Source organism: Malaclemys terrapin, chromosome 10 (assembly GCF_027887155.1).
Source record: "Malaclemys terrapin pileata isolate rMalTer1 chromosome 10, rMalTer1.hap1, whole genome shotgun sequence".
Taxonomy (NCBI): domain Eukaryota; kingdom Metazoa; phylum Chordata; order Testudines; family Emydidae; genus Malaclemys; species Malaclemys terrapin.
Genome location: NC_071514.1, coordinates 51,013,581 through 51,135,476, shown reverse-complemented (window position 1 = coordinate 51,135,476; position 121,896 = coordinate 51,013,581). Strand labels below are relative to the sequence as shown.

General features: G+C 50.0%; 3 protein-coding genes and 1 long non-coding RNA gene across 13 annotated transcripts; 2 read left to right on the top strand and 2 right to left on the bottom strand.

Moving 5' to 3' along the window:
* Nucleotides 1-1,909: 1,909 nt before the first annotated feature.
* LOC128843885 (uncharacterized) lies at nucleotides 1,910-39,866 on the bottom strand. 6 transcript variants are annotated; one of them, XR_008446382.1, is made up of 5 exons: nucleotides 18,148-20,043; nucleotides 16,558-16,642; nucleotides 16,223-16,270; nucleotides 12,789-12,843; nucleotides 1,910-2,477 (listed from the first exon to the last, which is right to left on the bottom strand). XR_008446382.1 is itself a non-coding variant. In XM_054041005.1 (5 exons), exons 3-5 carry the CDS (start codon nucleotides 16,268-16,270, stop codon nucleotides 2,062-2,064), a joined length of 519 nt encoding a protein of 172 aa, XP_053896980.1. In that variant the 5' UTR covers nucleotides 16,558-16,642; nucleotides 39,603-39,866; the 3' UTR covers nucleotides 1,910-2,061. The 6 variants fall into 6 exon arrangements, 3 of the variants coding, with proteins under 3 accessions (XP_053896980.1, XP_053896979.1, XP_053896981.1); XM_054041005.1 differs by lacking the exon at nucleotides 18,148-20,043 and adding an exon at nucleotides 39,603-39,866; XR_008446383.1 differs by lacking the exon at nucleotides 12,789-12,843 and having other exon boundaries at nucleotides 1,910-3,305.
* A 99-nt stretch (nucleotides 39,867-39,965) lies between these two features.
* Nucleotides 39,966-54,535, top strand: VRK3 (VRK serine/threonine kinase 3). Its single transcript, XM_054041398.1, has 14 exons — nucleotides 39,966-40,130; nucleotides 42,464-42,609; nucleotides 43,081-43,224; nucleotides 43,646-43,792; nucleotides 44,873-44,925; nucleotides 47,321-47,387; nucleotides 48,259-48,343; nucleotides 49,098-49,200; nucleotides 49,837-49,929; nucleotides 50,332-50,464; nucleotides 51,420-51,540; nucleotides 51,897-51,955; nucleotides 52,629-52,777; nucleotides 54,146-54,535. The coding sequence occupies exons 2-13, from the start codon at nucleotides 42,465-42,467 to the stop codon at nucleotides 52,775-52,777; spliced, it is 1,299 nt and encodes a 432-aa protein (XP_053897373.1). The 5' UTR covers nucleotides 39,966-40,130; nucleotide 42,464; the 3' UTR covers nucleotides 54,146-54,535.
* A 2,550-nt stretch (nucleotides 54,536-57,085) lies between these two features.
* Nucleotides 57,086-73,805, bottom strand: CCNF (cyclin F). 5 transcript variants are annotated; one of them, XM_054041392.1, is made up of 17 exons: nucleotides 73,587-73,805; nucleotides 69,587-69,741; nucleotides 68,984-69,090; nucleotides 68,052-68,119; nucleotides 67,315-67,508; nucleotides 66,746-66,799; nucleotides 65,933-66,037; nucleotides 65,361-65,438; nucleotides 64,735-64,886; nucleotides 63,998-64,162; nucleotides 63,027-63,150; nucleotides 62,362-62,542; nucleotides 61,826-61,913; nucleotides 61,064-61,163; nucleotides 60,613-60,743; nucleotides 60,006-60,175; nucleotides 57,086-59,011 (listed from the first exon to the last, which is right to left on the bottom strand). In XM_054041392.1, exons 1-17 carry the CDS (start codon nucleotides 73,597-73,599, stop codon nucleotides 58,545-58,547), a joined length of 2,352 nt encoding a protein of 783 aa, XP_053897367.1. In that variant the 5' UTR covers nucleotides 73,600-73,805; the 3' UTR covers nucleotides 57,086-58,544. The 5 variants fall into 5 exon arrangements, with proteins under 5 accessions (XP_053897367.1, XP_053897369.1, XP_053897372.1 ...); XM_054041394.1 differs by having other exon boundaries at nucleotides 67,315-67,418; XM_054041397.1 differs by having other exon boundaries at nucleotides 69,455-69,621.
* A 209-nt stretch (nucleotides 73,806-74,014) lies between these two features.
* Nucleotides 74,015-82,189, top strand: LOC128843964 (uncharacterized). Its single transcript, XR_008446401.1, has 2 exons — nucleotides 74,015-74,200; nucleotides 76,077-82,189. It is a non-coding gene; the product is annotated as an uncharacterized LOC128843964 (long non-coding RNA).
* Nucleotides 82,190-121,896: the final 39,707 nt, after the last annotated feature.

Sequence of the window (121,896 nt, the reverse complement as noted above, 5' to 3'; positions counted from 1 at the left end):
TTTCCAGAGGCAGATGCTGAGAAATCAGGCGAGGAGGCTACGGCAGCGTGGTGAGGACATGAAGTCTGAGAGTGGCACAGACCTCTCACAAAGCACGGGACCCCACGCCGTGGACATCATGGTGGCAATGGGTCATGTTGATGCCGTGGAACGGCGATTCTGGGCAGGGGGAAACAAGCACGGACTGGTGGGACCGCATAGTGCTGCAGGTCTGGGATGAATCACAGTGGCTGCAAAACTTTCGCATGCGGAAGGGAACTTTCATGGAACTTTGTGAGTTGCTGTCCCCTGCCCTGAAGCGCAAGGACACCCGGATGCGAGCAGCCCTGACTGTCCAGAAGCGAGTGGCCATAGCCCTCTGGAAGCTTGCAACGCCAGACAGCTACCGGTCAGTCGCGAACCACTTTGGCGTCGGCAAATCTACCGTGGGGGTTGTTGTGATGCAAGTAGCCAACGCAATCGTTGAGGTACTGCTGTCAAAGGTAGTGACCCTGGGAAACGTGGAGGTCATCACAGATGGCTTCGCCGTGATGGGATTCCCAAACTGCGGTGGGGCTATAGATGGAACTCACATCCCTATCCTGGGACCGGACCACCAGGCCAACCAGTACATTAACCGAAAGGGCTACTTTTCAATGGCGCTGCAAGCACTGGTGGACCATAGGGGACGTTTTACAAACATCAACGTCGGATGGCCGGGCAAGGTTCATGACGCTTGTGTTTTCAGGAACTCTGGTCTGTTTAAACGGCTGCAGGAAGGTATTTACTTCCTGGACCACAAAATAACTGTTGGGGATGTGGAGATGCCTACAGTGATCCTCGGGGAACCAGCCTACCCACTAATGCCCTGGCTCATGAAGCCCTATACAGGCGCCCTGGACAGTGAAAAAGAACTCTTCAACTACAGACTGAGCAAGTGCAGAATGGTGGTGGAGTGTGCTTTTGGACATCTCAAGGGGAGATGGAGAAGCTTACTGACTCGCTCTTATCTCAGCGAAACCAATATCCCCATTGTTATTGCAGCTTGCTGTGTGCTCCACAATCTCTGTGAGAGCAAGGGGGAGACCTTTATGGTGGGGTGGGAGGTTGAGGTGAATAGCCTGGCTGCTGATTACGCCCAGCCAGACAGCCGTGCGATTAGAAGAGCCCAGCGGGACGCGCTGTGCATCCGGGAGGCTTTGAAAGCTAGGTTCCTGAGTGAGCAGGGTAACCTGTGACTATTACATTTGTTTACAGAGTAGCTGAACCTGCCCCCGTTTTTTTACCCAGTGAATGTTCACTATTCTCTCCAGTTTCATACTCCGTTCACCCCCTTCCAACAACACGTTTAAAAATAAAATCACTGGAAATTTGTTAATGAACACCGTTTTCTTTATTACTGTTTTCACGGTAAAGTGTTGAAACTGGGACACAGACTGTGGTGGGGAGCGGGTGTAGTGTAGTTATGCAAAGGACGCTTCTAAACTCGAGGAATGACAGGCTCCTGCTTCTAGAGTGGTCCGCACTGGTGGACTGGTTGTTTCAATGGAGCCTGCCACCCCTCCTGTTCGGGACTCTGTGTGTGGGGGCTATGTGACTTTCTGGCAGGGGGAGGATGGTTACACATCCCCTGCTGCGTGGCTCTGTGATCCAGGATAAGGACCGCTGCATAAGATCTCTAACCGCCCTCCCCCGCCACAAAGTCACATAGCCCACTCCTCCCTCCCCCCCCCCCCTACAAAAAATGAAAACCAGCTCCCAGACTGACCAGGGTGCCTAGTGACTGCAATGTGTGTGTGACCTGCTGCTGAACCTGCCCCCATGTCTGTACCCTGGTAAAGGTGACTGTCCTGTCCAATTACCAACTCCCTTCCCCTCCCCCCCCCCTTCAAACAGACTGTCCTCTAAAAAAACATGATGGAAACAATAATTAACAAACGTATTTTTTATTAGCAACTACACAGTTAGGGGATGAAACTGGGATGGGGGCTTGGGTGAGGCGGGAAGGAAAGGACTTATCAAATTTTGGGGAATGACAGCCTTCTGGTACTTGAGCAATCTGCAGGGGTGGAGTGACAGTTTTCACAGACTCTGCCGCCCCTCCTTCTTGGTACTTTGGGTGAGGGGGGGTATGGGACTTTGTGGCGGGGGAGGGTGGTTACAGATAGACTGCAGCAGGGCTCTGGGGGCTCTGTCCTCCTGCCTCCGGTCCTGCAGAACATCCACAAGGCGCTGGAGCGTGTCTGTTTGCTCCCTCATTAGTCCAAGCAGCTTTTGAGTCGCCTGCTGGTCTTCCTGCCGCCACCTCTCCTCCCGTTCGCTGTGTGCTCGCTGGTATTGCAACATGTTCTCCCTCCACTGGGTCTGCTGGGTTGCCTCGGCTCGGGACCAGCCCATAAGTTCTGAGAACATGTCATACCATGTCCTTTTCTTTCTACGCCTAATCTGCGCCAGCCTCTGGGAGTGTGATGCCAGGGTAGGTCGGGAGACAGTCACAGCTGTGGGATGGGAAAAAGGGAGTGAATTCCTCAGAAAGATAATTTTTTTTTTGGTGAACAAAGAACATAGTCTTTCTCTGTGAACAAGACCATGCACAGCACCTATCACATGAGCACTCAGGACAAGGTCTAATTTTCGGCCTTCGCATTCAGTGCCTGGGGTCTTGCAGTGCAGATCAGACAAGCGCGGCTGGACAGCAGAATTTGGGTAGCAGGCTGACATGGTAAGCCGTAGACTTGTGGCAGCTTAAAACTGTAATAATAGCACTGCCCTACTTTCACGTTCAAAGCAATGCTCCTAGCGTTGGCCAGTTCCTGCTGCCAGCAATCCAACAAGTATGAACTCTGCCCCTGTCCCACCCCCTCGTGGCTGTCCCCAGGAAAGATCCCTGTATACTGCCCCTCTCCCGCCTCCACCACATGGCTGTAAACCGCCGGTTACAGTTCTGTAAAGGAACAGGCAAGCAGTCCCAATACTAACATTCCCCTAATTCAAAGCAGGTCACCATGAGCGACATCACTCTGATGCGGATTTCAGAGAGCGACAGAGAACGCATGCTTCGTGAAAGCCTGCAAAGACCAGGGCCGTATGCCGCCATGCTCTGCAAGGCAATGATCCCGGAGTACTTGCTGCTAGCCTGGCGCGGGAACGTTTCCTACTACGGAGGACACAACAAGGCCGCTCTCCCAAGGACCTCATGCAAAGGCTTTCCAATTACCTCCAGGAGAGCTTCATGGAGATGTCCCATGAGGATTTCAGCTCTATCCCCGGACATATAGACCGAATTTTACTGTAGCTGCACTGGCAAGGACTAAACAGTAGAGCGCCTAGGGCAAACCAATCATGATAAACCGGACATTGTTAGATTTTTTTTGGCAGTAGTTGCACTGCCACAGACTAAAACTTTAAGCGCCTAGGGCAAAGTAATCATGAAAAACCCACTGTTAATATTAATGTTCTGTTCAAAATAAATCTTTACATGTTTATAACACTTACTGACTGATCCTTCCCCTGATTCTGGGTCTGGGTTAACAGTTGGGAGGGGATCTCGGTGAGGGTGACGAAGAGATTCTGGCTGTCTGGGAAATCAGCGTTGTAAGCGCTGTCGACTGCCTCGTCCTCCTCATCTCCTTCCTCATCTTCCCCGTCCACTAACATCGCCGAGGAAGTGGGCGTCGACAATATCCCATCCTCTGAGTCCACGGTCAATGGTGGGGTAGTGGTGGTGGCCGCACCTAGGATGGAATGCAGTGCCTTGTAGAAACGGCATGTCTGGGGCTGGGATCCGGAGTGTCCGTTTGCCTCTTTGGTCTTCTGGTACCCTTGTCTCAGCTCCTTGATTTTCACGCGGCACTGTATTGCATCCCGGCTGTATCCTCTCTCTGTCATGGCTTTTGAGATCTTTCTTTGCATTCCGTCTTTTCGATCGCAGCTCCGAAAGCACGGACTCATCGCCCCACACAGCGATCAGATCCAAGACTTCCCGATCAGTCCATGCTGGGGCCCTCTTTCTATTCTGAGATTGCATGGCCATCTCTGCTGGAGAGCTCTGCATCATTGCCAGTGCTGCTGAGCTCGCCACGATGTCCAAACAGGAAATGAGATTCAAACTGCCCAGACAGGAAAAGGAATTCAAATTTTCCCGGGGCTTTTCCTGTGTGGCTGGTCAGAGCATCCGAGCTCAGACTGCTGTCCAGAGCGTCAACAGAGTGTTGCACTGTGGGATAGCTCCCGGAGCTATTAGCGTCGATTTCCATCCACACCTACCCTAATTCGACATGGCCATGTCGAATTTGGCGCTACTCCCCTCGTTGGGGAGGAGTACAGAAGTCGAATTTAAGAGACCTCTATGTCGAACTAAATAGCTTTGTTGTGTGGACGGGTGCAGAGTTAATTCGATTTAACGCTGCTAAATTCGACATAACCTCCTAGTGTAGACCAGGCCTAAGGTGCCACAAGTACTCCTGTTCTTTTTGAAGATATTACTCTGTTATTCTGGACTGCACACCTGACGTCAGCCATACGGAACAAATGACTTTAATGGTGCATTTTGTAACAACAATAGAACCTAGTGAAAATGTCCCTACAATGGTGACTGTCAGAGCATTTTCTAGAATTTATTGACATTGATGATACTACAGGAGCTGGTATGACAAATGTGCTTCTTAAAAAGCTGGAAGATACAGGAATTGTGATAGCTGACAGGGCTACGATAATGGTGCCAACATGAAAGGAAAGAACAGAGGAGTGCAGACACAGATCCAAGAGTTAAACCCTGGAGCTTTTTTTGTTCCAGGCAGTTCTCATTCATTGAACTTGGTGGTCAGTGATGCAGCATCAGCTACTAGTGAGGCTGCTGAATTTTTTAATGTAATTCAAAGCATCTATGTATTTTTCTCCACATCAACTCATCGATGGCAAATTTTGAAGCAACATCTGGGAACATCCTCTCTGACACTGAAACCACTGAGTATCACACGATGGGAAAGTTGAGTGGAGGTGATAAAGCCTATCAAACACCAAATTGGGAAGATAGATGATGCCATAGTTGCCATTATGGAGGATAATGCTATGACAGCAACTGTTCGTGGGAGAACAGTGGCAGAGGGAAATGGAATCACCAGAAACACACACAACTTCAAATTTCTGTGTGGCTTAGTGTTGTGGCATGATATACTGTTTGAAATAAATGTTGTAAGCAAGAGACTCCAAGGGGTTGACCTTGATATATCTGTAGCAATGGAACAACTGGACAAAGCAAAGTTATATCTGCAGTCTTACCGGTCAGATGAAGGATTTCAAAAGGTTCTGAAGAGTGCACAGAAGTTGGTAGAGGAACTTCACACTGAAGCTATTTTCCCACACTGAAGCTATTTTCCCACCCATTCAAGAATACAAGAGTCACCGAAGAAGACGACATTTTGATTACAAGGCACAGGATAATTGCATAAGAGACCTCAAATAACATTTCAGAGTTGAATTCTTTAACAAGGTGCTAGATTGTGCAATACAGTCAGTTGAAAGTTTCATGCAGCTCAAGGAACACAGCAGTATATTGGGCTGTTGTATGATATTCCAAAACTCCTCAGAGTAACAGCCGTGTTAGTCTGTATCCGCAAAAAGAAGAACAGGAGTACTTGTGGCACCTTAGAGACTAACAAATTTATTAGAGCATAAGCTTTCGTGGACTACAGCCCACTTCTTCGGATGCATATAGTGCATCCGAAGAAGTGGGCTGTAGTCCACGAAAGCTTATGCTCTAATAAATTTGTTAGTCTCTAAGGTGCCACAAGTACTCCTGTTCTTCTTTTTGCAAAACTCCTCACTATACCCGAAGAAGACCTACACCAGCCATGCAGGGCGCTAGAGACAGTGTTGAAACATGATGACATGCGTGATATTGATGTGAGTGATTTAGGTGATGAACTGAAAGCCCTTTCAAGATACATTTCAGCAGGATCAACTCCAAAGGGTGTTCTGGAATATATGTGCACAAATAAGATGACCACACTCTTTCCAAATGCTTTTGTTGCTCTGCACATATTTCTAACACTTCCTGTAACAGTTGCCAGTGGAGAACGCAGTTTCTCCAAGCTGAAGTTAATAAAAACACATCCACGCTCCACACGGACACAGGAGAGGCTGGTCGGCCTTGCAACCATCTTAATAGAGCATGAGCTGGCCCAGACTGTGGACCTTCAGGAAACAGTTCAAATCTTTGCAACCAAGAAGGCACGGAAAGTACCACGATGATTCAAACTGATAAAAATGCCAGTGTTTACTATGCAGACAAGAAAAGTTACATTTGCTGTTCAGGCATTTGAAAGTTGTGTTACTTAAAATTTTTGAACAAGGCATTTAAAGTTGTTTGTTTTCCTTTATTGGAGTAGGTAGCAGAGCAGTACCATGAGAGGAGTAGAACAGGAAGAAGACAGAATTAAGACCTTTCAAGGTTTTGGCCCAAGTGAGGAGGCATGGGGGTGTCATTTGAGCTCCTCACCTCAGGTGCCAAAATGTTGTGGACCGGCCCTGAGAAAGAGATGGAACCCAAGTCTGCTCTGGGGCCAACTGGTGAATGCATTTGAAAGACCGACATTCAATCTTGCTAGGAAATTGTGCCACAGCTCAGCAGGAAATTGCTGGTGCCCCTCGTTCCCAGTTAAAAGCGGGGAATAGCTTCTGAGCACTGTGCTGTTTAATGGACAAGAAGCTCATGGAGACACATGTTATACTCACAAACCACTCTGAGCTGCATGGAGGACACCTAGGAGAGAGCAGCACACATCAAAATATGCCAGGCATGCTAGGAATTTCATAGGCTTCAAAGCCCAGGTGCTGAGGATCAAGTGAAGGGAATATTATTTATGCAGCCTTTGGCCTGTCGATGGAAGAATAACATTTTCTGGGGAATGGTGAAAGGGTGAATATAGAAAGCTCCTTTAAAGGCCTAACCCTGAGTGGTGCTGAGCACCTTCAGCTCCCATTAATATCAACAGGACCTGAAGATACTTCGGCTCAGATCCTCAAAGTATTTAAGCACATAACTCCTATTAGTTTCAATGGGAGTAAGGTACCTAAATGCCTTGGAGGATCTAGGCCTCAGTACCTTGCAGAATCAGACAGACCTGCAGGCTGTGTGCTCATTACACAAACGCAAGAAGCCTGGGAAACGAGCAGGGAGAACTGGAAGTCCTGGCACAGTCAGGGAACTATGATGTGATTGGAATAACAGAGACTTGGTGGGATAACTCACATGACTGGAGTACTGTCATGGATGGATATAAACTGTTCAGGAAGGACAGGCAGGGCAGAAAAGGTGGGGGAATTGCGTTGTATGTAAGAGAGGAGTATGACTACTCAGAGCTCCGGTATGAAACTGCAGAAAAACCTGAGAGTCTCTGGATAAAGTTGAGAAGTGTGAGCAACAAGGGTGATGTCGTGGTTGGAGTCTGCTATAGACCACCAGACCAGGGGGATGAGGTGGACGAGGCTTTCTTCTGGCAACTAGCAGAAGTTGCTAGATTGCAGGCCCTAGTTCTCATGGGAGACTTTAATCACCCTGATATCTGCTGGGAGAGCAATACAGCGGTGCACAGAAAATCCAGGAAGTTTTTGGAAAGTGTAGGGGACAATTTCCTGGTGCAAGTGCTGGAGGAACCAACTAGGGGCAGAGCTTTTCTTGACCTGCTGCTCACAAACAGTCGGGGAAGCAAAAGTGGATGGGAACCTGGGAGGCAGTGACCACGAGATGGTCGCGTTCAGGATCCTGCCACAAGGAAGAAAGGAGAGCAGCAGAATACGGACCCTGGACTTCAGAAAAGCAGACTTTGACTCCCTCAGGGAACAGATGGGCAGGATCCCCTGGGAGAATAACATGAAGGGCAAAGGGGTCCAAGAGAGCTGGCTGTATTTTAAAGAATCCTTATTGCGGTTGCAGGAACAAACCATCCCGATGTGTAGAAAGAATAGTAAATATGGCAGGCGACCAGCTTGGCTAAACAGTGAAATCCTTGCTGACCTTAAACGCAAAAAAGAAGCTTACAAGAAGTGGAAGATTGGACAAATGACCAGGGAGGAGTATAAAAATATTGCTCAGGCATGCAGGAGTGAGATCAGGAAGGCCAAATCACACTTGGAGTTGCAGTTAGCAAGAGATGTTAAGAGTAACAAGAAGGGTTTCTTCAGGTATGTTAGCAACAAGAAGAAAATCAAGGAAAGTGTGGGCCCCTTACTGAATGAGGGAGGCAACCTAGTGACCGAGGATGTGGAAAAAGCTAATGTAATCAATGATTTTTTTGCCTCTGTCTTCACGAACAAGGTCAGCTCCCAGATTACTGCACTGGGCAGTACAGTATGGGGAGAAGGCGACCAGCCCTCTGTGGAGAAAGAAGTGGTTCGGGACTATTTAGAAAAACTGGATGTGCACAAGTCCATGGGGCCGGATGCGCTGCATCCGAGGGTGCTAAAGGAGTTGGCGGGTGAGACTGCAGAGCCATTAGCCATTATTTTTGAAAACTCATGGCGATCGGGGGAGGTCCCAGATGACTGGAAAAAGGCTAATGTAGTGCCCATCTTTAAAAAAGGGAAGGAGGAGGATCCGGGAAACTACAGGCCAGTCAGCCTCACCTCAGTCCCTGGAAAAATCATGGAGCAGGTCCTCAAGGAATCAATTATGAAACATTTAGAGGAGAGGAAAGTGATCAGGAACAGTCAGCATGGATTCACGAAGGGGAAGTCGTGCCTGACTAACCTAATTGCCTTCTATGATGAGATAACTGGCTCTGTGGATGAGGGGAAAACAGTGGATGTGTTATTCCTTGACTTTAGCAAAGCTTTTGATACGGTCTCCCACAGTATTCTTGCCGCCAAGTTAAAGAAGTATGGGCTGGATGAATGGACTGTAAGGTGGATAGAAAGCTGGCTAGATCGTCGGGCTCAACGGGTAGTGATCAATGGCTCCATGTCTAGTTGGCAGCCGGTTTCAAGCAGAGTGCCCCAAGGGTCGGTCCTGGGGCCGGTTTTGTTTAATATCTTTATTAATGATCTGGAGGATGGTGTGGACTGCACTCTCAGCAAGTTTGCAGATGACACTAAACTAGGAGGCGTGGTAGATACACTAGAGGGTAGGGATCGGATACAGAGGGACCTAGACAAATTGGAGGATTGGGCCAAAAAAAACCTGATGAGGTTCAACAAGGACAAGTGCAGAGTCCTGCACTTAGGACGGAAGAATCCCATGCACTGCTACAGACTAGGGACCGAATGGCTAGGTAGCAGTTCTGCAGAAAAGGACCTAGGGGTCACAGCGGACGAGAAGCTGGATATGAGTCAACATGTGCTCTTGTTGCCAAGAAGGCTAACGGCATTTTGGGCTGTATAAGTAGGGGCATTGCCAGCAGATCGAGGAACATGATCGTTCCCCTTTATTCAACATTGGTGAGGCCTCATCTGGAATACTGTGTCTAGTTTTGGGCTCCACGCTACAGGAAGGATGTGGAAAAATTGGAAAGAGTCCCATGGAGGGCAACAAAAATGATTAGGGGTCTGGAGCACATGACTTCTGAGGAGAGGCTGAGGGAACAGGGATTGTTTAGTCTCCAGAAGAGAAGAATGAGGGGGGATTTGATAGCAGCCTTCAACTACCTGAAGGGGGGTTCCAAAGAGGATGGAGCTCGGCTGTTCTCAGTGGTGGCAGATGACAGAACAAGGAGCAATGGTCTCAAGTTGCAGTGGGGGAGGTCCAGGTTGGATATTAGGAAAAACTATTTCACTAGGAGGGTGGTGAAACACTGGAATGCGTTACCTAGGGAGGTGGTGGAGTCTCCTTCCTTGGAGGTTTTTAAGGCCCGGCTTGACAAAGCCCTGGCTGGGATGATTTAGTTAGGAATTGGTCCTGCTTTGAGCAGGGGGTTGGACTAGATGATCTCCTGAGGTCCCTTCCAACCCTGATATTCTATGATTAACATCAATAGAGCAAGTATTCTTCCATCTACAGTCCATAGGATTTAAAGTATTGACTAAGCTATAAAAGGTTTGCTTTTCTTACACTACGGATGTATTTTTACGCTGAAAGGTCCTAATAATTGCCACCTTTTGGCCTTCACAACAGTGACAGAGTGGGAATTATTCATAATATTTTGTGGGAATAGTGTGTGTGCCTCAGTTTCCCTTATGTGGTTTATGGTTAATGAGGTAGGGGAAAGGTTGTTTCCTCTTTGCAGAGATCAAGGTGTGACTGACTCCTGGCTGTCTGGGGCTGGCCCCAGGCCACAAAGAGTCCCAGAAGACAATAGCCTGGACATTGGGTACCTAGCAACTAACAACCTGGATGACTTACCCCTCCTTAGCAAACCAGCCAGGTTTGACCAGCTGGAGAACTAATGGCTAAGGAGGGGCCTTGGAGTGGTTACCAGAGGGCTGCCAGAAGCTCTCTACTTCTGGACTGGGACTCAAGGGGGGGGTCAGAGGGAGCTCTGGGCTCTGAACTGACCCAGATGGACTTTGCTGTAACTTTTTCTGTTCTTTGTGCTAACTTAAGGATTTCTATAGTGTGTTCCAGATATCTAATAAATCCTTCAGTTTTTATAATGCTGACTGAGAGTTTGGATTAAGGGTGGAGGTGCATTGCTCCCTTTGGGGGTTTAAGACGTCCCCCAGTGTCCAACCCAAGTGGACTCGCCGAGGAGAGTTCACAGTGTGAAGCAGGGGTGCTGAAGGCTCCGAGGGTCGGTGCCAGGAAACAGTGAAGCCAAGGGGCTTATCCAGTGTGAGAGTGTGACCCTCCGGGGGCTGACACACTGAAGAAGTCCTCCCAGGGACTGTTCCAGAACTGTTCGAGAGCACTGGCGTGGTGGAGCCATGACAACAACATCCTGTGACAAGGAGTTCCATAAGGTGACTGTGCATTGTGTGAAGAAATACTTCCTGTTTGTTTCTAAACCTGCTGCCTTTTAATTTCATTGGATGACCCCTAGTTCTTGTGTTACATGAAGGAGTAAATAACACTTCCTTATACACTTTCTCCACATCAGTCATGATTTTATAGACCTCTATCATATCCCCCCCTTAGTCATCTCTTTTCCAAGCTGAAAAGTTCGTCTTTTTAATCTCTCCTCACATAGAAGCTGTTTCATACCCTTAACCGTTTTGTTGCTCTTCTCTGTACCTTTTCCAATTAATGTATTTTTGAGATGGGATGACTAGAACTGCACATAGTATTCAAGGTGTGGGAGTACTATGGGTTTATATAGTGGCACTATGATATTTTCTGTCTCATTATCTATCCCTTTCCTAATTGTTCCTAACATTCTGGTCCCTTTTTTGACTGCCACTGCATATTGAGTGGATGTTTTCAGAAAACTATCCACAGTGACTCCAAGATCTTTCTTGAGTGGTAATAGCTAATTTAAACCCCATCATTTTGTATGTTGAGTTGGGATTATGTTTTCCAATGTACATTACTTTGCATTTATCAACACTGAATTTCATCTGGCATTTTGTTGCCCAGTCACCCACTTTTGAGATTCCCTTTGTAACTCTTCACAGTCTGCTTTGGACTTAACTACCTTGAGTCATTTTATACCATCTGCAAATTTTTTGCCACCTCACTGTTTAACCCTTTTTCAAGACATCATGAATATGTTGAACATATTGACATAGGGCATACCACTATTTACCTCTCTCCAGTCTGAAAACTGGCCATTTATTCCTACCCTTTTGTCTTTTAACCGGCTACTGATCTGTGAGAGGACCTTCCCTCTTATCCCATGACAGCTTACTTTGCTTAAGAGCCCTTGGTGAGGGGTCTTGTCAAAGGCTGTCTGAATGTCCAAGTACACTATATCCACTGGATCACCCTGGTCCACATGCTTGTTGACCCCCTCAAAGAATTCTAGTAAATTGGTGAGGCATGATTTCTCTTTACAAAAGCCATGTTGACTCTTCCCCCAACAAATTGTGTTCATCTCTGTCTGACAATTCTGTCCTTTACTAAGGAGGAGGAGTGGGGAAGATGATCCTTATAGGAAGCTGCGTGAGCAGAGAGCTTATTAGAGCCGCAGACTTGGGGATCAGAGCAAAGAAACAGCGTGCTGTTGTCTGTTCCTACTGTGTTCAGGGAAACAGGACTTTGGGGACAGTTCTTATAAACAGGATTACACCAAAGAATAGACCTGACTTATATCATCCATTTCTCCTCCTAATGGGAACAGCCCTGCAAGGCCTCAAACATTGGCTAACTAAAGGGGCAACAATATTAACTAACTTAACATGATCTGAAGTTTTCCCTTCGGAACTACAATGACCAGATTCTGCTCAGTTATATATTGATGTAAATCAGAGTAACTCCATTGCTTTAGATTTACACTAGTGAAAATGAAAGCGGAGTCAGGCACCTCCCAAAGAATGACATTGAAGTCAATGGAGAGACTCCCACTGACTTCAGTGGAGTTTGGATCATTTACTGTGGGGCAGGGAAAGGGATTGGGTATGACGGAGTCCCCTCTTATTGGGATCTCCTTACACTGAGATTTCATATTAAGGTACATAACTAGGAGCTTCACTGATATAGCTATCCAATGTGGAGATCCACCCATCAAACTCCTAAAGTCCAGTCCCTGACACCTAGCATGCACCAAGCTCCACGTAAAACCTAGGAAGGCTTAGAAGGGTCAGAGAGGGAACTTTTCTTTGGTCGTTCCAGAGTCCTGGTCAGGAGGAGGAATCTGACATTACAAGTATAACACCTGATTTCATAAGCAAAGATACTTTAAAGAGGCTAGAGCATGTCAGTTAATAGGAAATAACCTTACTCATCAAAGTCAGGTAGCTCCTCCCCTCTGACCCATTTCCCTTCCTGATTAGCATCTGAAATGGAGAGAAGATCAAATGGAGGAGTTAGGTTATACTCTCATCACAGGAGATTGGGGTAGTGGGATGGGAGTATTTCTAAGTAGGTTTTACATCCGGGCTCCTCGTACCGATTTCCCTGCTTTCATACTAACACGCCCCCTCTCTCCCCCCAATGCTGCAGTGCATCACTGGGAGTTGCTTTGTTAGGAGAGGATGGTACTGCGAGGTCAGGCAGACCCCTTTCATTATGACAATCATTTTAATAAGCTTCCATCCACTTTTTTCTTAAGAACACACATGTGAACACACACACACATCATACCAGCTATTCTACACTGCTCTTCCCTCCTCCTACTAACCTCCTGCAACACCCACTGCTGCCTCTCCTTCTGAAAGAGGAATAGAGGAAACAAGAACTGTGACATTACTTGGGATTGAGGGATTAGCACAAAGCCATTTAGCTGTGTCACTTTCCAGGGAACAAGGGATTCAGAGATACACAAACTCAGTGAGGATCAGCACAGGGCATTGCTCTTTGAGTGTCACCACCCAGGAACTAGGTGATCAGAGATATACAGACCCAGCTGGGGATTTGCAAGGGACAGCCCCATTCCCCTTGGAGTGTCATCACCCAAGATCAGATTGAACAAAGCCAGCTGGGAATCTGCAAGGCACATTCTAAGGGCAAGTCTTCACTACCCACTGGATCGGCGGGTAGAGATTGATCTATTGGGGATCGATTTATCGCGTCTCATCTAGACGCAGATAAATTGATCCCTGAATGCACGCTCCATCGACTCCGGAACTCCAGCTCACAAGAGGCGGAAGCGGAGTTGACAGGGAAGCAGCAGCGGTCAACTTGCCGTCGTCCTCACGGCCAGGTAAGTCGACCTAAGATATGCCAACTTCAGCTACGCTATTCGCGTAGTTGAAGTTGCGTATCTTAGGTCAACCCCCACCTCCCAGTGTAGACCAGGGCTAAGTTTTGTACTATCTTCTATCAACTAATGCAGGTGCACCGCTGTAGCACTTAGTGAAGATGCTCCTGTCGCCATAGGTACTCCAGTTCCCCGAGAGGCAGTAGCTATGTCAATGGGAGAAGCCCCAGGGGTTAAGTCAGTATAACTACATTGCACAGAGGTGTGGATTTATGTAGTTAGACCGACATAAGTTGGTAGTGCCACCCAAGCCTTGGGCCTGGTCTATACTACAGAGTTAGGTCAATGCAAGGCAGCGCACATCAGCCTTTGTAAGTGTCTACACAAAAATTTCACTCCCGCTGCTGTAACTGCCTTGCTACACTGACTTAATAACTCCACCTCCACGAGAGTCAACGTTGCTGTAGTTAGGCTGATGCAGTGTCAGTGTAGACACTGCGTTGCTTACATCGAGGCTGTTACTGGCTTTCAGAAGATGTACCACACACTGACAGTACAATCTGTACAAGTGTTCCTGGTGAGGATGTGCACTGCTGACACAAGGAGCAAAGTGTAGACACACACAAGCTATGTAATTACTGCAGCGGCTGTATGCTAACATAAGTTAGGTCGACTTAATTTTGTAGTATAGATGTGCCCTTAGTTAGATAGGAGCATTATCTCCCAGGACACAAGATACAGAGTCAGCAGAGATCTGCAAAGGACATTTCTGTTTCCTTAGAACATGGGCGCAAGCAAAAAGCGGTAAGGAGTAACTATCTCTTTGGATTCACCTTAAGGAGGATGGGTCTCCAACTTCCATCTCTGCTCTGGAACCACTTCTGGAAACTATTTTAAAGACAGGGCTTCTATCTCACAACAACTTCTCTACTAATTACTAGACAAATGCTGGTATTACTTGCTTCTAGTTTAAAAGAGGGAAAATGGCATTTGTGTGTGCCTTAAAATGGGAAAGAAGTTCTCCTGTGGGAGATGTGTGATTGCAAGAGTGTCATACTCACAAGTGACTGCCAGCTGAATTGCTGAGTCCTAGGAGAAAGCAGCACACATGAGAATATGCCACCTGTGCTTTAAGTATCACAGACATGACTTCTGGCTCTGAGGTGCAAGTGAAGGAGGGAATATTTGTCATGCAGCTTTTGGCTTGTGGATGGAGGAATTAGGTTTTTTTAAGGTAGGGATGCAGGAGAGACTCTAGATTACTCATATCTCTGTATAGTCTGCTCTCACATGCACTGTCTCCTGCAAGGACATAAGGACTGGGAATGGCTGAGCCATTACAAACATTGAATCTATCTCCCCTTGTAAGTATTCTCACACTTCTTAACTGTCTGTACTGGGCTAGCTTGATTATCACTTCAAAAGTTTTTTTTCTCTTAATTAATTGGCCTCTCAGAGTTGGTAAGACAACTCCCACCTGTTTATGCTCTCTGTATGTGTGTGTATATATATCTCCTCAATATATGTTCCATTCTATATGCATCCGAAGAAGTGGGCTGTAGTCCACGAAAGCTTATGCTCTAACAAATTTGTTAGTCTCTAAGGTGCCACAAGTACTCCTGTTCTTCTTTTTGTCTCCTGCAAGGCTGCATATCTTCCGACATTCCTGCTCTCAGCAGGATTGTCCTGCATGAGGAAACCTCTCGCCTACTCTTTTTATTTCCCATATGGCCGGTCCTTCAGCACCTGTCCCCATGCACTTGCTGTTCTCTCCCCCTCAGTCTATAGCAGAGCACTAACCACGGGGATGGGATAGGTAATGTGACAGATCAGTTCCACTTTCAGCTTCTATGATTCCATGACTACAGAATGAAATTTATTTGACTTTTGTAAGTTTCACTCTGCAGCTGTGTGCGGCATAGCCCGCAGCCCTTGACAAGAGGCAAAGGATGCGGACCCCAGAGGAGGGGCACCCATTATGAACCTGCTCCAGGAGCAGATGATGGTTAGCAGAGCACTCGCTATGTGTGTGAAAGTGATACTATCTCTGACCACTATGAGGGCAGTGAACAGGGTAAGCAGCTTCTCTCCTTAGTGGGAGGGGGTGAGGTCTGCTCCTCTCTCATATTGGGAAGCTTCTGGGGCTGGGGCACTCCAAGGACCTGGGAAACCCCTAATACTGCCCTGCAGTGCCCACACTGCATGTGAGCCCAGCTACTGGGGTGGACGTTTCCAGCCCAGAATTAAACATGCTAACAAGTCAGCTACACAACAGTGCAACATTTAAAGGAATCACGAATATAAGGGGTGAACTAATATAGTTCAGTCACCCCTGGCTGCAGGCAAAGGGGCTTGCTTTGCACAGCTCTGAACTCTGACCTCCGCCTTAGTGGAGTGGAGCCTGCTGTCCAGTGAATGCTTGCTGCGAGTGTGGAAAAGGGATTGGGTGATCCCATTTGAGTTCATCCTAAGGAGAGAAGCGCCTTGCTGAGCAAGAAATTTACATTATTTATTACCTCCTGGATGAAGGGGGCAGTTTCTCCAACTTCTCTTCTCCGTAGCATCTGAAATGGAGAGCAGATACAATGGTTAAGAGCAGGCATTACTATGCAGTGTCATCACAAGAGACAATTGCACTGGGGTTGGGAGGCGTTTTTGGAAGTGCTCCATTCCTCATTTCTTTTCAGCATTCCCTACTTACATCCTAGTTCTCTACTCTTCTGAGCTTGTGGGGACAGCCTGGATTTTGCATCTCCAGTGACTGGGTGGGATTGAGCACTGAGCACTGATTTTAAATGCCTTTAACTATAATGATCATTGCAGTAAATATTAATTTGCTTTATTTGTATACCAGCTATTCTGCGCAGGTTCTCTCTCCTCCTGCTCTCCTCTTGAAGTTCCCATTGCAGCTTGTCAGCCTCACGCTGCCTCGGTGTCTAAGAAACAAACACAAATTCATCCAAATATAAGAAAATATAACTGTGAAATCAGCCATGATCACATAGATCATCTTGCTTCCCCCAGGTGATCGGAGAGGTACAGTCCCAGCAGAACTTCCATAAGAACTCCCACTTGATCCCAGAGCAGCAGCGGTTAACATCTCTCTGGTGACTCTAATCCTGTTTCACTAGGGAATCTCACCTTGCATCAGGGGATCTCCTGGAAAATTTACTGAAAGTATTTGTGGGAAGGGACTAAAGGGGCCTGACCTGTGACTTCCAGATCCACTACCATTTCTAGAAGCTGGCACTTCTTATAACAAAGACCTGGGGAAATACCAGGAGGTGAGGGGCAGAAATCCCTGCAATTGCACTGCAATGGCCCCCCCTTGTGGAGAATCATCCCATCGGGGTGGAGAAGCAGGGTTTCCAGCAGTTCAGCCTCCAAAGCCCAGGGTCCCTTAAGATCTCAGCAGTTCCTGGAGCATCTGCAGAATGCCAGGGTCCCCAGCAGCTCTCCCTGACCAGCCACCAGGGCTTCCCCATATGTGGTTCCCCCTGAGAGCCTCTTTAAAGCAGGATTTCCCCAGCATTGGGCTATATAAGAAGTCATGGAGCCTCAGGTCATATTAACCTTCTGCTAGGTTTTCCATGAGGCTTGGGGGTGGGGAGGGTGTGATGTTACACCCCATATTCTTCATAGAAATGTTATGATATGAATATGGCATAACTAATATGTGTTTTATGCAAGATGGGTCTTGTGAGATATCATTGCAAAGGTTATGATTTGCTGAATATGAATATCCTATTTGTAGGCATGTATCATTTCTGTATCTGAAGTTAGGAATATTGAGAATGTATCAATTACAAAAGCATTTGCACCTGGGAAATGCCCACCAGACAGAATGCAATCAGTTTGGATGGGCCATTAGGGAGAACAATAGGACTTTGAAGATGCTAATCTCGCACCTTCCTGAGAAGCTTCCTGGGATGCTATAAAAACCTTTGACTCATGGCTGCTTTGACACTGCAGGGTCATGTGATTAAGTCACCTGGTACTGGATTCCATGATAGAATACCAGTATTTTTCCATGGGGGGTGGGTGGGGGAGGGAACCACACTGGGAAACAAAGGGCTGGAAAAGATGTCTGGCCTGTGAAAAAAATGCCTAAAACAACATTTAGGGTGAGAAATTACTACTTGTAACCACAGGTTTCAGAGTAGCAGCCATGTTAGTCTGTATCCGCAAAAAGAACAGGGGTACTTGTGGCACCTTAGAGACTAACAAATTTATTAGAGCATAAGCTTTCGTGGGCTACAGCCCACTTCTTCGGATGCATATAGAATGGAAGAGATATATATACACACATACAGAGAGCATGAACAGGTGGGAGTTGTCTTACAACTCTGAGAGGCCAATTAAGTAAGAGAAAAAAACTTTTGAAGTGATAACCAAGATAGCCCAGTACAGACAGTTTGATAAGAAGTGTGAGAATACTTACAAGGGGAGATTCAATGTTTGTAATGGCTCAGCCATTCCCAGTCCTTATTCAAGCCTAAGTTGATTGTATCTAGTTTGCATATCAATTCCAGCTCAGCAGTCTCTCGTTGGAGTCTGTTTTTGAAGCTTTTCTGTTGTAAACTAGCCACCCGCAGGTCTGTCATTGAATGACTAGACAGGTTAAAGTGTTCTCTCATTGGTTTTTGAGTATTATGATTCCTGATGTCAGATTTGTGTCCATTAATTCTTTTGCATAGAGACTGTCCGGTTTGGCCAATGTACATGGCAGAGGGGCATTGCTGGCACATGATGGCATATATCACATTGGTAGATGTGCAGGTGAATGAGCCCCTGATGGTATGGCTGATGTGATTAGGTCCTATGATAATGTCACTTGAATAGATATGTGGACAGAGTTGGCATCGGGCTTTGTTGCAAGGATAGGTTCCTGGGTCAGTGTTTTTGTTCAGTGATGTGTGGTTGCTGGTGAGTATGTGTTTCAGGTTGGGGGGTTGTCTGTAAGCGAGGACAGGTCTGTCTCCCAAGATCTGTGAGAGTGAGGGATCATCTTTCAGGATAGGTTGTAGATCTTTGATGATGCGCTGGAGAGGTTTTAGTTGGGGGCTGAAGGTGACAGCTAGTGGTGTTCTGTTATTTTCTTTGTTGGGCCTGTCTTGTAGGAGGTGACTTCTGGGTACTCGTCTGGCTCTGTCAATCTGTTTTTTCACTTCAGCAGGTGGGTATTGTAGTTTTAAGAATGCTTGATAGAGAACTTGTAGGTGCTTGTCTCTGTCTGAGGGATTGGAGCAAATGAGGTTGTATCTTAGAGCTTGGCTGTAGACAATGGATTGTGTGGTGTGTTCTGGGTGGAAGCTGGAGGCATGTAGGTAAGTATAGCGGTCAGAAGGTTTCCAGTATAGGGTGGTATTTATGTGACCATCGCTTATTAGCACAGTAGTGTCCAGGAAATGGACCGCTTGTGTGGATTGATCTAGGCTGAGGTTGATGGTGGGATGGAAATTATTGAAATCATGGTGGAATTCCTCAAAGGCTTCTTTTCCATGGGTCCAGATGATGAAGATGTCATCAATGTAGTGCAAGTAGAGTAGGACTGTTAGGGGACGAGAGCTAAGGAAGCGTTGTTCTAAGTCAGCCATAAAAATGTTGGCATACTGTGGGGCCATGCGGGTACCCATAGCAGTGCCGCTGACTTGAAGGTATTTATTGTCCCCAAAAGTGAAATAGTTGTGGGTGAGGACAAAGTCACAAAGTTCAGCCACCAGGTTAGCTGTGACATTATTGGGGATATTGTTCCTGATAGCTTGTAGTCAATCTTTGTGTGGAATATTGGTGTAGGGGGCTTCTACATCCATAGTGGCTAGGATGGTGTTTTCTGGAAGATCACCGATGGATTGTAGTTTCCTCAGGAAGTCAGTGGTGTCTCAAAGATAGCTGGGAGTGCTGGTAGCGTGGGGCCTGAGGAGAGAGTCCACATAACCAGACAATCCTGAAGTTAGGGTGCCAGTGCCTGAGATGATGGGGTGTCCAGGATTTCCAGGTTTATGGATCTTGGTTGGCAAACAGAATACCCCTGGTTGGGATTCTAGGCATGTGTCTGTACAGATTTGTTCCTGTGCTTTGTCAGGGAGTTTTTTTAGCAGATGCTGTAGTTTCTTTAGGTAATCCTCAGTGGGATCAGAGGATAATGGCCTGTAGAATGTGGTGTTAGAGAGCTGTCTAGCAGCCTCTTGGTCATATTCCAATTTATTCATGATGACGACAGCACCTCCTTTGTCAGCCTTTTTTATTATGATCTCAGAGTTGTTCCTGAGGCTGTAGATGGAGTTGTGTTCAGCATGGCTGAGGTTACGGGGTAAGTGATGCTGCTTTTCCACAATTTCAGCCTTTGCACGTTGACGGAAGCAGTAACCAGTTTCTTTAGTGCATTAAGCTTAGTTTGTGTGTTTGTTTTATTTGTTCAGTAATCTGCTTTGATCTGTTTGCTAGCCCTTATAATCACTTAAAATCTATCTTTTGTAGTTAATGAACTTGTTTTTGTGTTCTCTAAAACCAGTTGGTGGAATTCATAACTGGGGGGCAAAAAGCTGTGCAGATCTTCCTCCACATTGAGGAAGGAGGCAAATTTCAATGAGCTTACATTGTACAGTTCTCTGTGCAGTGCAAGATGATACAATTTTGGGTTTACTCTCCAGAGGGGGTATGCACTTGAGTGCTGGGCAATTCCCTAGCTGAGTCTTCCCAGGCAGAGCTGATCTCAGTGTCTGTGTCTCTCTGCAGCTGGGTGTGGCCCTACCTGGGTGTGTGCTGGAGGAGGCTTGAGGGCCTGGCTCAGCAGGGCAGTATAAGGGAGCCCGGACTGGTGGAACAGGTGGGCTCAGTGGTACCCCACTACATCAGGTGGCATCCCAGAGTGGGGGGCAACCCATCACAGAAGAAAATTATGGGCAGCCCCACAATGCAGCCCCGAACCTGTCCTCCATAACTGCATAGCCCCAGCCTCCCAGAGGGGCTGTATGAAGCCTGGGGCAGGGAGAGTGGTGCTGATCACACGGGTAATAGTCCAGTATCAGACAGTCTGTTCGAGACTGTGGTGCAGATAAAGGCAAGATAAAATCTTGCTTATATTGGGTTACAGAGCTCTGCACCCACAGTAATTCCGATCATCTTACTCTGAGACCCCACACAACTCATTTCACACAGGCCACCAAAGCAGCTATGAGATGGTAACGACGTCCAGTCACTACCAGCCTGGGCTGGATTTGAATTGGCAACCCAGTGATAAAAGGCTCCCGAGCCCATTGCTAGTTCCATGATGCTTCCAACCGCTGCACCAGTTAGTACCTTAAAAGGAAAGAAATACTCTTCAAGACCAAAGAGTTGTGTAAGGGCACAAATTCATTTATTGTAGTTAACATTCTAGCAGCATTAGGAGTTCTTTGGAGACCTGCACTTTCAGATCTTAGCCAACATCTGAAACTGACAAGTGAGTGTTCGTACACTCGGAGGATTGCTGCCATTCTGCAAGGGCAGATGAGACTGAGGGAGTCGTAACTGTTTGCCAGAAGCTGGGAAAGGGCCACAGGGAATGGATCACTTGATGATTACCTGCTCTGTTCATTACCTCTGGGGCATCTGGCATTGGCCACTGTCAAAACAGAAGACAGGATACTGGGCTAGATGGATCTTTGGTCTGACCCCGTATGGCCGTTCTTATGTTCTCTTATGACACTGAAGAGATCCCTGGAGGGCACAGATGAGTCCAATATAACTGATCTTTCCATCTGCACTGCCTCTGATTGTGTCTAACGGGCTGGGCCCCAAAACATGATCCCTTCTAAATGACTAAGGCCCAGTGCTGCACCCATTGAGGTCAGTGACAAATTCCCCTTTATTTCAATGGGAGCTGGCCCCGGGCCTAAACAAATACTCAGCCAAGTAAGTTCCCCAAGACTTGTTCTGAGATGGTAAAGCACACCACCTCTTAAAGAGGTCTCTCCCCAGAAAACGCCCATCACAGGCACACTCACTTGGCTAACCTCAGCAGCAGAGAGACAACCTCCCTCAGTTTTCACTTTACCTGCCCGTGCAAAGGAATATTCTCTCTCAGCGGCAAATTGAAACTTTTTAAATCATATACAGTGCCACAGTCCTCAGATCCCTCAGGATGAAACAGTTCCTCCCCAAAGTGAAACAAGGTTACAACACATCAGCTTGTCAATCCCATTCCAAGGTCGCGATTCCCAAGTCACCCACCCAAGAGTCATGCACCCCTCAGTCATCATTTCTTTAGCCCCTGTTCCAGGGCCCCCCTCTCCAGGCCCATCCACCTGAGAGATCCTGAGTCTTCTCCTGCTGCCCTAAGTTAGGGTTACCATATTTCAGCAAGCAAAAAAGAGGACGGGAGGAGCCCCGCCCCTGCCCCTCCCACTTCCCGCCCCCCCAGAACCCCCAACCCTCCCCCCGTTCCTTGTCCCCTGACTGCCCCCTCCTGGGACCCCTGCCCCTAACTGCCCCCCAGGACTTCACCCCCTATCTAAGCCTCCCTGCCTCTTGTCCCCTGACTGCCCCAACCCTTATCCACACCCCCACCCCCAGACAGACCCCTGGGACTCCCACGCCCCATCCAACCACTCCCCACCCCCTGACAGCCCCCGCCCGAACTCCCAACCCATCTAAACCCCTCTGCTCCCTGTCCCCTGACTGCTCCGATCCCTCTCCCCACTCCTGCCCCCTGACAGCTCCCCCCCAGAACTCCCAACCCCCCCCCCCCCGCTCCTTGTCCCCTGACTGCCCCCTCCTGGGACCCCTGCTCCTAACTGCCCTCCAGAACCCCACCCCCTACCTAAGACTCCCTGTGCATTGTCCCCTAACCCCTCCTAAGACCCCCCCCAACTGCCCCCCAGGACCCTACCCGTACCCTGACTGCCCAAAACTTTCTCCACTCCCCCCAAAAAGCCCCCCCATGAACTCCCGACCCACCCCCGTTTCTTGACTGCCCCCTCCAGAACCTCCCTGCCCCTTCTCTTGCCCCCTGGCCCCCTTACCCTGCTGCTCAGAACAGGGTGTTGGGCTCTGTGCGAGCCGGACACGTGGCTGCGCTCCCCAGCGCAGCGCAACACAAAACCCGGTCCCTGGCCCTGCACAGTGCTGCCGGAGCCGGGCTGCAGGGGAGAGCTGCCGGCTCAGAATGCAGGGCGGAGCTCCTCTACAGCTGCTCCGGAGTCCAGCCCGTGACTTTCCTGCAGCCCTCCCAGCCGCTCGCTCTGCTCTGCCGGGGGAGGGGGGAAATCCCGGACATTTTGAGTGCTTTACAAATTCCCCCCGGACGCTATTTTTAGCACAAAAAGGAGGACATGTCCGGGTAAATCCGGACGAATGGTAACCCTACCTAAGTCAACTCTCTCCACACCTTCTCACCCTACCTCTGCTCAGGGGAACCTCCCTCCAGAAACAACCCCTGGCTTCTGGGCCGAGCTTACACTGATCAGGAAGAACCAGCAGTTCTTCCCCTCATTCCCCAGGGACCACTGCACAAACCTATCTGCAATTCAGCAGGGTTCCCCAGCTCTAGCCAGTCCTCCCTGCAGCCTTCCTCAGCACACAGCAACGACAGCTCACAGTCACTACCTCCTTCAGCTCTTTCCCTCAGGCAACTCTCTGCTGCTCCCTCTGCCTCTCCCGTTCTCAGGGAGCTCTCCTCTGCCCCATTCTGCCTCTCACACCTTTAGGTCTCCCTCTTTATACAGCCCAACAGCCTTCTCTTAAGCGCTAGTGGGTGGAAAGATGACCAGTCACATGTGCACTGGACCCCACTCCCTCTTAAAGGGGCCAGTCACCCTGCGACAGAGCTGTAATAGGAAAGATTAGAAGGGAAAATGGTTTTACTCACCTGCCACACCTGTCTCCTGTGCATCCTGAACAAACACAGGGCCCTGATAAGCACCACAGGAAGAATTCACAAAAAATAGCCTCTTAGTTTTATTTTATCAATTTGAAAAATGTGATGTAAGCTGACAGTTGCTGGGTTGACACCCTGCAGAGGAAACCCTCTGTTTAGCCACAGAACAAGGACAGCTGCACTGTGCAAGTTTCCTCAATGCTGCCCCACCAACGGGCTTCAATCCTGACTGGAAAGATCCCCTCCAAGAGGGGAGGGGTCACTTCAGAGTCCTGCACTTAGGATGGAAGAATCCCATGCACTGCTACAAGCTGGGGACCGACTGGCTAAGCGGCAGTTCTGCAGAAAAGGACCTGGGGATTACAGTGGCCGAGAAGCTGGATATGAGTCAACAGTGTGCCCTTGTTGCTAAGAAGGCTAACGGCATATTGGGCTGCATTAGTAGGAGCACTGCCAGCAGATCGAGGGAAGTGATTATTCCCCTCTATTCAGCACTTGTGAGGTCACATCTGGAGTATTGCGTCCAGTTTTGGGCCCCCCACTACAGAAAGGATATGGACAAATTGGAGACAATCCAGCGGAGAGCAACGAAAATGATCAGGGGGCTGGGGCACATGACTTACGAGGAAAGGCTGAGAGAACTGGGCTTGTTTAGTCTGCAGAAGAGAAGAATGAGGGGGGATTTGATAGCAGCCTTCAACTACCTGAAGGGGGGTTCCAAAGAGGATGGAGCTGGGCTGTTCTCAGTGGTGGCAGATGACAGAACAAGGAGCAATGGTCTCAAGTTGCAGTGGGGGAGGTCTAGGTTGGATATTAGGAAACACTATTTCACTAGGAGGGTGGTGAAGCACTGGAATGGGTTACCTAGGGAGGCGGTGGAATCTCCATCCTTAAAGGTTTTTAAGGCCCGGCTTGACAAAGCCCTGGCTGGGATGATTTAGTTGGGGTTGGTCCTGCTTTGAGCAGGGGGGTGGACTAGATGACCTCCTGAGGTTTCTTCCAACCCTAATCTTCTATGATTCTATGATTCGGTCTCCATGGCCCAGTCAGGCCTTGGCCTCACTGTTTAGCTGGCCAACAAGGGGGCTGTTTATTGCTCACCATGACAATGGGAAGAGCTATGCAGAGAGGGACATTTTTGAGTCTCAGGGTTGTGGCAGGCAGGTTGAGGACTTTACCTGGGGGGGTTGAACACTCTCGCAACGATCTCCTTTGCTTTTTTCCCTGTTAAAAGAGGAGACGTGAAACTTGTGTAATAGTAGTAATATGCATGGTTAGTTTTTGGCACCAGTGTCCGAAGGGCAAAAAAAGAGAAATTGCTATGAAACAGGGCAAGTCATCCTGGTTAGTCCAATAGCAGGCACCTCACAGAAACCAAGCATCACCCTTCAACACACTGCAGGCAATTGGTGGCAAAATGGGATGCTATGGTTGATACTATGCTGCAGTCACGGACACCAAGAACTTCACGGTGACAGCTGGGAGAGAATCCAGGTTTTCCTGCTCTGAAAGCACTGGCCTCTCCCACATGGGCTAAAGCAGTCTGGGGTTAGCAATGGGTGCCGCTGGCTTTGCTGCAAGTGAGACAAGGCCAAACCAGGATCAGGACCAGGTCAGCTGCACTTTTTGTAGTGCAGACAAGCTTTGTGATGCAGTCAGTATCTGGTGGACCTGGTTACAGGTGATGCATCCCATTGATCAATGTGTTTCCATCTCCTGTAAACACCTGAGAGTCTGGATTTCTGTCCAGGAGCTGGGGTGGGCTGAGGCTCTGACAGATACCGTTCTGTTTCACTGAGGGTCATGTCTGTGGTGCATTTCCTTCCTTTATACAGCTGTCTCAGCTCCTTTGCAAAGTGAGAAGCAGCACACATAGACCCTGTGGGCAGGAGCCCAGGACCAACAGCATCCAATGAAGGGCAGCAGGGCCTAGATGTCCCATCCACCCTTGTGACATAGCCAAGAGAAATAGAGGTGTTTCCCAAAGCCAAAATCAGGTCCGAATCCTAGGCCTGGCAAACCCAAAGTTGGATAGCAATGAAGATGATGGCCCTGATCTAGCAAGGTTCTTAAGCACATGACTATTGCTGTCAATGTTCAAGTTAGGCACATGCTTAACACACACATATTCTGGAGTGAGGAAATGCCTCTATTTCTGGTGGACATGTCCCAGGAAGGGGGGGCGGGCACCAGGACCCTGCTTCTCTTCATTTGGGGATTGTTGATCCTGGGCTCCTACCCACAGAATTCTTGGGTTTGACTTTCAAGGGGTAAATGATTTTCCATCTGGGTTTTCAAATAGCCCTCTGGGATCAGTGCCACATTTTTCTCCTTCCAGCTACCACTGCGGATGAGGCTTGTGCTTCTCTTCCCAGCATGTACACCTGACAGCTGTTCCTGCTGGTCCCCCTCACTTACCCACTTGTAATGGAGCTAGTAGTGAAAGTTCGGACAATAAGTTGAAGGTTAAAATCTCGCTCAGGTACCACAATCATGAATGCAGTATATGTGCTTAGGTAAACAGATGTTCATTATTATTTAGTCAGGACCTTCTGCACGTGTCCCCTTCAATGCCACATCCAACAGCTTCATTAACCTGAAACCTGGTGCTCATTTGACCTTGTCCTTGAATCTCTGGCTGAATGTTCTTTAGTCTTCTTACCCTTTGTGACCCCATTCCCTCTGTCACACATGCTGGGAACCCCACACCCTGGTGACTCCTCCCCTTCTTATGGTATTGTGTAAAGACCAAGTGATGCTTTGGCCAACAGCGACTGTGATCGTCCCCTGAATAGGTCCATGACCTTGCTGATTCCCCCCTCTCCAGCCCACATGAGTCACCTGTGGTGGTTTTGCTGCACAGGCTCATGGTGCATGGAGTGCTCTGGCTAGGATCAGGTCATTCCAGGAATCACTTCTGGGGTCTGAGTGTGTGATACCCACAGAAGGGTTACTTTGGAAAAGCCAGTTCTGAGACGTTGCTAGGCAACCATTTCCTGCCCTGATCAGTGACAGTTTTTATCAACTGGCATGGATGAAAGCTGAGATCTGATTGGCAGAGACTGAGCTACCGTGCGATTATTTTACAAGGAAAGCACATGGGCATTATAAAGCCGCTTCACCCACTAGATCCTTACGCCGCAGCCCAACTGGCTGCTAGTGTGTGGTTTTAAATATTCATGTTAAGAACATCCCATCACCAAGCAGAGCAAAGCGTCTGTTTCCGGTAATGGAGGGAGGGGTATTACCGATCACAGAAACAAGCCCAGATCCCAGGCTGTGTTGCGGACCCTTTACATTGCCAGAAACCAGCCAGATTTTCTCCCAGGGAAATAGCCCTGGTGTAAGAGCCTTTGGGACTAAAAGGTGGGCCAATGCTACCTGCCAACATGCCACCTCTCTGAGCACATCCCGGCACTGGAGGTCATGTGGCAAGGAAGGAGTGAAATGTGGCCAGTTTGCTCTGCAGGCTGCTGTTTAAGGCTGTTGGATGGTCCCAAAAGGCCTATTGTAGCCGGAGAGTGAGTGATGAGAATCTAGCTGTGGTAGTGCTGAACGGCATGTGGGTAAAGATCAGGCAGGAAAGAGCCACTCCGCAGCGGTGTCTGTTATTGCACAAAACTCATCCAAGAGTCATTTTAGAAAACTGATGCAGCCCAGCCATGTGGTTCTGAAAAGAGACCCCCAGCTCCTGGAGAAAATACCAGTCAAAGCCAGGACCAGGTAGGAAATCTAACACTGTTGATATCAAGAGGCAAAGAGGACAAATTGAGAAGCTCAGTTTAGGCTCATCAAGGATTAACTGGGCCACTGACTCAGTAGAGCAGGAGTAGTCAATTATTTTTTGTCAAGGTCCAAATTTCTTGTTCAAGGTATAGTCAAGATCCAGAGATGGTAAGTAAATAAAAAGATTTCAGGGTCCATTCAAAAGCATCTGGTAGTCCAGATTTGGCCAGCAGTCCACCTATTAACTACCCCTGCATGTTGAGGAACTCAAATATGCCACTGTTCAAATCAGGGTGGAGTTTGGTTAAAGGGATTGATTAAAACCATGTGGCCAATTCTTCACTGCCCTGCATCTTGTGGACTCATTTCTACCTGTCAAATTATTAATTGTAATTAATTAATGTTAATATATTTATTTGTATTATCATAGCACCTCCGAGTCCTAATCATGGACCAGGACCCCATTATGCTAAGGGCTGTACAAACACAAAACAAAAAGCTGGTCCCTGCTCCAATGAGCTTACAATCTAAGGCATAAGACAAGAGACAACAGCTGGATACAGACTGGCCCATTGTTCCTTGTGACTTGGGTCGGTCTATCTTAGTCACTATGATCAGATGTGAATAGCAACAGAGAGTCCTGTGGCACCTTTAAGACTAACAGATGTGTTGGAGCATAAGCTTTCATCGGTGGGTGAATACCCACTTCGTCAGATGCATGTCAGACACATGATCAGATGTGGTCTCTGCACAACAGCAGCCTGTTGTCAAGTTTTGTGCAGGTGTCAGGGTAAAGGAGAGTTCTAAGGAGGGTTTTGATGGAGGATAATGAGTTAGTTTTGCAGACGTTTAGGGAAGCTTTTCCCAAGTGTGAGGCGCAGTCTGGGAAAAAGTACAAAGGTGTTTGTCTGCAAATTTAACAAGTAGCAGATGAGATTAACCAGAGATAAGATGCAGAGGGAGAAGAAAAAGGGACCAACTGAGCCCTGTGGAACCCACATAGAAAGCTGGAGAGGGGATGAGACAGAGCCTCCAAAGGACATGCTGAAGGAACAAGGAGAGGACAAAGCCATGGAAGACACAGGAGGACAAAATTTCAAGAAGGAAAGCATGGACATCTGTGTTGAAGGCAGCTGGCATATCAAGGAGGATGAGGATGGAGTGCTGGTTCTGAGCTTCCACTAGGAAGAGGTGTCAGTGGAGCACTGGGGGCAGAGCCAGATTGGAGAGGACCTAGAACAGAACTGGAGGAAAAGGACTCCAGACAGTGGTTATAAACAGTGCATTCAATGAGCTTAGAGATGAAAGGGAGAACGGGCAGTAGTTAGAGAGGCAAGTGGAGTTAGGGTTGCCAATCAAGGTTGACTGTATTCCTGGAGGTTTCATCACATGACATAATCTTTCATTAAAGATTAATCTTTAATTCCTGGAGACTCCAGGACAGTCCTGGAAGGTTGGCAACCCTAAGTGGAGTCGAGGATTTTGTTTGGTTATTTTTAAGATGGGCATGACTTAAGTAAGCATGCTTGTATTGTGAGAAGAGAGAGCCAGAAGAGAGTGAGAGGTTACGGAGAAAAGTAGAAGGGATGAGAGTGGGTATGGGAGATCAGGAGATGAGATGGGATGAAGTCATTGAGACAAGAGGAGGGTCTAGTGCAGGAAAGCAGATGAGAAACTTCTGTCTATGACAAGGGAGGAGGAGGAGAGAGTTGAAGGAGGGGAAAGGGAAGGCAAGCTGATGAGTGGTAGGGGAAGGTCACGTAAATGTATCAAGTGTTCTGGGAAGAAATTAATGAGCTCCTGTGTAGAGAGCAGTGTAGGCAGGAGGAGAGGAGGGGAGGGGAGGGGAGGGATTGTGTGAGCCAAAGTGGAAGTAAGATGGTCCCACTGATGTAAGTGGAGACTTCTGATTTGGTAGCACTTTACACAGGTGTAAGTGACAACACAAGATGCATGACAGTGGAGAGTCAGGGTGAAGCAAGCCAGTAACTTATGCAGAGAGAGATTGTCTGAATAAGCAACTCAAAGAACCATTACATGAACAGGTGTCTTCCCTTAGTTCACAATGAGTGACCCTCACCTACTGTGCATATACCTAAAATGGAGAATGGAGCATGAATTTGTGTATAAGGTGGCAATTAATCTTTGCTTAGACATAGATCAATGCTCCAAGTCTAAAACACAGGATTTATTTTCAATAAACAGGCAGGAGAAAAGAAGGTCACCAAATTAGCACTGAGACAAAGTTAACCAGCAGGCAGTACTAGAGAGTAAATCTTTGTCACTAACAGATTATCCTATGGTGTTGCTTGTTCACCTGCAATTTTTCTATGTACCATGGATTAGATATTTTATGGATTCAAATGGGTTCTAAGTTATATGGAGGCCAGTGCTTCCATGAAGACAGTGAGCATGAATCTGCTCTCAGTTTCAGAGGAGTTACACTGATGTAAATCAGAGAAGAATAAGGCCCCGTGTATTTGCAGAATACCAGTACTGACGAATAGCCTAGTTGTCTTAAACAGCACTTATCTCTTGATCTATTGTCTCTTGTTATATGCTAAGGCCTTGTCTACACTACGAGAGTAGTTCGATTTTACTTAAATCGAATTTTTGGAATCGATATTGCAAAGTCGAACGTGTGTGTCCACACTAAGGACAGTAATTCGACTTTGTGAGTCCACACTAACGGGGAAAGCGTCGACATTGGAAGTGGTGCACTGTGGTCAGCTATCCCACAGTTCCCGGAGTCCCCGCTGCCCATTGGAATTCTGGGTGGAGCCGCAAATGCCTTCTGGGTAAAAAAAAGGTGTCCAGGGTGCTTTTGGGTAACTGTCGTCATCCGTCCATCACTCCCGCCCTCCCTCCCTGAAAGCGCCGGCGGGAAATCAGTTCGCGCACTTTTCTAGTCAGTGACAGCGTGGACGCCACAGCACTGCGAGCATGGAGCCTGCTGCAACCATCACTGCAGTTGTGGCCGCTCTCAACGCCTCGCAACTTATCATACACCTTTCCCTGAGGCAGATGCAGAAAAGTCAGGCGAGGAGGCTACGTCAACGCGGTGATGGCCTGAAGTCTGAGAGTAGCACAGACCTCTCAGAAAGCAGGGGACCCAGCGCCGAGAACATCACGGTGGCAATGGGTCATGTTGATGCCGTGGAAAGGAGATTCTGGGCACGGGAAACAAGCACTGAGTGGTGGGACCGCATAGTGCTGCAGGTCTGGGATGAATCCCAGTGGCTGCGAAACTTTCGCATGCGGAAGGGAACTTTCCTGGAACTTTGTGAGTTGCTGTCCCCTGCCCTGAAGCGCAATGACACCCGGATGCGAGCAGCCCTGACTGTCCAGAAGCGAGTGGCCATAGCCCTGTGGAAGCTTGCAACGCCAGACAGCTACCGGTCAGTCGCGAACCAGTTTGGGGTGGGCAAATCTACCGTGGGGGTTGTTGTGATGCAAGTAGCCAAGGCAATCGTTGATGTACTGCTGCCAAAGGTAGTGACCCTGGGAAACGTGGAGGCGATCATAGATGGCTTCGCAGCGATGGGATTCCCAAACTGCGGTGGGGCCATAGATGGAACTCACATCCCTATCCTGGCACCGGAACACCAGGCCAGCCAGTACATTAACAGAAAGGGCTACTTTTCCATGGTGCTGCAAGCACTGGTGGACCACAGGGGATGTTTTACCAACATCTACGTGGGATGGCCGGGCAAGGTTCATGACGCTCGTGTTTTCAGGAACTCTGGTCTGTTTAGACGGCTGCAGCAAGGTATTTACTTCCCGGACCACAAAATAACTCTTGGGGATGTGGAGATGCCTATAGTCATCCTCGGGGACCCAGCCTACCCGCTAATGCCCTGGCTCATGAAGCCCTATACTGGCGCCCTGGACACTGAAAAAGAACTCTTCAACTACCGGCTGAGCAAGTGCAGAATGGTGGTGGAGTGTGCTTTTGGCCGTCTCAAGGGGAGATGGAGAAGCTTACTGACTCGCTGTGATCTCAGCGAAACCAATATCCCCATTGTTATTGCAGCTTGCTGTGTGCTCCACAATCTCTGTGAGAGCAAGGGGGAGACCTTTATGGCGGGGTGGGAGGTTGAGGAAAATAGCCTGGCTGCTGATTACTCACAGCCAGACAGCCGGGCGATTAGAAGAGACCAGCGGGAAGCGCTGTGCATCCGGGAGGCTTTGAAAGCAAAGTTCCTGAGTGAGCAGGGTAACCTGTGACTTTAAAGTTTGTGTATTGAGAAGCTAAACCTGCCCCCATTTCTTTGCCCAGTTAATGTTGACTATCCTATCCAGTTACATACCCCCTTCACCCCACTTCCAACACACATTTCAAAATAAAAATAGTTCTACTTTGTTAAAGCACACCGTTTTCTTTAATACTGTATTCGCGGGAATTTTTTAAAACTGGGACGCAGACTGTGGTGCGGAGCGGGTGTACTGTAGTGGCGCGAATGCAGCTTCTAAACTCAAGGATTGACAGGCTCCGCTGCGGTGGGATGGTTGTTTCAACGGAGCCTGTCACCCCTCCTGATAGGGACTGTGTGTATGGGGGGGTCTATGTGACTTTGTGGCAGGGGGAGGACGGTTACAGATCCCCTGCTGTGTGGCTCTGTGATCCTGCCTAAGGACCGCCGCTTAAGATCTGTAACTGCCCTCCCCTGCCACAAAGTCACAGAGCAACCCACCCCCCACCACATAACATGAAAACAACCTCCCAGACTAACCAGGGTAACTAGTCACTGCATCACTGCACTATGTATGTGCCCTGCTGCTGTGCCTGCCCCCGACTATATACCCTGCCAAAGGTGACTGTCCTGTCGAATTACCAACCCCCTATCCCCCCCTCCTGCAAAAGAACATGATGGAAACAGTAGTTAACAGAAACGTATTTTTTATTATCAACCAAACATGGAACTGGGAAAGTGAAACTTGGACGGGGGCTTGTGTCAGGCGGGAAGGAAAGAACTTGTCAAATTTTGGGGAATGAGAGCCTTCTGCTGCTCGAGCTCTCTGCAGGGGTGGAGTGAGAGTTAGCAGGGACTCTGCCGCCTCTCCTTCTGTGCACTTTGGGTGAGGGGAGTATGGGACTTGGTGGCGGGGGAGGGCGGTTAGAGATGGACTGCAGCGGGGCTCTGTCCTCCTGCCTCCGTTCCTGCAGAACATCCACAAGGCGCCGGAGCGTGTCCGTTTGCTCCCTCATTAGTCCAAGCAGGGTTTGAGTCGCCTGCTGGTCTTCCTGACGCCACCTCTCCTCCCGATCCATGTTGGCTTGGTGCATTCGGGTCAAGTTCTCCCGCCACTGGGTCTGCTGTGCTGCCTGGGCTCTGGAGCAGGCTATAAGCTCCGAGAACATGTCCTCCCGTGTCCTCTTCTTCTTATGCCTAATCCGCGCTAGCCTCTGGGAGTGTGATGACAGGCTAGGTTGTGAGACAGTCGCAGATGGGGCTGTGGGAATGGGAAAAAGGGAGTGAATTCCTCAGAAAGATAAATGTAGTTGTGAACAAAGAACATAGTCTTTCTCTGTTAACAAGACCATGCACAGCACCTCTCACATGCGCACTCAGCACAAGGTCGAATTCTCGGCCTTCGCATTCAGTGCCTGGGGTCTTGCACAGCACATTTGAGAACCGTGTCAGGACAACGGAATTTCTGTTGCAGGCAGACATGGTAAGCCGTAGACTTGTGGCAGCTTAAAACTTTAATATTAGCAATGGCCTCATTTCACATTGAAATCAATGTCAGTCCCTGCTGCCAGCAATTCGGCAAGCAGGAAGTCTGCTCCTGTCCCACACCCTCGCGGCTGTCCCCGGGAACGATCCCTTTCGGCTGCCCCTCTCCCGCCTCCACCGCGTGGCTGCAAACCAGCGGTTACAGTTCTGTAAAGGAACGGCAAAGCAGTCCCAACACTAACATTCCCCTACCTCATTCAAAGCAGGTCATCATGAGCGACATCACCCTCATGAGGATCTCTGACAGCGAGAAAGAGAGAATGCTCCGGGAAAGCCTGCAAAGACCAGGGCCGTATGCCGCCATGCTGTGCAGAGCAATGATTCCAGAGTACTTGATAGTCTCGTGGCGTGGCAACGTGTCCTACTACGGAGGACCCAATAAGGCCGCTCTCCCCAAGAACCTAATGCAGCGGATTTCCAATTACCTCCAGGAGAGCTTCCTCGAGATGTCACAGGAGGATTTCTGCTCCATCCCCGGACATATAGACCGCATTTTACTGTAGCTGCTGTAGCAGTGACTAACCAGTAGAGCGGCTTGGGCAGGACAATCATGCAAAACCGGACATTGCTAGATTTTTTTTCAATAGTTGCACTGCCCATGACTGAACCGTTAAGCTAATCAAACTAATCATGAGAAACCCATTTTTTAAATTGTTAATATTCCTGTTCTGTTACAAATAAATGTTTAGATTTTTACAACACTTACTGGCTGATCCTTCCCCAGATTCTGTGTCCGGGGTAACGGCTGGGGAGGGTTGGTAGGGGATCTCTGTAAGGGTGATGAAGAGATCCTGGCTGTCGGGGAAATCAGCGTTGTGAGCGCTGTCGACTGCCTCGTCCTCCTCATCTCCTTCCTCATCTTCCCCGTCCGCTAACATGTCCGAGGATCCAGCCGTGGACACTATCCCATCCTCAGAGTCCACGGTCACTGGTGGGGTAGTGGTGGCGGCCGCACCGAGGATGGAATGCAGTGCCTCGTAGAAACGGGATGTCTGGGGATGGGATCCGGAGCGTCCGTTTGCCTCTTTGGTCTTCTGGTAGCCTTGTCTCAGCTCCTTGATTTTCACGCGGCACTGCGTTACATCCCGGCTGTATCCTCTCTCTGCCATGTCTTTAGAGATCTTCTCGTAGATCTTTGCATTCCGTCTTTTGGATCGCAGCTCGGAAAGCACGGACTCATCGCCCCACACAGCGATGAGATCCAAGACTTCCCGATCAGTCCATGCTGGGGCCCTCTTTCTATTCTGAGATTGCACGGCCATCACTGCTGGAGAGCTCTGCATCGTTGCCAGTGCTGCTGAGCTCGCCACGATGTCCAGACAGGAAATGAGATTCAAACTGGCCAGACAGGAAAAGGAATTCAAATTCAAATTTTCCCGGGGCTTTTCCTGTGTGGCAGTTCAGAGCATCCGAGCTCGTACTGCTGTCCAGAGCGTCAACAGAGTGGTGCACTGTGGGATAGCTCCCGGAGCTATTAGCGTCGATTTCCATCCACACCTAGCGTAATTCGACATGGCCATGTCGAATTTAGCGCTACTCCCCTCGTCGGGGAGGAGTACAGAAGTCGAATTAAAGAGACCTCTATGTCGAACTAAATACCTTTGCGGTGTGGACGGGTGCAGGGTTAATTCGATGTAACGGCGCTAACTTCGACATAAACGCCTAGTGTAGACCAGGCCTAAGATTGTAAGATACCTGGGGCAGAGCTTGTCTTCATTACATATGCACCCACCACCCTGAATAATGGTGGCCTGTCTCTTACTGGGGTCTCTAGACATTACTACAACACAAGCTATTATTATTTCTTGGAGTCTAAAAGGACACAAAAAGAAATTGAACAACGTGCAATGTAAGACCTGGACAATAATAAAACTCTTGGCTCAATGAGTTCCTAAAGGACTTTTACAAGCCAAACTAAGAGGACCCAGCATCAAAATTACTGAATGTATAAATAAAGCAAATGACTCTAAAATGCTCCCAGACAGCATGTATAATGCTATAATACTAACATTAAACCTTGCAGAGACAAACTGAACTGTGGTAATTCATAGATTAATAGAGTGTAAGGCCAGATGGGACCATTAGATCACTAAATCTGCATATCATAGTCCGTTAAATACCAGGCAGTTACCCCTGTATGGAACCCAATAACTTGTGTTTCACTACAGTAGAACTTCCAGGAAGACAGCCAGGCTTGATTTGAGGACATCAAAGGATAGACAATCCACCACTTCTCTGGTAGTTTGTTCCAATGGTTAATCCCCTCACTGCTAAACACAAGTGCCATATATCTAATTTTTAATTGGTCTGGCTTTGGCTTCTAACCACTGGATCTTGCTGTGTCTTTCTACCCACTATTTCCTTGCTATGGAGATATTTACACGCCACAATCAAGTCACCTCTCACCTCATCTTCTTTTTGATAAACTAAACAGATTAGGCTCTTTAAGAATCTCACTGCAGGGCAATTTCTCCAGCCCTCTAATAATTTTTGCATCTTCTTTCTGCACTCTCTCAACATACTTTTTAAAATGTGCACCCCAGAACTGTGGACTCCAGTATTTCAGCACCGGTCTCACTAATGCTGTATGCAGAGGTAAAATCATTTCCTTATTCCTACTCACTACATCCCTGTTTATACATTCCTGGATCACATTAGCCTTTTTTATTCTCATCATGTTTTTTTTGTGCTTTTTTCTTGGCTTTTGCTATGACTTGATTCTGCTCTACTTCAGACAACAGGGTTCTTATAAGTATATTACAATTATTCCAGTCAGGCTTATGGCTAGCTAGACATTTTTCAAAGATAGAAATGAACTTGCTTGGATTTGTTGAGAATTCTCCTGCCTCTGCCTTAAAAGCAGCTAGATGTACAGGGTTAGAAGGTACATGCGAGTAGACAGATACTATCTGAGCTGGCCGTTCCTGTGTTCCTGGACGGGCTACCACACTCTCAGTAATCAACGGATACAATCCCACGGGGGGGGGGGGTACTCTCTGAAGCCTGTGGGGGTGGAGGAGCCGAAGGGGACACCGATTCTGGCATTACAACAGTGGGAGGGTTCTGGGGTTTAGCTGCCGTCACTACTGAGCCTGTCGGAGTCAAATGGCACTTGAGCAAAATATCAGTCCTATTTCTTAACACCATAAACGTATACGCATAGAGATGTTCATTCCATTTACCTGTTTTCTGACAGAAGAAGAGCAATTGAAGGATGGTGTTGTAATTAAGTGATCCTTCCGGTGGCCACTTTTCTTGGCACTCTAGCTGGTACTGAGGCCAATCAACTGTACAGAACCTTTTCAATTTACTTCTAATCAACTGATCAGATCCAAACACTTTCCAGTTCACCAGAATGCATTCTAAAGGTGTACACTGTACCCTGCCGGCTGTACTCTGTCCCTGCCCCATACCAAGGGAGACTCTGGGCGTCCCCAGGTCACAACAGGTAGACTCTGGGCGTCCCCAGGTCACAACAGATAAGTCCCCACTGGACTGTTCCTACCTTATCCAAGGGTCCGGTTCCTCACCGTCGCCCGCAGCTGCTTCTCCACTGTCTGTGTGCGTTGCACCGTTGTGCCCTCCGGGGTCGAGCAAACCACGTCTCTGCCGAGGCCCCCGATGAAGTCACCGGTGAGCTCTGGGCGTCGGTCGTCGTAATCCGTCGGCCACCAGGAGGGATCCGGGCAAGGCTAAATTTCAGCCTCGAGCCCACCCAGGGACGCCAAAACTGTTGCCCGCCCTAAAGGGCTCGAGGGGACAACAATGGTCCGTCGCCCGGTGTGCTTGGCACCAATAAAGACACCGAGGGGAGAAAGCAAGCCAAGTTTATTTCAGAGCTCTGAAATGGCACTAGGAGACCAGCATGTCTCAAATCCAGTGCAACAAATACAAACAACTTTTACTTTTTATACTTTAAACTGTTTGCATACATTTCTTTGTCTGGCTGTTTCCCCTTACCCCTCCCTTCCAGACAACTGTTACAATAAGCTCTACATAAGCTTGTGAGAAAACTTTTTTAATTTTTACGACTTTGAGTTAGACGCCTGCAAACTAACTACTCCTCCTTTCTCTCGCTCCTTATCTCTATTATTTCTGCTAGTGTGAGTGAAACTGCAGCCATCTGCTAAAAAGCTGACCAATACATTTCTGCTTCAGCCTACTTCAGAGCATGTAAGCAGTTAGCATAGAAGTAGGTGAGAGTTCTCAAGATGGAGTCACTGTGGTTCACAGACCCAGAGCAAAAGAGCTTCATCGGCACTTGTGGCCTTCCACTTTCCCGAGTTACCTGGTAGCTATGCCTAGTGGACCCCAACAACATGATGAAAAGCTGCCAGTTGGGACCTTTTCCCTTATTCAAAATGGCCACCATCTCCCAGGTCTGTCAATGCAGCTGAACTAGTGAGATGGCTGCCATTTCCCTACAGTCTATCTGCCCTCAGTAAAGTTGTCGGCCACCTCCCGCTGTTTTTTCAGTAAGGTTGAAGCCACGCTTACCAGCAAAACAGCTGCCATTTTATTGCTCAGGAGCGAGGGCAGGACACAGGGACTGCGAGGCGGAGCAGCAGAGATGCTGCGAAAGGAATGGGGAGAGTGAGGGGGAGCAGGGCACCAGGCAGAGAAGGAGGCAGACTTAGGGGCTGAAGGAGAGATGGGGCAGAAGGAAGGTTGAGGGGGATGCAGAGGATGGCGATGGGTGAGAGATGGAGGGCATTGAATGGCAGCTCCGCCAGCCTGAGGGCAGGGAAGGGGAGTCCCCTCTGAGCAGCCAGGGCAAAGCAGTAGGTGCTGCCAGGTCGCAAGTTGGTTATGAGTCAAGGGATTTTGGCGCCTGCAGGAGAAGCTGTTGTGCTGACATGAGAAGCTCTGTGATTCCTGGGATTTTTAGGGCCGGGCATCTGGGCTAAAGTGACCAGATGTACCGATTTTATAGGGACAGTCCCAATATTCAGGGCTTTGTCTTATATAGGAATCTATTACCCCCCACCCCACCTTGATTTTTCACACTTGCTATCTAGTCACCCTAACCCGGGCAGAGCTGTGTGTGAGAGCCTTGGCGCTAGGGACGCAGACCTGCTATGCTCCTGGACCATGTCTTCGTACATGGCCCTACAGCACAGAGAGGGGGTATTGGGGAAGGGCTGCCACTGAGACCCAGGCAGAGAAGAAGCCCTGGGGCAGAGGAGGTGGGACCATTGTGTTCCAGGCAGAGAAGTCCCTGGGCAATGGGAAGTAGAGAATGTTGTGGCTAGGCAGGGGCAGCTTTAGTATGGGTTCAGCTACACCCACAGAAGTTACCCCACAGCAGTGGCTCCTGTCCTGCAGGGCCCAGCCTGGCTCCCTGCTCCAGGCATCATGACCTGGCGCATTGGGTCACAGTGCCACTCAGGTTTGGTCCGGCCAGCCCTTCATTGTGACGGGTGGCTGGCTGAGATTAGAGTGGCATGGTAATCCCATGCACCAGGTCATGATGTCCAGAGTAGGGAGCTGGGCCCGGCCCTGCAGGACAGGAGCCATTGCTGTGGGACAAGAATATTGATGATCAGTGTGTTATTAGTTATTAAATGATACCTCACAAGGCATGTTCTTCACAAACACTATCACACTAATGTGTAAGGTGTGAATACAGGGGTGCTTTCGGTCACACAAACACTCATTACTGCTGGTCTAGCTTTACTTGGTCCTGCCTTAGCACAGGGGCCTGGACTAGATAACCTCTCAAGGTCCATCCCAGCCCTGCTTGTCTATGAATCTATGACCCTGCAATGACTCCTGCATAGACTAAACCACACTGACTTCAGTGGAGCTCCATGCAGATGCATTGGGTCTCCCATCTAGCGATCACAACAGAAACTGACCCCTAGTGACTTACTTCACCAGTGTATCTGCTTTACCTGTGCATTTTAATCTACATGAAGAAATCTATTATTTTTTCTACAGGTGTGAGATCTGCAAGTACCTGCACATATTGATTTTTTTTCTGATAGCTACCCAATGCATCACATTTGGAAAAAATCTTGGATAAATCTAGCAATTAAGAGCTTAAACCAAAGGTCAAATCAATGAGGTGCCAGTGTTAAACAGAAACTGGCCCAAACTACTTAATGTGATTATTTCCAAACAGAATATTCCTACCTGCCAAACATCTACCTGGAATCTAACTTTGAAGTAGTGTAGATATTTCTAGTTTTTGTCAGTAATTATTTACTCAACGTAGTGGGGAGGGATAGCTCAGTAGTTTGAGCATTGGCCTGCTAAACCCTGGGTTGTGAGTTTAATCCTTGAGGGGACCACTTAAGGATCTGGGGCAAAAATCGGTACTTGGTCCTACTAGTAAAGGCAGGGGGCTGGACTTGATGACCTTTCAGGGTCCGTTCCAGCTCTATGAGATATATCTCTCTTCCAACAATTCTGCAAACAGAACACCAGAGCTAGGTAAAGACACTGCCTGAACTGACGTAGGAGAGGAAGAATAGAGAAGTGACACTCCCTCCCTCCCCTCCTTGGGTTTCCTAAGCTGCAGTACTGCCAGCTCCAAGCACTACAAACAGTGGGTCAAGTCTCCAAACTCACCAGACTTGCTTACAAATCAGGGCAGTTGGGATCTTGTGACTTGCCCTCGGTATCTGACCTTGGGGTACACGCGGGTCACGTCCCCCCTTCCCCACGAACAGGAGGGCCAGCACCTTGCCATTAGCTTTGCAAGTCACTGCTGAGAGCCTCGCCTACTCCCGGACCCAGGCGCAGAGCTTCAGCTTGCAGGGCCAAAGGCGTGAGACCCCCACAGCCAGGCTGCCCGTGCAGGCCCCGCCCGCTTTGGAGCTGAGCCCGGGACTCTGCTGGGGTCAGAGGTGGCGGCAGAGGGAGCGGGCGCTCCCCGGGGAGGGGAGGGGAGGGGCGGGGCGGTGCAGCGGCGGCCATGGGAAGACGCGGCCGAGGCGGCAGGAGGTTGCCGCGGCTAGCGGGGCGGGCGGGCGCCGGGCGCCGAGCGATCCCCGCGGCCCACCCCAGCGCGGCTGCAGCGGCCCCGCGCGGTGTGTCCAGGCCGGGGCGGCCCAGGCGAGAAGCGAGTTGCCGGGCCCGGAAGCGGGCAGCGCACGGGTAGGGCCCCAGACCGGCTCCTAGGCCGCGGGGCCGGGCAGGACGGGGGGAACCCTGGGGAATGGGGGGCCAGGCAGGTGCTTGGGGCTGGGGTGGGATGGGTAGGTGTCTGATGGTGATGTGGGACAAGGGGCACCCCAGGGTGATGGGAGCTATCCAGGGTTCTGGTCGGTCAGGGTGCTGGGGCTACAGAGCTAGGTAGGAGCCCAGGGTGGTGGGAGTGCTGGGCAGGGGCACCAGAGAGCAGTTCAGTGATAGGGACTGGGCAGCAGGTGGCTCTGGGTGACAGGAGATGCAGAGCTAGACAGATGTCGGGTGGCGGCTATAGGGTAATCTGGTGTTGGACAGGGTCTCCAGGGCAGGAGTGCCTAGGGTTACCATATTTTGTGCCTCCAAATGGAGGACACTCCACAGCCCCCGGCCCCGCCCCCAACCCCGCCCCAACCCCGGCCCCTCCCCAAAGTCTCCGCCCCCTCCCCTGCTTCCCGCGAATATTTGATTCGTGGGAAGCCTGTAGCGGGTAAGGGGCGGAGGCGCGGCCCAGGCTGGCCCCCCGGCGTTTCCAGCCTGGGTCGGCTCGGGCCCTGGGGTGCCGGCCCCGGCCCGCCCAGCACTGCCGGCCCCCTGCGGCCCGGCGCACCCCCCCGGCTCCCGGCTCCCCGCCCCGCGGGCTCGGCTCCCCGGCTCCCGGCTCCCCGCCCCGCGGGCTCGGCTCCCCGGTTCCCCGCCCGGCTCCCCGGCTCCCCGCCCCGCGGGCTCGGCTCCCCGGCGCCCCGCTCCCGGCTCACCGCCCCGCGGGCTCGGCTCCCCGGCTTCCCGCCCGGCTCCCGGCTCCCCGCCCCGCGGGCTCGGCTCCCCGGCTCCCCGCCCCGCGGGCTCGGCTCCCCGGCTCCCCGCCCGGCTCCCCGGCTCCCCGCCACGCGGGCTCGGCTCCCCGGCTCCCCGCCCTGCGGGCTCGGCTCCCCAGCTGACCGGCTCCCCGGACCCCGGCCCCGCGCCCGGCCGGGCACTGTGACCCTGGCCCGGCACTGCCCCACTGGTTCCCGGCCCGGCACCATGCCCCCCCCCCGCACCGGCGCCGGCACCGGCCGAGCACCACCGGAGCCCTCCTGATTTTCCCGGACATGCCCGGCTTTTGGGGATTTCCCCCCGGACGGGGATTTGAGCCCCCAAAAGCCGGACATGTCCGGGAAAATCCAGACGTATGGTAACCCTAGGAGTGCCTCCAGGTGATGGGGGCTTTGGGGCTGGGCAGGAACCAAGGGGGGCTGCCTAGGTAATGGGACTGCAGTGTTTATGACACTGCTTTGGGTTTATCTATAGGCCCAGCCCTGGCAGATGAAAGGCCCAGTGTAAGACTTGGTTTTGCAGCCCTATTGTCACTTGAGGGTGTTGGCATGGACCTAACCTCTTCCCCATCCTCTGGTGCTACTCCCTGCTCTGCAACGGTGCTGCTGTAATCCTGGCAATTCATCATGGGACCCAGGGTCTCGCTGTGACTTCTCCACAAATACCATACTGGGAGCCCTGCCCGTTCCCAGTGCCCTCCTATTCCCCAGTGTTCACACACACTAAAGGATTTCCCTGCAGTAGGAAAAGAAAGATTCAGTTAGCAAATGAGCTGCTACCTTTGGGAGCTTTAGTGACCATTTATGCATTGTCCAGATGGATAGGAGAGGGGCAGAGTGCATGCTGAGTCCTAGCAAACTCAGCTGTATTGGGACTCCTGCCCCAGATGGTGCAGAAACTGTTTCACTTTCTGTTGAGGTTGATAATAGTGATGTTGATAAAGGCAGATGCTTTCCCAGTGCTAGTTTGGAGACTCCACTTGTAGCATTATCTAGTGGCTGGAATGAGGACTCCTGGGTTCATAGAATATCAGGGTTGGAAGGGACCTCAGGAGATCATCTAGTCCAACCCCCTGCTCAAAACAGGGCCAATCCCCAGACAGATTTTTGCCCCAGATCCCTAAATGGCCCCCTCAAGGATTGAGCTTACAACTCTAGGTTTAGGAGGCCAATGCTCAAACCACTGAGCTATCCCTCTCTATCAGCTCTCTGCCACCGATGCACTGTGTGGTCTTTAAATAATTTCTTCTCTGTGTGCCTCATTTTCCTGATCTTTGCAGCTTAGTTCATTACACGTTTGCTCTTACAATAATATGCATGCTGAGAGCCTCCGATGGTGGCTGAATGGACGTCTCCTCTTAGTAAACCCCTTTCTCCAGAGACGCAGTCACCGAAACACCAGAAAAACCTTTGAAAAGTTGACTTCTCACTTCAGCTCTGACACCTTTCCCTCTCTACCCTGCTTTGCCTGGGTTTGTTTTTCAGAATGATCAACTTTTGCCCACAATGTGGCCAGAAGGTAGAGACGGCATTTCATTTCTGCCCTGTCTGTGGGAATAAGCTGCCTAAAGAAGAAGATGATGAGGAGCCAATGCAACTCACTCCAGATGCCTCTTTGTCCTCACTGAAAGGTAGGTAAGATTGGGTTAAACAGCAGCCTCATTGTATAGAGATTCCAGATTAGCCAAAGCCCCCTGATTACAAGCAGTTGTGAAGCATTGGCATACCAAGTACACATCTGTCTGAATAGATCCTCTTATTGCCTGCTTTAGGGTGTGCAAAATTGTTGCCTTTGATGGCAGTGCAGTAGAGGGGAGTGAATGCAATCTGACCTGAGGAGCAGAGTCCCAGGACTCCTGGGTTCTGAACCAGCTCTGCCACAGGCTCACTATGTGACTTCCTCTGTGCCTCAGTTCCTCCATCTGTAAAATGGGGCTAACAGCACTGACCTGTTCTGTGGTGCAGGGTGGGTGTGAGGCATTTCACCGTAAAGGGCTTTGAGCCCCGTGAATGGAAGGTGCTGTAAGTGCGGAGTGTTATGATTGACAATCATTGGAATAATGTGGACGGCATTGTGCGGGTTTGTTTCTTTAATCGTTCAGCCCTGAGGCAGAATGAGCCGCTTCCGGCAGAAAGAAAGACAGTGGAGTGGATATCTTCTGAGAAAATACCAGCTTCCACTTCGACTGAAGAGGAGGCTTGGAGCCCACAGGCTGCTTCCCCAAGTACCAAGGTGGCATCCAAGGGTGAGAGCTGGGGTGTTCCTCAGCACTGCTGTGCTCATGTAGGTGTGGGGCAGATAGGCACTCATGGCACTTAGGGTAGCGCTGGAGCACTACAGAGATGGCTTGTTCAGCCCTTGTGTCATTCTGCCATCCTGTTCCTTCCCTACCTCCTGGCTGAGGTACAGGGTGGTATGGATGGGTTACAAGAGATGTTTGATTGTCCACTGCTGGAAGGAGAATACGTGAAACCCAGGGCCTCACTGAGGGAGCAGGGTGAAGTGTCTGGGAGTGAGAGATGGGGAGCTGTATCAGGCTGGGTTGGTATTATCACAGTGTCTCTGGTTGGAATCTGAACTGTGGTGTGCTGGAGAGCAGCCGGACTCACTCTGTCTGTAGTGCCCTGTTATCTGATCAGAACCCTGCTTTTGTCTCTTCTCCAAAGCAAAATTCAGTCCCCGATCTCCCCGGCGGCCCAAGTCCACCTCCGTGGCACCTCTCCCAGAGGGCAAGATCCTGACCGACCAGAACAGCAAGCAGTGGAAACTGGGGAGGCTTCTGAACCAGAGCGAGTATGGGCTGATGTATGAAGGTGCTGTGCAATCTCATGCTGGGATGCTATTTGAGGGAGGAGGAGGATGATGGGGGTGGGGAGTAGAGGAAGAGTATCCCTCCCTTCCTCTCTTCTTGTGGTATGCTGAAAGCTCAGCCTTCTGGGGAGGTTCCCTCGGGGGATGTGGAGAGAGGGGGAACTGCTTTTTGAAAGAGATCATGATTGAAGCCTCTTGCTGACACTTCCCAGTTTGCAGACAGAGCCAATCACAGGTGAATTTGCATCTTAGGTAAATAAGGGATTTAGCTGCCCTTCTCCATCCTGATTCTGCCTCCTCTGACTCTTTCTGCTCAGCAGACTCCCTGATTGCCATGTACAGTGCAGCAAGAATCCTTTGCTCTGTCTGCAGCAGGTCTTCCAAAGAGATGCCCTCTGCAAAGGATGCTGGAAATGCATCCAAAGTTCTACCCAGCATATGTCTGGGTAGTGGTAGTATTTAAAATCTGAGGGTTAGACTATTAATTCTTCTCTCCATTTTAAAGTATCCCTCTTCCACCACATGTCACACACAAGTGGAAACAACAGGTTCTGAGCCTTGGAGGAGGCCATAGCTGTTCCATACTCTGCTTATATGGAAAGGGACACCATTGAAGGGTTGAAAGCCATTGATCCATCTCCTGTCCATAGGAGAGGATAACATGCACCCTTGGCAGCTCTTTCATTGGCTTGGGATCTTACACGGTTTTCTATATTTGTGTTTTGTCAGAGGCCCGTGGCGCATCTCTCTCCTGGTACTGATGAATCATTTTATTTACATACCACGTTTAAAGAGCAGAGTCCCTTGATACTACCCCCATGCCTAGGTGCTCCAGTGCTTGTTGCTTTAGCAGTGTCTGGAGAGAGTTGAGACAAAGGTCCTGTAACTCTGAAGCAAGATGGGAATTGTCATGCAGCCACTTGCAAAGAGGCCTCCACAGATGGTATTTTCACAGTTCCAAGGTGAGGGAGGCAGAGGATAACTGAGAATCAAGCCACTCTTGCACCAGTTTCTGAGCAGCTAGCATTGCAACTACTTCTGTCCCATGCACCTGTAACCTCATTTGTTCCATCCTTCCACAGCACAATCAGCATCTGGAGCCTGCCCTCAAAAGCAAAGATACTTTCTCAAACTTGTGAGTTCTAGTCTGTTCCGTGTATGGGGCCCTTTGGTCTGACCTATCAGCACTGCTGGTATCATGGCGAAAGGAGTGGTAGAATGCAGAAGCTCAGATGACTGTAATGGTTCCCTCTAGTCTTATGCTCCATAAGATTTCACAGTGTTAGCTAGCATCATCGTCTTTGTTGTTGCAGGTGAAGTTAGTCAGAGAAATAAGGAAATAAACCGCATAGGTTAAAGACCCAGTACAACTCCCCTAGGTGTCTTGCTTAGACTTCAATGGAAGCTGGATCAGGAGGCCCTTAATACATAGTAGTGAACAAAGCTGTAAGGAAAACAGATCTAAGGATTTAAAAAAGCCACCCCAAAGGGGCTGCCCTTTAGATTACAAAGCTAAATTCTACCCTCCATTACACCTCTGCAGTCCTGTTGATTTCCTGGTTGTAAATGAGGGTAGACTTTGTCCCCTTTGTTTATAAATTTAATATGTCATAGGATCTTCTTTAAGTCTGTTTTGTAAAGGTTAACAACAACAAAACTCTAGAAAGTGTTATTTAAAACCCTGGCGTGTGTGTGTTTTGTGTTGTTTTTTGTCCCCAGAACTACTGAACACTCTGTAGTCTGGAAAGTGACTGTAGATCTAACATTGAGCTCTTCTGTAGCTGTCACCTCTCTTTGATGCCAGAATGAGTTTATAAAGTCAAATGCTGATTGATCTAAATTTGTTACCCTGTGTCAGGTCCCCTGGCATCTGCCAGTCCAGCCAGGCTCTCCAGAACTGGCATCATTCCCAATCATAAATAGTCTGCAATTGGAATTTCGTTGACTGTTCTTGACAATGCACGAGCCAGAGTGGTATCCAGGTCACTGTCCTGTGTCTGCCTTGGCTCTTCTGGTTAATGGGATTTAGAAATTGTCATTGGCAAAACCCAGGGATGATTTTAGGAAGAATGTGTCCACTTTTATAGTCAGTGGAATAGTGTCACTGGAACTGTGCCAGGGAAGAACCAGTTAAAAGGTGCAGAGGAAAACATTACTGGGGAGCCTTCTCCAACAAAGGGTTAACAGAAATGTTTAACGCCACATAGAACTAACAGATTGCCAGGAAACCTTCATCTCTGTGTGTTGACAGTACTGTAGAGCAGTACCAACTCTCCCATTCAGCAGTCCCCTCCCACGCGAGCACCACCCATCCCATCTGCCCCGACACTGCATTGTTTCTATGGCCCAAATCCCTCCCTTGGCAGTGGCAAAGGATTATGGGATATGGAAGGACACTGTTTTTGTTCATGGACACCAGGTCTCAGCGGTGGGTGTTGAGGGTTTAGAAAGCAGGACAGGTTCTGTGCACGTTCTACCAGCCAAAATACTCTTGGTTGGGAGGTACTGAAAGAATTCTGCATTTTGTTAATCTGCACCACCTGCCAGCTGCCGATTTACAGCACTACTGGCCACATTGGGCGGGGCTAATGATATAAAACTGGGCCAGTGGATCTGAAATTGTCATCTCTCCCACTCTGTGATGTCTCTCCTAAGCTAGCATGTGGCATCCTGCAGCTTCTGGATAATACATTCAGGCCATTAGGGAACTGCAGTGACAAAAGAGCAATACCGAATGTATGTGGACAGACACATGCTGGTATGTAAGAAGGCGTTCTGGAAACCCCAGAGGGTTTGGGGCTCAGTACAGCACCCAGACATTTGGCTGCAGCTTCTCAGGGGCAGGAAGTGGCTTGAGAACAACCTTCGTTGCCAGATTTCTGGTACTTCTTGGCAGGCTGAACTACAGGGGGAGTGGCCTTTAGGGGTTCAGTGCAGCCCCTGTTGTTAGAATTCCCATGTTATCTGATATGGCCATGCCCCTACTGTGGACAAATAATTTCACCTTCAAGGCTGTCACCTGGCTCCTTCCACCAGCCCTGAATGGCCTGAGGAAATTCATAGAACCAAACTTCAGTAAGCTCCTCCATTGGAAGGCTCCTACCCCAGAAAGAGCTGCAGGATCACACAGTTCTGACCAGTTTAGAGGGCTGTCTTCATTCTCTGGGGCACTTAGGTACCTGCAGAGAGCACTGAGCAGTAGCACTTGAACTGTCTGTCTTGAGGCCTTCTCATGCTTGGGTTAGCTGTGCTGTATTGATAGTGGGAGTTGGTGTGGTTCAGTAGATGAGGCACTGGACTGAGAGGCAGGAGACCATGTTCTGTTCTTAGCTCTGCCACTGACCTGCTGGGTGACTCCCCCTCTCCTTAGACCCCTCAGTGCAGCACTGAGATCCATAGATGAGAAGGGTTAGGGCAGGATTCTTACGCTCGCATGCTCCCTAGTAAATGGACGTGGTGGTGATACTGACGCAGCACGTCGCTGAATGTAAAACAGTGCAGCTTCATCTTTCTCTCCTCCCAACCCTCAGGACGCCAAAGATGGCAGGATCTACAATGAGCAGATCTTCCTGCAGCGAGCAGCAAAGAAAATCACAGGTAAGTGCCATTCCTGGATGGTTGGGTTCCCAACCTGCAGGTCCTCCCTGTGCATCTGCTAGGGGACACTCCAAAGTCTAGACTCAGGTGACTCAAATCATTGGCTGACCTGTGCCTCAAAGAGTGTTGAGTGCTAACCAGTGTGTTTAGAAATGACTCTCCCAGGAGCAGGAAACCTCAGGGTATCTGTTGGGCAGCACCTTCCCATTCCCAGCTCGGTGTTTTTCCCTGCTGCACTCAGAGGAGTTCCCCTGCTGAAGAGTTGTCTCTGTCTCACTGACAGCTGTTTAACTCTGCACCCTGACCCCTCTGGGATTGACAAGAGCCCATCCCATGGCTGTTCCATCAACCCTGGCTGTGCAGAGCTGCTCTCTGTCCAGCTAGCTAAGCTTGGGCACTCCAGTCAGTGCATGAAGTCTGGGCCTGGGCAGCAGCAGGAGTAGGGATCCAGGTCAAACCTGCCCCTTTGTGATTACCACCACCCTTATATGTGGGACATAGGTCTCCATGCCATTCCCCTTCTCAGAGTACCTAGGGCTGTAGCATCCCACACTCTCCCCTTTACCTGGCCTGGATCTGGCATCCCCACACCCCTCTCCCCCTTCCCTCATCCTACCCTTCCTGTAACTCTTGCTGCCTGCCACTAATTCCCACAGAGCTTTTAGTATCACGTCTGGTTGCCTGCTACGCTGGCTTTTATGAGGCCGGCTCAGGTGACAGGATGAGCCTTGAACTCTCGATTGCCCAGTGCAGAGGGTCTGTATCTGCGGGGGAAGGAAAGGCACTGGGTGGGTGTCCTCACTGTTTGCAGAGTTCCTTAGCCAGCAGCATGGCAAAGCTGTGCCCATCTGTCCTGTTGTCTCCCTCCTAGTGGATAAGTGGAAGAGGATGCACTCGGTGCCGTTGCTGGGGATCCCAAATTGCATTGGCTTTGGACTCCATGAGAGTAACTACAGGTAAGGCAGGATTGTGAGCTGCCAGATAGAGACAGCTGGGGAGTTCCCTCCTGCCCAGGAATCCACTATTCTCTTTATCTCCTTGCTCTCCACTGCCAGGCTCTTGCTGCAGCCTCTCGCTTCTCCCTCACAATACCACTCTTTTCTGTCTCCCCCCAGCTACTGACCCATTGTCTATGCATTGGCCCTCTCTCATCTGATTACTGTAACCCCGACTTCCTGGGCCTCCTTGTCTCTCCTCCCAGTTAATCTCTCCAAACTGTATCAGGTAAAGTCCTCTTCCCCTCCCGCTGCGCTGACCTGCATCAAGTGCTACCCTCCTGCTGTCTGCTTCCTGCCATTCTCTCTCCCAGCCTCTTCCTTCATCCCCTTCTTCTGCTCTTGCTTTTGCATCTTCTTTCATGCTGCTGCTAACCCTCTCCCGCTCCCTGTGCACATAGTGACTTCTCTCTCTTCCACCTCCTCTTCCCAGGAATTCTCCTTCCTTCTGTCCCTTCTCCCTCGCCTGGCATCTTGACTGTGGGCTCTGTGTGGAGAGGAACGTGGTAGTCTGTCAACAGTACTTCAGAGGGAATGCTGACCTGCCAGCGTCTCTCCCTTTCCCCTCCACAAACAGTTTCTGTTGTCAAATACAAGAGAGAAAGGGAAACCAATTCAGGTCAAGATTGGTAGCTGAGCTACCCAAATAAGCTTTGAGACCCTCCCATGACAGCTGCTGACCAAATGCAATGTGCTCTTCTCTCCTCTCTCACAGGTTTCTGGTGTTCCCTGAGTTAGGGCGAACTGTTCAGTCAATCCTGGACAATGCCACAAACCTACTGACGGAGAAACCGGTTTTCCAGATCGCCATCAGGGTGGTATGTGGCAGGCCAATGCTTTTGGGGGTTGTTCAGAGCTGGATTCTCTCTGGCCTTTGCAAGGATGCTAGTTCCAGTGCAGGTCAGGGTTGGGACCAATGCATCATGGGTGAGTCATGTGCAGCGGCTGCTTAGTGCATGGCCTCCAGGGGAATGTTAGGGAAACATCATCACTTTCTAAACACACGCACAAAATTGCTAAGTGAAATTGGTCAAACTTACTAGAGTAACTTCCCGAGGGCCAGACTTTCTGAAGCACTGAGCACCCACAAATCCCACTGAAGTCAATGGGAAAGAGCAACTTTTGCTAAGCACTTTTGAAGATCAGGTACAGCAGACTGAGCAGGGATCCAGTCTCTGATCTCTGAATAGTGTAACATGGTACTAGGGCATGGGGCTGGCTGGAGCTGTTGGTGATGAACTTGTGGGTCTGTTCATGTTCTACCCCAAGGAAATTAGGAGACAGAGTGAATGGGGCCCCCCTGAATTTCTCAAGTGCCTCCCAACATGGAAAAGCAGAGTGGAAGAGGCTGTGCAGTTAGCCTGCTCCTTAGTCTCCCAGCTGCCAAGAGCCTGGGGAAGATGCTGTAGCTGAAGGGCTGTGCGTGGGTCTGATGTCTCTTGTTCTGCCCCTAGCTAGACTCCCTGGAATACATCCATGGAAACGAGTATGTGCATGGGGATGTCACAGCAGAGAACATCTATGTGAACCCAAACGACCTCGCTGAGGTAGGAAATGAGAACAGCAGGAGCAGAGAGAGGTAGCAGGAGAAGTGGGGCTATGCCCTAGCCAGAGCATTCTCTTATGAAGGGGAGGGTTGATTCCTGGTTGCACCCTGTGTCAGTGCTGCCCCATAGCAGGTGCTGTGTGTGGGATTGCAAGGATCACTGTACCCCACGTGTTCACCCGCCAGAGAAAGGATTTTGGGCTCCCTTCAGTCTCTGCATCTTAAGAGGTGGTGTAGTGATAATGGTTGGAATCTCTTGGAGGAGAGAGGATCACGTAAACTGGAGAGGGGACGTTGGGAGGTGAGGGGCTCCCTGGTTCTCCCAGAGCAGCAGCGCTCTCCTTCTTCCCCTTGCGCGGTCGCCCAGGAAGACATTCACAGTCTCTCTCTCTCTCTCCCCTAGGTCACCCTGGCGGGTTACTGCTTTGCATTCCGATACTGCCCGGGAGGAAAGCATGTGGCTCAGCGTGAAGGCAGCAGGACTCCTCACGAGGGCACCATTGAGTTCATCAGCCTGGATGGGCACAGGGGAGCTGGTGAGACCACAGTCCCTGATGGGTTGGCAAGGCTGTGACAGCTGTCCTCCTTGGACATCCCTGCTTGTCCGGGGCTCCCTCTGCCTGTCGCCTTCCCCCTCGCTATTCTTCCATTAGTTGTTGGTAACACCTTCCTCTCTGGTCAACCTGCTGCTCCCTCCTCCCATGCAGCTGCTCTGCTACTCCCACAGTCGCCGCATGACTCAGGCAGGAGCGTGACATGGTAGAAGAATGTTTCCATCCCATGAAAGGTCGTGGTAACCCAGCCATGTAGGGGAGTAGAAATCCAGGACAATGGGTGCTGGTTTAATGGGTATCTGTAAAGCTCAGCAGAGTGCATTCCTTGTTGATTCAGGCTGATGTACAGGGCAGAGGGGGTTCCCCAACCTGGGTCCAATTGTGGTCTCATGGCCATCTCCATGAGATGCTTGTGGAGATGAAGTGCTCAACCTGCTCAGAGAGGAGGACATTGGAGGTTCCTTCTCACGCACAGTGGTGAGAAGGAACTGGAGACAGGGTTGGCCGATTCGCCCCACCCTTTGTCACCTCGGACAGAAGCATAAGCGAGTCAGGGCGCATGTGTGGACCAACAGACACTACTTCAGATTCTGCGACTCCAGGCGCATGCTGTGCATGCGTAACCTTCAGTGGAATACAATAGGGACCATCACTCAAAGAAGAGCTGAGGCACAAATTGGTGAAGAGGTGCTCCCAAAGTTGCAGTGAATTGGTGGCTGAGCTGGAAAGAGAACCCAGGAATCCTGACTCAAACTACTAGGCCACTCTACTAGGAAATGTTTCCTGCTGTTCAGCCTTATGCTTTCCAGAGCTCAGTTCTATACTGTCCCCTTGGGGGGAGGGACCCCCTTGAACCAGGCCTTTTTGGGTATTACTCCCAAACTCTGCTTTTCTCACTGTTTCTTGAGCTGCTGGGTTTCTCTCTCTCTCCCATCAGGACCATCTCGCCGGAGTGACCTGCAGTCTCTGGGCTACTGCATGGTGAAGTGGCTGTGTGGCTTCCTGCCCTGGACTGACGAGCTGGCTGATGTGCACAAGGTCATGGAGCAGAAAGAGAGGTGAGCCCTGGGGTTGGGGACCCTGCCTTCTGGGGGGCCCTGGGAGGAAAGCAGTGAGGGAAGGGAGTTCAGAACTAATGGGGGACTCAATAGCCCTGGTGCAGATCTTGGGGTGTCTGAAATGTGTGACTATAAGTGCTGCCTCCCATGGAAGTAGCTGGCCAAACTCCTCTTGACCGCAGTGGAAGCAGGACCCACCCTAAAATCACTGTGTGGGCAAAATGGGCTGGAGAGTGAGAGCTGAGCTGGTCATCTTGCACCGCTTTCACCTGTCCCCATCGCCGGGGGAAGTTTGTTCAGGCACTCAGTCCCTTCTTTCTTGTTTAATGGCATTGTGTGTGTGCTAAACGCTGTAGGTACAAAACAGACGTGGTCGGGCTTCTGCGACTGTGCTTCGGCCGAAAACCAACTCCAGGTATGGACTTGTACTGAGAGTGGCTGCGGGACCTAGTGGTCGCTGTGTGTAAGGGCTGATTGTTCACTGAAGCTAGAAACTGTCCTGTGTCCCCCATGCAGTCTCAGCTGATGGGCTGTGTCTGACCATAGTCATTCTAAACCCTTTGCTGCAGTGCCAGTCTGCTCATGAACTAGTAGCCTTGACCGCGAGAGCTGCCCTTGTAGGTCCTGTCCAGGGAGGCCATGGGACCTCCAGAAAGATCCCGGATATCTGTGTGGGGTGACATAGCCAGCTCTCAGGCTCCCCCATGGATCCAGTTTTTCTCCTTGCTCTGCATCGTGCTGGAATGAGGGTGACCTGTATTTCCCTGCGTCAGCGTCCATGCAGCATGAGGTGGTGATTCTGAGCCTTGCTACAGTGGGATGCTGGCCAGGGGTTAAAGCAAGTGAGCGGGAACAGGGAGACCTTGGTTCTAGTCCCGGTTCTGCTGCTGACTCATTGGGTGACCTTGGGCAAGGTGCTTCCCTCTCTGGGCCTGAGTTCCCCCATCAGTGCAGAGGAGGGGTCTGGTGGGAAAAGCCCCTGCGGAAGTGTTGTTTAGCATCTGGCTTAGCAACGCAGGGAGTGAGTGCTGGGGCTGCTGCTCTGGAGAACCACAGCCATTCCTGTGAGTGTCTGTACCACTTTGCAGATGCCCTGCACAACTACCTGCAGCAAGCAATGGCCTTGGCCTTTGAAGAGGAGCCAGACTACGAGGCACTGCGAAAGCTCTTGGGGAAGCCACTGGAGATGAGGAAAGCTTCGGCTTATGACTCAGTGGACCTCAAGGTGGTGCCTTAGGTAAGGCGTTTCCTACGGGGATAGCAGGTTGGGGGAAGCACAGTCACCCCTGTGCCCCAGGAATAGTGGAATATGGTACTTCAGCGGGCAGTGGTGACCATGGCCTTGTTATCTGATCTCCCCTCCGCACGTGAGTCTAACATGGTAAGCAAGGGAGGAGGCTTCTCTCTGCACTGGGTGTGAAGATCTAGAAGGAGGGCTAAAGGGACTCTGACTGCTCCAGTGGGGCTTGTGTTAACCCTTAGAGCACTGAGGGTGCTCATTTTCCATTCCTCAGCCCTCCTTCCCCACTTGAGCACCCTGCCCCTCCCTCCCCCTCTTTGTGATCAGTTTCCTCCCCATCTCTAGTTGTGTTGAGAATGGGTGCTGGGTCTTGTGGAGAACATGTATGTGGGTTCAAGGAAAGTTTTTGGCAGCAGGGAATAGGACTTCCTGTCAGGAAGTGTGATGTCCCACTCTGCTTCCTCACAGCTAGGGAGCCTCACATGCTGGCCTTGGGTCTCTCTCCCTAATACTGTTCCCATTTATCATCACCAGGGAACTCAGCAGTTCTGAAAGGGTTAAGATGTCCTGAGGGTCACTGCTCAGTACAAGGAGAGCTGGTTGGCTGGCTGTTCCCAAAGGCTGGAGCAAGATCAGAATTTGTGGCACTGTTCTTTGATGCCAAATGTGCCTAACCTGGCCAGATTGGCTTTGCCTCTCTCTGTGTCCCTGCGGCTCGCAGACTGTTGAGTCAGAACCCTTTTTGGGTAGGAGGCAGGAGGAATGAAGATGTGCACATCTTCTCTTTAGGTAGAGAGCTGCCCAGCCTCACGCCATGCTCGTCCATTGAAGCAGGCGTCTAGAGCTCCACTTTCTCAGGGACACTGACTGAGCAGTGAACACTCACTCCGTCCCCTCCTTGGAGGCATAGGTGTAGCTCTAGTTTTGCTGAGTTCTGACAATTTGCCACCTTCAGAGGCTCCCATGGCTAGTCTAAGCCCATATCAGTAGGACCAGCCCTGCTTCTGCTCTTAGGTCTCTCTGTGGTGTCTATCACCTTGGGATCAAAGGTGGGTAGAGGATGTGGTCTTGCTAGATCAGGCAGCACACGGATGGTCAAGTCCACCTAAATCTGTGCTGGCTAAAATGTCTCTCCCAGCTTGGAGGCTGTAAAATTTGTTGGTAGCCACCAAGGTATCAAACCAAATTCAGCCCTAGCACAATCTAACCAATTCACATAGAGACTTGGCCCTTGTCTCAGCTTAGAGTCAGACCCAAGTAAATTGGCTCCAGGTGGCACTGCCAACAGCACTAGTACTGAGTAACAGAGCAGAAGGGGCTGGTCATGCTCCATCCCAATTTATGTTCTTCTTTGTGGCTTTTCAGATCTCAAGAAACTGACTAAAACTGTGAGAAGTTTAACCTATTGGAAGGGCCCTGCTCTGGGGCAGGCAGCTCGTGCAGTCCTTCATTACACACCTGTTCTAGATTTCCCTGAGGGTTTGATAGGGATTGTTTTTAGGGCTTTTTCAGTGATTTTTAGAAAGCTGACTTTTGAGCCAGTGCTGTAGCGTAATGAGCTCCAGCTAATGTGAAGACTAAACCCCTGCTTGGCAGATGGCTGCCCCAACCACCATTTGGAACTACCTAGCAACTGGGAGCATTGCCATAGGGACACAGACTGAGCCCAGTGAAGGGAAAAGAAATCAGGGGGTTTAAATGTTTGTATCCTGCCTAATAAACATTTTGTTTTGTAATAAATGCTTTGTGGATGGATCCTAAGGCTCTGTTTTCTATGTTGATCCAGGGCGTGTAGGCTCTTTATTTAAATAATCCTACTTGGCATCTACAATACCTTTTCATCAGACCTCAAAGCACTTTACCCATGAGGGCATGCTTCCAGATGAGGAAGTGGAGGCACGCAGGTGAAGTAACTTGGCTAAGCTCACAGGCAGTGACTCAGCGGCAGAGCTGGAAAGAGAACTCCTGTCTCCTCATGCTCAAACTACCAGACTAGGTTGTCTTCTCTGAAAACTAACTGGAAGGAAATTGTAGTAGCCGGTTATGCTACAAAGCACCAAGTATGTGAGTCATGAAATTTCCCCCATTCAATAAACTGAGTAAAGATTCCTGCAGCAATGGCCTGGGAACCTGCAGCAGAGGGGCCCTGTTAATAAAACCCTCCTCATTCTTCAACCTTTGCTCAAGCCAACATTCCTCCAAGGCTGGATTGACACTGCCTTGTGGAAGATGGAGCTGTGACCCAGTAGGGAAACTCGCTAGGACTGGCCTTTGCTACCTTATTTTTTTATAAGAGATTTAATTTGTTACGTTGTTACAGGGGAGCAAGTGATCAGGAGCCATACAAGAGGAAACATGGGCAAGTAAGAGCAGTGGCCTGAAAAGTTTCTGGATTTGCCTGACTAGCTGTGTGACCTTGAACAAGTCAGTTAGCCTTGCTGGGGTTTGTCTACACCCCTTCAAGATGATAAGGAAGCTAGGTTTTTCATGTGGTTTGAGGTTTATCTTTAAGCTGTTACCCTTGCTCGGAAACAATGCAGGCTGGCTCCCCGTGAGGTCAGCTACATGCCATTTTCATGTGAGAGTCATTGACATAATGTTCCTTTGAGCCATAAGCTGCACAATTATTTTGTATAGTTCTAGTCTGCATTTTCCCTGCTAGGAATTCCTTATGTGAACTCACTACCAACTGATGCAGCTATAAGCCCTACATGCATGGGCCAGAGTAATTGTCTCCAGTGAACACTACTTTCAAAAGCAGTCCCCTGCCCTGAAGACTTAAGTAGAACTAATACATATAGCGTAGTGCTACTGCCTACATGAGATCTGCGGTCAAAAGCTTTTCCTCACTCCCTAGAGAGGAAGGAGCCAAAGGTATTTAACAGGGCCACAAGAAATCCACCTCTGTAGAAGTGTGTGCAGGTCACATCTCCCACCATCCCTTAAGCTGTCAGTAAAAAAACAAAGTTGTGGCCCTTCTGCTTGCAAGTGTAACTCAGGGGTTCTCAGACTGGGGGTTCCTGACCTCACAAGGTTATTACATGGGGGGGTCATGAGCTATCAGCCTCTACCCCAAACCACACTTTGCCTCTAGCATTTATAATGGTGTTAAAAAGTGTTTTTAATTTAGAAGGAGGGTTGCACTCAGAGACTTGCTACGTGAAAGGGGTCATTAGTACAAAAGTTTGAGAACCACTGGTGTAACTGCTGCAAGGCTAGGTGCAGCTAGACACAACAAATGCCCCTAAAAGGCCATCTCAGTACCTGTCAGAGTCCCCACTTCTGGCTTCAGAATTGATTCACTACTACCCGTTGTGATCAGAATTGCTAACACAATGTGCATAGGCTTTGATGTTCTGCAGGGATAGAGCTGCATGCTAAAATCTACTGGTTTCCCCATTTGTCTAGGTGGTTGGAAGAGCCTTAATAGAATGCCTGGCTACTGACTTTTGGCCCAGATCCACAAAAGTATTTAAGCACTTAACTGCTATGGAGGAGGTGGGCTCCTGGGGGCGTGGGTGGGGGGTGTAAAGCTAGGTTTTTACATCCTAAGTCAGTGTAATCACCTGCTTTGTCAACCTGTTCCAGATCATAATTTCCAACTCTTTGTAGCATTTTTTTTCTTTAGTAGGTTACTATGGAGGGAATGAGGAAGTATAAGAGTCAGGAATTGTAGATGTTCATGGGGCTTATAGATGACAAGCTGTTACACAAGGAGGGTGAGATTTACAGTTGCAGACTAGAAATTGAACCAGTTCCACTGCACCTTGACAGATGAGGGAAAGTACCTTAGGAACCCTGCTTCTCTACATTCCAGCTTTATGATCCACCTGCTAAACAATCAGGATAGTTGTAAGAGAGCAGCTCAAGATCTGGAAGAAGCCAGGCTTTGTAAATTATGTGCCTCCTGGAGATGCAGTCTTCTCAAATCCAGCTTGTGAAAGTGACAATAGCATCTTGCTTGATAAGCTGCTGCTTTTCAATTTGTAAATGCTCAAGCTGATAGCTGTAGAAAATAAGCCACTGTTTACAGCTGCTAATATCTGTTCTGTAACAGTATTAGTTGTAGAGACCATGGATCAGCTATAACCAAAAGCCTTATCTAGTAACTTGGAACAGGTGACAGACTTGAGGCTCCTGCCAGTGACATTTGTAACACTCTGAGTAAGTCACTTCACCTTTCTATGCCTTAAGGCATGTCACTGTTGGGAGAAAGTTGTCTATCACAACCCCTTTACAATCAGCTCTTTTATCAGACACAAGTACTACACCTCTGGTTTTTTTAAAAAATAACAGAGACAAGCATAAAAAAAGATTGTTTTATACAAAAGTCACTACACTGTATGTGAACAGTCATTGTCTCTGCCCCAATAATTTCTAAACAAAGGAAAGTAAACAGGGAGCACAGTTCCAGTGTTATCAGATTCCGAGCATGACAAACAGCTGCCAGAAATCTTGTACCGGGGTATGTTCTCACCATCTGTTCTAGAGGGTCAGCCCCTCTTGTAACAACTAAGTCAATGGGTAAAGTAACCTCTAGTCCCTCAGCTTCTTAGGGCTTTTGCTCTTCTTGTACAGCTTCCACCCACTACATAAAGCATAGAATCCTTTATCCAGTACTGTGGGAAAGACACCAGCTCTTCCTTGCTGACTGGGATGCCATGGAGAGGTGTCTAAGATAATAGCAAACAGGGCTTCATGGAGAAGGGTTGTTACACTGCTGCCTCTGTTCTAGTGTTCAAAGTAAATTCAAACATGAAAGTAGACTTAGCGTCTATTGGAGGCTATTTTGGAAGAATAGCAAGGAAGACAAACTGCAATACGGCCAGAACACAACAATGACACTGGTACTGAGTTCTTGCAGACTGCACCAGTGGTGCTGTAACTAAAGGCACAAGGCAGTGAAGGCACAGGTAGGATGTTCTTCACTTGAGCAAACACATGGAGCTAGAGGGAGGGCCTGACTGACAGCTGTGTAAGTGAGTGAGCTGACTGGAGCTACAGCAGAGTAGGACTAATGGAAGGAAAATAAGGCCCAGAGCCTACCCCAGAGAAGGGATGTTTAAAAGCTCCAGTCTGTTAAAGTAAGTATCCCCATTTACCACTACCACCCTTTGCTTGGCTCCAGGATATACCCTAGGGCAGTGTAGTTAATGTCCAGAGAGTAAGTGGGGGTACTAACTGGGAGTGAGCTAACACCTGGCCTTAGCTTCAGGCACAAATAATCTGATAAGGGAGTCGTCAGACAGCACTAAAAAACAAAACAGAAGAGGCTGCAGTGTTGACAGTGCTCCACCTCATGGCTGGCTACAGGCAGGTTCCTTCGAGAGCATTTCCTGGATTATGACAGTGTATGGGGAAGAACAGACCATAGCACCAGAGTTTTATTTTCCCCCTTTCTTCCTCTGCAGAGGAATCAGCTACCCCTTGGGCAATGCATTGCAGGGAAAAATCAAGATGGCTTTGAGTAGCACACAGGGGTCTAGGTTTTCTTTACATGTGCTCGAGACCGGAGGGGGTTCTTAATTTGCATAGGATCAGACTATGGGGAACATTTTAAAAAGCAGCTACCAAGAAACAAGGTGGCTCAGCACTAAGCCATAGAAGCATGAAATGGAGCTTGCAGAGCATGATTGGCAGGGGCCGTCTTGGGGGACAGGGGGTGGCACCTGCTACTGACAATTACTTGTTACCGTCCCTGCAAGGACTACACCAAAATACTGTTTCCAGGAGCCCTCTGAAATGAAAGTAAACAGCACTGAAATCAGAGGCTCAAGAAGTCCAAGTTCATCCTCTCTTCTTCACTATGCTCAGCCACATTTTTCCGTTTGACTTGCCTTCTCTCACACTTGCCCACAGTGGACTTGGGGCGGACAGATTGTAAATGTGATTTCAAGTAGTGAGGCAGGTATGGCCCTTTGTTCACGGCACTGCCCAGAGACAGTGCTGAGGTAGTTTTGATCGGTGCTCCAAAGCTGCCATCTACAGAGGAAGTAGGACTGGCACTGTGGACAGAGGAATAGCCTGAGGTGGCTTCTAGTATGGGTTCTTTTTGACAGTGACCAGCAAGCCACTGTTTTTCAGCATCTGGCTGCTCCGCCTTCCTCACTGGTACATCCTGTCCAGGCCATTCTGCAGCTAGGTTATCTTCATCACTGGAATCCTGACAGCAATGCTCTGCTGGATCCATATAGACTACAGTTACATCCAAGACTCCACTGGGAGCTGTCACTAGAGGAAGATATAGAAGAGTGATTTGGATCTACCTGAGCAGCAATGTAGTCAGAGTACAGAAGTCAGAGCCAGGAACTCAAGATCTCTAATCCTGAGCGATTAAACTTCCTCTGTGGCTTTAGAGAAAGTCAACACACAAGCTCTGATTTCTCCCTTGTGTAAAGTGGGGACGCCTCCTCATTCCACAGGTATGTTCTAATAGTTGTTTGTACAGGGGACATGGTATAAAAAGCTTTAAGTCACAGCACTAATAAAACAAACAGGAGAAGCTGCAGTGTTGGCAGGGCTCCATCCACCACATGTCTGGCTACAGCCAGATTCCTTCAATAGCTTTTCCTGGATTATGACAGCAGCAAAACCCCTTAATATGCAGCCAGGAGGACTCTCCTTCACCCATCAAGTGATTCAAAGTGCACAGTGCTATCTGGTAGCAGTACTACCTCACAGCAGCACAGACAATACTCAGTAATGCTATCTACCATTTTCTGCATTCCAGAGTCTGCAGCCATTGAGCAAGAGCTCTACAAGTCTTGTAGCCAAACATTTTGCAGCATTGCAAATGGATTTTTTTTTTTTTTTTAATCTCAGAGCTGGAAGGGACCCTGAAAGGTCATTGAGTCCAGCCCCCTGCCTTCACTAGCAGGACCAAATACTGATTTTGCCCCAGATCCCTAAGTGGCCCCCTCAAGGATTGAACTCACAACCCTGGGTTTAGCAGGCCAATGCTCAAGCCACTGAGTTATCCCTTCCCCCTCCCCGCTGGACAAGAAGATTTTGGCATCTATCATCAGGAAACATTTTGCTGTTACAAGCTGTGGTGTAAAGATAATTTCCATGGTACAAGAGAAAAAAAGGACCTTCCTTCAGTGACTGCTGTCCCTCTAAAAAAGTTTGCACTTTTCTGGCAAGAGTAACCTGATTTTGTTAAGCTGCAGATGGGAAAATTTGGTTTCTCCCTATTTTAACCAAAGAAGAAAAATACACTACTTACCATCTCCCTCTCTCTCCCCTTCACTTTCCTGATCTCCTTCGTAACCCGAGCAGGAGTCCAAGCTCCAGTCCAGGAAGTTGTCCAGAAGGCTCTCCTCCTGCGTGGATAGTTCAGCTGTGGGTGTAGTCACAAAGCTGCCCCTGTCTTCTTGAATGCTGTCTTCCCTTCTCCTGTTGCAGGGAAACTCAGAGGTTACTCACTCAGCATATACATGGAGGAAATCATCCTGAATCAGAAAACAGGCTAGTCTCTGCCCATTTGCCTCACTCAACTCTTCCAGCGAATGCTAAAGATACAACTGGTCATTTGGTTTGGTCAACGAGTCCCATCATGGCAGGAAACCCAAACTTTCCCTTCCAGCCATCCAGAGGAAGAGGCTAAGCAAAGTTAAGGTGACTAGGGCAAGGACTGATTGAATCCATAGAGAATTGCAGCTCAGAGCAGGGAAGTTGGTTAAAATCCCACTCAGTGATTTGCACACAAATGATGTTTTGGGGAGGCAAAAGACCCCGTCAGATGCCCATGAGTGAACTCCATACTGAATTATCAGGTCCAGTGGCTGCAAACACAGGAGAGAGTACACAGAACAGAGCTTAGTTTTACTTGCCTTTTAGTTCTCTTTCCAGAGGGAGAGCTAAGGAACGTCTGAATTTCCTCAGCACTTGTGTGTAAGGGACTGGGCTCTGGGTCCTCCTGTTTCACTCCTAACAGCGAACAGATCTGGCTGTAACTCATCACCTAAACAACAAGACGATCTAGTCAGACAACTACAGTAGTGCCCTCGCAACAACCAAATTCCCGATACTTTCTCTAGGATCAATATGTCTTGAATTGCTCCTTGGCATTTACAGCCCAACTGTGCAACTTCTATCCCCACAAGGTGAGTGATGCTAACACCACTGCATTTCTTGCACTCTCTTCACCTTCCCCCCTTTGGGAATTTTAATTTGAACTTCTTGTTACTTTTCAGAATACTGGATAGCCTACTACACTGGTCGCTCTGCTTAAGGTGCTTGCCACCAAAGAATGGAGAGCAGAACAGTAAGGCTACTCCCCACCTTTTCCTTGCCAATTTCTTCATAACGCTCATCTTCAAATCGTTGTTTCACAGCAGTCAACACCACCTGCCTATAATCCTTTGGGACATCATCATGGAAACTAGGAAGAAAGAAAATCACAGCACAGGTCTTACAAGAGCACATTGGAAAGGACAAAGTTCATAGAACTTGCTGACCTAAAAACATTCCTCCCTTCTTTTATGGCTTTGGAGGATGTTTCCCCTCAGTTCTGGTGTGACAAACCAACTGCGCTTCATCAGCAGGGAAGCTGACTAGCAGGACTGGTAGCTGGGCTTCTGAGACAGCTTAAAGGACCATTCCCCTTCCTCTCCTTGCTACTTGGTCAGGTTTGCAGCAGGGAGTTGGATCTGGGTCTTGAGACACCTTCAGAGATGAGCTTCCAGCCCTGCTGGGGATCTTCCTGAATTTGCTGACAAGCAAGTCCCAGCCTTGTGAATCAGGGGAGACTTGGCAAGCTGAGCCTGCTGGTAATGAGACGCATATCCCCTAGAGCCAAGAGGCACTATTCAGAGAACATTGGGGCTGGTACTGAATTGGAGCAACAGCAATAGTTCTCTCAACCTCTCCCGTGTTGTGGGGAGTGAGGCATATTCTCTCTAATGTCACCTCCTTAGTTCTGAGACAGGAACTAATTAGCAAAACTTCATTATTAAGATTTATGTTGTGGGTCTGTAACAGCTGGATGCCAAACGGTCCCCACCAACCTCTTAGAGCTACTCAGAAAGGTTCTAAAGGTTATACCATTTTTGGTGTAGGCTCAGCACACAGGGTATCAGGTCTTCAAGAGAGAATCCAGTGCATTCAGACAGCTGGCTGTTCCAAGGATGTGCTGGAGAAGGGAATAAATACATTAGCACCCAAAATTCTGTACTGCAGAAATAAAGCAGATCCTACATAAGATCATGCCAGCAGATAATCCATCCTAAATTCAGAATCAATTTTCAGGCTCCAACAACAGCTGCAGGTGCCAGAACTAGAGATTCCTAGCTATGTAATCCAGTCCGTAGTATTACTAGTAAAAATTCCTTGGGCATTTCTTAAACCCAAGTCTCCTGCTAATGCTTGAGCTTGACACAGCAGTTACTGGGGAAAAGCGCCAAACCCACCCCATCCTTCTTTGAAGTGTCTTATCTTTAACATGACTGAGGCAAGTTGGCACAAGTAGATACCTTGGTGCTAAAGCAGAAAGATTGCTATCCAGAGGGACAGCATGGATGAACGTGCTACATTGCAGAACCTGCAGGTCCAGTTATGATTAGCAGCAGCCTGTTCCTTACCTTGCCTGTGCAGTATCTTAGCCAGTAGTAGTGCTGCAGCAGCCAGATTGGCAGGAGAATGTACACAGAGACCTGTGTTCAATAGTGATAGTTCACAGATAAAGCTGTACAGGTGAAGTGTTCTTCTCTCCAGGGGGATTATAGTCAGTAGCACTTCTTTGTAATCCACAATAGTAGGAATCTAATGTATAAGGGAGAACACAGAGTTTGGTGCTTCATTGTCAGAGTTTTGCCAAACACAGAATGGAATTGTTCCCAAGTGACCATCCCTTTTCATGGAGGCTCACTACAAAAGATGGTTTCTTATTACCCCGGTGGTATCAAGATGTTTCCCAGACAATAAGGAGGGAATTCATGAGATCTCTGGACTTGGTCTCAAGGGGGTTAAATTTAACTTCCTACAGTGCAATCGTATCAAGTACTTGCAGGTACAGAATTACATAAAATAATCCTCAAACATCTCACTCAAATTAAGAACCCAATCACCTGTCACAGCAGCAAAGGATGCTGGATCAGAGGAAACCAGAAACACCTAAAGCAACATGCCTAGTCTACAAAGAAGCAGAAGGATCCGCATCTCACCACTGAGTATGGCAACTCTCCATGACTTAGCAAAGGACAGCCCAAGAAGGTAAGCATCCCACCCCCTGGTTTTACAAACTTACCCTTATCTTGCCTTCCAGGGCAGAGATGATCTCCCCCATCATCCGGACTAGATCTTCATATTTGTATGTGTTGTCTGTTAGCCACACAGCTTCCCGTATTGTCAAGATCTCTTTGCTGATGAAGCTGCAATATTAATAATGGTTAGCACTCAGGCCCATGGCAGAGCCACATGCACTGAGTTTTGGTTGCATGCAGATATCCATGGATATCCTATGCTATGGAGACACCTGCACAGGCGAGAAGGGGAAGTTAGTACAGCTTAGGAAGATACCAGGTAGAGTCATGTTGAGTGTCAGGTGTTCCACAAGACAATGCCCTGTCCATGCCACCTTTAACCTGGGCCTGCATCTTTATCATATCACTGACTCGAAGGCCTAGATCCTGCAGCAGTTTTCACAGGTGTAATTCCCACAGAAAGGCTGCAGAATCAGTAACCAGACCTTGTGCCTGGAATTCAGTCTCCTGTTTGGCAGCATCTCCGTTTAAACCCTGGAGCCTTTGAAATAGCAGAGGTAGTGGAATTAGTCCCACATAACACACTAGGCCATGAACACAATACTTCTGTGCCACAAAGACTTGTTATTAAAACTGCATGACCACAAATAGAGGTACAAATCTGCTTTTCTGAGTCGGTTATGGCAGATGGGCTGATCAGAATGATAGTGCTGACCTGCTTCCTAGTATGATTTCTGATGCTAGTCATCTACTCTACAAAAAAGACAGCAATTCATGTATGGAGAGCTCCAGCCCCTCCAGCACATTTAAATAAGTGTTCAGGTGGCAGCAGCTCCACTTTGTACCTCATTTGGAAATATTAAGAGCAAAATTCAAAGGGCAGTCACTGTGTAAAGGGACAAGGAAGGCCAGTTCTAGCTCTGTTACTAGTGCAGCTGAGAAAGCAGAACATAATAGCTAAATGCTGAGTTTGTATAACCACTGCCACTGATGCACGTCAGTCATCAAAACTCACCGTGTACAAATGACCATGCACGCGATTCCCAAAAGCTGGAGCCGGGCCCGGGATACAGGTCTCAGCTTCAAGTACCGATCCACGCACCCCACTGTCATATGAAGACAAAGGCTGGAGAAATCTTTCATGGTGGCCACTTCTACCAGCCAGTCAATCAGGATGTACCTAGATAGGAGATAAAAATCAAATGATCCCCTAAGTAAGAAGTCATCCACACCTGTGCTAAGTGACAGCTATAACACCAGAGATTCTCCACACATATCAAGACTTTTATCCTTTCAAAAGTTACTAGCCAACAAAATATTGAACATCAAAACAAGACTTCAGTGAAATGTCTTGTTGCATCTAGGTAATAGGGCAGATACTGGAGTCAAACTGTGGGCTGATGGACCATGCTTGGTGTTTTTTAGGCAGACTGGCAAATTAATGTAGATTGCAAGTAAGACAGACATCTTAAAATATGAACTTATCAAAATAAGTATCACTTTCATTCTGGATCTATCCAGGGACACTGTGCAATTAGGGACATTCACAAAGTACAAACTTTTTTGCATTGCACTTCACTGCTTGTGTCCCAGAACTAACTATGATAACTCTGTAAAGAGATTAATGATCTAATAGGTTGCATCTCACCCCAGACAGAACTATAACAAGCACAAGGAAACAGTAGCAGCCTTTCCTGCCATGTCATAGACACACTTCTTTGTCAAAGACCTGGCTGCTGAGCTTGTCTTTACCTCATTGTTTCGTTCATTCCCTTCTGCACAGTGAAGATGCTTTGCTTTCTGACAGAAAGGGAAGCCTGGAAGAGCTGAGACACCATCTCATTGGAGGCTTTTGCTTCTAATCCTAGCTGGTTTCCATTCCCACAAGCTTTGGCTAAAGATATCTACAGCAGGCAGACAAGAGGGGAAATGTAAATATTAAGTGAGCTATTTTCCATTTGGACAGAGAAACAAAATTTGAACTGAAATCCTGGGAGAACTCATGTAATTTTCACATTCAAAATACAGTGAAACCTAGCTTATGGGACTCACTCCAGAGAAATTAAGAACAGTTATTTTTCAAAGCTGGCAGAACTGTAGTACACAATACATGTGCAGGATTTTGGGACAGGCTCTTCAGGCTAAAGATTTATTACTAAAGATGAGCCCTTGCTCAGGTTTCTTTGTGCAAGTGCAGTATTTTCAGAAGAGGTTACTTTGCAGAGTACATTTAAGTGTTTTCTGAGAAGAGTTTTAGCCGCTGTTCCTAATGGCCAGCCACTGGATCCACGTTTAAGCACACTCCCATGTCTTTCTATGCCAGTGTAGACAAGGGCATGCAAAAAACAATGTATTGGTGTCACTAGTGGAAGTCTTACCTGGGCTTCCCAGCAACCCTTTGCTGCATAGTCCCTTAGTTTCCTGAAGCTCTGAAGGTATCTGCCGGGATCTGACATCTAGAGAAAAGGAATATGAACAGCATTAAGAAGGCATTGCCCCTTTTGTCCAGGGGAGATAACCATTTGGTTCAATGTTTGTGAAGGTTGGAGTACTCCTACTATCCAAAAGGCATCACTTCTCCTATCTTTTCTGCCGTTTGTGGGAAAATCTTCACACAACAGTCAGTCTCTTTCTCTTAAGGATGATCCTGGATTGAAGGAATTGGACGGGGACTAAAGAGATCAGAGTTCAATTCTCAGCTGGGCCACAGACTTCCAGTGCGACTTCGGACAAGTCACTTAGCCTCTCTGTGTTTATCTTTCCAATCTGTAAAATGGGGATATTACTTCCTCTGTCACCATTTATCCATCTTGTCTATTTAGACTGTAAGCTGTCTTTTGCTGGATGTATATACAGCCCTCAACACAACAGAACTATATTCTTGGTTGGGGACTCTTGGTGCCACTGTAATAGAGGTGAAAAGATCATTTTAAGAGCCAAATGTACTCACAGCAGCTCTTCTGTTACTTTCCCAGAGGAGGTAGGAGCTGTTTAGGCAACCCTGCTTCGAAGACTCTTGAAACATTTCAAGGGCTTCTTTCCTTTTTTCTTCATCCTAAAAATAAAAGGTCAAATGTTATATATGGTGCATACCCAGTCAGATGGGCACATAAGCCCCAGAGACGCTGAGTAGTACAGAACATCCTCAGATTGAAAGCTACAGTACAGAATCAATCCATTACCATCGGGAGCATCCTTCAAATGTTCAAGATGGTTTCCTAGACCTCTGGCACTCTCTTTTGGAGACCCTGGCTTAAGAGTTACTTTGCAGCTTTCTTCAGGTAGTCAAAAGCAATTTAGGCTTCCTGGTGGCCAGCCTGCCCTTTCCTTTGGTACCCAGTGTGACACGTTTCAAAAGGATGTTACCTGGCTTCCCTTACTGCAAGCACAACAAGCAGGCCTGGTAGCTAAAACTACTTTCAACTCATTTTTAAAAAAACATGGGGGCAGATTCTTAGCTGATGCAAACTGGCACAGTTCCACTGAAGTCAACAGAGCTGCACAAGTTTACTCCAGCAGAAAATGTGGCCCAGGATTTGATCCACATTGAAGCTTAATTTGATTTCAAATTGACACTTTCCCTTTAAATAGAAAAGGCCTTCACAGACTATTTTCACACTGGGGGAAACCAAGAACAATTGGTTTGATCTCACATGAAGATAATAACTCATCTAGCATTTGAAAAGTCACAGGGGAAATTTGCATTGTAAAATTGTACCTTCAGAATTCCCAAAGCCATCAGTGGGAAATGAACACTACTCACCTCAAAGAGACTTAAAACCTTAGCTAAGCAGTGGAGAATAGAGCCTTTCTGGGCCTAAAAAATAAGGAGTTTTAAAACTGCACATTATTAAAGAGAACCAAAAAATGAGAGATTTTTTCAAAATAGTCCAAGGCTAGAGCTTTGTTTGCCCTTGGCCTTTCATGGACTGACCATCCCCCCTTCCCCCCAATATTTCACTTTTGAGATAGAAATTAACCTGGCAGAACAAACACAGTACAATCCTTTGACAGCTACCAAGTAGTGCCTCTCCTACATATAGTTTTGCTCTGTATCAACTTTAATTTTTAAACAATGGTTAAACAACTAAATCAATGGCATGAGAACAAGATACTCCTTGGAGAAACTGAAATGTAATTGTGCAAATTGCTGGGTGGATCATAGAATATCAGGGTTAGAAGGGACCTCAGGAGGTCATCTAGTCCAACCCCCTGCTCAAAGTAGGGCCAGTCCCCAGGTTTAGCAGGCCAATGCTCAAACCACTGAGCTATCCCTCCCCCTTGGATATGCTGCCCTACCCTAAAGCCATTGACAGAAAGCGCATCACTTACTTTCTGCAACTGACACTCTGCTTTGAGGCTCTCATAGACCACAGCTTTACAACAGCTCCCGCTCACGGACCACGGGGGACGAATAAAGAGCCAGATAAAGGGGGCTGCAGAGACATTCAGACGCTCCGTCAGGCTGAAGAAATGAGATGCCTTTAACCCATTCACTTCTGCACGACCCTCATCGGAGATGGATACTGAATAAGTGAAACGGATGCTTTAAAGAGGGAACAGAAGCTAATCCATAATATCTGCCTGGAATTTAATAAGGCCACAGCACAACAGTTAGCAGGATGGTTTCACAGAAATGGTAACAGGTTGCAGAAGAAGGTTGGAATAGTGCCTCTGCTTGATTCAGTGTGAAGCTTTTGACAGGCAAAATGACAACCAAATTTGACTAGAGGCTTCCAAACTAACTTCAAGAGCTGCTAACTGTGTGATTTAGACACATCCACATTTCAGCTAGGAGTGGAATCCATTAGCGAGACCTTGCCTCATACTCAGAAATGAGAGGGGAAAACAGTGTTTTTGTGTTTAACAATCTTATAACATGGGCAGAAAAAACCCAAACATCCATAAAATAGTAGGGATAAAGATTGGCATGTGGCCAATAAGAATCCAAGCTTATTGATCAGGCTTCACTATAAAATCTCTTTGTTCTTTTAAATAGAACTACACCCTCCACCATCATTTCCCTCTGCAATTCCCATCTTCTCCACAGCACATGCTTTCATACTTACAGCCTTCGTTGTACAGGTATGCTATGCCCAGCTTCACAGCAGCTTCAAAGTTACCCCTTTCAGCAGCCCTAAATAAGAGTACAAAAAGGTAACTCAGATTTAATCTGTGGGCATCTGAATCATTTGAAGATTCCAGTGCAGCAGGAGAGCTGCTTCCATGTTCATTTCTACTAGATGGCCACAGCTCCAGAATGCAGCTGAAGAATTCAGGACTTGCACCTCTGAAGCACATAGGATGGTTACATAGGCACCAGACAGATTCAGCTCTTTTGTTTTGCCTTTGCCAAAACCCATACACATCTTTTTCAGATGGAGTGTCTTTATTCTTTCAAAGTACAGTCGTTTGCTTGCAACTTTAGGTTTTTAAACTCATTTTGAAATAGGGTGACCAGATGTCCCAATTTTATACGGACAGTCCTGATTTTTGGATCTTTTTCTTATATACACTCCTGTTACCCACAACCCCTGTCCCGATTTTTCACATTTGCTGTCTGGTCACCCTATTTTGAAATATGGAAAGAGTCCAAATATTAGTCTTAAAAATACTTTAAAAACAATTGTGCAGCCTTTCGATCCACATTTCTGGCTTATACATTTATACTGATACACAAATATCAGAGAGAAGCAGTAGCAATACTTTTAGCTTATGCACTACATTCCATCAGGGGATTGTAAAGCACTTTGTAGACACAGCATCCATTTACACTCCAAATATAACTATGACCCCCTGCTCCACTTAACAAGACAGTTCCAATCTGAAGTGTAGACAGGAAACTAAGAGTGCTCCTAATCACATTAAGGGGGAGATTTTCAAAGGCAGTTTGTTGTCCAACTCTCATTGAAAGTTAATAGGAAATGGGTACCTAGCTTTCCTCTGCACCTTTGAAAATCTCCCCTAATGCATAGACCATGCCTGGATTCCTATACATTACCTTTCAAACATCTTCAGATTTTTTGGAGAAGGCCAAACTTCTTGAAAACTTGCACATGCCCAAACACTAGCATGATTATCTACAAGGTACTTAAGATGCGAGTGCACCTAGGGGGAAAAATACAGAAGTACATTATTACAACATATAGGGATCCACCGAAAAATCGTTCTTATGGTCTACTGTTATAGCCATATTAACATGGCACCGGTAGATTTTTGTACAACTATTTGTACAACTATTAATGTATTTACATTAATTAATTAGACTAGACAAAAGTCAATTTGGAAAATAAGATAAGCATCCTCAACTGAACCAAACTGTTCAGTCAGAATGATTTGTCAGGATAGCTCCCTCTGGAAAATTTAAACAAAACACTCAAATACTGCTGCTAATCCTCAATCCTGAGAGGTTTAGCAACAAAACTGCTACCACGATGGCAGAGATCTGAAGGAAAACTGAAAGAATACATACAGTAGTTAGATTTGCTCTGCCATGAGGATCCAGCCTTCCCCGTGTCCAGTCCTGCCATTGGGAGCCAGGGCATCACACTGACAGAGGTAAACCCCATCCCGTTACAGGGGTGAAGTGGGTTAGCAGACTCACAGCTCGGATGGAGAGGATATCCTCAGCAGGAAGGCCTTTCAGAACATGAAACAGAACGTCTTCAGGGAGACTCAGTAATGTCAGGACTCGAGGCCGTTTTCTTACCCTTCGTTTTGAAGGGAAAGAAAAACACCTGGAACATCTACAGTGGATTACTAGAAAAAACAAAAAGCCCAGACATCTTAGTTAGTGAAAGAGCATGATCAAGTCGAAATTTCAGGACAAAAGATGACAGCTGTAAAGAATACTAGTCCACATATTAACATGAAAGTGATTGGTGTTACTGAGCCTGCTCTACTGCAGGAAAAGTTATGTTGTTTCTTCAATGAAATGGAAAGTAAAAAGAATTCTAGGCTTTGATACGATAGCAACTCAATTGCATAATCATGTATAAAATGGGATCACTAACCAACTAAAGTAAAAATAATTAAATTGACAGGGCCAGAAGAGATCACTTGGGCCATTTAGCCCAACATCCTCCATTGTGCAAACTTCCTCCGTATGCGATTCCCATTCATGCAGTAGTTAATGTGCTGGAATAACATCAGTGATGTGGCCAGTCGCCTTAATTTTTTTTCCTGTCAATATTTTCCTATCCCTTTCCATAGCCTCCTTTCACTGCTCCTTGAAATACCATCTTCAGAGATTCAAGTCCTTCCTTCATGCATTGGTTCCTTGTGATATTTATTTAGACTAGTGTCTGTTCTATATATATATTCTGTTCCCTTACTTGCTCCTCCTAAGGAGGGACAGGAAAGTTCACCCTGCACCTGCTAGCCAAAGGACTAAGTTAACTAGAGGCAGAGACAAAAGCTAATGATAGAGAGAGAGGGCTCACTAGAGAGATTCAGGGACAATACTCTAGTGAGAAGTCCAGTAGTGCTCCCACTTGCTGGGAAGGGCGAGGTGTTCGGATTTCTACTGAGATGCTGGCCCTGGATTCTGCTCAGGAATGGCATCTTTTGCCTCAGTCTGAATAGTAGGTGTCAGAAATTTGAAACACTTTGACCTGCTAGAAGGGAAAAGGACTCTCACCTTAAGCCCTGAACTACATGACAGGTATCCCTCATCACCACACAGCTTTCTTTTGGGATTTTCCTCCCCAGCAAACAGCCCCAGTACCTGCCCTGGCTGCTGCTCAGAGCTTTGCCAAGCAGCAGTGGAGTGAAAATGACATGAATCTTGTCAATTTCACTGCTGCCCACTCTGAAGAGCAGCAGGGACCAGAGACTTGCCAGTTTCATTCTGCTGCTGCTTGATAGGGCTCTGAGCAGCAGACAGAGCAAGTGATGGAGCAGTCTGTTTGCTCTGCGTCACATTTGGAAAGTTATCTTTGCAGCCATAAAGGCTAGAAAAACACACAGATCCCCCCACTTTTCTGCAAATTGATGGATTAGGGCTGTTCTTCTCACCATGGAACATTTCCTGCTTGGCAACGTCAGGTGTATTTTTCAAATCCGGTTTGTAGGTCTTTTTATACAATGATAGTTTAACTGGGAAGTCTAATTAGCTGGGTTTTCTTCAAGATCAGTCATGAAAAATATGGGTCCCACTAGTGACCCCAGTGATATTCCACTTGCAGGAATTAATGATTTTCCTTGTCCCCTGTTTTATCAGTTAATTTCCAATCCGTGGTATTAAAAAATGTTTTAAAATAAGTGTCAATTTACAGAATAATAAAAGTCAGAGAGGTAATGTAACAAATGTACCAAACCACAAACAAATCATATGTGAAATTAAATAAAGAAAACAAGCTAAGCAGCTGCAAGGACTTGATCATTTTTAATTATAGGGCCGCGGGCACCAGCTAAGCTAAAGACAGTCCCCACAACTGGGTATTTCCCAGTGCAAATTTATAGGTATCTGTCTAGGCAAAAAAAGCAATGGGCCACCTAGAATATCCTTTTATGCCAAAATGAATATGTATCCTATTAACTCTTTGGAGTTTCCAAGATCAACAATGAAATGAGCTACTAGTCTAACTCAATGCCCCATTCTCCCCCGATAGCCTTTGGCTTACCTATTAGTTACCTTTGACTAAAAGACTATATCCATGTAATTAAGGGAAATTTTGACATGCACAAATCACCAGATTATTATTCTCATAGGTGTTCCTTTCCCCCACCTCCGATTTCAGCAAGAGAACTACTGCAATGTAAGTGGCATTGCATCTCTAGACTGGCATGCCAATTAAGCCTGTATTCAGAACCAAAACTGACTGAACAGCCCAGGAAATTGAAGCAAGACTAGATGGCGGACAGTACAGCTCTAGTAGCCCAGAATTTATATTAGGATGGCTATACTCTAAAATGACCCCATATACTACAGACATATCTACATTGTGTACACAAGCTGCATTTCTAATATTTTAAATTCAGATACCGATTAAGTAACTGAAGCATTCCAAAGTACATTTGGCAAGCAAAGATAGTGTATTTTAGAAGCAGGTTACGTAACCCGTAGAACCAGAAGATATTAAACTTGGGCGAAGTATACAAATTCTGTCCCATTAATGCAGAAAGTGTAATTTAAAAAAATCATTTATCGTTTTGCCAAAAACCCATTTATAGTTTTTGGCAAAAAAAAATAATAATTCATTAGATGAATTAAATAGGCAGAGTGCCAAGCATTTTACTAGGCACAGACCATAAAAAAGCAAGTTTTGTATGCTCTGAACATACGAGTCCTTATAGTACTTTTGTAAAAGTAGGGGAGCTTGCCCCCATGCCTTAGGCCATACATGCTCTCTTCCCTCCATAAATATGCCAGTTAGCTGCTATCCTCAACCCAGAGAAAGACATATTAAATTAGCAATGAATATTGCAGTTTGTAAAGCATTTTGGTATCCTGCAGGATAAAAGGCACTCCAGAAATGTAAGCTATTATTACATTAAACAACTAGAATGATATTTGGACATGAAAGAGTGGGGGGTTGCTTAAATGCCATATTTCAAGTTTAGATTTTACTGTCATGGCAAAAATCAAACCTTGATAAAAGGAGACTTCTATTTAAAGCAGTAAACTGCAATCCTGTAGTCTGATTTCTAGTCCTGTGACCAGCCTGAAATATCAAAAATCTCTCATTTTTAATTATTTATTTTTATTAAAATCTCTCCTTTCATTCATTCAAACACGCTGCCTTTCTGAAGCAAAAATCTCATCTGCTCCTTGAAAAGCCTGCAGCCTCTCCTCCATTTAATAATTATAACCTTCCTTTACAATTTATGTGAAACGCTCTGGTCGATGAGAAACCCGAAGTGGCCAAGATAAGACTGGTAGCTCTTTTCTAATGTCCTGGGTGCCCATGCAGGAGCCCCGAGTGAGTCCCCTCCCCCTGCAGGCAGGTCCTGTCCCACTATAGGCTCGGTTGATTTTTAAATCCACCCGCCTAAACCAGTGGGGCTCCCTCTCTTTGGAATTTAAAAATAAAATCTAAAACACACCCTCTGAACACAGGGGGAGAAGTAAAAAGGAAAATTAGGAGGTGCCACTGCCAGATACCGTCTGAGGAAAATGGAAGGGGAGGTTGCAGGGGTTTAAGCCCATCTGATGGGGGGCGGGAGTGGGTAGGAAGTTGGTAGGATCCTGGCAGGGGTATTTCAGACATTTCATGTGTCAAGTCTGAAAATTTAGCATCTAAGGCTTAGAGGATCATCCAGCAGAGAGGGAGCATTACCCGTCCCAGGGAACCCCCACGATCCCCACCAGAAACTAGACAACCGAGCCGGCAAAGCCCCCGCCCTGGCTTTAACCCCACATGAGGAGCATTGAGTTCTGCCAAAACTGGAGCTGGAGCTCCCTAACCACTGGCTGGCAACCCAGCTCCTGCAGGACCCCCCCACCCCACCCACCGCAGAAGGACCCCACTCCCCAGAAGGACCCCTCGCCCCACAGGGCCCCATCGTCCTACACTCACCACAGAGGGGCCCCACCCACCGCAGAGAGACCCCCAACTCCCCATAGAGGCCCCAACCCGCCCAGGGACGTGGAGGACGCTCACCGCCCACTTTCATTCCTGCCCCTCCGCGCTGCGGTGCGAGTCCCCAGGGAACCGAGCTGCCACCAACCACCACCGCGCCCGCAAGCCGGCCGGGTCCAAATGAGCCCAAGTCGCGGTCCCAGGGCCAGGGGCGGAGAAAGAGGGGTTAGGGCGGGGTTCCAGCTGGGCCCCACCCCCATGCCGTTCTCCGGTATCAATGCGGGTCAGGGAAAGAGCGAGCGGGAGGCCCCACCCAGGAACCGCCCCTTCGGGATAGGCTACGCCCCGAGCGCGCCGGATATCCGTCTCTCCACTCCCCGCGCGGGCCCTGCCACCAGAGAAAGACCCCGCCCACTAGCCGCGCGCACTTTTTTTCAAACCCAGCTGGAGCTGTCATTGGTCAGTATGCTGACAGGGCGGGGATATCGTGGCCGGGGCCCCGCCCTCCCTCCTGTCATTGGGCGCTCAGGATGCGAATTCGAATCAGGGCAGTTTGTGGTTCGCGCTTGTAGCTCGCTGGGTCTGGGGGGCAGGAGCTCTCAGGGACACCGTCCGACCGGAACTTCTAAATCGCCTGTCGCGGCATTACCCAGCGCCGGCGGGTGCAGTGCGAGAAACTCCTGCAGCAGTTACCCGTATGTAAGGGATTGCAAAAACTGCTCTCTGATGAAATTTGCTACCAGTAGCAGGCCAGCCGTGCCCCTTCCCATGCAGCGTGTGAGTGCAGGCGGGGGAGCCCCTGCGGGAGGGGTCGGGAGGACAGGCGCGTTGAGAAAGGCAGAGAATGGGGGGAACCGAGCCTGTTGGGAAGCACAGAGCCCCGCGGGCAGCGAGGAAGGCCGCAGAACCCCAGGAAGCTTGGGGGGCAGGAAGTGAGGCCGCCCACCTTGGAGAGGGAAGGGGCAGGTGCTTTGCTGGTTGGCCCTTGAAGACACTAGCGGGTCTCTTCCCCAAAGCAGAAGAGCTCGGGGTGGAGACAACGGTGTGATCCTTTTGCCAGGTGGAGCTGGCAGCAAAAAGGGCCGGGCTCAATATCCAGGGCTCCTTAACAGTACAACACAGAACTGGCCTGAGCCCTCACCCAGTAATCTGGGGAAATTAAGCACTACCCCAGCCGCCTCTAAGAGGCAGTACTTCCTCCTGGCAAACACTGAGTCTCTGTAGAGCAGAAAAACATTTAGTAAGAAGAGGAAAGGAGCCTGGCATTAATTTTGGAAAACGCCACAATCATGATTCGAACACATCTGACCATGAGCAACACTCCTGTCCCAGAGTCCTTTGGGCAGTGTCCTTTGTCTCCCTTTCTCACCTTGTAGTGTTTAAGTCCAACAAATGTCCCTTTATAATGCCACTCCCCTCTCCCTCCACCACACCCCACTCACAGCTCTCCTTGGTCAGCAGAGACACAGAGTTGAGAGGTGCATTCACATGAGTTTATCTCCCACCCAGAAAGGGGGCAGGGGAAGAAACATTGAGCAGTGCCACCTCAACTGGCTTACAGTTGTCTCCATTCACTCTGTGTGGAGCTGTGCCATCATTCAGCATGCTGTCATTCATGCCACCATTCACTCCATTGTGCCATCATCTGCTCAAGTCACCAATGGCCTTGTGCCAAGTAACCAATGGTTACTTTTGCTACCACCTCACCTGCCTCTCTACTGGGTCCTCTGTGAGTTGGTCTCTTGAGGTTCCACCAGCTCTGTTAGTCTCATGCAGGCTGGTTAGTCTCTCTCCCCTCCTGCCCCCAGAAACCCTGTCCCTCAGCAGGTCTAAGCACTTAGACCTGATTATCAGTGATTTCAGCTCCAGTGGTCACTTAAAAGACTGAATGGGGCCTGATCAGCTCTATCTTTAAACAGGGAAGAGGAACAGGTCAAGTCATGCCTATAACTCTTAGGCTGTGTCTACAGTGCTACTTTCAGCACTAAAGCTTTTATCATTCAGGGGTGTGAAAAAACACCCCCCTGAGCAACAAAAGTTTAACACTGAAAAGCACCAGTATAGACAGTGCTTTATTTCCAGAAGCTATGCTCCAGGTGATAAAGCTACCACCCCTCAAAAAGGAATTAGTAAAATTAAAAAACCTTATGCTTTCATGAATTAATCTGATGGTGAAAAGTTCTAGATTGATAACCTTGACTGACAGGTCTCCCCAGGTGAGCAGGTTTCCCATGCTACCTTTCCAAAGTTTCTCACCCCTGACCCAGAAAGAACAGGTCTGGGATGATACAGGATCATTTGCCAAGACCAATTCTATCCTTGGCCTTTCTGCTGACACTTTCAACAAGAGGGTCAATTGTGGTGGTTCCTGGAATGGGGATGCCCATCTAGATTGAGACTTCTAAACTCACCAGGTTGCTGAAGAGCCATCAGTCAATAATAAATGCTTTGCTCTTTTATATCACCCTCACCTGAGGAATTTAGATAGCATTACACATGTCACTAGTATCTCCATTTTACAGATGGGGAAAGTGAGACAGCGAAGAAGGTGATTTGTCTTATGTTTTACAGCAAGTCCGCCAGTGCTGGAACCAGAACACAGCTCCACTGACCTTGCCAGTCCATGCTTCAATCAGCAGACTAGGGGTTTCCAAACTTGTACAAAATGAGAAGCATGTCTTAATGAAGAGTTTATCTTGTGGATACATTTCTCCCACATGTGATCATTTGGATCCACCTCCCCTTCCTTTCAGAGCTGCATAACATCACCAGGGCCGGCTCCAGGCACCAGCCAAGCAAGCATTCCGCCTAATCCTAGGGCGGCATGGATCCTTTTTTTTTTTGTTGTTGTTCTGCTCCAGCTGCCCTGTAGGGGGCGGCAGTGCGAAGGACAAGAGCGCACTGCAGCAAGCCCGGCAGGGCAGCCTGCATCCTTCCCTCCCAGCCGACCGGAGCGGTGTGGAGCCCTCCTGGCAGGCGGCACGGCGAGAGGGGCCGTGTGGCAGCACCCCGCTGAAGCCCTGGTTGCCCCCTTTCTCTCTCTCCCCCCGCTAGCCGGGGCACATCTGCAGGGAAGGGAGTCCCCCTGGCTCTGGCCGCGCCACGCCACTTTGCTGTTCTGGCCGCCGCGGGTTTTTGTTTTTTGTTTTTTTTTGCTTGGGGCGGCCAAAAAGCCAGAGCCGGCCCTGAACATCACTATGGCAAATACAGCAATCACATGAAAAAGTAATATTGGGAAAGGAGTGAGTGTATTTTTAGCTTTTAATGAGAAGTATTGTGTCCTTTTTGGAAAAAAAAGTTCATCACAGTGTCTATATTTGTGCTCCATTTCATCTCCCCCTCCAGCTGCTTTGTTTCAGCTAAAAACCAGTTGAGCCAGCACCATGTGACCAGCCAGTTTTCTGCAAGCCACTAGCAAGAACAGGCCAGGGAAATGTGGGGCAAAGGACTTGTTGGTTGCAGGGAGTGTGTTGTGACAGAGAAATGTGTGTGTGTAGAAGGGGATAGCAAGACTGTGGGAGGAAGCAGAGAGGGAGAATATAGAGGCCAGAAGTACATGGGGCAGGATGAGACATGATGCTGTTACTGGTACCATGTCTGATGCACAAAACAGAGACGGTCCTGAAAGCAGCTAAATCCAAAGGGTTGATTGCTTACAAAGCCAAAATACGCTGCTCTTTTGTGACCTGAGACCTATCACCTGGGGACATCTGAAAGAGTTTGTACCTCTTGAATGAGTGTATGAGGCCCAATCCAAAGCCCACTGAAGTCCATGGGAGTCTATTTTTCCAGGTCTGGAAAAAGCTACATAATTCACAGCAAAAATCTGCTGCTGGCTCTGGGCCTCCAGTCACTCTCTGCCTGCCATCTCCCACAGATGAGTCTCTCCTGCTCCGCTCCACCCTTCTCTGGGCCCTTCCACAGAGGCGCCTCTGTTGCTCCTGGACCATCACACCCATCCTGCACCGGCAGCTCCACCCCTACCAGACCCATCTTCTGATTCCGAGTAGTCTTGCGAACCGGACCCCACCTTTTCACCTGCATGGTCCTACAGCCTGGACCCTTGGCTCCTATCGTACCCTCCGGTGTATGGTCTACTGGCTGACCCGTGGTTCCACTACCTGCAGGTGCCGCTGATGCCTGGCGACCCCTATGCCTGGCCCTACTGGGCTGCCTGGAACCCCTACCATGAGCGCAGGATGCCATCTCGCAGCACTGCCTGTCCCCAACAAGGCCCCTCCCCTCTGTCTTTGAGGAACCTCTGGCCATCCCCGCTCTGGTGGCACCAACAGTATCTTTGCCACCTCTGGTCCATTTGGCTGCCTTCTCATCTCCAGGCAATGCCATCATTCTTCTCACCACCCTCCCTCGCCGACCGCTTGCAGTACCAGGACTTACTTCGACGCATGGCCACAGCCCTCAATCTGCCTGTCGAAGACATCCAGGACCCACAGGATTAATTCCTGGACATCCTACAACCCCTTGTTGACTCATGTACCACCCTTCGTATCCACAATGCCCTTCTACAACTGGCCCAGACCATTTGGCACACTCCGGCCTCCAGTGCCCCTATACCAAAGTGGAATGCCGATTCTTCATGCCCCCTAAGGGCATGGACTTTCTTTTCACACACCGTCCCCCAAACTCACTGGTGGTCCAAGCCACGACCAAGCGTGCCTGCCAACAACACCTGCAGTCCAGGTCCCCTGATTGGGTCGCCAAGAAGTTGGATCTCCTGGGCTTCAAGGTCTACTCCTCCTCTGGTCTCCAATTCTGCATTGCCAGCTACCAGGCCATCCTGGCCAAGCATGATTTCCTTTCATACTCCAAGCTCATGGACTTCCAGGCCTTCCTCCTCCCATAGAAACAATAGGACTTCCAACATCTCCTAGATGAGGAAAAGTTGGTGGTCAAGGTGACTCTCCAGGCCATAGTTGATGCTGCCGATATGGCGTCCCACTCGCTGGCATCCAGAGTTGTCCTTCACCAGGATTCCTGGCTCCAGTCTAGCGGCTTCTTGCATGAGGTCCTGACTACCCCGAGGACCTCCCTTTTGACCACCACAAGTTGTTCAATGACAAAACAGATGACTCTTTGCATACCCTCAAAGACTCTCGTGCCACTCTTCGGTCACTGGTCCTTTATACTCTGTCCCCTGCCTTTGCCAGCAACGGTCATCCTTCTGACCCTGCCCTTGGGCCACATACCAGCCTTACCCCCAGTGCCCACCAGATTCTTCTCTGCGTTGCTCCCAGCGACCCCGTTACTCCGCCAGTGCTACTCCTGCTTCTACCCTTCCTCAGCGTTCCTCCAAGCAGCCTGAGAACCGCAAACCTTCTTCCCCCCACTCTCACCACCCCACCAGTGTTTTTCAGGGGTTGCCTTGCCCTCTTCACTTACAACTGGGGCAAGATTACCACCGATCACTGGGTGCTGGACATTGTACATCGGGGTTACCTCATTGAATTCCCCTCCTTCTGACCTAATTGCCCATCCTGGGAGTACCCTGCCACGTTATCGCATTCTCACCTTCTGAGAGGAAGCAGATGCCCTCCTCCAGAAGGGCGCTATAGAACTCATTCCACAGCGCTACCAGGGCTGTGGCTTCTACTCCCCCTATTTCCTTGTGCTGAAGAAAGGGGTGGCCTTCGCTCTATCTTGGACCTCCGGCTGCTGAACAAATTTATTTGCAAGTTCCATTTCCGTATGGTCACCCTCCTCCTCATTATCCCCTCTCTTCCCCGTGGAGCTTGGTTCGCGGCTCTTGAAATGAAGGATAAATATTTCCACATCCACCCTGCTCATTGCAAGTTCCGCTTTGCGGTCGACCACTTTCACTACCAGTTCTGGGTCCTCCCCTTCGGGATTGCTACTGCCCCCCCATGCCTTCACAAAGGTCTTTGCTGTCATGGCAGCTTACATGCACTGCCATGACAGCAGTGTTTCCAAACTTGGACGATTGGCTCATGGTGTCATCCTGGTCCTGCCTCCTTACCATTACTCAGATCTTGCATGCCCTCCTCGGCACCCTAGGGATTTGTATCAACAAGAAAAAGACAGTCCTCACCCCTACCCACTCCCTACCTTTATAGGGGCTCACCCGGACTCTGTCGCAGCCCATGCCTTCCTTCCCTTGGAACGCTTTGCCACTCTTACTGCCCTCAACGTGCAGCTCTGCCGCCGCCCGTGCGCACACGTCTATCAGTGCCTTTCCCATCTGGGCCATATGGCGGCCTGCACCTCCATTACCTCGTATGCCCATCTCTATCTACGCTGCCTCTAGATGTGGCTCCACTCCATCTACAGCCTGCAGTCCGACCACCTCAGCAAACGGTTCCTCATTCCCTCATCAGTTCTCACCTCTCTCACTTGGTGATGCAGCCTATCGACGGTCTTAGCCAGTGTCCCTTTCACACCTCCCACGCCCCACCTTCCCCTCATGACGGATGCCTTGCTAGTCGGATGGGGCACTCATCTGGCTGACTGCACGGCTCTGGTCACTCAGGGAGGTGAGGATGCATATCAATGTCCTGGAGCTGCGGGCCGCCCACCTGGTACTTCATGGGACCTTAAGCTCGTCCTCTCCGCCCTCACCAATACGCCTTTTGAGCCACTCGCAAACCTGCTCCCTTGCCCATCTTTCCATGAAGGTGATCTTTTTGGTGACCGTCACCTCTGCGAGACAAGTTAACAAACTGGCAGCCATGACGGTCCACCCCCTTCACAGTCTTTCATAAGGACAAGGTCTCCCTCCGTCTCCATCCCAGATTCCTCACCAAGGTTGCCTCCCCGTTTCACCTCAACCAGTGCATGCATTTCCCTACCTTCTACCCTAAGCCGCATGCTTCCCCTCAGGAAGGTGCTTTTCAAACCCTAGATGTCCACCAGGCGTTGGCCTTTTACCTCAAGCGCACTCGTGACTTCCGGGCCTCCCCTCAGCTCTTTTTTGCCATGGCTGAGTGTTGCCGCAGCCACACCCTTTCATCGCAAAGACTCTCCAAATAGATTTCTCTTTGCATCACGGGCTGCTACACATTCTCCCGTACACACACACACACATCCCCCAGGAGTCATGGTTCACTCCGCACAGGCACATGCTGCTACATCCTCACCAGCTTCGCTTTCTGTTCCAAAGCCTCATCCTTGTCAGAGCCCTCACTGTGTTCTGCCACACGTCCGAGGAGATCGTCTCTGATAACCAAGCTGTGACAGAGTAGGGAGTATTAACCTGGTAATGTTGCATGGGAGTTTTACTAGTTTACTGTCTGCATTGATACCAGATGGTGATGGGAAATAAGGGTGTAACTTCACTAAGGGATGATACTTGACGATTAGCACATAAAGGATGTCTGCTGCCTTTCATAATCTGAGCCCAGGAGGGGGTTGGGGCCAGGTGACACCTTCTGCCTGGGAAACTGGACAGAGCCTGGAGGAGAAGCCGGGGTGTGTGGCTGGGGGAGACTGCTGGAGGGTCTGGGCTCCCCAACCCCCAAGATGGACCTGAGTGAGAGGTCCTGTTTTTAGTACCTACAAGCTCTGTTTTAGACTGTGTTCCTGTCATCTAATAAATCTCTTTTACTGGCTGGCTGAGAGTCACGGTAAATCGCAGGATGGGGGGATACATGGCCCTGACTCCCCCGCACTCCATGACAACTACTCCCTACTCCATCACATCTCTCCCCCCTTCAAGACTGAACTGAGTGGGGTCACTAACCAGTGACCTGGGGAAGTTCGGGTCCCCCTCACCGGGACAATGCATCAGCTACCACATTGGCACTCCCCTCACATGGACCACCTTCATATCATAATCCTCCAGGAGCAGGCTCCACCTCAGGAAGTTGGCATTGATGGTGATGGCATTAAGCTTCCGATAGTCCACACAGAACCAGATTGACGCATCCATTTTGGGGAACAGCACCAGAAGTGAGGCCCAAGGGCTGGAAGATGGCTGGATCACCCTCAAAGGCAGCATGTCACTGACCTCTCTTTCTAGGTCCTGAGCAGTTTTCCCTGTGACTCGGAAGGGGGAGCATCTTATAGGAGGATGTGATCCTGTCTCCACCTGGTGGACAGTCAGATTAGTGAATCCAGGCTGGTTGGAAAGCAGCTGTCGGTACAAATGCAGAACCCCTCTGATCTCAACTTGCTGGGCAGGTGTTAGCTGATCAGAGAGGGGAATTGGTTCCAGGGAGGAGCCAGCTCCTGTCTCAGGGAATAGATCTACTAAAGGGTCATCTCCCTGCTCCTCCCAATGTCTACACACAGCCAACACCACATTTCCCCCTGTCATAATATGGCTTCATCATATTAACATGGTACACCTGGTGGCAGTGTGACCAGTTAGTTCTACCACATAGTTTACCTCATTTAGTTGCTTGACAACCTTGAAGGGGCCTTCCCAGGTGGCTTGTAGTTTGTTTTTTCTCACAATCCCAGTGGCATGGGCTATAAACAGGGTGCCTTGTCATGTAACTTTGGGTTCATCCTGCCAAGACTTTCCCGGAGCAACGTGTTGTGATCAACAAAACCTGGTTCCTACCTACCCACGATCAACCTAGCTGGCCACTAAATTGATATGGACTCTGGACTGGTAACTATAACATCGACTGGTGGGACAGTGTGTGCTGTGATTGAATACATATGCTAATTATTGTATCTTCAATAAACACGGTGTATTGCCTTTTCCCCTGAAAAAGATCCCATGTACACCTCTACCCCAATATAATGCTGTCCTCGGGAGCCAAAAAATCTTACAGCGTTATCGGTGAAACCACATTATATTGAACTTGCTTTGAGCCGCCGGAGCACGCAGCCCAGCAAAATTAATTATACAGCAGACAGAAACAATTACAGTACCAGACAGAGACCATGCAAATAAACATACAAAACAATACAGAAGTGAGGATTTCACAACTACATCTATACAGACATAAGAGTTTTTCAGCTGTGTCTATTGATAAGAAAGTTCTTACCAGACAGAAAACTATCCAATTAAATTTCCTTTTACATGTTCTAGGTTCTTTCCTTTCTCTGGAGGTGATAGGAATATCAGGGCAGGATTGTATTCCTAACAGCCCAATAGCACCTTATTTCCATGTGACTAGTTTGGAATGTGAGGATGTGACTGTTCACTTCTCAGCTTATGGCTGCCTTCTTTAGTAATTTTGATCAAATTACCCAATAGTAGGGTTACCATACGTCCGTTTTTTCCCGGACATGTCTGGCTTTTCGGCAATCAAACCCCCATCCGGGGGGAATTGCCAAAAAGCCGAACATGTCTGGGAAAATGCCGGCCGGGCACTTCCCCTCCCGCGGCTGCTCTGCTCCTCCCCTGACTCTTCGGCTCTGTTTAAGAGCCGAGCTGCCCGAGCGCTATGGGCTTCAGGCAGCCCCCTTGCCTCCGGACCCCAGCCGCCGGCCGGGCACTTCCCCTCCCGGGCTCCGGCGGCGCAGGGTCCGGAGGCATGGGGGCTGCCCGAAGCCGGTAGCGCTCGGGCAGCTCGGCTCTTAAACAGAGCCGAAGAGTCAGGGGAGGAGCAGAGCCTCCGGCCGCGGCAAGCTCTGCTCCTCCCCTGACTCTTCGGCTCTGTTTAAGAGCTGAGCGCTACGGGCTTTGGGCAGCCCCCATGCCTCCGGACCTTGTGCCGCCGGAGCCCGGGAGGGGAAGTGCCTGGCTAGGGGCGCAGGGTCCAGAGGCATGGGGGCTGCCCGAAGCCCAAGTGCTACCGGCTTCACAGTTTGCCAGGCAGCCCCCAGACCCTGCGCCCCCAGCCGGTGCTTCCCCAGCGCAGCTGGAGCCCAGGAGGGGAAGCGCCCAGCCAGGGGCGCAGGGTCTGGAGGCTGCCCGGCAAACCGTGAAGCCGGTAGCGCTTGGGCAGCCCTTTTCGCGTGGCTGGGAGGGAGGAGGGGGCGGAGTTAGGGCGGGACTGGGGTGGGAAATGGGCAGGGCCAGGGCCCCGTGGGGGGGTCCTCTTTTTTTATTTGTTAAATATGGTAACCCTACCCAATAGTCAAATAATTTTGATCAGATTATTCCTCCACCTGCTGCCTGCAGCAGTCTTCTACAGACCATTTCTGTGGGAAAAGGGCCCATTTTCCTCAGAATAGCTGTAAAGGCTTCTGGGGACAGAAGCGTAGTGATGGTAGTAGCCACTCTACCTGACTCCCTGGTACAATTGAATTACCAAGCTTCCATCCAATCTGACTGCACAGAGTTGCACATACAGTTACATTTATATAACTGGGTTTTATTATGAAACCAAAACCTGTTTTTTTTAACACCAAACTGTTACCTGTACCATTTTTACAACTCCCAAATGTTTACTTTCCTCCAAACCCTGTATTATTAATTTTTTGCAAAAGGTATTTATAACTTTTCACTTACTTCTTTAAATCACTTACTCCTACATTTAGTTTTTTAAGGTAGTGCACTTTGTCTTTAACAACTCAGCCACCAAGTACAATTATTGCCACACAGCTGCCTTAACCTGTGCTGTCTTTACCTTGAGACTGTTTAAAAGGCAGTAAAACATTTGTCTCCATGGTTGCCCATGGATTTTTTACTCCAAAAATTCCAATGGACTACAGCAGACCTTCATCATACTTTGTCCCAAACAAAACAAAACAAAAAACCAAAAACATTTTACATAAGTATCCAAAGTACACTTTATTAAAACTTCAGAAAAACGAAAGTGTGGAAAGGCAGGGGAGAGGAGGGAGAACAGGTGGAAAGAAACCAATTAAGCCTGTCAGGTCAGTTTAAAGTATAGGCTACCAGCAGCAAATTAAGTAAACTGAGAGAAGGAAGAAAATAATATAGTTAGCTCTGAACCAAGTGTAGGCTCCCTAGGTTGAAACAGTTGGGAACCCTTACCCCCCAGGTTCTCATCCTGGCTCTGGGAGAAGAGTGGAGGTTGTTACCTGCTTCTGCAAACCCTGCTATTTTTCACTTTGAAACCTTTTTTTTTTTCCTTCACTCCCCCAGGACCAAGTCCCAGCTCCTCTCTCTAAAGGTGGTCTGTTAACTCTGCTTCTGATTTTAAACTCTGTTGTGCCAAATTATCTTTAACCACCCCTAACTACTGTACAACCCTTCAGCAGCCCTTGCTGAAACAGCACCAAATTTGAAAGATTACTGGCAGCTTCCCATAATGCTGCCCTTACTTCAAACCTCTCACAAGTGGACTGAAGTGCCTCCTTTCCCTGGAAGGCAATCAGTCCCAATGGGCAGGGACCTTCTTCCACTACCCATATACCAAAGGAGGGTGGGCTCCTCAGCCACCTCCCATCCCTCTGGGTCCCCTAACACTGCCTCCATTTCCTTTTTAATCTTATCCCAAACTGACCCCTGCACTTGGTATGGGCCCTGGTTCTTCCTTATCCATTTATCCTAAAAATCCTTTACCATGGCTTGCCAGAACCCGCAACTACCATCACGAGAGTTCACTATACCCCCTCCAAGCAGCGGCACGGACTGTTGGGGAGGGAGACTTACAGGCTGCCACTCACCTATCCGATGCATCCGAGTCACGGCACCAAGATGTTAGGGGGCTTATTCCTTCACCCTCTCACTTCCCTGGTCCTTCTCGCATGAACAGAGAGCAACAATACCCGAAGTCCAAAGGCACAAACAATTCAATGTTTATTGGGGTGAACTTCCAGCAAGCATGATTCCAGTTTCCTACCTCAGTGTCCCCCTTCCCAGCTCTGACACCACAGAGCCATCCCTGTTCCCATTCCCTGTTCCCATTCCCTCCTTAGCAAAACATGATTCCAATTTTTCCCACCCCCATTCCCATTCCCCTTACTTCCTGATTGACTGCAGACTACACTGGTCTACAATTTTTGAGAAGTCGTCTGCTTCAGAGATAAAATGTGCTATTTATTATGTATTTTGATGTGCTGAATTCAAATATGACAATTAAAATAACTGGCTACTATTTCTAAGATATTTAAGTTTTTAGAATTTATGTCTATGTATATTGTGTAGATAGTAGAGTTTTAATCATAAATTGTAAACCTAGGTCTTTTCATGTGTTTATGGTTGCTTTACATGATAATATTTCACCTGTCCTGTTTCTGTAACACTTTAAAAATCAGCAAAAGGGTTATATAAATAAAATTTATTATGAAACAAAAGGCAAAAAACTATTATGTACATAGTTTAGTCCTATTCAATTCAGTGTCTACTCGGCGCTTCTTGGTTTGTCTCTTGTATTCATTAAATGGAGCGTCACTTGTCACTGTCCAGCAATAGCCTGCAAGCATTGATGGGCTCCATTTGCCCTGATAGCGTTTCTCCATTGTTGCAATGTCCTGGTGAAATCGCTCACCATGCTCGTCGCTCACTGCTCTGCAGTTCGGTGGAAAAAAAATCTAGATGAGAGTGCAAAAAATGTGTCTTTAGTGACATGTTGCAACCAAGGCTTTTGTATGCCTTGAGGAGGTTTTCCACCAACAACCTGTAGTTGTCTGCCTTGTTATTTCCGAGAAAATTTATTGCCACTAACTGGAAGGATTTCCGTGCCGTCTTTTCCTTGCCATGCAGTGCATGGTCAAATGCATCATCTCAAAGAAGTTCACGAATCTGAGGACCAACAAAGACACCTTCCTTTATCTTAGCTTCACTTAACCTTGGAAATTTTCCACGGAGGTACTTGAAAGCTGCTTGTGTTTTGTCAATGGCCTTGACAAAGTTCTTCATCAGACCCAGCTTGATGTGTAAGGGTGGTAACAAAATTTTCCTTGATTCAACAAGTGGTGGATGCTGAACACTTTTCCTCCCAGGCTCCAATGACTGTCGGAGTGGCCAATCTTTCTTGATGTAGTGGGAATCTCTTGCACGACTATCCCATTTGCAGAGAAAACAGCAGTACTTTGTGTATCCAGTCTGCAGACCAAGCAAGAGAGCAACAACCCCCAAATCGCCACAAAGCTGCCACTGATGTTGGTCATAGTTTATGCACCTCAAAAGTTTTTTCATGTTGTCATAGATAGGTTTCCTTCATATGGACTGCATGACCAACTGGAATTGATGGCAAAACATTGCCATTATGCAGTAAAACAGCTTTAAGACTCGTCTTCAATGAATCAATGAACAGTCTCCACTCATCTGGATCGTGAACGATGTTGAGGGCTGCCATCACACCATCGATGTTACTGCAGGCTACAAGATCACCTTCCATGAAGAAGAATGGGACAAGATCCTTTTGATGGGCACAGAACATGGAAACCCTAACATCACCTGCCAGGAGATTCCACTGCTGTAGTCTGGAGCCCAACAGCTCTGCCCTTACTCTTGGGTAGTTCCAAATCCCTGACAAGGTCATTCAGTTCACCTTGTGTTCTGAGGTGTGGTTCTGAGGAGGAGGATGGGAGAAAATGTGGGTTCTGTGACATTGATGGTTCAGGACCAGAAGTTTCATCCTCTTCCTCGTCTGACTCAAGTGAGAATGATTCTGGTGCATCAGAAACCGGCAGTCCTTCTCCGTGGGGTACTGGGCGTATAGCCGATGGAATGTTTGGATAATGCACAGTCCACTTTTTCTTCTTTGACACACCTTTCCCAACTGGAGGCACCATGCAGAAGTAACAATTGCTGGTATGATCTGTTGGCTCTCTCCAAATCATTGGCACTGCAAAAGGCATAGATTTCCTTTTCCTGTTCAACCACTGGCGAAGATTTGTTGCACAAGTGTTGCAGCATATGTGGGGGGCCCACCTCTTGTCCTGATCTCCAGTTTTGCAGCCAAAATAAAAGTGATAGGCTTTCTTAACCATAGTGGTTATACTGCGCTTTTGGGATGCAAAAGTCACTTCACCACAAACATAGCAGAAGTTATCTGCACTGTTCACACAAGTACGAGGCATCTCTGCTCACTTTGGCTAAACAGAAATGTGTCCCTTTGCAAAATCAAACACTAACAAATAAGAGAGCACGACACTGTATGATTTCTAGAGCTGATATAGGGCAATTTGTTCAGCAGAGTGATGTAAGCTTCATTATCATTGCATCATCCATGACTTCTAGGAATAACACGATGCAATTCATATCATGTATGATGCAATACCAGCTTCAGATTGCATCATTCATTGTTTTGCCTAAAAAGCAAGTACTGTCCAAACCCAGTCATAGATTTATTCATAGATCCAGTCAAAGGTGTATTTTAGTCATTTCTGTTTTAAATGGAGATCCCTTCCCTTTATAACTCACTTATCCTCCGCCATTCCCAAGTCAAGGGTCATATATACTGACCCAATAGCATATCTTGAAAACTAGAGCCAATCAACAATTTTAAGCACCATTTTCATTCTCAGTGACCCAGAATTAGTAAAGTTTGACTACATTTATTTCAGAAGCGTTTTGGCTGTAGAGCAGTGCTATATAGTAAAACTTGAGTTCTGCTTAGCTATACCTTAACCAATCATTTTACTGAAATTTAACTAACCAATCCTAACATACTGTAACATGGTTATTTAACCAATTATATTCCACCACCTTAATTAGTTTACACCCAGCAAAATTAATTATACAGCAGACAGAGACCATGCAAATAAACATACAAAACAATACAGAAGTGAGGATTTCACAACTACATCTATACAGACATAAGGGTTTTCCAGCTGTGTCTATTGATAAGTAAGTTCTTACCAGACAGAAAACTATCCAACTAAATTTCCTTTTAAATGTTCTAGGCTCTTTCCTTTCTCTGGAGGTGATAGGAATATCAGGGCAGGATTGTATTCCTAACAGCCCAATAGCACCTTATTTCCATGTGACTAGTTTGGAATGTGAGGATGTGACTGTTCACTTCTCAGCTTATGGCTGCCTCTACTGCTTAGCCAAAGGCCTTACTTAGCCTAAGAACAGAGCCTCAGACTGTCCCTTACGCAGACAGAGAGTGATTTTAATTCTTTCTTTTATACCTCTATAACTAGCTAAGTAATAAAAATACACCTAAATTCTTAAAGTATAGGCCTTTACAGACAGGCCTAAATATCTATATACTAACACTGTCCTGACCAGAGCACTGATTGTTAGTGTTCCATAGGACAAATGATTGCTAATGTGAGAAAAAGCAAGTTTACAGTTCGCTTTGTTCGGGGGTGGGGAGGCGAGAAAGGATCACTGGGCCATCCAGTGCTGTCAGAGTTTCCTATTAATGAGCGCCAATTCCAATGCTCCTTTTCTGGCAGATGTGCCTTAAGGACACCCCACCTAACTAAGCAAAGCAGCTTGGAACACACTTTTTATGAAAGGTATAGTCCTGGTCTATAAATGAAACTGAGGTTTATCTGATCTGTGAGTGCCTCCAGGGTTATCCATAAAGCCTCGCTGGGCTAAGAATCTTTGGCTCTTTAGGACAGCTGTTGCTTGTCTGGCAGACAAAAGACTGCTGTCTGTCTGCACTGTGTAATTATTTCTCCAATTAGGACTTGGTTGGTTCTATTCCAGACTTTTTCCACCCATGCAAGTGAACATTTTTTTTGTTAGGGATTGCTGCTCTTTAATTACCTCATAGAATATTAGGGTTGGAAGAGACCTCAGGGGGTCATCTGGTCCAATCCCCTGCTCAAAGCAGGACCAACACCAACTAAATCATCCCAGCCAAGGCTTTGTCAAGCTGGGCCTTAAAAACCTCTAAGGATGGAGATTCTACCACCTCCCTAGGTAACCCATTCCAGTGCTTCACAACCATCCTAGTAAAATAGTGTTTCCTAATATCCAACCTAGACCTCCCCTACTGCAACTTGAGACCATTGCTTCTTGGTCTGTCATCTGCCACCACTAAGAACAGTCTAGATCCATCCTCTTTGGAACATCCCTTCAGGTAGCCTGCTCTATGATTGAACTGGGGACTGAAGTGAGGCTGACCAGTCTGTAGTTCCCCAGGTGCTCTTTTTTCCCTTTTTAAAATAAATAGTTATTTACATTGTGCTTATTTTAGCAGGAGTTTGAAGTGAATCAGCTATTCTATGCGGAAGATTTACTCCATTTCCTGTTTTCTTCAGCAGATGTTAACACAGGTGGTCTTTGTTCCAAGTGGCTTTATTATTAGTGAAAAGTACCCTATTGGTAGCCCAGAAACTAAAGTCCTGAATTTGCCCACAGGACAAGAGCAGCCAGGGCCAGTGTAACCACTAGGTGAACTAGGTGGCCGCCTAGGGCGCCAAGATTTGGGGGCGCCAAGCAAGACTCCAGCAAGAACGGGTGTCTGGAAGTGGCTGGCTGCTCCCACCTGGCACTGTCAGACAGGGACAGACCCTAAGATGGAGGCGCTCCCACTTGGCTGCAGCCTGCTATAGCTTGGCCAGCAGGAGGATGCTTTAAGCGTCATTTCTCCAGGCTAAGCTCGGGACTCCCTGCATTAGTTTCCAGCTGCCTGTTGAACCTGACTGCTTTGCAGACGCTGCCTGGCATGAAGGTTCCTGAGAACACTTGCTGTGGTGCATTAGTCCCTGCAGAGCGTGGCAGTCTCAGACCAGAATCTATGGGCCAGGTAGGAGCAGTCAGCCTCTTCCAGACACCCACTCTTGCTGGAGTCTTGAGAGGCAGGGTCCTTAGCACAAGACTGGCCAGGCCTGTGTGTAACGTAAGAAGAAGAGGGGGCAGGGTGGATGGGAGTTCTTGCCCTGGGCCCACGTCGTCCGGGAAATCTGCTGTAATCTCTGAATTGCTCCAGCTCTCGGGAGGGTTTTTAAGTCCTGGGTTCCTTTGGGGGTGTCGTCATCCAGGGCCCTCTGTGCCTGGTGTTCTTTATACCAGTCCCAATCGGCTTGCTGTGGCCTTCTCAGCTGCCCAAAACAAACTGGCTCCAGAGAATTTGTTTTCCCTTCTGTTGGCCTTCACCGTCGCCGCCTCATTTGCTCTGTTTTCGCTGTTATCTTTGCAGCTCTGCTCCACTTAGTTCTCCTCTTCTCACGACTGGGCAGCTGTAGATTTCTCGTCTGTAGATTTCTCATTGAGCCCATGACCGTGGGCCGGGGCCAGCATCTTATCTTCACACAGAGCTAGCTAAAGTGCCGAGTTAACCTGTTCTCTGCTTTTTTCTTTTCCCCCCCCATCTCTTGGCCTCTCATACTCCTGCAAAGGAATCTTCCATTCCCCACTCACACACCTTTGACCCTCCCCAAAATGCTTTGAGATGCTTGCAACAGCGTTAGCCACATACAATGCTGATCTGCCTTCCCCGGGAGCTCCCTGAGGGAGGGGGCCATTGGGGTGTGACAACACCCTCCCTGTCCCTGTGTTCATGCTCCTCCCCCCCAGGACCAGAAGCAGGTCCAAGGCTCCTGAGGGGCAGGGAGAATGGACGCAGACAGGTCTAAGGGGGCCAAGGCTGGGGCTGCAGCTGGGGGAGGGTCTGGGTTTGGGTTTGGAGCCACAGCCAAGGGCCGAGGCTGGGGATAGGTGTGGAGCTGGGAGCTGGGTCTGCGGCTGATGGTGGGGCCAGAGCAGAGCTGGTGGGGCGGGCCAGGACTGGGTGGCACTTGCCTGGCCTGCGGCACCCCCCCCAACGTTCCTCCATGCCCCCCTAGGGGGATGCGCCCCACAGTTTGGGGGTTTCTGCCCTAGAACCTGTGCTGACTCCTCAGGCTGCCCCAGAGCTTAAACACACCCTCTCCCAGGATTCTACCAAAGGTATGAACCGACTCGGTGCCAGCTGACCTCTCTTGGGGGCCCTGCTAGCACGGGGAGCCCATAACACACACGCACTCGGCACAGGACTCGAACGCAGCACTGCTCCTTACTTACCAGGACGCAAAATACACCGTTCTCTACCAAACTCCCAAGCCTGGCTTGCATGTACCCCCTCAGTTCCCTTGGCTCTCCAGACAGTGCTCTGGGCTGGGCTCAGGATCGTCTGGGCTCCTCCAGCCTCCTTCTGCTGCAGGGCATAGCTTGGGTTCTAAAACATGGCTCTGCCTTTCCCCCAGTTCACCCCCTAGGGGTGGCCCATATCCTTCCCCTCTGCTGTCCAAACTCTCTTCGTGTACCTCTCTGACCTCCCCCAGGAGTCCTTTATAACCCCCAGCTTAGTCACCCCTCTCTCTTTGTCCTGCTTGGGGAATTTCCACTCCCCAAAACCCCAGCAGATCAACTTGGCCAGACTGGTTTCCCAATGCAGGCACCCTCCTTAGCGTAACTATTACATGGTCAGAGCACAGTCGTTAGAGTTAAACACTCCCCATTGCCCTTGGGCTGGTGTGGATCCTGTCCACAATGGTGAATACTAGGGCTGTCAAGTGATTAAAATAATTGATCGTGATTAATCGCACAATTAATTGCACTGTTACAAAAATATTTAAATGGTATTTTATTATTGTTTATGTTTTCTACATTTTCAAATATATTGATTTCAATTACAACACAGAATACAAAGTGTACAGTGCTCCCTTTATTTTTTTTATTACAGATATTTGCACTGTAGCAAACAAAAGAAATAGTATTTTTCAGTTCACTTAATACAAATACTATAGTGCAGTCTCTTTATCATGAAAGTTCAACTTACAAATGTAGAATTATGTACAAAAAATAACCGCATTCAAAAATAAAACATTGTAAAACTTTAGAGCCTACAAGTACACTCAGTCCTACTTCTTGTTCAGCCAGTCGCTCAGACAAACAAGTTTGTTATCATTTGCAGGAGATAATGCTGCCTGCTTCTTGTATACAATGTCACCTGAAAGTGAGAACAGGCGTTCTCATGGCACTGTTGTAGCTGGCATTGCAATATATTTACGTGCCAGATGCGCTAAAGATTCAGATGCCCCTTCATGCTTCAACCACCATTCCAGAGGACATGCGTCCATGCTGCTGACTGGTTCTGCTCAATAACGATCCAAACCAGAGCAGAGTCAGATGCCACCAGGAGAAAGTTGATTCTCTTTTTTGGTGGTCCAGATTCTGTAGTTTCTGCATCTGAGTGTTTGTCTTTTAAGACATCTGAAAGCATGCTCCACACCTCATCCCTCTCAGATTTTGGATGGCAGTTCAGATTCTTAATCTTTTTGTCGAGTGCTGTAGCTATCCTTAGAAATCTCACATTGACACCTTCTTTGCGTTTTGTCAAATCTTCAGTGAAAGTGTTCTTAAAATGAACAACACGTGCTGGGTCATCATCTGAGACAGCTATAACATGAAAAATATGGCAGAATGCAGGTAAAACGAGCAGGGGACATACAATTCTCCCCCAAGGAGTACAGTCACAAATTTAATTAACGCATTATTTTTTAAAGAGCATCCTCAGCATGGAAGCATGTCCTCTGGAATGGTGGCCGAAGCATGAAGGGGCATACGAATGTTTAGCATATCTGGCACATAAATACCTTGCAATGCCAGCTATAAAAGTGCCAATGGAATGCCTGTTCTCACTTTCAGGTGACATTGTAAATAAGAAGCGGGCAGCATTATCTCCGGTTTGTCTTAGCGATTGGCTGAACAAGAAGCAGGGCTGAGTGGACTTGTAGGTTCTAAAGTTTAACATTGTTTTGTTTTTTAATACAGTTATGTAACAAAAAAATCTATATTTGTAAGTTGCACTTACATGATAAAGAGATTGTACTACAGTACTTGTATAAGGTGAATTGAAAAATACTGTTTCTTTTATCTTTTTTACAGTGCAAATATTTGTAATAAAAAATAGAAAGTGAGCACTGTCAACTTTGTATATTGTGTTGTAATTGAAATCAATATATTTGAAAATGTAGAAAGACATCCAAAAATATTTAATACATTTCAATTGGGATTCTATTGTTTAACAGTGTGATTAAAACTGTGATTAATCACGATTAATTTTTTTAACCGCGATTAATTTTTTTGAGTTAATCGCTTGAGTTAACTGCGATTAATCAAGAGCCCTAGTGAATACACAGCTGTAGGGGCTTTCCATTTCCTAATAACAACTTCATAGTATTAGCCAGAATTCATAAATTATACAGACAGACCCTCCAAATTCCCATGGGGACAGGTGCTCTTCACAAATAAAGGCCAACACTGCATGGCTCATCCTCAGATGCTCTGCACCAGCACAATTCTCGGGTGCAGGTAGCTCCCCACCTGGCCTGCACACAGCAGCTCTCTGCCACGGGGAGCTGGGATGACTCAGGTCTTATCAGCTCTGCAGGGAGCTTTGTCCTGGTGCAGGAGGTCTGGGCTCCCCTCTTCAACCTGCCCCTGGCTTTCAGCTGTTTTACCTCTTCTCACTACCAGGTTTACAATGGTGCCGGGCCCCCACTCAGAAGGGGCCCTGGTGTCCAGACCATGGCCCCGTCCCCCTACTCCACCTGCACTCTGCCCGAGGCACCATCTCCACTCAGCCTGTTCCCCCAAGACCTCACCCACTGCTTGTTCCTCTCCGCCCTCTCCCTCCCACCCACTGCTCACTCCTCTCTGCCTCCTCCCCCCATGCGAGCGGCAGGAGGGGCCTCAGAGGGGAAGAGGCCAAGCAGGGGCGGGGCCTTGGGTTGGAGTGCAGGGGAGGTAGGGCCATGGTCCAGGTGCTGGGACTCACAAAAGGTTCATCCAGCCCTGCCTCTACTGAGTTCAGGAACAATCTCTCCCTAGGGAGCTGGGAGGCTGGCACAGCAGTCCCTGAGTTACTGGCCCTCCCAAGAGTCTGGGTTGGCCATGTGGATGCAGGCAACTCTGGATTCCTTGGCTAATCAGTAATGCTTGTGCCTCTTTCAGGAGGGGGTCTCTGCTGCAGACAGTACTGAAGAAAAAGTGTGTCTAAAAGCAGCCTTTGAAGGAGGCCTGGGCTGTTGCGGCAGAATGTGGAGCCATCACTGCACGGTTTCAATCACTATGACAGCTGTGTGGAAACAGGTTTTCCTGGAAGATTTTGAAAAATTACCTTTTCCACGTTACAATGAAACCAATCAGGGAGTTGAACTTGGGTCTTTTACTTCCAAGATGAAAGCCTTGCCCACTAGGTTATTGGTTACTCTGAAGTGAGGCTTTTTCTCACTAAAATTCCCATATGGCGGTGGTTGCTAATGGTACAGGTTTCTGCATCTGAGTCTGGGTCTTAATGTAGCTCAGTGGCAAGGGTGAATGAAGTAGGAATAATCATAGCAGAAATATGCCAGAATAATGTAGTGGCCATCCAAAGGAAGAGTAACCAGCTGAGGACAGGTAGAATAGTCCTGAGCAGAGAACAGGTATTTAATGTTAGATGCGGCTACATGCAGCAGGTTGGTCATACAATTGAGGAGAAGGGAAATTCCAGAGAGCGCTGGACCACGTGCTAAGTGCCGTACTGCAGGCTGAGTGCTTGTGTGATGGAGTAGGGAGTATTAACCTGGTAACGTTGCATGGGAATTTTACTAGTTTACTGTCTGCATTGATACTAGATGGTGATGGGAAATAAGGGTGTGACTTCACTAAGGGATGACACTTGACGATTAGCACATAAAGCTGCCTTTCGTAACCTGAGCCCAGGAGGGGGTTGGGGCCAGGTGACACCTTCTGCTTGGGAAACTGTACAAAGGCTGGAGGAGGAGCCGGTGTGTGTGGCTGGGAGAGACTGCTGGAGGGAGTTTCAGTTTGGAGCTGGCTGGGGAGATGGGGGGAGGCCCAGAACCTGGGTCTGGGCTCCCCAACCCCCAAGATGGACCTGATTGAGGGGTCCTGTTTTCTGTACCTACAAGCTCTGTTTTAGACTGTGTTCCTGTCGTCTAATAAACCTTCTGTTTTACTGGCTGGCTGAGAGTCACAGTGAATTGCAGGATGTGGGGGGTACAGGGCCCTGACTCCCCCGCACTCCATGACAACTACTCCCTACTCCATCACATCTCTCCCCCCTTCAAGACTGAACTGAGTGGGGTCACTCTAACCAGTGACCAGTGAAGTTTTGGCTCCCCTCTTCAGGACAATGCATCAGCTATCATGTTGGCACTCCTCTTCACATGGACCACCTCCATATCGTAATCCTGCAGGAGCAGGCTCCACCTCAGGAGCTTGGCATTGATGGTGATGGCATTAAGCTTCCAATAGTCCACACAGAACTGGATCGACCCGTCCTTTTTGGGGACCAGCATCACAGGTGAGGCCCAAGGGCTGGAAGTTGGCTAGATCACCCCCAAAGGCAACATGTCACTGACCTCTCTTTCCAGGTCCTGAGCAGTTTTCCCTGTGACTCGGAAGGGGGAGCATCTTATAGGAGGATGTGATCCTGTCTCCACCCGGTGGACAGTGAGATTAGTGAATCCAGGCTGGTTGGAAAGGAGCTGTCGGTACAAGTGCAGAACCCCTCTGATCTCAGCTTGCTGGGCAGGTGTTAGCTGATCAGAGAGGGGAATTGGTTCCAGGGAGGAGCCAGCTCCTGTCTCAGGGAATAGATCTACTAAAGGGTCATCTCCCTGCTCCTCCCAATGTCCACACACAGCCAATGCCACATTCCCCCTGTCATAATATGGCTTTATCATATTAACACGGTACACCCGGTGGCGGTGTGCCTGATTCGACAGTTCCACCACATAGTCTACCTCATTTAGTTGCTTGACAACCTTGAAAGGGCCTTCTGTGACACTCTATACATTGGGGGAACACCCTACACCCCCATGTTCATCTTTATAAAATGATTGTGTGGTATCCAACACAAAGTTTGTCATGTTGGGTGTCTTCAGAAGGCTCATAATGCACTGAGCATAGTTGTTATAGTGACGTTATAGTAATTGTTACAGTAATGTTATAGCAAGGTTATAGGTTATAATTTCATGTATATAGTTATGAGGCTGAAAATCTATCCTCATGGCTTAAAGCAAGCCCATGCAAAAACTCTCCAAGAACAGAGAGTCAGTTCACACCTCAGGGCATGGATGGGACAAACCCAGCCCAGCCTCACAGGAACAATAGACACTGGCTTAGTCAGCAACAAAAGAATCTGTTAGAGCCTCAAGGGAGACACCCCCTTCCTTTGGTCAGTTTGGGACTGCGATGAGGTAATGCTCACCTGACTCTGTAGGGGCGGGGGCAAAGCCAAGAGGAAAGAAAGGACATGATAAAAGGGAGAGACATTTTGCCATGCTCTCTCTCTTCCACCCACATCTACAGACACCACTACCACCAAGCGACTGAAACGCTAATCAAAGGGGAGAGCCTGACTGAAAAGTAACCAGCCAGCCTGTGGTGAGAAGCATCTAAGTTTTTAAGGACATCGAAAGTGTTAAGATCAACTTAGAATGCGTTTGCTTTTATTTCATTTGACCAAATCTGACTTCTTACGTTTTGACTTATAATCACTTAAGATCTATCTTTATAGCTAATAAATCTGTTTGTTTATTCTACCTGAAGCAGTGTGTTTGGTTTGAAGTGTGTCAGAGATTCCCCTTGGGATAACAAGCCTGGTACATATCAATTTCTTTGTTAAATTAACAAACTTACATAAGCTTGCTGCGTCCAGTGGGCATAACTGGACACTGCAAGATGGAGGTTCCTAGGGTTGTTTCTGGGACCAGTGATATTGGCTAGTGTCATTCAATTGCAAGTAGCTGAGAGCAGCTTACATGCCCGAGGCTGTGCGTGAACAGCCCAGGAGTGGGGATTCTCACAGCAGAGCAGGGTAAGGCTGGTTCCCAGAGTCAAGGATTGGAGTGGCCTAGCAGATTACCGGTCCAGATAACACTAGAGGGAAAAGTCACACCATCCCAGGTGGCTTGTAGTTTGTGTTTTCTCATGGGGATGAGAACCATCACCTGGTCTCCAGTGTCGTAGGTGCGGGCACGCGCCATGTGGTCATACCAAACCTTCTGTTTCCTCTGGGCTCTGGCCAGATTCTCCTTGGCCAAGCCCAAGAGCTCAGCAAGTCTTTCTCAGAAGGTCAAGATGTACTCCACCACTGATTGTCCATTGGAAGTGGCCTTCCCCTCCCATTGGTCTCTCATCAGGTCCAGGGGCCCCCTGATCCTTCTTCCATATAACAGTTCAACAGTATGCGAACAGCAGGTGAGGTAAGTACTTCTCCCAATCCTGCGGGTGCTGGTTCATAAAGGTTTTCAGCATCATTTTTAGAGTTCCATTGAACCACTCCACCAGCCCATTTGACTGGGGGTGATATGCTGAGGCCCAGATGTGCTGGACCCCACATTTCTCCCACAAGCACCGGAGCAGGGCTGACATGAAGTTGGATCCTTGATCTGTCAAGATTTCCTTGGGGAACCCCACTTAGCTGAAAATGGTCAGCAGTGTATCTGCCACTGTGTCTGCTTCAATAGAAGACAAGGCCACTGCCTCAGGGTAATGGGTAGCGAAATCAACGACCACTAGAATGTATTTCTTCACCAACTGGGTTGTCTTTCTCAGAGGCCCCACTATGTCCACAGTCACCTTCTGAAAAGGCTCCTCTATGATGGGCAAAGGTCTGAAAGCCGCTTTCCCCTTGTCCCGGGCCTTTCCCACCCTCTGACAGGGTCACAGGATCTGCAATACTGTTGTACAGTATTAAAGGCTCCAGGCCAGTAAAAGTTCTGTAGCAGCCTCTGCCTGGTACTCTGGATTCCCTGGTGTCCTGAGAGAGGGATGTCATGGGCCAGGTACAGTAGCTTGCGGCGATACTTCTGGGGGACCACCAGCTGCCTCCGGATCCCCCACGACTCCACTTGCCCAGGGGAGACCATTCTCGGCACAGGAATCCCTTTTCCCACAGGAACCTCTCTTGGCAACCTTTCCCCAGGGTCTGTGCTGCACTGAGGTCAGACAGGTCCCTTAGCTTCTGCAAGGAGGGAGCTTTCTGCAACTTGGCCTGGAACTCAGTGGCTGGGGAAGGGATGGGGACCAGACCCTCTAGCCAGCTGGGTCTGAAGCTGCCATCCCTGGGCACTCCTTCCCCACCAGGGTAGGATCCTGCACCTCCAGTGAGGTACCCTCCCCAATGTCAGGGCATAATGCCCCTCGCCAGCTCTGGCTATGGGTCACAACTAGGGCATTCTGGGAGTTGCTTGGCCAATCGTCTAGGTTACCCCCCATCAACACCTCAGTGGGCAAATGATGGTGTACTCCCACGTCCTTGGGGCCCTCCTTGGCCCCCCATTTCAGATGTATCCTCGCCACGGGCACCTTGAATGGGGACGCACATACCCATCAGGGTCAGGTAGGTATCAGACACCACCCGATCTGGGGCCACCACCTCGGGCCGGGCCAGCGTCACCTCAGCGCCCATGTCCCAGTATCCATTGACTTTCTCCCATCCACCTCCAGGGGAACAAGGCACTCGTTCCGCAGGGACAGCCCCGCGCCCACCCTGTAAACTGAGAACCTTGAGTCTGGAGCATCCAGCCCCCCAAAGGAGCTGGTCTGGGAAACTCCTCCTTCCTGAGCAGTTGGTAAGCTGCCAGCCCCTCCTGCCTCGGAAGCCTGCCCCTTCTCTGTCTGGGTCCCTACCCAGTTAACGCTGTGAGGGTTCAATTTGCTCCGTCTGTTCTTGAGCTTAGGACACTGGGTCCGTATGTGGCCTCTCTGCCCACAGTAATAACAATTCACGTTCCGTTGGTCCCTGGTCCCGATGCCGGTTGTTCCCCTTGAGAGGGGGTTCTCCACATTCCCCCTTTTGGGGGGTCTGATGTTGCACTCCATATGATTTTATGAAAATATTCTAATGAGTGTGAATATAATGTAACTGGAATATGCTTCATGCAAAAGGTCTCTTGTAAGGTATCATTACAAAGCTTATAATCTGCTGAGTGTGTTCATCCTATTTGTATGAATGTATCTGAAGCTAGAAATATGAAATATAACTCTGAGGTCCTATTGTAATTATGCAAAGTGTGGGCCATTAATTGTGGTTTAGAATCTTGATGGCTCCCATCAGCTAGGATAATTGTCTGTAGATAGTTCTGTTAAGCCTTCCTGTGAGTCAGGCTGGGAAGAATGAAGGCTTGGGGGTCTCACAGGACATGTCACCTGGTACTGGAATCCATCTTTAACCTGGTGCTTTTCCATTTATAAGGAGGGGTGGGGACCCAGAGAGACAAAAGATTCCTGCCTTGTGCCAAAGCCATATAAGGGGGTGGAACAGAACAAAGGAGGCGGCAGTCATGAGAAATTCCCCAGCTACCACCTGAGTTGGAACAAGGACTGTACCAGGGGAAAGGATTGGGCCCAGACTAGAAAGGAGTCTAGTCTGTGAAAGAAGCTTATTGGAACATCTGTAAAGGTGAGATTTTATCTGTATTCAGTTTCCTACTGTATTAGGCTTAGACTTGCGTGTTTTTGTTTTATTTTGCTTGGTAACTTACTTTGTTCTGTCTGTTTGTAGTGGGGTAGTCACCTCGCTCTGGCCCTGAAGGGGTTAAACCAGCCCAAAGAAGGGGCTGAGGCTGCGAGATGGCTGCTGCTAGGGTAAGTGGCAAGCTTGGGCTGAAAAGGGAAACAGCCACAGCTGGGGCCACGCCCCAATCAGGGCCCAGATGGCCCTTATAAGAGGGCAGTGGGCCAGGAACCCAGACAGAGTCTCTCTCTAGCTTGCTCAGAGAGGAGGGCCTGGCTGCTGGGAGCTGAGCAGGGTACCTGAGTGGAGCAGGGCTGGGGAAAGGCTAGAGGAGCTGGGGAGTTCCAGCCTGGAAACTCTCAGGCTGCAGGCCTTGATAAAGGCTGGAAAGGTACTGGGGTTGCAGAGGGGCAGCCCAGGGTAGGCAAAGGCAGCAGGTCCAAACCCCCCTTGCCTATGATGAGTGGCTTTTACACTGCAGTATGCCCCAGTGAGCAGGGCCTAGATGGTGACTGGCAGTAGCCCAAGACTGAGGCGAGGTGGGGATAGGGGGTTGGGGGTTCCCCTGGGAGGGGAGACTCAGAGAGCTGAAGGGGTACTGCCAGGGGGCAGCACCCAAGGGAAAGGGGCACCAGGGTCCGGGAGGGACATGGGGCCAAGGACAGGCGAGACTCGGGCCTGCAGAGGGCGCTCCAAAGACTGGAGAGCTAATTCACTGGATGACAAGCAGGAGGCACCACAGGGTGAATTGTTGCCCCGCTACACTGTTATTACTTGGAACCACTTAAATCCTACTTTTTATACTTAATAAAATCACTTTTTGCTTATCACTGAACCCAGAGTTAGTGACTAATAGCTGGGGGAGCAAACAGCTGTGCATCTGTCTTTATCAGTGTTATAGAGGGCAGACAATTTATGAGTTTACCCTGTATACGTTTTATACAGAGTAAAACGGATTTATTTGGGGTTTGGATCCCATTGGGAACTGGGTATCTGGGTGCTAGAGACAGGAGCACTTAAGCTGTTTTCAGTTAAGTCTGCAGCTTTTGGGGATGTGGTTCAGACCTGGGTCTGTGTTTGCAGCTGGCTAGCGTGTCTGGCTCAACAAGACAGGGTACTGAAGTCCCAATCTGGCAGGGAAAACGGGCTCAGAGGTGGTCTCAGCTCATCAGGTGGCAGTCCCAAGGGGGTCTCTGTGACCCAACGCATCACAGGAGGTCCTAGGGTGACTCTCTCTTTGCACCATGATGGGCTTATTCTGTTGGGACTCCTCCTTTCCACCCCCTGACTGGCTGTCCACAAACACGTCGGACAGCTGCCCTGCGCTCTGCAGGTCCTTTTGCTTTTTGTCCACCAACTATATCCTCAGGTTGGATGGGCAATGTTCATACAGGTGCTCCATTACAATCAGTTTAACCATGTCCTCCTTAGTCTGGGCTACATCTGCCCACTTGTGGATATATCCCTCCATTTGGAGGATCAATTCCAGATATGTGTCCTCAGGGGTTTTATGCTGACTCTGGAACTCTACCTCTCACCCAGAAGAGCTCACTCTGCAACTGTGAAGTGCACAGTTACATCCGCAAACATCACTGGCATCTGGAACAACAAACATCCCCTTTTCAGTGCCTGCTGTTCCCGGGCCTGTCCTGCTGCTCATTCACGCATGGAGCAGCAGGGACTTACACTGCATGCGGGACTGGTCCGAGCCCCACCACCGCCCACCCATACTGGGCCAGCATGAGGCCCGCCTCTGTGCACGGGTTGACCCAAGACCCCCGTCGCCTACCCATGCGGGGCTCGCCCAGCCCCAGCCACTCTCCTGAGCCCTCCCTCCTGTGCAGGGCTGGCATTGCTGCTCATCCTCTCCTCTCCCTCCAGGTTCCTCCATGGCCCACTAGCGGGTCACACCACACTCTTTTGGCAAAACTCGGCATTTGTCCAGTTTGCCCTTCCCAACCGATGCTCAGCTGGTGAGAGCAAACGGGACAAATACCCAGTTTTGCCAAAAAAGTTGGGACAGCCGGGACAGGGCTTAAAAAAGGGACTGTCCCAGCCCAAACGGGACATATGGCCACCCTACACATGAGTGAATCTTCTCCCCCAGCCTGGATAGCTGCAGATGCTAAGACTGAGCTACCCAGCTGCTCCTGCCAGTTTCATCTCCCCTCCTCCTTCCCTTTGCTGCTGCTACTCTCCTAACAGTTTTCCTGGCTGCCTTTTCAATACAGCAGCCCCAAAATTGCTAGGTGGGCACAGACCTCTTTCGGTGATTTGCTTTATGGTAGCAAGGAATCAACACCTTTACTTTTAGTGGACAGCCATTATCCCCATCATTCAGTCTTCATCTTCTTCACCCTCCTCCTTTTCTGGGTTTGGGCATCATCTCCCCCGCCACCCTGCGGGGCCTAGGGGGGCTGCCCATTTTTTAATCTAAGAACCATATTCTGACTCCCCCTTGGCACCTGCCCAGGCCAGTAAGAAGATGTAAAGTGCAGCCCTCTGCACAGGCTCTGTTTGGGGCAGAGGGTGCACAGTTGTCTGGGGTGGTGGTGGTGGGGCTCTGTTTGGGGTGGGGAGTGCGTTGTCATCTGGGGTGGTAGGAGGGCTCTGTTTGGGGCGCGGAGGGTGCCGTTGTCTGGGAAGGCAGGGGGCCTCTGGGGTGGGGTGTGTTCTGTAGTCTGGGAAGGTGGGGGGGCTCTGTTTTTAGGTGGGAGGAGCTCTATTTGGGGCGGGGGTGCCGTCGTCAGGGGAGGCGGGGGGGCTCTGTTGTCATCTGGGGAGGGGGGATTCTCTATTTGGGGTGGGAGGGCGCCTTCCTGTGGGGAGGGATGGAGGGATGGGGGGCTCTGTTTGGGGCTGGGGGTTCACCATCCTGTGGGGAGGGAGGTGGGGGGCACTGTCGTCTGGGGAGTGGGGGCTCTCTGTTTGGGGTGGGGGTGCATCATCCTGTGGGGAGGGAGGCGGGGGGGCTCCATTTGGGGCAGGAGGTGTGCTTTGGTCTGGGGAGATGGGAAGTGGGGGCACTGGGGCAGGGGGTGCGTCATAGTCTGGGGAGGCAGGGGGGGGTTCTGTTTGAGGCAGGGGAGCTTTGTTTGGGGCAGGGGGTATGCTGTTGTCTGGGGAGGGGGGGTTCTCTGGGGCGGGGGGTGCGCTGCAGACGTCTGGGGAGGGTGGTGGTGGGGCTCTGTTTGGGGCTGGGGGTGCACCATCCTGTGGGGAGGGTGGCATGGAGGGCTCTGTTTAAGTCGGGGAAGCACTGTTGTCATCTGGGGGGGCGCCATCGTCTGGGGGGGTTCTCTGTTTGGGGCTGGAGGTGCGTCATCCTGTGGGGTGGGAGGCGGGGGGGGCTCCGTTTGGGGCAGGGGGTGCACTGTCATCTGGAGAGTGGAAGGAGGCTCTTTTTGGGATGGGGGGCGCTGCTGTCATCATCTGGGGAGAGTGGCGGGGAGATTCTGTTTGGGGCAGGCGGGGTGCTGTAGTCATCTGGGGAGGGGGAGTTCTCTGTTTGGGACGGGGGTTGCACCTTCCTGTGGGGAGGGAGGGGGGGTTCTGTTTGGGGCTGGAGGTGAGCCATCCTGTGGGGAGGGGGGCTCTGTTTGGGGCGGGGGGTGCACCTTCCCGTGGAGAGGGAGGGATGGGGGGTTCTGTTTGAGGTGAGGGATGCGCTTTCCTGTGGGAGGGAGGTTGGGGGGGCTCTGTTTGGGGCGGGGAGTGCACCATCATCTGGGGAGCGGGGGAGGGGAGGTTCTCTGGGGAAGGGGGTGCGCCTTCCTGTGGGGAGGGACAGGGGGGCTCTACTTAGAGCGCGGAGTGCACCATCATCTGGGGAGGTAGGGAGGGGAGCTATGTTTGGGGCAGGGGGGCGCTGCTGTTGTTGTCTGGGGAGGGAGGCGGGGGTTCTGTTTGAGGTGGGGGCGCTGTCATCATCTGGGGAGGGGGGCTCCATTTGGGGTGGGGGGCGCCTTCGTCTGGGAAGGGAGGCGGGAGGGCTCCATTTGGGGCAGAGGGTGCGCCGTCATGTAGGGAGGGAGGCGGGGTGTATGCTATTGTCTGGGGAGGGAGGCAGGGGGCTCGGTTTGGGGTGGGGGTGCCTTCGTCTGGGACGGGGGGGCTCCATTTGGGGAAGGGGGGTGCGCCATCATGTAGGGAGGGAGGCGGAGGTGCGCCTTTGTTGTCTGGGGAGGAAGGTGGGGGGGTGCTGTTGTTGTCGTCGTAGGGGGGTTCTGTTTGGGGCAGAGGGTGCCGTCCTCTGGGGAGGGAGGTGGGGGGGTTGTTTGGGGTGGGGGGACACCATCGTCATCTGAGGATGGGGTGGGGGGGTTGTTTGGGGTCTGGGGGGCACCATTGTCGGGGAGGGTTCTGTTTGTGGTGGGTGTGGGGCACCATAGTCTGGGGAGGGAGGTGAGGGGGTTGTTTAGGGTGCGGGGTGCTGTCGTCTTCTGGTGGGGGGGTGGGGAGGTTCTGTTTGGGGTTCGGGGAGACATTCTCGTCATCTGGGGGGGTGCTGTTGTCGTCTGGGGAGAGGGGTTCTGTTTGGGGTGGGGGGGGTGCCGTCGACATCTGGGGAGGGCGGTGATGGGGTTCTGTTTGAAGCGTGGGGAAGCTGCTGTTGGCTGGGGATGGAAGTGGGGGGGTTCTGTTTGAGGCAGGTGGGTGCGCTCTCATCAGGGGAGGGAGGCGGGGTGTTCTGTTCAGGGCGTAGGGGCGCTTTCATCATCGGGGGGCTCTGTTAGGGGCGGGGGGCCGCTGACATCATCTGGGGAAGGGGTGGCGGGTTCTATTTGGTGAGGGTGGGTGCTGTTGTTGTCTGGAATGCTTTTATGACACCAATGCATGCCTCAGTTTCCTCTGTAATTTTCCTGAGCAGGGGGCAGGGCCAGCTCTACCATTTTTGCTGCTCCAAGCAAAAAAAAAAAAAAAAACCCGCTGGGACTGTGGACGGAATGCCGCCCCTTAGCATGTGCCACCCCAGGCACGTGCTTCCTCCACTGGTGCCTGGAGCCGGCCCTGGCAGGGGGAGAAGGGTTATGTTTGCTTTGGGCTGGCGCAGGAGACATGAGGTGTGGGGGTCACCTTGCAGTCTGAGGTGCAATGAATGGGCCGCTAAGAAGCTGGTTGGAACCTGCTGAAAGTGACTCCATATCAGCATCCCAGAACATTCACACCCAGCAACCAGCCAGCGGAAGAAGGGAGGTTTCCCTCCCTGTCACCTCTCAAGACTCCAGCAAGAGCGGGTGTCTGGAAGAGGCTGGCTGCTCCTACCTGGCACTGTCAGACAGGAACAGACCCTAAGATGGAGGCACTCCCGCTTGGCAACGGCCTGCTGTGGCTTGGCCAGCAGGAGGATGCTTTAAGCTGTGCTAGGTTCCAGCTGCCCGTTGAACCCGACTGCTTTGCAGATGCTGCCTGGCATGAAGGTTCCTGAGAATATTGCTGTGGTGCATTAGTCCCTGCAGAGCGTGGCAGTCTCTGACCAGGAGTCTACGGCCGTGCGGCTCGCCGGGCAGAGCTCCAGGGATGAAGTGGGGGGCTGGAGCCCGAAGGCTCAACCTCAGAGATGCTGAGACTATTAGCATGCCCTTAAGAAACAGTGAGGCCACGTGAGGGGTTAGCACACTGACAGACTCCTCCAAGGGACTGTTTGTCAGCTGGGGCACGGCCCAGACACCGGGGATCCGTGACAGTGACACTCTAGCCAATAGTCTGGGATTTTGGGAAATGTTTTAGGCATCAACGGGCAGAAGTTGAGTGATTTTGGTGAAAACTGGGAAACAAGAAAAGCCTTAAAAACTGCTGCTCCTGTTCTCCCTGCTGAGCTCTGCCTGACAGCTGTGGGGCAGAGGCTCAGCTGGCCAGGGGGAGGGGAGTAGTGGGAAAAGAGAGCAAAGGAGGTTTCATTCTTCCCTCCCTCCCAGTGCGCTGTCTCCCGAAAGCTGCACCATGGGGGAGAGGGGGGAGGGTGCCAGCCCACTGCCCTTCCCTTCCCAGCAAGGGCGGGGTAAGAAAGCTACTGTGAAGGGGGGAAAAACTAAGAGCCACAAGAGCCACTGGTAAGCAGGGCAATGGGGAAGCCATGGCACGGATGGGAGCACAGAGGCCTGGTATGGGGGAGATGGGGGAGTTGCAGGGGATCCCTGAAATACAGCAGATGGCAGAGGAGTCCCCAGGGAGCTGGGCAAGGGGTGGAGAGACGCAAGGTGCACCTGGTGCAGGCAATGAGCTTGGCCGACAGAGGCAATGAAGTTCGTGATCCCCTAGATCAGCGTTTCTCAGGTGGGGGCAGGTGTTTCTTGTGGCCACACAGCCTCGTGGGCCGTGATGGGGGTGGGAGGCAAAGCAACGGCCCCTCCTCCAGGGCTGCCAGCAGGCGTTGGGCCTCGCCCCTTCTGGAGACACAAACGTTGGAGAAGTCTTCCTGGGCGTGGTGGAGTTGAGCTTCAGCCCTGGGGTGACAGGGCCCAGGCTCTGGCCATAGGGCTTCAGGCTCTGTCTCCAGGTTCCATCCCAGGACCCCATACTCCGGGCATGGGGCTTTCGGCTCTGTTCCCCGACCATGCAGCAGCAGGCTCTGGCTCTGGGCTCATCTGTCCCCCCCCATCACCTCTGGCCCCAGGCTTCGGCCCAGTGGTGGCAGGGTACATACCCCAGCTGCAGGACTTTGGGCTCAGACCCTGGGCTCCAGCTGCAGGGCTTCAGGCTTAGGCCCTGGAATCCGGCTGTGGGGCTTTGGGCTCAGGCTTCGGCCTTGCAGCGGCAGCTGCCGTCCCCTGCTTCCAGCCCTCCTATTGCTCCTGGCCCCCGCTGTCTCCCTACCCAGCTCCCCATCCAGGACTTAATTTGTCTCCAGACTGAGTAAGACTAGGGTTACCATATTTCAACAATCAAAAAAGAGGACGGGAGGAGCCCCGCCCCTGTCCTAGCCCCGCCCCTGTCCTGTCCTAGCTCCACCCCTGCCCCTTCCACTCCCTCCCACTTCCTGCCCCCTCAGAACCCCCAACCCTCCCCCCCACTCCTTGTCCCCTGACTGCCCCCCAGGACTCCACCCCCTCCCTAAGCCTCCCTGCCTCTTGTCCCCTGACTGCCCCCTCCTGAGACCTTCCCCACATCCTAACTGGCCCCCTAGGACCCTACCCCCTACCTGTCCCCTGACTGCCCCAACCCTTATCCACACCCCCACCCCCTGACAGCCCCCCCCAGAACTCCTGACCCATCTAAACCCCTCTGCTCCCTGTCCCCTGACTGCCCCCTCCTGGGACTCCTGCTCCTAACTGCCCTCCAGAACCCCACCCCCTACCTAAGCCTCCCTGTTCCTTGTCCCCTAACTGCCCCCTCCTAAGACCCCCCCAATTGCCCCCCAGGACCCTACCCCTACCTGTACCCTGACTGCCCAAAACCTTATCCACCCTCCCCCAGAAAGCCCCCCCCCCGAACTCCCGACCCCCCCCCCGCTCCTTGTCCCCTGACTGCCCCCTCCTGGGACCCCTGCTCCTAACTGCCCTCCAGAACCCCACCCCCTACCTAAGCCTCCCTGTTCCTTGTCCCCTAGCTGCCCCCTCCTGAGACCCCTCCCACCTGTACCCTGACTGCCCAAAACCTTACACTCCCAACCCCCAGACAGCCCCCCCCAGAACTCCTGACCCATCCAACCCTCCCCCCTGCTCCCTGTCTCTTGACTACCCCCACCCCCAGAACCTCACTGCCGCTTCTCTGGCCCCCGGCCCCCTTACTGTGCTGCAGAGCAGCGCGCTCGGCAGCGGGGGAGGGGAGCAGGCTCGGAGCTCCAGACGGCCGGCGATCTGTGAATGCAGGGAGGGAGGGGGAGGGAGAGAGAGGAGGCGCGTGGTGTCAAGTTTCAGGAGAGAGGAGGGGGGAAGTGAAGGAAGGGCTCTGGCTCGGGCTGTTGGAGCCCCGGCTGCTCTGTAAGCCGCACACACGCTCTGTATGGGGGGGAGGAGGGGAAGTCCGGACATTGACAAATTCCCCCCGGACGCTATTTTTAACTCAAAAAAGCCGGACATGTCCGGGGAAATCCGGACGAATGGTAACCCTAAGTAAGGCTGCTGCTGTGAAAAGTGATACATGTATGTTAATATCATTTTTCACAGCAGACATACTAGCCAGCAAGTCTAAAAAAAAATCAACAAAAAGGACAAGAACGTGCAAAGCACCTTATTCGTGTTTCTATTTTGTGTAGGTCCAGGAAAGAATAGAGGTAACTGTGCATTATTTGTATTATTGAGTCTTCAAAAGTTAGTTAAGTATTTTAGGAAAAACTGTCAGAGTGTCCACGAGCAAGAGTTGGTGGCCGCACTCTGAGGCCACCAAAAAATTTATTGTGAGAATCCCTGCCCTAGTTTATCTCTACAATGCGCAGAACCAGCCCCACCCCGGATCCTGGGGAGTGCTGGCACTGCTGGCTCCTGTATCATGCCCAGTGAGCTATTAGGCACAGGCGCTCAGAGTTTCATCCAAAGGGTGGCACTCCCAGGAGCACAGTTCCCCTAGCACCATGCTGGCTCCTGGGTAAGAGCAGCCCCTGCTGAGACACTCCCACAAAGAAAGAACCACCCCCATCCCTGCATAGTGCTGAGACCGCTCTGGGCTCAGCCCCTACAGAACAATCTGGTAATACCAGCGCCGCCTCCCGTGCAGGGGTTCTTTGGCCTCCAGCAACCCCCACTTCCAGCGTGCATTCGCCAGCTCCTCCAAGGAGTCCTGGGCTGGGGACGTTCAGCTCCAGGGCATGACACCCTCCATGCTCCAGGCCACGGAGTCTGTACGAGGAGACGCTGTTGAGGGCAGCGCGTGTGCCTAGGAACGTTCATGGCACGTGACGCAGAACGAGGCCGGGGTGCACCCAACATTTTCCTGGGGATGGGGCCCAGGTTGCATGTGCTACCTTCCCAATTTCCTCCTCAGCAGGCTCCTGCTTTATGCATGCGTTGTGTCTTGAGGGGTCCCCCCCTTCACATCGTCACGTGATACATGTATGTCCTCGCCAAGTCACCCCCTCTCCTCCCAGAGCGAGCCCAGCTGCAGCAGGGCTGGAGGAGGCAGCATGAGAAGATGGTGGCCCTGGGTTCTGGGAAGTGGGGAGCGGGTCTGGAGGCTCCCAGGGGCCAAAGCCCCAGGAGCAGTTGCTGCTCCCATTTTTGCTGTGCTGGGCCTCCTGCATCTGACCTCGGAGCACTCAGCACGCTGCTTCTTGCCATGAGCTCTCCACAGGGAGTCCCCCTCGATGGGACACCTGGGGAAGCCTGACCCCCCAAAGGGGCCATGCACCTGACCCGCACAGTCAGCAGTAATCTCAGCCAGCGGATAACACAGACGGGTTATTAGTGGTCGGGGACACAGCATAGAGTGGAGCTCGTTAGCACAGAAATTAGGAACATTCAGCAAAGTCCATCCTGGCGGGAGGGCGGGGAACCCTAAGCCCAGAGCTCTCCCCTCCTGAGTTGCCCAACCGCAGATGGACCAGCTTCCAGCAGCTGAGCCTCAGTCATGCCCAGCTGCCCTCCTTCATTCTCGTTCTCTTTCCCGGGCAAGCACGTCCTGGCTTTGTTCTCCAACACCTACAGCTGGCTCTCGCAGATGATGGGCCTCAGCCATAAGTTGCCAGGATATAGAGTGTCGTCCATTATCTGTGTCCAGGCAGCCAGCCGGCAGTCACACCTGCCTGCTAGAGGTCTCTGCAACGATCACACACACTTGTCCCATCACCTAGATACTTGAGTAACACACCAGGGAAACTGAGGCACACACTCCAGTCAGACAAAACATTAAGAAGCAGACATTAAGATCCCACTTCATAGAACCATAGAATATCAGGGTTGGAAAGGACCTCAGGAGGTCATTTAGTCCAACCCCCTGCTCAAAGCAGGACCAATCCCCAACTAAATCATCCCAGCCAGAGCTTCATCAAGCTTTGACCTTAAAAACCTCTAAGGAAGGAGATTCCACCATCTCCCTAGGTAACCCATTCCAGTGCTTCACCACCTTCCTAGTGAAAAAGTTTTTCCTACTATCCAACCTAAACCTTCCACACTTTTTTGGAAGAGAAGGTTCGAGGTCTGCAGAAACAAGTATCGACCCTGCGTTGCATACGAGAAAATGAAGATTTCCTGGACAGACGTCAGGATATGCTTCTACACAGGGCCGGCTTTAGGCCGATTCAGCGGATTCGGCTGAATTGGGCCCCGTGCCAAGAGGGCCCCGCGCTGCAGCTCTCCACCCCACCCCCAGCTCACTTCCCCCTCCTCCCCTCCCCTGAACGCTCTGCCCCCTCCCCTGCTTCCCACGAATCAGAGATTCGTGGGAAGTCTGAAAAGAAGCAGGGGCGGGCAGGCAGTACAAGGTAAGCTGGGGTAGTGGGGGTGCGAGAAGAGCTCTGGGGAGGCGCTGCCCGTTCCCGCCGAGCACGCAGGCCCCAGCGGCTCTGGCCCGGCTCGGGTCTGGCCCGGCCCCCGCGGCTCGGGTCGGGTCCGGCCCAGTCGGCGCGGCGCAGCTCCGGCCCAGCCCGGTCCCCGCGGCGGGGCTCTGGCCCGGCCCAGTCCCCGCGGCGCGGCGCGGCTCCGGCTCGGCCCGGCCCCTGCGGCGCTGCTCGGGTCCAGCCCGGCCCCCGCGGCGCTGCTCGGGTCCAGCCCGGTCCCCGCGGCACGGCCTGCTCCGGCTCGGCCTAGCCCCAGCGCGGCCCCTGCAGCGCGGCTCCGGGTCGGACCCAAGCCCGGCAACCCCGGCCGGAGCGCGGCTCGATTCCTGGGGGTGGGGCTTGCAGCAAGCCCCGCCCCCAGGAATCGGGCCCCGCTCTTGCTAAAGCCGGCCCTGCTTCTACAGGCACAACGTTCTGAAGAATCGGAGCAGGTTGCGCAGAGGGGAATGAGGGACTGTGAAGAAAATTGGCAGCATGTGACCTCCAGAAGAAGAAAGAGGAGCGTCCATGTACCAGCAATGGAGATACAGGTGAACAACTGTTTTCATGTTATCTCCACAGGTACTAATGCGGAGAGTGGAGTAGATGATACATCTGAGGGAAGGGAGCAGAAGGAGACTCCACCGATTGGAAGTCATGAGATGCACTGTCCTAGGGATGGGGGTTCCATGACCACCACACCCAAGAGAAGGAGGAGGGTGGTGGTGGTTGGGGACTCCTTCCTCCGGGGGACTGAGTCATCTATCTGCCGCCCCGACCGAGAAAACTGAGAGGTCTGCTGCTAGCCAGGAGCTAGGATTCACGATGTGACGGAGAGACTGCCGAGACTCATCAAGCCTCGGATTGCTACCCCTTCCTGCTTCTCCACGTGGGCACCAATGATACTGCCAAGAATGACCTTGAGCAGATCACTGCAGACTACGTGGCTCTGGGAAGAAGGATAAAGGAGTTTGAGGCGCAAGAGGTGTTCTCATCCATCCTCCCTGTGCAGGGAAAAGGCCTGGGTAGAGACCGTCGAATTGTGGAAGTCAACGAATGGCTACGCAGGTGGTGTCGGAGAGAAGACTTTGGATTCTTCGACCATGGGATGGTGTTTCAAGAAGGAGGACTGCTAGGCAGAGACGGGCTCCACCTAACGAAGAGAGGGAAGAACATCTTCGCAAGCAGGCTGGCTAACCTAGTGGGGAGGGCTTTAAACTAGGTTCACCGGGGGAAGGAGACCAAAGCCCTGAGGTAAGTGGGGAAATGGGATACCGGGAGGAAGCACCAGCAGGAGCGTGCAAGAGGGGAGGACTCCTGTCTCAGACTGAGAAAGCGGGACAATCAGCGAGTTATCTTAAGTGCCTATACACAAATGCAAGAAGCCTGGGAAACAAGCAGAGAGAACTGGAAGTCCTGGCACAGTCAAGGAACTATGATGTCATTGGAATAACAGAGACTTGGTGGGATAAATCACATGACTGGAGTACTGTCATGGATGGATTTAAACTGTTCAGGAAGGCCAGGCAGGGCAGAAAAGGTGGGGGAGTTGCATTGTATGAAATAGAGGAGTATGACTGCTCAGAGTTCCGGTATGAAACTGCAGAAAAACCTGAGAGTCTCTGGATTAAGTTTAGAAGTGTGAGCAACAAGGATGATGTTGTGGTGGGAATCTGCTATAGACCACCAGACCAGGGGGATGAGGTGGACGAGGCTTTCTTCTGGCAACTAGCAGAAGTTACTAGATCGCAGGCCCTGGTTTTCATGGGAGACTTTAATCACCCTGATATCTGCTGGGAGAGCAATACAGCGGTGCACAGACAATCCAGGAAGTTTTTGGAAAATGTAGGGGACAATTTCTGGTGCAAGTGCTGGAGGAACCAACTAGGGGCAGAGCTCTTCTAGACCTGCTGCTCACAAACCAGGAAGAATTAGTAGGGGAAGCAAAAGTGGATGGGAACCTGGGAGGCAGTGACCATGAGATGGTCGAGTTCAGGATCCTGACACAAGGAAGAAAGGAGAGCAGCAGAATACGGACCCTGGACTTCAGAAAAGCAGACTTTGACTCCCTCAGGGAACTGATGGGCAGGATCCCCTGGGAGAATAACATGAGGGGGAAAGGAGTCCAGGAGAGCTGGCTGTATATTAAAGAATCCTTATTGAGGTTGCAGGAAAAAAACATCCCAATGTGTAGAAAGAACAGTAAATATGGCAGGCGACCAGCTTGGCTTAACAGTGAAATCCTTGCTGACCTTAAACGCAAAAAAGAAGCTTACAAGAAGTGGAAGATTGGACAAATGACCAAGGAGGAGTATGAAGATATTGCTCAGGCGTGCAGGAGTGAAATCAGGAAGGCCAAATCACACTTGGAGTTGCAGCTAGCAAGAGATGTTAAGAGTAACAAGAAGGGATTCTTCAGGTATGTTAGCAACAAGAAGAAAGTCAAGGAAAGTGTGGGCCCCTTACTGAATGAGGGAGGCAACCTAGTGACAGAGGATGTGGAAAAAGCTAATGTACTCAATGATATTTTTGCCTCTGTCTTCACAAACAAGGTCAGCTCCCAGACTGCTGCACTGGGCAGCACAGTATGGGGAGAAGATGACCAGCCCTCTGTGGAGAAAAAAGTGGTTTGGGACTATTTAGAAAAACTGGACGAGCACAAGTCCATGGGGCCGGATGCGCTGCATCCGAGGGTGCTAAAGGAGTTGGCAGATGTGATTGCAGAGCCATTGGCCATTATCTTTGAAAACTCATGGCGATTGGGGGAGGTCCCGGATGACTGGAAAAAGGCTAATGTAGTGCCCATCTTTAAAAAAGGGAAGAAGGAGGATCAGGGGAACTACAGGCCATTCTCCCCGTGCTCGCATGGCGCTTCATGGACCATTGAGTAGCCTCATGACAACATCCCAGTTGTGGACACAGGCACCAGCAACCGATTCCCCAAGCCAAAGTCCCCTTGGCAATCCAGGGAGCCTTAGCCTGGGTTGTCTGGAGCTCAGGGTTTGGCTCATGGTGGCTGCAGACACTGCACCTGCTGCACAGCCGCACGGTGACTCCTGGGACCCCTCTAGCCCATCAGCACTCGGCTCTCCTGCATTCTGCTGAGTGGCTGAGATCTGGGGGAACAGAAACCCTTTGTTAGAGATGGAAAATCTCCTCCCCAGGAACACTGTCAGTGGCTGCCAGAGGCCTTCCCTGTGAAACCCCAAATGTGCAGCCCCTCGGGTTCCCACTGCGGAGATCTCTGCTCTTTCACTGGTCACCTGTGGCTGCAGTCTGACGGGGGAATGTAGAGGGGTTTTTGCCAATGATCCCTTCTACAGCGCCCATAACAGGAGGAGGTTTGGCCTTGTGATGTGAGGCCTGGGTCTGAGAATCTGGGATCCTGGGATCTGTGACTCTGGAATGGGGCGTGGTCTAGAGGGTGGAGCTGGATTGGCTGACAATGAGTGAGCGAAGCTTGTGCTGAAAGACCCTGGTTCAATCCCCTCCAATTCCTGTGGTGTCTACATGTGGCCATTACTTTACTTACCTATCAGTGTAGGTTGTTCAGACTATTCTTGGACACATTCTTACATCTGCTGCTGGCCATCCCTGAGATGTAGGTCCTTCATCCACACAAGGACATGGCATATCAAGGTCGATCCAGCAGCTCCCATCCAGTCTTCACCTCCTAATGGACAGCGAGTCTGAGCCTGACCAGAGAAAGACAGGGTGGTGTTCTTCAGGGGAATCTGCTGGAGCTCCTGTATCCCCTGTTCCACTTCACTCCCCGCAAGCTAAGGGTTTTCCAAAGATACCACTAATCTCGGATAAACAAAGCAGCCAAGATGAGGTCAGTGTGGGTGGATTTACTGAGCAGACTGGTTCTAAGGGAAGAACAGATTTCTTCCCTGCTCTAGGGAGATTACCACAGGAAAAGTCTCTGATGGTGGGGATGGGGGCAATGGAAGCCCCCAGCCCCTTGGATGGCAGGAAATCAGGACTCAGGGAGTTAAGGGGTGTCTCTGTCCTGCTGCAGGGAGCAGACCTGGAGAGCAAAAAGGGCACTAGTGGCATTGTAGGAAAGACAGTGACATCTACCTGTGAAGGTGGCTGAAGCTTCTTGCAGGCACTAGAGTCCAGGATCCTTACACCTCCTTTGGGGATCCTTTTCCTAGGAATAAAATCAGGACACCACACAGAGAATGACATCTGAATCCCAGGTCTGGGATCCAGGGAAAAGGTATGATCTCAGCCAGGCTATGTACCAGGAACCTGATTTTTGTCCAAAGAGCCACAGTTATCCAGAGGAGGTTTTCTTCCCCATTTGCTTTCAGGTTATTTACTCACAGTATTCATTTGTTTGCTTTGCCGTGTTTCCACTCTCTGCATCTGATCATTGGTTTAAGTAACATTCTTTCCGTTTTTGCTTCTGTTTCCTTTTATTACAGGGTAGCATCTGCTTAGCACCTTAAAAAAATCAATTAATAACAAAATCCTGATTCTACATTGAAGAGGAAAGTTTCTGAGAATTTGGCTGCAGAACTTTAGTTTCTGCATATTTCATTCACTATTCTTTATTCCGGAGCAGGTCTGATGCAATCGGCCCACCCAAGAATGCCCACATGAAGCACAGGGTGTCCTTAGAATACCTGTTAAAAGAGAGGAAGAGAGTAGATTAAAAGCGGGGAAAAAATCCAAAAAATCCAATGCATCAGCACTTCTCGGCATCATTGAAGCACCTGTCCTGGGCTCAAAACAGGTTAACAATGCCCATGGTTCTTTCCCACTAGAACCACATCCGAACAGAAAAAGCCCTTCAGCCATTTATTTCCTTACATTCTGAAGGGGTGAACTTCAGCCCTGTGCAGACAGCCAGGACAACGTCTGTGCATCACAGCAGGTTTCAGTGGCACTTCACTGCACCGGTGCTGTGAGTTTTCCTCCTGGATTGGAACAGCCAGTGGGAATCCTGTGAGGTACAGAGCAGAGAGAGGTTTGGGCCACAACGTTCACCTCAGAGGCTGAGCTTCTGCAGACTTTTGGGATGTTCCCATCTGAGGAGGATGATTTTGGCCAGCCCGAGTTCAGGGCTTTCAGTCACCTCAACCGGTGATTCTCTGGCACAATTGATCTAATGTAACTGAACTTTTCAGGCCTTGCCCCCACCTCCGACACCCCTTGTACCTCACCATTGCCCTCTAACAGCCCCTGTCCCGTCTCTTGATCCCTGCCAAGCCCAAATACAGAGCCTAGCTCACGCTCCTCCTCTCCTAGCCCTTCTCCTTACACGATCTTCCCCTACCTCTGACAAACTGATCACTGTGCCCTTCCCCAGCTCCTGGAGGAATCATGGCTCCTCAGGACAACCTGGGAATGGGTGGCTTCTACCTCCAGGTGGGGTGTGTGGTTTTCCATCTATGCATCACTGAGAGCCAGGCCTTCTCGGTTTCACAGGATGAGGTTATGGCTACCCAAGCCAGGCCATCTGCAGGCTGCATTGCTGTAGGTGACATGGACAGATCCCAGAACCTGGAAGGCAGAGGGGGAGGAAACCCCTGCTCATTTCTCTTTGAGAGCCCCCTTCAAAGATGGGCCAAGAGGGGAGGAGAGGACGAAGGGGGGCTCCCTTCGTTCTTCTTGACGGTGACCTAGATCAATAACTGGGAAGTTCAGAGAGGCCGTTCATAGTGTGCCATGAAATTAGTGGGAAAGCTACATTTAGCAAAATAAAGGTGTCATTGGCTTTTGCAAATTTGAAACTGATCTGGCCTCTCAATCAATGCTACACGTTCACAAGGGGATGAAGCGTGCCATAGTGGTCAGGTGATCTATGAGAGTCAGTTCCATCCTGTGGCCATTTGAATCAGTGAAATTCCTGGCAATGGTTATCCGTGGCCGGGGCAGGGTCTCCAGAGGCCTGAGATGCCAATAAGTTTGGTGCGTGGTGCCTTGGTGAAAGCGCAGAAGTCACGTCAGTCAAGCTAAGTCTGAATTTCAGCCCACATCTGGCACCACCAAATGAAGCAGGCCCTGGTGGTCATAGTAGATGCGTCTACTTCCATGATGAATGCTGAGCCTCCAAATAGGTGCAGTGGGGAAGGCAATTCTGAGCTGTTTGCGGGCTTGTTGGAACTTGGGTGACCAAACGATTGTGGCCGTTATGTGGAGGAGAGCTCTCGTGAGGGTTACTGGCTCTGAGAACCCTGGGTGAAGTCTAGGCAGCACTGCTCTTCTTGAGGACTTCAAACTTTGTCCCATCTATGAATGGCTTCCACTTTATTTGGATCAATCGTAACACTTTTTGGGGAGAGGATGTACCCCAAAACCTCTGAGGAGAGTTGGCTAGAGGTACGCTTTTCCAATTCCGTGTTGAGACCATGCTGCCAAAACCTCTCCAGGTTCGGGTGTGGTGTGCATGCTGCTCTGGGTTCTCCAGAAAGAGAAGTATGTCACCTGAATAGATGGCACTGTGTGGATCCACAATGTCCCCAAATACATCACTGATGACGTGTTGCAAGGTGAGGGGACCGTTAGTTCGCTCAAATGGCATATCAGAGAGTTAAAATGTCCATAGTGTGCTTTGAAATCTGTTTTCCATTTGTCCCCTTAGATTGGAAATCCTCGCAGCTGAAGTTTGATGAACAACTTTGCAGATTTCCTGTGAGCCAACAATTGTGGGATTCACAGCAGGGGGTAATGGTTCCAAACGATCACTTTTTTCAGGGGCTGATTGTCTAAAGAGAGGCATAGTAGAGTCCCACATTTCTTCTTCCCAAAAAGGGCCTGGGCACCCGTGGGAAACGCATGTTTGCTCATAAACTCTTAGACCGGTTTTTAGAACTGTACGCAGGGAGAGCCACTAATTCTGGTTCCAACAATGTGTAAATACTGGTGAAGGCAACTTTCAACCAAGGCTGTAGGAAAATAGGGCAGTCATAGTCCTGGTGCAGAGGTAACGAGTTCCCATTTCTTTCAAAGGTATCCATGTAATCCGGGCATTTATCAGGAATGCCAGGTGTCTGAGTCAAGAATGGTAGAGTAGGTCCGGGGCGGAGGCTGGTTAAAGGAACTCCAACATTTTCAGTCATTTCCATTGCACAATTCCAGTAGGAGCAGCATCGCGCCAGGCTCATGTAGTGAGGTCATTGTTCACACCTGGTGTGGTGGGTCCCTGTTGCATATGGGCCACTTACTTGCGGAGAGCCTGCTTTTCTGCAAAAAGTTGCACCACCTAATGTCACGTGCTGCGTCTGATAATTAGGCCCAGTGGTTGGAGCGTAGGTCGCAGGGAGGTGCAGGATTGTGCTTAGGCTAAGAGTGGTGCTAGAATCAAGGTCCAGGAACACACCAGGGTCAAAACCGAGATCAGAGTCCATCAACAAAGCAGAAGCAGAAGCAGAGACAGTGCCTAAGTCCATGCCAGAGGTCGTAGCAGGGTAGTCAGAGACCAAAGATCAGCCAAGTCAATGTCAAGCCAGAGTCCAGATACAGGCCGAGAGTCAAAGCCGGGTAGTCAAAGTCCGAGTGCTTGGGGAAGATCAGGAGGCGAAGGCAATGCTGGAGCGGGTCGGTGGGGGGCCTGGAGCAGGGCTAGAGAAGGACAAGGAGAATACGGAACCAGGGTGGGTAGCCAACATCTGGAGCCAAGAAGGGTCACGCCGAAGTCATAACCAGAGACCGGAGCCAAGGGGCAAGCCAGAGTTAATAGCGAGAAACCGGAGGGCAGGGCAGGGCAGGGTGGTGCATGCAGGTGGGAACCGGATGACTTACAGGTTCTCCTAGGCACTGCCCAGATGGAGCTCTAGAGACCCCTCATTGGGGGACTCCCTTCCTAGGAATAAAAGAAGGAGAGCAAGATGACAAAGATGTCTCTGACCCTGGGGTTCAAGCCAAGGGGAGCTCCCACCCGGCATAGTGCCAGGACCACATCACCCTCCTGGTTCCTTTCACACTCAGAGACCCCCTAGCAGGAGGGGAGAATACAGGGCAGAAAGTGAAGGTGCTCCTGGGGGAAAGGGACCAGCCTGGGACCCAGTCCACTTTCCAGATCTACCCCCAGGAGTGTGTGACCAGGAGCACAGTCCTTCCTCTGTGTCTCAGACTCCACCTGCTAGATGGGGAGGAGCTTTCCTTGCCCCAAGGTGCGGGGGGGAGTTTCATTCCTGGCTGGGAAGGGTTCAGATACCGGGTGGGTGGCTTGGGCCCCAGGTGGGGGATGGTCAGACATTCACTGCGATGGGGTGACACGGACCATGGGAAGCTCTGAGCAATGACGGCAGGGGAGGGACTCCACGTCGGGCCACCCCTCCCAGACTGCAATGGTTCCTGAGGATAACCCCTGGCTCTGCGGATGCTCTCATATCTGGGCCAGTCCCACGGCCCTGACAGCCTGAAACTTCCGAAACTGGCCTCTGCGCATGGGGGCAGGGACCGTAACTGGCCTGGCCCCAGCTCCAGGGGTCGGGGAGGGGCATGGCGGTGAGAGCGAGGTGCTCGGCCTGGGTTTCTCTCAGTGCTGTGGGGTTTATGTCCACTTCTCCCCCAGGCCCAGTGAGACAGAGCAGTACCTGCGGCAGGGAGTTGGAGCTTCTGGTCATGCGAGGGGGGAGAGGGGACTTCAAAGGTGTCCCACTGCGCACAGCCCCTGCAGTGCTTTGGGCACCTGGCGTAAGCACCGGATGTAGAACAGGTGCGCCATGATTGTTGCTGTAACATCCTTCTGCTGAAAGGGATCAAGAATCAGTCAGAGACTCCGACACCCATGGCAACGAAGGACATTAACGGCAACAGGAACCGGCAGAATTTCCACCCCCCCCGCTCCCCTCATCTGAGGGACGGATTCCCCCACCCAACCCCCGAGATGAAATCTTGTCTCTTCTCTAGTGACTTCCAACCCCACTCCCACTGTTGTGGAAGGAACTCCTGCCCCCATTCCTCTCAGTCCTCCCGTGAAAGCTGTTCTACCTCCCAACCCAGCTGGGGGTTCAGCTCTGCTCCCCAGAAGCCCCTCAGCCGCCCTCTCCTCCATCCACCTGAGGGCTGAGAGGCTCTGGGCAGTAGTGCCGGGGGGTGAGAGAACGTGGACACCTTTCCCCAACGAACGCCCCTGTTGTTAAGCTGACACCATGGACAGTGGCTCTGGGGAATGGGGCACTTGAGCAGCCTCTGCTGACTGACTCCTCCAGTTCTCCCAGAGCAGGTGGTGGCTGGGATAACACAATACCAGAGCCCTAGGAACCGGCTTGAGGCCCTGAGGGGTGGGAAATGCTCACAGAGGTCACATGGGGAATTGGCAGCCCCTAGTATGAGCAATGGCAGCGTGTCATGTTGATGTGATGAATGTTAGGAAATAGCCTTGCTGGAGAGCTGGGTCTGCCCTGCTTTGAGCTGCTCAGGGGACAAGCTGGCACCGACCAATGGCACCTGTCTGGGTTCATCCTCTCCTTGCTCCCAGGTCAGTGCATGGGGATGGGATGGGAATGACTTTCAATGGCCTGGAGGTGAAAGGCCCTGGGGCTCCCTCCCCAATTGATCCTTCTTTGGTTACCTCATCCCCTATCAGTTGGCCGGCTTCCCCCAGGATGGAGTACGTTAGCACCAGCCCAGCCTGGCTGACACGGATCTGGGGGTCACGTATGGCCAGAAGCACCACCTGGAGAAAAGATCTTCTCTGGCCTTCTGAAAAGATCTGTTCAAAGACCTAAAACCAACAGCACCACAGCCCTTGTCAGTTGCCCAGAAGCAGGCTCCAAATCCCTCTAGTATCTCACAAGGTGAATAAGAGTCCTGGGGCAGCCAACCTTTGGAGTCCCATGGACCAAGGAACCCCCATCACTAAGAGGTTGCAGGCACTGAGGAATAGGTCTTTCTGGAGCAGGATTCACCGCAGGTGCCATGACATGCTGGGAATGTGTCTGCGCACTCTGGAACCAGTTCACACAGACAATGAAAGATCCCTACTGCTCCCAGCAGTGATATCTCCTGCAGCTCACCCACTAGAGGAAAGGGCCTTTTAGATCTGCTTCCATTCCCGCTCTGCACCCCACCCCACTGACATTCCCACGAGCGTCATGGTGCAGTGACTCAGCTCAGGAAAGGGGCTCGGTATCCCTCACCCCAACACCGGGGCAGGTTCTGCTCCCTGACTCGCCATGGTGCTGGGCAAACCCCACACCCAGCCTGTGCTTCCACAGGGTGCAGGGACTCCAACGAGGATCTGGTCCGGCGATAGCTGATGTGAGCTTCCCAACTCACTGATCCAGGGGCTCTGCTCTCAGACAGGGAGAGTGAGCGGAGCCGGATCCCTGGAGATACAATCCTCTATTAACTCAACCCCCCAACCCCCCAAGGGATCTCTTGTATGCCACATAGACATAGATCCATGGAACACACATAAGCCTGGACCGTTAGCAAGGCTCCAACCCAGAGTCCTCGGCCTCTTGCAGCCGAACACTGTCAGCTGGAAATAAGTATCATAGAATATCAGGGTTGAAAGGACCTCTGGAGGTCATCTAGTCCAACCCCCTGCTCAAAGCAGGGCCAACACCAACTAAATCATCCAACAGATGTTTGCCCCAGATCCCTAAATGGCCCCCTCGAGGATTGAACTCATAACCCTGGGTTTAGCAAGCCAATGCTCAAACCACTGAGCTATCCCTCCCTCTCCATAACACACTTGCTGCAGGGGGAGACAGCTCCACACCTGAGCTGCTGCAATGCACCGGTGGAGAGTCCTTACCTCCCCAACCCTGGCCATATTGCTGTAGGCCAGGCGCTCGGTGTCCTGGAGCCTGTCCCGGCACCACAGATCGCTCGCCTCTTGGATGTTCAACCCTGGGGAAGAAAGACACACCCATTGGGGAGGTTTGGCATCCGGTTTTAGTGGCTGTTTCCTTCTGTGCCCTTTGCTGGGTGAACACTGGCCGGGGTCCTCGTGGCACCCAGTGGACCAGGCGGTTAAGATCTGAAAGGGGATTTGTCTCATTCATCATAGCAATCATGGACCCTTATGACCCTGGTGCTCTGGGAGTGGGCGCCTGTTAACAGTGGCAGGGCTGGCTCCAGGCACCAGCCTACCAAGCATGTGCTTGGGGCGGCACCTGGAGGGAGGCGGTGCGGCGGGGCGCTCCGGCTCGAGAGCGGGGCCGCGACTGGGCTCACCGCCCTCCCCCCGGCACTCCGGTCGGGGAGAGCAGGGCCCCGGCCAGGCTCGCTGCCCTCCCCCCGGCGCTCCGGCCGGTTGGGGAGAGCAGAGAGCCGCGGCGGGCTCTCCGCCCTCCTCCCGGCACTCTGGCCGCCGGGGAAAGCGGAGAGCCCCGGTTGGGCTCGCCGCCCTGCTCCCGGCGCTCTGGCCGCTGGGGAGAGCGGAGAGCCCCGGCCGGGCTCTCCACCCTGCTCCCGGTGCTCTGGTCGCCGGGGATTGCGGGCCCACGGCCGAGCTCGGCGCCCTCCCCTGCTGCGCTGGGCGGGGGCAACGGGTGGCTTTTTTGCCTAGGGTGGCAAAAAAGCCAGAGCCGGCCCTGAACAGTGGTGTCTAATACTGAGAAACACCCTCCACCCCCACCCACTGAAGTCAGGATCTGGCCCTAGCTACCGAACTGGTGACATCCTACAAGGTTTGTGTCCCTCTCCTGTGGTCCCTGCCCCTGACCTCATAGTGGGCTCTTTCCCTCCACATGTCTGTCTCAATAGCTACATTCCTGTCCCCTCACTAGCTGGCTGTCCTCTGGGTGGGCTGATTTCCCTGGGCTGGGAGACGGAGCCAGGCTCTGAGGTAAAGCAGCCAATT

Bases quoted from the DNA above. Each gene is read 5' to 3' on its own strand.
- CCNF (XM_054041392.1), bottom strand. The intron at 65,439-65,932 runs GTGAGTACATTT...CCTTTTCTCTAG, and splicing joins AAAGTAACAGAAGAGCTGCT to ATGTCAGATCCCGGCAGATA. The intron at 60,744-61,063 runs GTGGGGAGTAGC...CTTGTTGTTTAG, and splicing joins AAGAAATTGGCAAGGAAAAG to GTGATGAGTTACAGCCAGAT.
- VRK3 (XM_054041398.1), top strand. From the start codon at position 42,465: ATGATCAACTTTTGCCCACAATGTGGCCAGAAGGTAGAGACGGCATTT. The intron at 43,793-44,872 runs GTGCTGTGCAAT...ATCCTTCCACAG, and splicing joins GTATGGGCTGATGTATGAAG to CACAATCAGCATCTGGAGCC. The intron at 44,926-47,320 runs GTGAGTTCTAGT...CCCAACCCTCAG, and splicing joins AAAGATACTTTCTCAAACTT to GACGCCAAAGATGGCAGGAT.
- LOC128843885 (XM_054041004.1), bottom strand. From the start codon at position 16,172: ATGAACTCAAATGGGATCACCCAATCCCTTTTCCACACTCGCAGCAAG. The intron at 12,844-16,085 runs GTCAGAGTTCAG...TCTCCATTTCAG, and splicing joins TCCACTCCACTAAGGCGGAG to ATGCTAATCAGGAAGGGAAA. The intron at 2,478-12,788 runs GTAAGGTTATTT...CCCATCCCACAG, and splicing joins GAGCTACCTGACTTTGATGA to CTGTGACTGTCTCCCGACCT.